Source organism: Lonchura striata, unplaced genomic scaffold (genome assembly GCF_046129695.1).
Source record: "Lonchura striata isolate bLonStr1 unplaced genomic scaffold, bLonStr1.mat Scaffold_126, whole genome shotgun sequence".
NCBI classification, from domain to species: Eukaryota; Metazoa; Chordata; class Aves; order Passeriformes; family Estrildidae; genus Lonchura; species Lonchura striata.
The window spans coordinates 452,466-587,500 of NW_027461090.1; the positions used below are offsets into that span (position 1 = coordinate 452,466).

Genomic DNA, 135,035 nt, shown 5'->3' on the forward strand with positions numbered 1-135,035 from the left:
TTTCCACACTGCCAACAGTAGTTCCTGGGTTCCATGATGCCCTGCTGTGTCCCCATGGATATTTGGTGTCATGAAGTTCTTCAGTGTCACAATTACTTACCTCGCTCCATGAGCTTCCACAGTATCCAAATGGCCTCCTTGGATGGGCAGTGTCACCATGGACCATTGGCTCCATGCAGCCCCGCTGGGTCACCTTGGACTCCTTGGTTCCATGAGGTTCTGGGGGTGTCTCCATGGTCTCCTTGGATCCACAGTGTCACAATGGACAACTGAATCCACGTGGCCCTGCTGTGTCACCATGGCCCCTTGGTTCCATGGGTCCCCAGGGTCACAATTGACTCCTTGCTTCCATGTCATGCCCTCAGTGCCAAAATGGCCCCTTCGTTCCATGGGGAACACAAAAGATTTATAGAAACATTGAGCAAATCCTGCTTAACACAGCTGGGAACATCTGTTTGCATTCCAAAGAGAGGTAAAAGGTGAGGCTGGCACCAGCAGCTTCCATCTGCAACAGAGATCCAGGGAAAGGGCTGGGATAGAGAATTCAGCTGGGAGACTCAGAGAATTCTGCTTCCAGAGATCATTTCTGGTCACACTGTCCCTTGTAGAAAGGTGACACCATTCCAGGCAGCCTGTACTGAGCAGGTGGCTCCTGAGTGGGGTTTGTTGTTCAGGAAACCTGCTCAGGCTTTTGCATTCTTTCTTTCCCAACAGGAAAACTTCTCCTGGGCCTGTGTGCAGGCAGAGCCCTGAGGAGAGCAGGTGGGACACGGTGCAAATGGGCTGGGACATGGAGCTGCAGAGCTCAGGGACAAGGTTCTGCTGCAGGACACAGGGATGTCAGTGCCAGGTGGGCGATGTCAGACATGGTGAGGCTGGGGGTGAGGAGCAGCTTGTCCAAACAGGGTCAGCCCTCAGGGGGCTCATTCTTCTACATGCCCAGACCTCCTCTGGAGAAGTTCAGTGTCAGGATCACCTGGGGAATGCTTCTATCCGCTCTTCTCCAAACTGGGAAATAAAAAACCCCACTCATTTGATTGAAGAATAAAAGGTCATGAGGTGCACGTGGAAATCTTCCTCCTTAACAGAACTCCAGACTGACTCCAGTCAGCTGCACAAGCCCTGGAGGCTTGCAGACAATTGAATAAAGACAAAGCACCCGTGAGGGCTTTCTGTATTTTGATGATCCCCACTGTGGTTTTGGGACGGAGTCCAGGACCCTCAGGCACTGAGAGAAGGCTGAAGAAGCTGCTCAAGGAGTCAGGATCAAAACTCAAAGTGACCTGGAGCATCACACGGCCCCACTGAGGGCAGGGACTGCCAAAGGCTCCCAGGTTGTGGGAACTCAAAATGTCCCTCAGATATTTTTAGAGGTTCCAGGCCTTGGTCAGAAGCATTTTTGACCCTGGCAGACAGCTGGAAACAGCTGTGATTTTGTGTTTGAACCATGGAATGAATTACCAAATTTGAAGGTGGAACAAGCAGTCACAAAAGGTTAGATAGAATAGTAAAAGTAGTTACAAAGTAGAGGGGAAATTTTTGTTAGTATTGTACAGAGGGGTTTTAGCACATGTACAGGGGCGGGGTTTTCTATTGTACATGGGGGTCAGAAGTTCTAAGATGGACGAAAGTGGGCTGATCCCATTCTTCCTCCTTCTTCTTCCTTGCCTCCATGTTCTTGGTGATGTTGGCACTCACAGGTTGGTTTAGAGTAGAAAAGCACTTGGTAATATATGTAATAGGTATCGGGGAATAACTGTAAACATGTAATACATAATATATCTCATAAAAGATAGCAGCAGCCCTGGGCTGGTAGAGAGAAGAAGACACCAGACAGTCAGGGTGTCAGGAGTGTGTGCGTCTCTACCCAGGCTGCTGATCAAAGGGCCGCAGTCCAAGAACCTAATCTGTTAGATAACTAGCAATAAATCCTCTTGAGACCAAACAACAAGAGGCTGCAGAGTATTTCTTTGGACGCACGGGTTGGAGGAGAAGCTTTACCACCACACGAGACCCCAAACCAAACCTGGGGTTCTCACGTCTGGCGTCCCTGTGCGGGCATCAGCAAGAAGACCGAAAAGAAACATCAAACAACCTCCAATCTGCATTAGCGGAGAAGAAAAAAAAGAGAAGAGCAGAGCACACACACTTGCAGCAAATTCCAAGAAGAGAGGGAGCAGACAGCTCGAGATAAGAACCTGACCTTCACTGAAACAACTTGTCTCGGGGACTTTCCAGGGAGGAGATGACCCAGAAGTGTACCTGGGATCTCTCACCTGTGACCTGCTGGACGGTGATCAGTGCCATCTCCGGACTGACCTCAAGCCGACACAGCTTTTGGTGAGAACGGTCAAAATTAAGAACATGGGGGGGAATTCTCCCAAGAGGAAAAAGAAATAGTATCTGCCTTCCAGGGCATCATCTCTGCCCATCCGGTGGAGATTGCTCAAAAGGAGATGAAAGATTTATTATTGTGGGTGAGGTGTAACTTCCCACACTCAGATCCAGATTTATCATTTGAGCCAAATTTTTGGCAGGAAATTAATAAGCAATTATATTATCAGGCTACAAGAAATAATAAGCTTGCCACAAAACTTTTATCTTCAGCAAGAACAGTTTTAGAGTCACTCTCACAACGCGGCAGCTCAAGCCAGGCAGCTACGGCTCCTGGTGACAAACAGAGCGGGGGACAGTCCAGCCAGCAGCTTGGGACAGCCCCTCTCACCACAGACACAGGACAGGCAGGATTGCTTCCTGTGGAACATCAGGGAGATGATACCCCATCGCGTCCCGTGTCCCCGGGCTCTCACTGTTCCTCAGTTTCCCAAGAGTCCCTAAGCTCCTCCGATGCAGAAATTCCCCAGACAGAGGCGGGCGAGCCAGGCACAGCCGCCACCCTCGGTGGGAGGAAGACATTGCCCAAATCCAAACTCATGGCAGGGGTGGCAGCGGTGGCGGCTCCGGTGGGGGAAGGTGCGAACGTGAGTGCAGAGCAGGGGGAGGAGGGAGAGGAAAGCGCCTCCACATCTGCACAGGCTGGGAGTTCAAAACAGCCCGCGCAGAAAGCGAGGCCGGGGAGAGCGGCGGGGGCAGGACGGATCGGGGCGAAAGCGGGGGGTGCGAGTGTGGCGGTGGTACGCTCGGAGCGCCCGGGGACGCGTTCGGTGTCGAGAATCCGTGAGGCCGCAGAAGTGGCCGCCCAAAGGGTGCGGGAACTTGGCTTCCTGACCACGGCAGCCAGGGCTGCTGAGAAAGCGGCAGAGGGACAGCGGGAGGCGTTCCTCACTGCAGCTCAGGCGGCGGGCACGTGTGTGAAGGTCGAGCAAAACCCGACAGCCACGGGTGGAGGGGATTTCTCACATTTCGAATGCGCGGGACGGGCACACAGGGGGCGGAGCTGGCGCGCGCGGGCTGTGGGTGCTGGCATGGAGCCAGGAGACGGGCAAAGCGAGACGGAGACATCAGGGCTAGAATGGAAACAAGAGGGTGGTTGCGTCAGCCTTGTGGGGGACGGCAGTGGCTCTGATTCGGAGGCGGTGCAGGGCGGAGCGAGGCCAAAGCATAGCCGGGGTCAGAGCAGGAACGATCACTCCCCTGAGATGACGCAGGCAGGGATGGGGCGTGGCCAGGAGGTAAACATTCCTCAGGGCACTGCTCCATCACAGTTCCCATGGCAACAGACAGCCCAAGCCCACAGTCAAACCCTGTCTGCTTCTGACATGACCAAATTAGAACAGTTGTTACAACAAGAGTCAGTTTCACCAACTGCAGGGATTGCAAACGTGAATCAGTTATTAGGAGAAATGCTCAAAGGTTTATCAGGAATTAGTGCGGGATTTGCAAATTTAAATCAGTTGACAGAAGAGATGCTCAAATGTTTATCGAAGTGCAGATTGAAGAGCAGAGTGCGGTTCCCACCTCAGCTGGTCAGGCGGCAGCGCCATCTATCGGCGGAACCACAACATTGCAACAGGCTTCGCAGAACTTGTCCGGTCAAGGCACTGCGCCACCCAGTGGTGGGACTGTGACATTGCAGGACTTTTTTCCAGTCTCTTATAAGAAAAACTCCAGGGTGAAAAAGGTCACATCTGCACGGCAGCAGGAACCTCCACTGACACCGGAACAGTGCGGGACTCAGGACACTTCTGCTGAGGTGCAGCAACGGGATGAAACGATACGCATCACCGCTTCGGAGGGTGTCCCAGCTTGGACAATTCCAAAATCAAGGTCTGCCAAACTTTCGGGGCAGGGAGAGTCAATTTTAATATCAAAGGTGGTTGTTGAATTTCTTTTACGATATTTAAGCACAGCCTTGGAGTCACAGCCAGAACTGTTGGTTCATCTTCCAAAAATTTTTCAAATAACGCAAGGCAGTCGTATGTTCTCCTCCACAGCAGATGCTTCACTTTTCTCCAGAGGCTTCCAGCCTTCATCTTCGCAGATGCTGCAGACGCCGTTGGTGTCAGTGAGTGCTGCTGCACCAGAACTGCAGCCACAGCAGATGACTCCACTCTACAGGCAAGTACCCACTGAATTTACAGCTTTGCAGAGCGCAAAAGTGGACTGGCAGGACATTCGAGCAGAGTTGGAGAAAGAGAAAGGTTTATTGCAGGGCTCGGGAAATATAATGATGCCAGTGAACTATGGCACTCAGGGCCAAGACCCGAGATGGGAACGTCTGGACCGTGGAGCAATCAAAGATTTATCTAAGGCCATTCAGGACAATGGGTTGTCATCACCATATTTCAAGCAGATGTTAAAAAGCATTTTTGGCATGTATGATTTAACACCATATGATCCTAAATATCTTGCAACATCAGTTCTTACAGACACCCAAGCTCTTGTGTGGCAGAAGGTGTGGAGGAGATCCCTGGAGGAGCTGAGAGCCAGATACCAGGGTGGGCCAAATGCAAACCTCACCATGGCGCAGCTTGCTGGTGATCCTCCTGAGGACGATCCAACTCAACAGGCGGTGAGGCTCCTGTGTCACGTGCTCAGCGACATCAAAGAGGCAGCACGGAGGGCAATTCTTCAGATTGCTCCAGCGGGGGTCCAGGACACCATCTACACCGAGATCAAACAGGGTCCTTTGGAGCCGTTTTCTTCATTCGTGGATCGTCTTTCTCAGGCGGTGGAGCGGCAGGTGACCGAGGAGGGAGCAAAACCACACCTGGTCAAAAGCCTCGTGTTCTCCAATGCCAATCCAGAGTGCAGATGGATCATCAGAATGATGCGCACCAGGCCACTTTGGCAGACATGATTGAGGCGTGCAGCAAGGTGGGGACACCACAACATGTTGCTTCCATCATGGAGGAACACTTGAAGGATCAAATTGAAAAACGTGTTAGGGAAGTTCTTGCAAATTATACAAAGCGCAACCCTAATGCAGAAAGACGGTGCTTTGGATGTGGGGCACAAGGACATATTAAAAGGAACTGCCCACAACTTGCAAAGCCCAGCAAGCCACCAGACCTTTGCCCTCGATGCAGGAGGGGGAAACATCTCACAAGTGAGTGTCACTCACAAACAGATGTGGATGGGAAACTTCTTCCAATTCTGGGAAACGGGAAAAAGAGCGCGAATCAACGCCAGCGCGCTCAGACACAAATCCTGGCAGTGACACAGAACCAACAGGAACAATCCTCGGGAAGCAACAAACAGAACCCCTCAGCAGAGCAATCTCCAAAATCCCCAGCGACCCAGACTTGGTACCACCCGGATTCCAATGCGTCTTGGCAACCTCCAAATTGACGTGTCTTTTGGACAATAGCCATGCAGTGATACCTACAGGTGTCACAGGGACTTCTTGGAAAAGACAGGATTTTTTAATAATGGCCAGGGACAGGAGCAGTATCCTTGGACTTGTTGTTTATCCATCTTTGATTTCAGCAAACCGTAATGAGGAGTTGATGGTCACGGCAAAAGCCTTGTGACCACCTCTGACAATTCCACAAAACACACCGATTGCTCGAGCCATGGCTTTGCCATCTCATCCAGAAAGGCAAGCCATGCCGGTGTTCAACAAACGGGACTCTTTTCCTGGTGATCAAGCAGAGGTGCATGCATCTTGGGTGAAACATTTGAGCCGGGATCAGCCCATCGTTACTTGTCAGTTGACTTGTAATGAAAAGACAATTGCTATTACAGGGATGCTCAACACATGAGTGGATGTTACAGTTATTTCATACATTTTTTGGCCTCGGGAATGGGGCTTGGTTGCACCTTTGGGTTCTCTCACAGGCATAGGAGGGAGTTCCCTGTGCATGCAGAGTGAGAACGCAATTGTTGTCACAGGTCCGGGAAAAAAGACAGCAGTTATCCATCCTTTCATTGTGCAAAAGCCCATCACAGTATGGGGAAGGGACCTTTTGGCACAATGGAGACTGAAATTAGAATTGGATTTTTAACAGGGGTCACTGTGGCACTCACCACTCTGAAATTGACCTGGAAAACAAATGATCCTGTTTGGGTGGATCAGTGGCCCCTGGAGCGGAAAAAATTGAGTCATTGAAAAAGTTGGTCCAAGAACAGCTGCAGAAGGGACACATCAAGCCAACAGACAGCCCATGGAATTCCCCAGTGTTTGTCATTCACAAGAAAACTTCAGGGTCTTGGAGACTGCTTCACGATCTCAGGAAAATCAACGAGGTCATCAGGACATGGGGCCACTGCAGCTTGGGCTTCCATCTCTCTCGATGATCCAGAGGGACTGGTCGCTTGTGATCATTGATCTCAAGGACTGTTTTTTCAGCATTCCACTTCATCCAGATGATGCTCCACGCTTTGCATTTTCTGTCCCAAGCATCAACAGAGAGGAACCTTTGCAGAGATACCACTGGATGGTTCTTCCTCAGGGACTCAAAAACTCTCCAAGCATTTGCCAATGGTACGTGGCCCAAGCTTTGCATCCAGCACGAGAGAAACATCCAAAACCAAAAATTATCCATTATATGGATGATTTGCTTATTGCAGCACCAACAAAACAGGAGGTGCAAGAAGTTCATGACTGTGTGATTGCGCAGGTGCAAAAAGCAGGACTGGAAATTAGTACACCAAAAATACAGGAAATTGCACCTTGGAAATACCTGGGATGGAAGATCACGAAACAAACAATAAGGCCACAGAAACTGGAAATCAACACAAAGGTCACCAATCTCCAGGACTTGCAACAGCTTTTGGGGGAGATCAACTGGATGAGACCGATCCTGGGAATTACCAATGATGACATCTCGTCGTTGCTCGACCTTTTGAGAGGGGACAATAACATCAAATCTCCCAGAACTCTGACGCCTGAAGCAAAAAGAGACCTTGAAAAGATCACAGACATGATTCAGCAGAGACAAGCACATCGCTTTGTAGAATCATTGCCTTTTCATTTAGCAGTTTTGGGGGAAACAGCACAGTTATATGGGTTGATTTTTCAGTGGGATTTGTCTCAAATGGACCCTCTTTTGTTGATAGAGTGGGTTTTCTTAGCTTACAGGCCCTCAAAAACAATTCTCACGGATCTAGAAATGGTAGCACAGATTATTATTAAGGCGAGAACCAGGTTGTTGACAATGTCAGGCAGAGATTTCTCAGTTATTCATGTTCTTTGAAAAAAGTATATTTTGAATGGGCGATGCAGAAGTCACAGGATTTTGCAATTGCTTTGTTAGGTTATCCAGGAATTTGTACTGTTCATTTTCCAGCTCACAGAATGCTGAATGCGAAAGTAAGTTTCAGGGAAAAACCAAAAATAAGCCAGGAACCAGTGGATGGGGTGGCAGTGTTCACTGATGGTTCAGGAAAAACTCACAAATCAGTAGTTACATGGCAAAATTCAAAAACAGGGGAGTGGGAATCAGACATAAGAATGGTACAGGGTTCACCACAAATTGTGGAATTGGCAGCAGTGGTCAGGGTTTTTCAATTGTTTCAGGAACCTCTCAATCTGGTCACAGATTCAGCATATGTTGCAAATGTGGTCAAACGGTTGGAGGGGTCACTTTTGAAACACACTGACAATGAAATTTTATATTCATATTTGTCATGCATGAGGACAATTCTGGAAAATAGAGAACACAAATATTTTGTTACACATATCAGGGCACACTCATCACTCCCAGGGTTCTTAGCAGAGGGAAATGCTCAAGCAGACAGACTCACAATGACCATATCTCAGACATTGCCGGATATTTTTGAGCAGGCAAAATTGAGCCATGCATTTTTCCATCAGAATGCACAGGCATTGATGGAATCCTTTTGCCTCTCCAAAAGTCAGGCGAGGGAGATCATCAATGCTTGTCCAGACTGTCAGCTTGTGCAGCCTCCTGCGTCTACAGGAGTTGTCAATCCAAGGGGATTGCAGAGTCTTCAGCTCTGGCAAGCTGATGTCACAAAATACCCATCTTTTGGGAGGCTCAAAAATATCCATGTCTCAGTTGACACATTTTCAGGGGCGATTTTTGCATCATTACATACAGGGGAAACCGCAGAACATGCCTGCAGACACTTTTTGCAAGCTTTTGCATCACTCGGGGTGCCACAAGAAATAAAAACAGATAATGGTCCAACTTATACAGGCAAAGTGCTTGACAAATTTTTGAAAAAATGGGGAGTGAAACACATTTTTGGTATTCCTTATTCTCCCTCAGGTCAAGCAATCATTGAAAGAACACATCACACCCTGAAATCCCTTTTGGATAAACAGAAAAGGGGAGAGGCAGGCTCAACACCTTATATGCGGCTGAACAAAAATCTGTATGTATTGAATTTTTTTAAATGGTTCTTTCTCAGAGCCCACACCACCAATTGTTAGGCATTTTACAAACAGTACACAAGCAAAGTTAAGGGAAAATCCTTTGGTTTTGATCAGAAATCTGGAATCAGGACAAATTGAAGGTCCATTTACATTAATAACTTGGGGCAAGGGTTTCGCTTGTGTTTCCACAGAGCGAGGACCGAAGTGGGTGTCGGCGAGGCACGTGAAACCTTTCCGGGTGCAGACGCAGGTGGATGCAGACCTGAGGAGCAAAGAAAAGAGCACGCAGACGGAGGCAGACAAGGACGCTGCAGACGTCTCGTCAGACAATGATTGATTATTCAGAGACTTGGGGTTTTTTCGGGGAAATTAAGTTTTATTTGAACATTGCTGCATTGCAGGGTTTTTCACAGAGGTTGGGGACATGGACATGGAGTTTAGACAGGTAGTGTTCATGTGTCTCATTCTCTTGTCCGTTGCTTTGGACAATGAGACAGACTTTCCCATGAAACAACCAAGGGAAAATGTGTGGGAAACTTTGGCAAAGGCAGCGTGTCTGGACAGTATTTGTCTGACTCATTCAAAGCCAGGGAAACCATTTTCAACATGTTTGGTAGGTGTGCCAGTGAAGGAGTGGCCAATTCCAAAAAATATCCCTCCAAAGGTTTTAAAAACCTTTCCAGATCCTATGGAAGGGTGGCATGTTTGGACACCATACCTTCCTGTGGCTCACCTGGAACCTCCAGAGCTAGATATTTTTGGGTCAACAAAAATGAAATATTGCATTAAATTTGATCCAGTGGGAGTGGCAAAGACAGATAATCATACAATAGATGTCACTCCAAATCAATCTTTTTTATAAAAATGCATCATCCTGGTGCAATTACACCAAGGTGACAAGCAAAGCATCCCTTCAACACCCAGTCACTTTACCAAAGGGAGTGTTTTTGATTTGCGGGGAAAGAGTTTGGCCTGCTATCCCTGCAAAAATCAAGGGCAGTCCATGCAGCATTGGGGAGCTCTCATTGATAACACCTGATTTGAAAACTTTAAAGGAGCAGACACACAGGGAAAAAAGATCCCTTGATCAATATAGTCCGAATTGTGATGATGATGTTTATACCTGGGACAAGGCTCGGAGAATTGCAGTTGCAATTTTCTCGCCCCAAACAGCATCGGGGGTGGCCTTGACACAATTGGACCACATAGCTTGCTGGTTGAGCAAACACAGTCGTGCCATTTCGTCTGCACTAAGTGACATGTTAACAGACATCAGCAGTGCAAGACAGGCAGTGCTTCAAAACCGGGCAGCAATTGATTATTTGCTGCTGTCACATGGGCACGGATGTGAAGAATTTGAAGGGATGTGCTGCATGAACTTGTCAGATCATTCAAAATCTATTCCTGAAAATATAAAACAGATAGAAAGTAGTATCACCAAGTTGAAAAAGGTTACAGGATCCTGGTGGGATGATTTCTTTAACTGTGGGAACTCAAAATGTCTCTCAGACATTTTTAGAGGTTCCAGGCCTTGGTCAGAAGCATTCTAGACCCTGGCAGACAGCTGAAAAACAACTGTGATTTTGAGTTTGAGCCATGGAATGAATTACCAACTTTGGAGGTGGAACAAGCAATCACAAAAGGTTAGATAGTATAGTATAAGTAGTTACGAAGTAGAGGGAAATATTTTTTAGTATTGTACAGGGGGGTTTTAGCACATGTACAGGGGGGTTTTCACTTTGTACATGAGGGTCAGAAGTTCTAAGATGGAGGAAAGTGGGCTGATCCCATCCTTCTTCCTTCTTCTTCCTTACCTCCATGTTCTTGGTGATGTTGGCACTCATAGATTGGTTTAGAGTAGAAAAACACTTGGCAACGTAGGTAGTAGGTATTGGGGAATAATTGTAAACATGTTATACGTAATATATCTTATAAAAGATAGCAGCAACCCTGGGCGGGGAGAGAGACGAAGAAGACAGCAGATAGAGAGGATGTCAGGGTGTGTGTGTGCCTCTACCCAGGCCACTGATCAAACAGCTGCAGTCCAAGAACATAATCTGTTAGATAACTAGCAATAAACTGCCTTGAGACCGAACAGCTAAGCCTGCGGAGTTTTTCTTTGGAAGCACGGGTTGGAGGAGGAATTTCACCACCACATGTGGCCCCAAAACAAGGCTGGGGTTCCCACATCTGGCGTCCCTGGGTGGGCATCAACAAAAAGAAGAAAAAGAAACATCAAACAACCTCCAACCTTCATCGGCAGAAAAAGAAAGAAGAAAAAAAAAAAAGAAGAGCAGTACACACTCTCCGCATTTTCAAGAAGAGAGGGAGCGGAAAGCTCAAGATAAGAACTTGACCTTCACCAAGGCATTTCGTCTGGAGGACAGCCAGGAGGAGAGAAACCAGAAGCGCGCCTGGGATTCCTCGCCTGTGACCTGCTGGACGACGGACAGTGCCATCTCCGGACTGACTTCATGCTGACTCAGCTTTTGGTGAGAATGGTTGAAATTAAGAACATGGGGAGGGAAGGAATTTTTCCCAAGGACACACCAAAGACTTTTTTTTAGCCCTATAGGGCGAAACTTCTACCCATCAGGTAGAGACAGCCCAAATGAAATGAAAGCTTTGTTATCATAGGTGCGGTGTAGTCACTCGCACACAGATATATATTTTTTCTTGGGATTGAATTTTTGGCAAAAGATCAATAAGTAACTTTATTACTGAGCCACAAAAGGACAAAAAGATAAGACTGCCGCAAAACTTTTGTTTTTAACAAGGACAATATTATAGCCAGCTCTACAGCACGGCACATCCAGCCGGACAGCTGGGGTTTCTATGGGAGCACAAAGGGGGAAGATCGCCCAGCCAGCAGCTCGGGGCAGTTTTCCTCACCACAGATCCAGGGAAAGCAGGACTGCCTTCCATGGACAATCAGGGGATGGTCTGTCATCATGCCCTGTGTGTCCGGGTTCCCACTGTTCCTCAGTTTCCCTCGAACCTCAATCCCTGAGCTCCTCCAATGCAAGTCCCCCAGACAGAGAGATAAGCCAAGCACAGCCGCAGCCCCCGGTGGGGGAAGGGACCAGCACTGCTCGAGTCCAAACCCGCGGCGAAAGGGGCAGCGGCGGCGGCGTCTCCGCGGGGGAGGGTGCAGAGGGAGTGCAGAGCAGAGAGGGAAGAGGAGGGGAGAGGAGAAATCTCTCGTGGCTGCTCGGGCTGGGAGTTCAAAACAGCCCGCGGTGCAGGCGAGAGTTGGGGCAGCGGGAACAGCGCAGACACGGGGCGGCGGGGGCGCGGGTGCAGTGGCCAGGCGTCCCGGGCGTCCCGTGGCGCGTTTGGTGTCGAGAATTCGTGAAGCCGCAAGAGCGGCCACCCAAGAGGCGGGGGGCAGCTCCCGGACCGCGGCAGCCAGTGCCGCTGAGGAAATAGCAGAGGGACAGCGAGAGGCGTCCCTTGCTGCAGCTCAGGCGGCGGGCACGCACGTGAAGGTCGAGCAAAGCCCGAGAGCCACGGGTGCAGGGAATTCTCGCATCTGGAACGCGTGGGACGGGCGCAGGCGGGGCGGGGCCGGTGCGCGCGGGCTGTGGGTGCTGGGACAGTCAGGAGAGGGGCAAAGCGAGATGGGAAACATCGGGGCCGGAATGGGAACAGAGAGTGTGATTGCGTCAGCCTGGGGAGGGATGGCAGTGGCTCTGAACCGGGCGCTGCGAGCTGGAGTTAGGCGAAAGCACGGCCGGGACCAGAGCAGGAGCGTCCTCACCCCCGGGGTGACGCAGGCAGGGACGGGGCGTGGCCAGGATGACTCAGGGCACGGTCCGTCGCGGTTCCCATGGCAACAGCCAGCACAAACCCACAGCAACCCCTGTGAGTTTCAGACACGGCCAGAACAGAATAGTTATTGCATCAAAAATGAGTTACACATGAATCGGTTGTTAGAAGAAATGTTAGACTGAAAGTTTATCAGGAATTAGTACGGGGTTTGCGAATGTAAATTAATTGTCGGAAGTACATATTGGAGAGCAAAGTGCGCCGAACGGTAGAGCGGGGTCTTTCGCATCTCGAGCGCGATACCGGCACTGACAGCGGCAGCGGCGGCAGCGGCCCCAGCCAGCCAAGTGCCCACAGGCTGCGCGGTGACCGCGCGGGGGGGGAATCCCGAGCGCGGGACGCGGCGCGGGGCGCGGCGGCGGCGGGGAGCGGCGGTCGCGCGCTGATGACGTCAGCAGGGCGCCGAATCACGCTGAGATGGGGACAGACACCGGGGCCGGGCGGGACGACCCGAGCGGGACTGGAATGGTGCCAGGTTCAGTCGGGCGTGAGAGGGGACATTCCCGAGCTCACGGCCGTGGCCGGGGCCGGCGCGGCGGGGTGCAGTCGGGGCTGGTGTTCCTTCTCTCGTTCCCATGGCGACACAGACAGAGACGGGTGAATCCAGGATGCACTCTGCGTTTGCAGAAGTTAAAGCGAACGCAGAAGTGTCAGAGAGGGACAGATTGCAGGAATGGGTCCAGCGCAGCCGACGCTGGGCGTGAGCGGGGACTGGGCAGAGCCAAGGCAGGGAGTCCCTCGGTTGCTGCCTTCCCACAGCAGAACTGCGGTGTGACACATGCTGAGGCTTTTTCCACTGCAGTGCACATCAAAACATTAACAACAAATACACGGCACAGCCCAGAAACCACAGCAGCCAAAGTAAATAACTTTTTGCAATCACATCTATTACACCAAATGTCCCACAGCAATGATGAGATGAAATTCCAACATTCACCCAAAAAATAAGATACAGCTAAGTCGCCACTTGAAATCAAGGGTCTCCTTCTTCAAACTTCTCCAATGTTTCTAAATGCTAACCCCAGATTTTTTAGTTAGGTGACAGAATTGATCAGCACATGCACCCATCCGGTGTGGTGAAATGATATTGTTTATAGAACATAATGTGAAAAAGAGATAGTATAATGAGAATTGAGATAGAGAATTGAATAGCATGAAACTTTAGTAATTTATTATGTTAAGGTTTAAGTTAAGTTGTATTTTAGCATTTTATTAATAATAGAATTGAATTTTATATATAGTTTAAGTTAAGTTTAAGTATTTTTTAATTAGAGTATATCACTTTAAGTTTATCTTAGTTTGGGCCCTGAAAAGTTAAGTTTATAAGCATTTAATTGATAATGAATTTATATATTGTTAATTTGATATATATATATATAGGTTTCATAAAGTTAATATAATTTAGGGATTTTTTACCAATATTTTATATGTTAAGTTTAAGTAGTGTTTAATTAAAAAAAAATATTTTAAGTTTTTCAAAGGTTAAGTTTGTTTAATTAACAAAGTTTAGTTGTTTTTCTTTAAGAATAATAAGGTTTTGACTGAAAGAGTTTATGAGATGATAATGAATATTAAGTTAAAGGGAAAACAGTCTATCGGATTTTTGGTTTTATTTTAGTCTTTTCTGTTTTATTGTAAGTTTATCAGTGTATAAGAGTCTTGAAGAAATTTATTCTGAGTTTTTCTGAGATCGATTTCATTGTTTAATGATCACTTGTTTATTTTGTTATTTCTTTGTGTAATGATACAAAGAGTGTTTGTTTCCAAATTCTTTCTTTTGCGTTTAACTATTTAAGTGTTTTATAAATGTTATTGTTAAGAAATTTTATCATGTTATCAGGTGAAGCTCGGTGCTTTGTTCTTTCATAGCGAATTTTCGTATGTTTTATTGTTGTTTTTGTAATCTCATCCAGGTTACATGTCATTCTGAAGTTTCATTTTGGACTTTAACTATGTTGTGCATTTTTCTAGGTGAACTCTCTGGTTTGTTTTTATATTTCTTGTGAGTGGAATCATTGCATTTCTATTTTTTAACATTCTTGAATGTTTTTCAGAAAGTCTCAGAGACAAATGCCTGAAGCATTCTGACAATGTTTTGTTAATGTTTATTTTATGGTTTCTTTCAATTGAAAAAACATCTGTTTCCTTCAAAGGAGTTTCAAGAAGAATGAATCCTCGTATCATTTGATCAATTTATCAGTTTGAACTTTGAGTGTTTATTTCATATGAAAATGTTATAATAAGTTGTTATGTTTTAGGTATCATATATGTAATGTTAGTATAAGCTTTGTTCAAGATAGTATGATAAAGAGCATCACTCCAATTTAAAGTTTGGGTTTTGGCCAGGCCCTGATTTTAACTTGGACGGATGAGTTTGCCAGCAAAATTCAGAGGTTTTTGCACAAAAATGAATGTTGTATAGATCATTTTGATCCATCAATTCGATCCTACAAATTTGACAGCTGACACAGCTTTGGAGTGAGACTTGTCAGCCCTGCCCGGGAAGGGAATGCCAATTTTCACTGGAAACAAGTGTTTCAGCTGTTTGCAGACTCTGAACCACTGGCACAATGTTTCTGATAATTATGCTTTGTTCAATTTTATATATGTTATTTAGAGTCTTTCTTTTGAACTCTTTTGAATTGTTATTGATTTTGATAAGTTTTCTGCATTTTATTATTGAGGTATTTTGTCTTGTTCTATATTATGTTTTATATTTTAACCTTCTTGTTTCAAAAGAGAAGAAGAGAAAGAGAGAAAAAAGAAAAAAGGTGTAAAGAGAGAAAAGAAGTGAAGAAGTGCCTGAAATAAGGCTGGAATAAGTAATGAAAATTTTGTATATTTTAATCTTTTGAGATTGTTCTTTTGTAGATTTGATTTCACTGATTGTCGAGGAAAATATGAGGAGAGTGCCAGACACTGGACGGATCAAATTGAAAAAATCAGTCAAGTTAATAACTTTGAGCAAGGATCGTGGTAATGTTTTCATAAAGTTTAAAATAGATCTTTGTTTTTATCTTACAGGCCCTCAAAAAGTGTTCTTATAGAGATAATGGCTCAGATCATTGTTAAGGCAAACACTGGATTGCTGACAATGTCAGGCAGAGATTTCCTAATCATTCATTTACATTTAAAGAAAGAAAAAATATTTTGAGTGGACAATCCAAAGTCACAAGATTTTTCAATCACGTTGTTAGAATACCCAGAAGTTTGCACAGTTCATTTTTTAGCTCACAATACGTTAAATGCAAAAATAAGTTTTAGAGAAAAATCAAAAATAAGTTAAGAATTAATAGAAAAGATGACAGTGTTTACTGATAGTTCAAGGAAAACTCACAAATCACATGGAAAATTCCAAAAATAGAGAAATGGGAATCAGATGTAAAAAATGGTAAAAGACTCACCACAAATTGTAAAATTAGTAGTAATAGTCAGGGTTTTTCAGTTATTTCAGAAGCCATCAATCTGATCACAGATTCAGTGTATATTGCAAATGTGGCCAAACAATTAGAGGAATCACTTTTAAAACATACGGACAATGAAGTTTTATATTCGTATCTATTATGTATGAAAATAATCCTGATAGACAGAGAACATAAATATTTTGTTATGCACATCAGAATGCATTCTTCATTTCTGAGGTTTTTAGTAAAAGTAAATGTTCATGTAGACAGATTCACAGTGTCCATCTCACAAACACTGCCAGACATTTTTGAGCAAGAAAAATTGAGCCATGCATTTTTTCACAAAAGTATACAAACATTGATGGAATCCTTTCGCTTTCTAAAGGTCAGGCAAAGGAAATCATCAATGCTTGTCAGAGTGTCAGTTTGTACAGCGTCCTGTATTTACAGGAGTGACCAATTTGAGAGTTTTGGAAAAAGTCTTCAGCTGTAGCAAACTGATGTCACAAAATATGCATTTTTTGAGAAGCTTGAAAACATTTGTGTTTCAGTTGATATGTTTTCACATTTATGTTTCAGTTCACACATTTTCAGGAGCAATTTTTGGATCATGACATACAGGAGAAACCACAGAATATATCATACCTTGAAATCCCTTTTGGATAAACAGAAAAGGGGAGAGGCAGGTTTAACACCTTATATGCGGCTGAACAAAGCTCTGTATGTATTGAATTTTTTAAATGGTTCTTTCTCAGAGCCCACACCACCAATTGTTAGGCATTTTACAAACAGTGCACGAGCAGTGCTAAGGGAAAATTCTTCAGTTTTGTCAAAAACCCAGAGTCAGGACAAATTGAAAGTTCATTTACATTAATAACTTGGGGCAAGGGTTTTGTTTGTGTTTCTATAGAACGAGGATCGAAGTGGGTGTCGGCAAGGCACGTGAAACCTCATCGGGTACAGATGCCAGTGAACATGGACCAGAGAAGCAGAGAAGCAAGCACGCAGACAAAGATGGACAGCAACGCTGCAGACGTCTCGTCAGACGACAATTGGGAACTCAGAGACTTGGGGTTTTTCTGGGGAATCAAGTGTTGTTTGGATGTTGCTGCATTGCGGGGTTTCTCACAGAGGTTGGGGACATGGACATGGGGTTCAGACAGATAGTGTTCATGTGCTTCATTCCCTTGCATGTTGCCTTGGGCAATGGGACAGACTTTCCCATGAGACAACCAAGGGAAAAGGTGTGGGAGACTTTGGCAAAGGCAGCGGGTCTGGACAGCATTTGCCTGACCCATTCAGAACTGGGGAAACAATTTTTGAACCTCCAAAGTTGGCAAATTTTTGGATCGACAAAAATGGGATTTGGTACCGAATTCAATCCATTGAGAGTGGCAAAGATAGATAATCAGATAGTAGATATCATTCCAAATCAGTTCTTTCATAGAAATGCCTGGTGCAATCACACCAAAGTGACAAGCAAACTATCCCTTCAACACCCAGCCACTTTACCAAAGGGAATGTTTTTTCATTTGCAGGGACAGAATTTGGCCTGCTATCCCTGCAAAAGTCAAAAGCAGTCCATGCAGCATTGAGGAGTTCTCATTGATAACACCTGATTTGAAAACTTTAAAGGAGCAGACACACAGGAAAGAGAAAAGGTCCTTTGAACAATATAGCCAAATTGTGATAATGATGTCTGTATTTGGGACAAGGCTCGGAGAATTGCAGTTGCAATTTTCTCACCCCAAAAACAGCGTTTGGGGTGACCTTGACACAATTGGACCACATAGCATGCTGGATTGAGTAAACATAATCGTGCCATTTCATCTGCACTGAGTGACATGTTAACAGATATCAGCAGTGCAAGACAAGCGGTGCTTCAGAACAAGGCGGCAGTTGGTTATTTGCTGCTGTCACATGGGCACAGATGTGAAAAATTTGAGGGGACATGCTGCATGAACTTGCTTGATCATTCAAAATCTATTCATGAAAATATGAAACAAATGCAAAGTAGTATCAGCAAATTGAGAAAAAAGAAACTTACAAGATTCTGGTGAAATGATTTCATTGGCTTTTTTAATCTTTCACCATTGTGGAAAAACTTTTTTAAATAGTGTTATATATTCTTATAGGGTTTGTAGTTCTACTTGTTCTGCCATGCATTTTCATGTGCATTCAAAGAGCCTTGAACAACATGGCAAAGCAGGTGTTTCTGGTTCAAACAGGGAGGGGAGATGTGGGAACTCAAAATGTCTCTCAGACATTTTTAGAGGTTCCAGGCCTTGGTCAGAAGCATTCTAGACCCTGGCAGACAGCTGAAAAACAACTGTGATTTTGAGTTTGAGCCATGGAATGAATTACCAACTTTGGAGGTGGAACAAGCAATCACAAAAGGTTAGATAGTATAGTATAAGTAGTTACGAAGTAGAGGGAAATATTTTTTAGTATTGTACAGGGGGGTTTTAGCACATGTACAGGGGGGTTTTCACTTTGTACATGAGGGTCAGAAGTTCTAAGATGGAGGAAAGTGGGCTGATCCCATCCTTCTTCCTTCTTCTTCCTTACCTCCATGTTCTTGGTGATGTTGGCACTCATAGATTGGTTTAGAGTAGAAAAACACTTGGCAACGTAGGTAGTAGGTATTGGGGAATAATTGTAAACATGTTATACGTAATATATCTTATAAAAGATAGCAGCAACCCTGGGCGGGGAGAGAGACGAAGAAGACAGCAGATAGAGAGGATGTCAGGGTGTGTGTGTGCCTCTACCCAGGCCACTGATCAAACAGCTGCAGTCCAAGAACATAATCTGTTAGATAACTAGCAATAAACTGCCTTGAGACCGAACAGCTAAGCCTGCGGAGTTTTTCTTTGGAAGCACGGGTTGGAGGAGGAATTTCACCACCACATGTGGCCCCAAAACAAGGCTGGGGTTCCCACATTTAACCTTTTTGATCTCTCACCAGTGTGGAAAGAAATTTTGAAAGTAATATCTTATATTCTTATAGGGCTTGTAGTTCTTCTGCTTGTCATGCCATGCATTTTCATGTGTATTCGAAGGGCCTTGAACAAAGTGGCAAAGCAGGTGTTTTTGGTTCAAACAGGGAGGGGAGATGTGGGAACTCAAAATGTCTCTCAGACATTTTTGGAGGTTCCAGGCCGTGGTCAGACACAGTCTGGACCCCAGCAGGCAGCTGGATTTAGCTGTGATTTCGAGTTTGAACCATGGAATGAATTACCAACTTTGAAGGTGGAACAAGCAGTCACAAAGTGCTAGATAGTATAGTAAATGTAGTCACAAAGTAGAGGGAAATATTTTTTGGTAGTGTACAGGGGGGGTTTTAGTGCATGTACAGGGGGGTTTTTACTTTGTACATGGGGGTCAGAAGTTCTAAGATGGAGGAAAGTGGGCTGAACCCATCCTTCTTCTTTCTTATTCCTTACCTCCATGTTCTTGGTGATGTTGGCACTCACAGATTGGTTTAGAATAGAAAAACACTTGGTAACGTAGGTAATAGGTATTGGGGAATAATTGTAAACATGCTATACGTAATATATCTTATAAAAGATAGCAGCAGCCCTGGGCGGGGAGAGAGAAGAAGAAGACACCAGACAGTCAGGGTGTCAGGAGTGTGTGCTTCTCTGCCTGGGCCGCTGACCAAAGGGCCTCAGCCTGAGAACTTAATCTGTTAGATAACTAGCAATAAAACATCTTGAGACCGAACAAGAAGAGACTGTGGAGTTTTCCTTTGGGAACACGGGTTGGAGGAGAAGCTCTACCACCACACGAGAACCCCAACCAAACCCGGGGTTCTCACACAAGGAGTGCTTCCAAGTGAAACCAGTCAGGCGAGACAGGTCTGGCTGCCTTTGTCCCCTTGGGGGCTGCATCTCACCTGCATTTGAAACACTGGGGCTCTGGGCTTTCCTTCCTATGGAAAAGAGCCCTCCTTCTAATTTACACAGAAATGGCTGGAATTGGGGTTCCACCTCCCAATTTCCCTATATCCAAGGGTTGCTCCTAGCCAAAGTCTCCCAGTACTGTCAAGCCTGTCTGGCCTTGGCCTCTGGTGGCTTCCCCTGCCACACATGGGCTCGGTTCTTTCCTTCTCATGGAGATCCCTGTGACACTGTGGCCACCTCGTGGAACCAAGGGGATCATTGTGGCACCACTGGAGCCCATGGAACCAAGGGGCCATGGTGACACCGCGGGGCTTCATGGACCCAGAGACCATTATGACTCTGTGGGGCCTGATGGACCCATGGAGACCATTCCGACCCTTCAGGGCCCCATGTCACCAAGGGGGCATTGTGACACCTCAGGGCCTCCTGGAAGCAAGGGACCATTGGGACACTGTGGGGCCCCATGGAAGCGAGGGAACATGGGCCAGGTCTGGCTGGCTTGGCCGGCCAGGGGCCACCTGAAAGGTCTGGCTGATCTTGGGATGTCAAGGGCTGCTTCTCATCAGCTCCTGGAGCATGGGGCCTACTGCTCTCCTTTGGAAAAGAACTGTCTGGCATTTCAGATGCCCATTGCCAAAACTGACAGTGCCTAATACATTCCCCATATTCAAGGGGTTCTCTCAGAACAAAATCGGGGCGCTGCGGCTGGCCTTTGCCTTTGGTGGTCACCTCTCATCTGTCCCCAAAATATTGAGGTATCTTCCTTCATTCCTATGGAATAGAAATGGTCTTCATGTCCAAGGTCCATGGCCAAAATAAGAATTGGCTACCAAGCCTGGCCAGTGTTACATAACCATCTGCAGGCCCCAGGGAGATATTGACTCTGCCAGTGCTGCCATCCTCCCTCCAGTGAGAGAAAAGGACACAGGGCAGGCACACAGAGGAGCAACATGGACACACCGAGGTCACTGAAGAGGAAGTTGAGTCCCAAATGGGAGGGATGAGGAGATGCCTTGATCTTGGGGCTGGAATCCTCTGCTAAAGCTATGGAGAAGGATGTCATGGATACATCAGACTCTCTTTTTCCCTATAAGGCATTCAAAAGTATGGGGAGATGACTTGTTTCAGCAAAGGCCTCCTTGCTAAAGTAAGCAAATGTTGCAGTAGCTGTGATCCCATGAGAGGTTTGAACAGACAAAGAGTACAGAGTGATGAGACCCTGTGCCCTGAGGGAGAGAAGAAGACCTCTGTTCCCAGAGCTGAAGATGATTTTGGAAATAGATGAAGAGAACTTTTGGTCTTAAATAGCTCATCTTTAAACCAATACTGCATAAGTTGCCATGGCCCATAAACACAGCTGTGGGAAAAGCTGTGAAAAAATGGGAGGGACTTCACGATTGCAGATTTCTCCAGGCAGCTGCTATTTCTGGAAATGAAAAGCCATGAGATAACTGTTTTCTTGTAGAGAAGTCTCCATAACATTAACGAGAAAAACTTCTCTCCCTAAGTGAACTGAAGAAAGACTATTCTACAGTTGGAAAACTGATGGAAAATTTTAGGTTTTGGCCCTTAACATAGTTAGTAAGTAAGAAAATGTTGTATGGAGAAGGGAAGTGTTCTGAATGTTTTGTTGTAATTATTATTCTCTTTTTTTTAGTTACTGATAACAAACTTTTCTCTATACTCCTTAACTTTGAGCCTACTTTGCCTTTCTCCTAATTCTATCTTACAGCAGGAAATGAGTAACTATATTCTAGTCAGTGCACTGGTAATTAGCCAACACTGAACACAGCACACTAATAGATGCATTGGCTGAGAAACCTGAAACTGATGAACCAAAACCACTACAGAGACTTCCTGATGAACTGCACTAGAGCAGAGAGAAATGAAGGCAGACCCATGGTTTGTCAGGACTTGCTTGATCCTAATGAGCCCCGTGGTGCATTTGGAGCTGAGACCTGGAACCTCGAGCCCTGAGAAGAGATTGCACAACTTTCCAGGAGTCAAAGTCAGAAGAAAACCTCAAAGTGTCTCAAAGCATTAATGGGACCCACTGAGGTCCATGCCCAACACTGGCTCCTCATGGACTCCTTGGAGAAGAGAATTAGAGGCCAGGATGGCATAAAAACTCAGAGACTCAAAATGGCACGAAAAACCTCTCAGTGTGGAAAGGAAAATCCAAAGTACCTGAAAAATGGTGAGTATCTCAAAGTACTAATGAACCCCACTGAGTGTCAGTACAAAGCTCTCAAGGGACTCATTAAAGCAGATTATTGGGGCCATGATTGCACAAACTTCTCACAGAGTCTGTATCAAAAGGGAAACGCCAAGTTCCTTAAAGAACTGAGTATCTTGAAGCATTAATGGGCCCCACTGAGTGTTTGTTCCTGACAAAGCCTCTCCAGGGACTAATTACAGCAGATAATTGGAGGCCAGGATTGCACAAACCTCTCAGAGACTCCAAGGCAAAAGCAAAAGCCAAAGTCCTTTGAAAAACCTGCAGTCCCTGGGAGCATGAAGGAGCCCCCAGGGCCATTCCTGACCAAGGCTCCCCAGGGACTCCTTCCAGCAGATCCTTGAGGCCACTGGGATGTGGGCATGGGGGGATGCTGAGGGCAGGAGCAGGGGCTGACAGTGCCCAGCCTGGCTGGGGCTGTGCCAGGAGGCCCCAGGGCCTCAGGACAAGGTGTCTCCTCACAGCCCTTGGTGGCACAGACACTGCTGTGCCCCAGGGCACCAAGACTTGGCTTCTCTTTGTCCCCACCTGGCATCAGTGCCTCCAGTTCTCTGCTCTGCCTGGGGCCTGGGGACACTTTCTCAGTCGTGTCCCTCAGTGGGACCCATTAAAAGTCCAAGAAACTTTGGAGTTGGATTCTGACTTGGAGTTCTGCAGAGGTTTCTGCAGCTCCCTCTCAGGGCCTGATGTTCAGGGCCTGAGCACAAAGCCCCAGAGGTTCATTAAAGTCCTTGTGCTGTGTCTGTGCTGCTGAGCTGGGCGGGGCTCCTGGCACAGAGGGTGATGCTGGTAACCAAGCAGAGCTTCAAAAGCACATTTCTCTTGCTGAGCAGCTCTTCTCCCAGCCCAGCAGGGCTGGGGCACTGCCTGCAGCCAGCCCAAGCACAGCACAGAGGCACAGAGAGCTTCAATCAGTCAGGGCTGGGAAGGGGCTGAGAAGTGCCTGGGGCAGAATCACTGCCAGCCCTTGGCACAGGAACCTCTGGCTGCAGGACAATGCAGCTGCAGCTCCTGGAGAGATCTCCTAAAGCTGGAACATCCCAATGCCCACTGACCCGGTGAGTACTGAGTGTTCCTGGTGCAGGGGAGGTGAAATGCTCATGAAGCTCTGACATACTGAGGGCTTCTGATTAGTCATATAATATTTCCAAGACAAGGATTTTGATAAAAATGTGGAAATTTCCTAAGAATTTTTAGTCAGCTGTCTACAATTTAAGAGAAGCAGGAAAAGAAGTATAAATATTAAAGGTTGATTATGAATATTGACAAGTGCCTGAGTCATCTGAGCTGTTTCTTTTAATGATCTATAGATTCACAGGAGATCCCTAATGTGCTTTCACCCCCTCTGCCCATGGACAGCACCAGCATCACCTTTGCTGGAGTCATCAGGCTCAGTCTCAGCTGTCCTTTCTCCAAGCTGCAAACAGAGCCTGCCCCCAGCCAGTGCCCTGCAAACAGGCAGGGTTCTGTCAGGCCAAGGAGAGTGCACAGAGATTTGGGGTCTGGAAACGCTGGCAGGGAGAGATCAGGCACAGGGAAACACCTGCAGGAGGAAAATCTCCAGGAAGCAGAGAGAAGATCAGGGGAGGAGAGAAAACAAAACCCAGAAATGCTGTGGCAGGGAGAGTTTAGAGATGTCCAGAGGATCCCCTCCAGTGCAGCCCCTCCCTCTGCACAAGCCCCCTCCCTCCTGTGCCCCAGCCAAGCCTCTGCCCTCAGGGCCGGGGCTCCAAGACGTGCAGCCCCTCCTGTGCAGGCAGAGCTGCAGCAGAGCCGTGGGGCAGCTCTGCAGCCCCGGGCCCAGTTCCCTCTGCAGAGCACAGGGCTGGGAGCAGCTGCCCAGCACTGGGGGCTCTGGCAGGGGCACAGCTGGCTCAGGGTGACACAGCTGTCCCCAGTGCCCGGCTCTGGGCAGTGCTGACAGTGCAGCCAGGGAAGGAGCTGCACCTCCCTTCATCCAGTGCCATCAGAGGGACACTTGGAAGTCTCCCTGAGATTTCAGTCCATGCTGGGAGCTTCAATCCAGGGTGCAAACATGTCGTAGAGTATCTCTGAGTTATAAGATTCACAGGAAAAGGCAGAGGTGTTGTGACACTGGAAATACTGCCGGCTTGTTGAAATGAGAAACGTGAGTCCTTGGCTCCAAATGTGGAGCGGGGCTGGGGTGGATCAATCTGCTCTCAGCAGTACCTGGGGGTTTTAGGGGAAGCGTGGAAGGTGATCACCCTCCAGCTAAGAAAGGATAGTCCAGAGAAAACTGAATAGGTCAGAATGACAGACCATCTCCCCTCACTGTCCTCTCATCACTCTGCCTCACAGAACTTGCTCTGTTGTCCCTGGGGGAAGCAGAAACGCGGAGATTTTGATATCCAAGAATACTGGGAAAAATATTGGGGAGCTTATAATGAAACGCCCAGGACTCTTAAACAAAAGAGTGTGTCTATGTCTGCTACAGAGGAGGGTGTATGGGAAATGGCTTTGATTTTGGTTACATGTATCTCCTCTATCTCTTCACTGTCCTTTTCGCCATGAACAGGTGCCCATGTGCAGCCACAGCAAATGTCCAACAGCAGGTCCATCAGCCACTTCCTCCTGCTGGCACTGGCAGACACGCGGCAGCTGCAGCTCCTGCACTTCTGCCTCTTCCTGGGCATCTCCCTGGCTGCCCTCCTGGGCAACGGCCTCATCATCAGCGCCGTAGCCTGCGGCCACCACCTGCACACGCCCATGTTCTTCTTCCTGCTCAACCTGGCCCTCAGCGACCTGGGCTCCATCTGCACCACTGTCCCCAAAGCCATGCACAATTCCCTCTGGGACACCAGCACCATCTCCTACACAGGATGTGCTGCACAACTATTTTTTTTTGCCTTCTTTATTGGATCACAATTTTCCCTCCTGACCATCATGTGCTACGACCGCTACGTGTCCATCTGCAAACCCCTGCACTACGGGACCCTCCTGGGCAGCAGAGCTTGTGCCCACATGGCAGCAGCTGCCTGGGCCAGTGGCTTTCTCAATGCTCTGCTGCACACAGCCAATACATTTTCCCTGCCCCTGTGCCATGGCAATGCCTTGGGCCAGTTCTTCTGTGAAATCCCACAGATCCTCAAGCTCTCATGCATACATTCCAAAGTCAGGGCACTTTCGCTTCTTGCTGTAAGTGCCTGTGTAGGACTAGGTTGTTTTGTGTTCATTGTTTTCTCCTATGTGCAGATCTTCAGGGCTGTGCTGAGGATCCCCTCTGAGCAGAGACGGCACAAAGCCTTTTCCACCTGCCTCCCTCACCTGGCCGTGGTCTCTCTGTTTGTCAGCACTGGCATATTTGCTCACCTGAAGCCCCCCTCCATCTCCTCCCCATCCCTGGATCTGGCCCTGTCAGTTCTGTACTCGGTGGTGCCTCCAGCCCTGAACCCCCTCATCTACAGCCTGAGGAACCAGGAGCTCAAGGCTGCAGTGAGGAGACTGATGACTGCATGGTTTCAGGAACATTAAACTAGTGTCCAGTTTCTGCCATCACTTGTAATAAATGTCATCTTTGATAATTCCTGATGGTTTGGTTATGGATTGTTTTACCCTTTGTTTACTTTTTCATATTGTCCAAAATAAATGTCATTGTTTGTGCCATTTTTAATTTTTAGTAGTTTTCAAGGAACTAAAGGATCTCCCAGCAAAGATTTCTGCAGAGATGCCCTTCTGTTGCCTTCTCTGGAGCTGCAGCAGCAATGTCTGTGTGCAGAGCTGGGGCAGATCAGTGCTGGCACAGCAGCTCCTCTCCTGCTGGCCACACCATTCCTGATCCAGGCCAGGAGCCATTGGCCTTCTTGGCCACCTGGGCACACAGCTGGCTCATGTCCAACCTGCTGTCCATCAGTCCCTGCAGGTCCCTTTCTGCCTGGCTGCTGTCCAGCCACTCTGTCCCCAGCCTGAAGCACTGCAGGGGTTGATGTGACAAAAGTGCAGGACCTGGCACTTGGACTTGTTAAACCTCACCTTGTTGGATTTGGGCCCTGGATACAGCCTGTCCAGGTCCCTCTGCAGAACCCTCCTGTGCTCCTGCAGGTCAACACTCACATCCCACTTGCTGAACTTCTGCAAAGTTGTCCTTGGTTCCATGAATCCCCTCAGTGTCACAATGTCTCTTTGGTTACACCAGGACCTGCACTGTCACACTGGTCTCTTTGGTTCCATGGGGCCCCAAAATGGGACAATGTACCCTTGGTTCCATGAGGCCCCGCATTGTCAGAACGGCCCCTTGGTTCCCCTGGGCCCTGGACTCTCCCAATGCTCTCCTTGGTTTGGCAGTGTCACAGTGGTGAAACCCCTCGGTCACATGAGGCCCCGCAGTGTCACCATGGCCTCTGTGGTTCCACCAGGACACAGTGTCACGGGGACTCCCTGGTTCCATTGGGCCCCAGAGCACGACAATGGAGCCCTTGTTCTATGGGGCTGCACAGTGTCACCATGGTCGTCCTAGTTCCACAAGGCCTTGCAGGGTCACAATGGCTCCAGAGTGTCCCAATCATCACAGAATGACAGAATCAAAGAGGCTGGAAAAGACCTTTGGGATCATCAAGTCCAACCAATGCCCTAACACCACCTTGTCACCCAGACATGCCACTAAGTGCCACTGGAGAGGGACAGTGACTCTGCCACCTCCCTCCTGGCCTGCCCATTCCAATGCCCACTCACCCTTTCATTGAAGAACTTCTTCCTCTTGTCCAGCCTAAACCTCCCCTGGTGCAGCTGAAGGCTGTGTCTTCTTGTCCTGCCCTTCAGCAGATCCACACTCACACCCAGCTTGGTGTCACCTGCAAATTTGGGGATGGTGAGCTCGATCCTCTCACCCAGATCATCGGTGAAGATGTTAAACAGGACTGGGCCCAACACAGATCCCTGGGGACAGCACCAGGGACTGGACACCAGCTGGGTGCAGCACCATCCCCACCCCTCTCTGGGCCCAGCCTCCAGCCAGCTCTTCCATCTCCCAGCCAGGAGGGAACCTGCCCAAGCCGTGGGCTGCAGCTTTTCCAGGGAATGCTGTCAGAGACAGTGTCCAAGGCTTTGCTGAAATCCAGATGGACCCATCCACAGCCTTTCCCACATCCACAGGTGGGTCACCTGGTTATAAAAGGAGATCAGGTTGCTCAGGCAGGACCTGCCCCTCTTAAATCCACGCTGGCTGGCTCTGACCCCTCGGCCATCCTGTGGGTGCCCTGTGGTGGCTCTCAAGGTGATCTGCTCCATAACCTTGCCGGGCACCGAGGTCAGGCTGACAGGCCTGGAGCTCCCCAGATCCTCCTTCCAGCCCTTCTTGGGGATGGGCTCACACTGGCACCTCCAGTGCTCTGGGACCTCCCTGGTGAGCCAGGACTGATGGTGAATGATGGGGAGCAGCTTGGGGAGCTCATCCACCAGCTCCCTCATCCCCCTAGCATCTGATCCCCTCCACCTGTGAGCATCTGAGTGGTTCAGCAGGTCACCAGCTGTTTCCTCCTGGATTACAGGGGCCTGTTCTGCTCCCTGTTCCCATCTACCAGCTCAGGAGAACTCTTGTACAGAGGACCACCTCTCCATATATTTAAAATTGATACAAACAAGATGTTAAGTAGCTCAATCTTTTCCTTATCTTTAGTTACTATATTTTCCACTGCAACCAATAAATACTAGAGGGTGTCCTTATCCCATGTTTTACTACTAATTTATTTATAGACATTTTTTCTATTATTTTTCACAGAAGTGGCCAGGTTAATCTCTAATTGAGATTTCACCTGTCAGCTTTTCATTCTCCGTGACCTAACACCATCCTTAAACAATTCCTAAGTTGCCTGACCTTCTGTCCAAAGTTGATGAACCCTCTTTTTTTCCCTTGATTTTCCACAAAAGCTCCATGGGCATTCAGGGCAGTGATTTTCCTCACCAGCTCATCTTTTGCCACACTGGGACAGGCTGCTCCTTCCCCCTTAAGATTACTTTACTGAAATGTATCCATCCTCCCTGGATCCTCCCTGGATCCCTTTAAGAGCTGTTTCCCTGAAAAATATCGGTACCTGATTTGGTACTCCCCAAATCAGCATCCTAAATAGGCCAAAGTCTGCCCTTCCTCATTCCAGTGCGGAAGTTTTGTTGCTGCCCCTCCTTCTTTCACAGATCATTGAAAACTTGATTATTTCATGGTCACTGTGCCCCAGGCAGCCTCTGACCCCCACATCTGCCACCAGCCCTTCTCTGTTTGTGAGCAGCAGCAGACAGAGCTTTCCTTGGGAATGGAGTGTTACCAAAAATTTGCTAAAACAAAAAATTCCTTAACACCAGTGCAGCATTAAGAAGCAGCATTCTTTATTCAGCCGGATGCGCGGGGGATAGCTCCTCCCAAAGCTGAGAATGCTGAGTGCAGGAAAGTTTCTGTTCATTTTCTGTATTTTGCACACTTAATTCATTGATTGTGCTGGACTAAACAGACATCTGATAATAATTTGCCCAGAATCATTAACATATTTCCCCTCCCCTTTACCCATGTGTTCTTCTGTCCTGGGGGTCTCTCTGTTGGTTTCTGGTGGTCGTGGACCCCAGTGTTCCCATGGGTCTGGCTGAGCTGGCAGGACACTGAGGCTGGTGAACTTCCAGTTTCCCTTCTCCCGCAGTGGGCATTGTGTGGTTTCCATAGGCCTGGAGTTTGGAGAACAAGCTCCAGGTGTCAGCTCACCTGGTGGAGACAATTTATCATCTGGAAATATGAGGTCACAGAGTGATTTATGACATCACAGGAGTGATCTATGACAGAATGGTCCATGACATCATAGAGTGGTTTATGTGAGGCTATCAAGAAGTTGTGATATCATAGGCCATCTCTGTTATATCACAGAGTAGGCTTTGATATCACAGAGTTGTCTGTGATATCAGAGACCAGCTGTGTGACATTACAGAATGGGCTGTGACATCTCAGAGGGGCTGTGTGACATCCCAGGAGGGCTCTGTGAGGTCACTGGGTTGGTCACTCTGCCCCAGCTCCCCCTCACAGTTTCTCCCAACAAGTCCAATGCTGTTCATGCCCAGTGGGGTCCCTGTCCCCTGGTATCCCCCCAGTCCCCCTGGAGCCACAGCCTCCACCAAAGGATGTTCCACAGGATCCACCCCTGAGCCTGACATGGGGAAAAGGGGCCAGGGCTGTGTGACCAGGACATCAAGGACGTGGATTATCCAGGTTCCTGTGGCCTGGGTGGGGTTCCCCAGGGCAGGAAAGATGTCTGGCAGCTGGAGCAGGGTTAGGGAAGGGCCTCCAAGGTGGGGCAGGAGCCCTTGGGCTGTGAGCAGAGGCTGAGGGAGATGGGCTTGTCCAGCCTGGAGCAGGGAAGACTGAGAGGCTCCTCATCCCAGCCTGGCAGTGCCAGTGAGGAGGGGAAGGAGAACACAGAGCCAGGCTCTTCACCAGGGGGCCTGGTGGGACACAAAAGCCAGTGGGTGGAAGGGGAAGGAGGGGAGATCAGCCAGGCCAGGAGGAAATGAAATGAGTCAGGCTGGTTTCTGCATTTCCTCAACACCAAAATCAGCCTGACCTCCCTTCTCCATCCACCACTGACAGCTTTTCACATCAGGAATTGTTTGAGATGTTTTTGCCCACACTCCAGGATGAGCATCCTGATACAAGAACCTAACTGTGTTTATATCTATCACAGAACCACGTTTGTCTGAAATTCATTCTAGCATGAAAATCACTTGTGGATGGTGGACTCATTAGACTCTGCTGAGTCTAATTGCACTTAGCTCAGGGAAGACCGTGATTGTTATTAAATTCTGTCCTGTTCAACTATGGTCAGTTGGCCACGAAGAGAAACTTTCTGTGTCGCTGAGTCTCACCAGTTCCTGGCCCCCAAAGGACACAAACCTGATGAGTTGTGGTTCCCACTCCAGTGGTGGCGATTGGACCAGAAATGGGCACAGCTTTGTGGCTGCCCCAGCTCTGGGATGGGCCCTGGGCCTGGAGCAGGAGCAGCTCTGGAGGGCCCCAGGGCCGGGGCTCTTGTGCTGGCCTGGGCAGATGGGATGGCAGGAGGGGCTGCAGAGCTCTCAGCACCTCAGGCAGAGGAGAGCAGGGCAGCCAGGGAGCTCCTTTGGCCTTGGCCAAGCCCCTTCCCCATGGTGGGGCTGAGTCCTGGCTGAGCTGCAGCTGCTGCTGTGCCCTTGGCAGGGGCTGAGGCCGTGGGGCAGTGCCCAGAGCAGCCTGGGCTGAGCAGAGCTGTGGGGCCAGAGCCGGCTGGGCTGTGCTGGGGAGAGGCCCTTGGTGCTGCCCAGAGCTCAGGGCAGCTGGCAGAGCTGGCAGGGAGCTGGGCTGGGCTGGGAGAGCCTGGCACAGGAACCATCAGTGTCCATCTCAGCCTGGCTGAGCGGGCAGGGGCGGGAAGATCATCCAAGGTCCACAAGTTCTCTGTGTGGGAGCTGAGCTTGTGACCCCCTGAGCCCTCCCAAGTGCTGGGGCTGCACCTCCAACTCCAGAGGAGATGTGACAGATGGGAGCAGAGACAAATAATTCCTGCTGGACTCTTTCTTGGGTTTGCAGACACAGGTGACCTACATCCACTAGACAAGGTGTTTTGTGCCAGATAAAACTGGGGGAGTGATAAGAATAATATTTTTTAACTGGAAATTGTATTTCATGCATGATGCACAATGAGAAAAAAACCACACATAGGATCAAAAGAGCATCTGAATTTTTCAGGGGACAAGAGACTCATTGAAGTTCCAGCTGCCAAACCTGTTCAAATACTTTCCTCAGGGCTTCCTTGAGATGAGACGTGACCACCAGAGGCCAAGGCCAGACAGAGCTGTCTGTCCTGGCAGATTTTGGGTGGGATTACCCTTGCATATATGGAATTTTTCAGGAGGATTATGCATTTTGGCCATGGGCACCTGGAAAGGTGGATGGTTCTTTTCCATAGGAAGGAAAGCACAGAGCCCCAGTTCTCCAGGGGCTGATGAGAGGCAGCCCTCAACGTTTCAAGATCAGCTGGACCTGTCAGGTGGCCCCTGGGAGGACAAGCCAGCCAGACCTGTTCCATGTTCCCTTGGTTTCATGGAGCTCTGCAGTGTCCCAATGTTCTGCTTGCTTCTTAAGTGTGGCCCTGTAGTAGATAGGGACAGGTGAACGGAAGATTTCGGGATGTGACAGAAAGAAAGACCCCCATCCCGCTCTCACCCTGCAACATGTTTTCCATTACCCCAAAGAATGTAACCACACCTAATCCAGTAGTCTTCCACTCCTGACTAACCCTAGAGACCCTACCAACCTGCCCTGACGTAGCAGAGTCCCCCAAGACTATTTAAACCCATGAGATAAGATAATAAAGGCTTTTCGACCGTCCACCACATTGGTGTCCAGCGCGTGTTGTTAGCCTGAGTGGACCAGGGGAGACTGGGCTGCCGTGCTGTTCCTTGCAACCAGGTCGCCGTTGCCTCCCATGAAGGCAAGATATCTGGTGCCGAAACCCGGGAAAAATTCGCTCGGGTAGCAGGTGTCGCCTGGACAAGAGCAGCGGCCAAACCAGTGAAACCGTGTTCTCGGCGGGGGAGACGTCCCTGGACCCACGATCGTCATGGACGCCATCGCCAGGGTCGTAAGTGAGGTTCATAAGCAATGGGGAATTGAGTGTAAGCTCAAAGACTTTTATCTTGCTATAGCAAGGCTGCTTGAGTTTGGGGCAATTGAACGCCCTGTGGATGTTTTGCATCCGGAGATATGGGAAAAATGCACAGCCTTGCTGGCCGAGGACATGAAATCCTCAGGCAGCGGCAAATGCCTTAAGGCATGGGGCAAAGTCGAGAAAGCCCTACGCAGAGCAATAGAAGAGCAAGAGACATGGAGAGCAGTGCATACGTGTTTATTAGTTACACCCAAGCTAGGCGTAGGAGCGGCAACGCAAACAGCCCGGGAGCGGGGATCCGGGGGGGCCCAGCGCGTCACCCCCCTCCCCGGACCAGAGCCCCAATCCCCCCATGGAACCTTCCCAAAAATCTGCGGCTTCCCCATCCGCCCCACCGCCGCCAGTCAGTGACCCGCTGCCAGAAGTGCAGCGGCGCGCGGGGTTCTGTTGGCGGAGGCTGGCGGGGGAAGCCAGAGGCGCGGGAGCCGCGGCTCGGGAGGAGATCCTGCCCACGCCGCCTCCATACCCCTTTGAAAATGGCGCCGGCAACCAAGGGGAGGGGCGGGGCGCGGGCATTCTCGGTGCGAAGAGCCCAGAGGCGCGGAGTTTCGCTAATGCGCGTGTGCGGGAGAAAGAGGAGGAGAGCGGCAGAGGGCTCGGAGCCGATCGGCAGCCGCGCCTGACGCCGCTACCATGTAAGGGAGAAACCCCCCCCTGCAGGAGGCAGGGCGAGCCCGGGGGACGGCAGCGGCGCCACCCCCAGGGGGAGGAGCGGGGTCGGAGCCGCACAAAACGGCACCGAGCCCCGGAAGTGCGCTGGCATTCGACTTCCGACTCTGAGTCCAGCAGCAGCTCCGGCAGCTCGGAAGAGCTGCCGGGATCCGGCTGGGACTCTAAGACGAAGGGAACAGAGCTAACGCAATTTAAAACAAAACCAAGTAAAGCTTTAAGCTGCACCGAAAAGCAGTCACAATACGAACCAGCCCAGTTTACCGACTGGGGAGAAATAAAAGGGAAAAACACAACCCACCCCAAAACCTTGCCCCCAAAAGTCACCGACACCCCGGCTGGCCATGCAGATGTATTCCAGATAAGCCGCACAGCCGAGTCCGATCCAAACCCAATTTTTCGTATGCTAGAAGCTACCTTTCTAACCCTAAACGAAACCAAACCGAACCTGACTAACTCCTGTTGGCTTTGTTATGATGTTAAACCCCCTTTCTACGAAGGCATTGCTTTAGACACCCCCTTCAGTTACTCCACAGCCAGTGCCCCCCACCAGTGCAGATGGGACACTCCCCGCAGAGGAATCACCCTGAGTCAAATCACAAGACAAAGCAAGTATTTTAGCAATGCAACTTTAGCAAAGCAGAAAGGCAACTTCTGCACTAAAGTTGTCAAGCCCAACAGAAAGACCAATAAGTGGGTGGTCCCATCCTCATCTGGGATGTGGGTTTGCCAGCGATCCAGAGTGAGTCCTTGTGTGTTCCTTGCCAAATTTAATGACTCTATTGACTTCTGTGTCCAAGTTCTGATTGTTCCTAGGGTCCTGTACCACTCAGATGAAGAAGTGTACCACCTTTTCGAAGAACCTGACAGACTCCACAAAAGAGAAATAATCACAGGTTTAACTATCGCAATGCTGCTCGGCCTGGGAGCAGCTGGTACAGCCACAGGTGTTTCAGCCATCGCAACCCAACAGCACGGACTCTCTCAGCTGCAAATGACCATTGATGAAGACCTGCAGAGGATCGAGAAATCCATCTCCTATCTAGAGAAATCAGTCTCTTTGCTTTCAGAAGTAGTTTTACAGAATAGGCGAGGACTGGACCTCTTGTTCATGCAACAAGGAGGACTGTGTGCAGCTTTGAAAGAGGAATGCTGCTTTTATGCAGATCATACAGGAGTCGTTAAAGACTCCATGGCAGAACTCCGAGATAGACTGGCTCAGAGAAAGAGAGACAGGGAAACCCAGCAGAGCTGGTTCGAATCCTGGTTCAATCAATCACCTTGGCTCACCACCTTAATTTCCGCCCTGGTAGGTCCACTGGCAATACTGCTTTCAGCTGTTACCATAGGGCCATGCCTGCAGAACAAACTAGTCTCGTTAGTTCAGGCCCATCTAGAACGGGCGAACATTCTGTTCGTGGGCCAGCAACAAATGCTGTAAACCAAAAACTGCGAACACAGTCAGTTGCAAAAGCCTTCAAAACTCACCTTGCGAGATTTACTCAGGTTTACCAAACCCCTTTTTCCTTACAAGTTACAAGTTTGTACCTCACTCCAGTGCCTATATCTACGACTACCTAATTTTTATTATGAAAAGGAGGGGGGAGATGTAGTAGATAGGGAAAGGTGAACGGAAGATTTCGGGACGTGATGGAAAGAAAGACCCCCATCCCCCTCTCACCCTGCAACATGTTATCCATTACCCCAAAGAATGTAACCACACATAATCCAGTAGTCTTCCACTCCTGACTAACCCTAGAGACCCTGCCAACACCCCCCCGACGTAGCAGAGTCCCCCAAGACTATTTAAACCCATGAGATAAGATAATAAACGCTTTCGACCGTCCACCACACTGGTGCCTGCGTGTGTCGTTAGCCCGAGTGGCCCAGGGGAGACTGGGCTGCCGTGCTGTTCCTTACAACCAGGCCACCGTTGTCTTCCATGAAGGCAACAGTGTACATTTTCTTGAGTTTGGCTATGCCAACTTCACCTGAGTCTTATAATAAAGCAAACAAAAAACTCAAACCGAAACCAACAAAACCCAGAAACAAACAAACCCACGCAAACCAATCAAACAAATAGATTTTAAAAATCCAAATAAAACCAAAGGGAATGAGGAGTTAGTATTAGTTTTGAGTTCATCACAGCAGGCAAGTGGCTGCTTTCCACGGGATCACCATAAAAAGCCACAGATAACAGCTGCTCCAAAATACACCCAACAGGAGAACCATCAAAGTGATACATAGCAACTCTGGGGGCAGCTCCCCATGCAGGTGAGGGATGAGCACACAGTGCTACAGCTCCAGCCTTCCCCAGCCTCCAGGCTGCTCTTTGCTCCTGATGTAAGAGCCTTGCAGGACTGTGGCCCCTCTCAGTGCATTCTAAATCATTCCCACAGCTCTCACTTGAGCCACTGGCATGTCCAGAGCGAGATGCAGGCACAATCCTACTGCCTGCTGAGCCTCTCAGGGAGATCCTGAGCATCTTCCTGCCCAGAGCCACAAAAGAGCTCAGGCTCTCCATGAACTGGGTTTTCAGGGGAGGTTTCCATGTCCCTGCGAGATGTGTTCATCATTCATCAGGCTGTGCCCAGCCTGGATCAGGGCAGGTTGGATGCCACATGGGATCCATCCTTTGCCCTGCCATGTGATCCTGCATGCAGTAGGGATAAAAAGCCCAGCACTGGGGAACCCCCAGGTGCTGCAGCAGTGATATTTTTGGGTGAAACACAGAGCTGTGCATGGCCAGCTTCAAGTCTGCACTGGTGTGAGCACCAGGCCTGCCATGCTGCGCCCAGGGCCACAAGCAGTGCTCACCCTGGCTGGGACACTGAGTCCCAACATGGGATCCCATGGGACAGGGCACGCTGGGATTTGCCCCTGCAGCTATCCAGTGTGTCCAGAGAGACTGCAAGGAGACAGTGACTTCTGTCAGTGGGACCCTTTGAGTGGGACAACCACACCTGGGGTGGCTGTGCCAGCTCCTCCATGAACCTCCAGCCCTGGGAACCTGGTACAAGTGGAAACCACAACTTGGCCAATACAGCCTGTGCCGGAAGCAAATGGAAAGAGAACTGGGGTGGGAAAAATCACGGTTGTTTATTTACAGAAGAACAGCAATGAAAACACAGAACACATTTAGATTTGTAAGAATATTTGTAATAACAACAGTTTATAGAAGGTATATACCTAAGAACATATCTAACAATAATATCTGAAATGTATTTACAGAAGACAAAACAAAGCCCTAAATCCTGTATCCTAAGGGCAACAACAAACTGTAAAAACTATGTACAAAAGGGTGCCATCTCTGTCCGGGATCTCCATCACTCCAGGAACAAAAGCAGGTGCCATGGTCACTGCAGTCAGGCACAGAGGGCTCTTCCGTGTGTCCCCAGGCTGGCACAGCGGGACTCTGCTGCCAGAGCTGAGGCTGGCTGGGTCTGGGGGCTGGGCCCCAGGCACTGCCATGGGGCTTGTGTGGCCCAAAGCAAGCACAGGACAGGCTGGGCATGGCCACCAGAATCCAATGCACTGGGTACCACGGGCCTGAGCAGAGACCACCCAGCCCAGCCCGCCCCAGCCCGGCTGCAGGGAACTCGCTCTGCATTGTGGGGACCACATGCCTGTCCTGCTGCTGGCATTGGTCTTCATCCCAGAACCATGGCCTCCTCTTCATCTTTTTCATCTATGTCCATGTCCTCGCTGTACTCTTCCTTGTCCAAGTCCATCTCTTCTTCCACATCCACATCCACCTCCATCTCTTCCTCTCCAGTCTGCTCTCCATCCACCTCCATCTCCTCCTCCGTATCAATTGGTGTGTCCACCTCCATCTTGTCCTCTCTGCCTGCCACAGCCTGCAGAGGTAGCAAAACCTCAGAGTGGGGTCCCTGTCCCACCCCATCCCCCCAGAACTCCAGCCCACCCGGGCAGCTGGGGGGATCCACCTTCATGGAATGGCACCCTACCATCCTCAGGGCAAATGTGAGCATCCTGCAAGAATGGATGACACAATCCAAGCCTTAGGCAGCTTTGGAGACTGATGATAGGAGGTATGGGGGCAGGAACAAGAAGGGTGACAGGAGCAGCAGGAGCAGCGTGCAGCGTGTGCTGAGCCCAGGGCCAGCGGTTGTGTTGTGCTGCTTGCTGGGTGCTGGCAGTTCCAGATGGGACATGGATTGTGACATGACCATTGAGCTAGAGAGCCTTTGGTTCCATGCTTAGCAACGTTCCCCCAGAGCATGGTGCTCAGAGCCCTGTTCCCAAGGATGGGGCATCCACAGCCTGGGCCAGCGCCTCAGCACCCTCAGTGGCAAAGAGCAGCTTCCTCAGATCCAACTTCAATCAGCCTCCTGCAGCTGAAAGCCGTCCCCCCTTGTCCTGTTGCCACAGGCCCTGTGGAACACTCTGTCCCAGTCTTTCTTGTGGCACCCTTGCAGTGCTGCAGAGCTGCAGTGAGGCCTCCCCAGGGTCTCCTCTTTCCAGGCTGAGCATCCCCAGCCCCACGTGGACAGCAGGCAGTGTGATCAGGGGGAGTCCAGGCTGGAGTCAAATGGCATCAGGAACTGAGAGATGGAAGCTTTAGGCCCAGCTTTGCCTCTAAATATTCAAAATTAATAACAGTGGAGAGCAAGATGGTGGGACACTGGTTCTGCTCTAATTGGTGAATATAGTCTCTGTTTTTTTCTTTTTTTCTGTCATGCTGATGCAGGTTTGGCTGTTTGAAAGGAAGCTTGGCACAATATCCATTGTCTTCTCCATTGGTGAAACACCGAGCAGAGTCTGCGCAAGCTGATGTTGCAGAGCAAAACCTGCCAATGTACTGGTGATCCTGAGCCTGGAGGATTCAATTAAACCCAGCCAAAAGTAATTTCTGGAAAGTCAAGCCTGGTGTACATTTTCTTGAGTTTGGCTATGCCAACTTCACCTGAGTCTTATGAAAAAGCAAACAGAAAACTCAAACCAAAACAGACAAAACCCAGAAACAAAGAAACCCACGCAAACCAATCAAACAAATAGATTTTAAAAATCCAAATAAAACCAAAGGGAATGAGGAATTAGTATTAATTTTGAGTTCATCACAGCAGGCAAGTGGCTGCTTCCCACGGGATCACCATAAAAAAACACAGATAACAGCTGCTCCAAAATACACCCAACGGGAGAACCGTCAAAGTGATACATAGCAACTCTGGGGGCAGCGCCCCATGAAGGTGAGGGATGAGCACACAGTGGTACAGCTCCAGCCTTCCCCACCCTCTAGGCTGCTCTTTGCTCCTGATGTAAGAGCCGTGCAGGACTGTGGCCCCTCTCAGTGCATTCTAAATAATTCCCACAGCTCTCACTTGAGCCACTGGCATGTCCAGAGCGAGATGCAGGCACAATCCTACTGCCTGCTGAGCCTCTCTGGGAGATCCTGAGCATCTTCCTGCCTAGAGCCACAAAAGAGCTCAGGCTCTCCATGAACTGGGTTTTCAGGGGAGGTTTCCATGTCCCTGCGAGATGTGTTCATCGTTCATCAGGCTGTGCCCAGCCTGGATAAGGGCAGCTTGGATGCCACATGGGATCTATCCTTTGCCCTGCCATGTGATCCTCCATGCAGTGGGGATAAAAAGCCCAGCACTGGGGAACCCCCAGGTGCTGCAGCAGTGATATTTTTGGGAGAAACACGGAGCTGTGCATGGCCAGCTTGAAGTCTGCACTGGTGTGAGCACCAGGCCTGCCATGCTGAGCCCAGGGCCACAAGCAGTGCTCACCCTGGCTGGGACATTGAGTCCCAACATGGGATCCCATGGGACAGGGCACGCTGGGATTCGCCCCTGCAGCTACCCAGTGTGTCCAGAGAGACTGCAAGGAGACAGTGACCTCTGTCAGCGGGACCCTCTGAGTGGGACAACCCCTCCTGGGGTGGCTGTGCCAGCTCCCCCATGAACCTCCAGCCCTGGGAACCTGGAGCAAGTGGAAACCACAACTTGGCCAATACTGCCTGTGCCCGAAGCAAATGGAAAGAGAACTGGGGTGGGAAAAATCATGGTTGTTTATTTACAGAAAAACAGCAATGAAAACACAGAACACATTTAGATTTGTAAGAATATTTGTACTAACAACAGTTTATAGAAGGTATATACCTAAGAACATATCTAACAACAATATCTGAAATGTATTTACAGAAGACAAAACAAAGCCCTAAAACCTATATCCTAAAGGCAACAACAAACTGTAAAAACTATGTACAAAAGGGTGCCATCTCTGTCCGGGATCTCCATCACTCCAGGAAGAAAAGCAGGTGCCATGGTCACTGCAGTCAGTCACAGAGGGCTCTTCCGTGTGTCCCCAGGCTGGCACAGCGGGACTCTGCTGCCAGAGCTGAGGCTGGCTGGGTCTGGGGGCTGGGCCCCAGGCACTGCCATGGGGCTTGTGTGGCCCAAAGCAAGCACAGGACAGGCTGGGCATGGCCAGCAGAATCCAAGGCACTGGGTACCACGTGCCTGAGCAGGGACCACCCAGCCCAGCCCCGCCCCAGCCTGGCTGCAGGGAACCCGCTCTGCCTGTGGGGACCACATGCCTGTCCTGCTGCTGGCATTGGTCTTCATCCCAGGACCATGGGCTCCTCTTCATCTTTTTCATCTATGTCCATGTCCTCGGTGTACTCTTCCATGTCCAAGTCCATCTCCTCTTCCACATCCACATCCACCTCCATCTCTTCCTCTCCAGTCTGCTCTCCATCCACCTCCATCTCCTCCTCCGTATCAATTTCTGTGTCCACCTCCATCTCTTCCTCTCCTGTCTGCTCTCCATCCACTTCCATCTTTTCCTCTCTATCAGCCTGTGTGTCCACCTCCATCTTGTCCTCTCTGCCTGCCACAGCCTGCAGAGGTAGCAAAACCTCAGAGTGGGGTCCCAGTCCCACCCCATCCGCCCAGAACTCCAGCCCACCCGGGCAGCTGGGGGGATCCACCTCCATGGAATGGCACCCTACCATCCTCAGGGCAAATGCCAGCATCCTGCAGGGATGGATGGCACAATCCAAGCCTTAGGCAGCTTTGGAGACTGATGATAGGAGGTATGGGGCCAGGAACAAGAAGGGTGACAGGAGCAGCAGGAGCAGCGTGCAGCGTGTGCTGAGCCCAGGGCCAGCGGTTGTGTTGTGCTGCTTGCTGGCTGCTGGCAGTTCCAGATGGGACATGGATTGTGACATGACCATTGAGCTAGAGAGCCTTTGGTTCCATGCTTAGCAACGTTCCCCCAGAGCATGGTGCTCAGAGCCCTGTTCCCAAGGATGGGCATCCACAGCCTGGGCCAGTGCCTCAGCACCCTCAGTGGCAAAGAGCAGCTTCCTTAGATCCAACTTCAATCAGCCTCCTGCAGCTGAAAGCCGTCCCCCCTTGTCCTGTTGCCACAGGCCCTGTGGAACACTCTGTCCCAATCTTTCTTGTGGCATCCTTGCAGTGCTGCAGAGCTGCAGTGAGGCCTCCCCAGGGTCTCCTCTTTCCAGGCTGAGCATCCCCAGCCCCACGTGGACAGCAGGCAGTATGATCAGGGGGAGTCCAGGCTGTAGTCAAATGGCATCAGGAACTGAGAGATGGAAGCTTTAGGCCCAGCTTTGCCTCTCAATGTACAAAATGAATAACAGTGGAGGGCAAGATGGTGGGACACTGGTTCTGCTCTAATTGGTGAATATAGTCTCTGTTTTTTTCTTTTTTTCTGTCATGCTGATGCAGGTTTGGCTGTTTGAAAGGAAGCTTGGCACAATATCCATTGTCTTCTCCATTGGTGAAACACCGAGCAGAGTCTGGGCAAGCTGATGTTGCAGAGCAAAACCTGCCAATGTACTGGTGATCCTGAGCCTGGAGGATTCAATTAAACCCAGCCAAAAGTAATTTCTGGAAAGTCAAGCCTGGTGTACATTTTCTTGAGTTTGGCTATGCCAACTTCACCTGAGTCTTATGAAAAAGCAAACAGAAAACTCAAACCAAAACAGACCAAACCCAGAAGCAAACAAACCCACGCAAAGCAATCAAACACAGAGACTAAAATAGCCCAGATGAAACCAAAGGGAATGAGGAATTAGTATTAGTTTTGAGTTCATCACAGCAGGAAAATGGCTGCTTTCCACGGGATCACCATAAAAAAACACAGATAACAGCTGCTCCAAAATACACCCAACGGGAGAACCATCAAAGTGATACATAGCAACTCTGGGGGCAGCTCCCCATGCAGGTGAGGGATGAGCACACCGTGGTACAGCTCCAGCCTTCCCCAGCCTCCAGGCTGCTCTTTGCTCCTGATGTAAGAGCCTTGCAGGACTGTGGCCCCTCTCAGTGCATTCTAAATCATTCCCACAGCTCTCACTTGAGCCACTGGCATGTCCAGAGCGAGATGCAGGCACAATCCTACTGCCTGCTGAGCCTCTCTGGGAGATCCTGAGCATCTTCCTGCCTAGAGCCACAAAAGAGCTCAGGCTCTCCATGAACTGGGTTTTCAGGGGAGGTTTCCATGTCCCTGCGAGATGTGTTCATCGTTCATCCAGGCTGTGCCCAGCCTGGATCAGGGCAGCTTGGATGCCACATGGGATCTATCCTTTGCCCTGCCATGTGATCCTCCATGCAGTGGGCATAAAAAGCCGACACTGGGGAACCCCCAGGTGCTGCAGCAGTGATATTTTTGGGTGAAACACGGAGCTGTGCATGGCCAGCTTGAAGTCTGCACTGGTGTGAGCACCAGGCCTGCCATGCTGAGCCCAGGGCCACAAGCAGTGCTCACCCTGGCTGGGACATTGAGTCCCAACATGGGATCCCATTGGACAGGGCACGCTGGGATTTGCCCCTGCAGCTACCCAGTGTGTCCAGAGAGACTGCAAGGAGACAGTGACCTCTGTCAGCGGGACCCTCTGAGTGGGACAACCACTCCTGGGGTGGCTGTGCCAGCTCCCCCATGAACCTCCAGCCCTGGGAACCTGGAGCAAGTGGAAACCGCAACTTGGCCAATACTGCCTGTGCCCGAAGCAAATGGAAAGAGAACTGGGGTGGGAAAAATCACGGTTGTTTATTTGCCGAAGAACAGCAATGAAAACACCGAACACATTTAGATTTGTAAGAATATTTGTAATAACAACAGTTTATAGAAGGTATATACCTAAGAACATATCTAACAACAATATCTGAAATGTATTTACAGAAGACAAAACAAAGCCCTAAAACCTATATCCTAAAGGCAACAACAAACTGTAAAAACTATGTACAAAAGGGTGCCATCTCTGTCCGGGATCTCCATCACTCCAGGAAGAAAAGCAGGTGCCATGGTCACTGCAGTCAGTCACAGAGGGCTCTTCCGTGTGTCCCCAGGCTGGCACAGCGGGACTCTGCTGCCAGAGCTGAGGCTGGCTGGGTCTGGGGGCTGGGCCCCAGGCACTGCCATGGGGCTTGTGTGGCCCAAAGCAAGCACAGGACAGGCTGGGCATGGCCAGCAGAACCCAATGCACTGGGTACCACGGGCCTGAGCAGGGACCACCCAGCCCAGCCCCGCCCCAGCCTGGCTGCAGGGAACCCGCTCTGCCTGTGGGGACCACATGCCTGTCCTGCTGCTGGCATTGGTCTTCATCCCAGGACCATGGGCTCCTCTTCATCTTTTTCATCTATGTCCATGTCCTCGGTGTACTCTTCCATGTCCAAGTCCATCTCCTCTTCCACATCCACATCCACCTCCATCTCTTCCTCTCCAGTCTGCTCTCCATCCACCTCCATCTCCTCCTCCGTATCAATTTCTGTGTCCACCTCCATCTCTTCCTCTCCTGTCTGCTCTCCATCCACTTCCATCTTTTCCTCTCTATCAGCCTGTGTGTCCACCTCCATCTTGTCCTCTCTGCCTGCCACAGCCTGTAGAGGTAGCAAAACCTCAGAGTGGGGTCCCAGTCCCACCCCATCCCCCAAGAACTCCAGCCCACCCGGGCAGCTGGGGGGATCCACCTCCATGGAATGGCACCCTACCATCCTCAGGGCAAATGTGAGCATCCTGCAAGAATGGATGACACAATCCAATCCTTAGGCAGCTTTGGAGACTGATGATAGGAGGTATGGGGGCAGGAACAAGAAGGGTGACAGGAGCAGCAGGAGCAGCGTGCAGCATGTGCTGAGCCCAGGGCCAGCGGTTGTGTTGTGCTGCTTGCTGGCTGCTGGCAGTTCCAGATGGGACATGGATTGTGACATGACCATTGAGCTAGAGAGCCTTTGGTTCCATGCTTAGCAACGTTCCCCCACAGCATGGTGCTCAGAGCCCTGTTCCCAAGGATGGAGCATCCACAGCCTGGGCCAGCGCCTCAGCAGCCTCAGTGGCAAAGAGCAGCTTCCTCAGATCCAGCTTCAATCAGCCTCCTGCAGCTGAAAGCCATCCCCCCTTGTCCTGGTGCCACAGGCCCTGTGCAACACTCTGTCCCAGTCTTTCTTGTGGCACCCTTGCAGTGCTGCAGAGCTGCAGTGAGGCCTCCCCAGGGTCTCCTCTTTCCAGGCTGAGCATCCCCAGCCCCACGTGGACAGCAGGCAGTGTGATCAGGGGGAGTCCAGGCTGTAGTCAAATGGCATCACGAACTGAGAGATGGAAGCTTTAGGCCCAGCTTTGCCTCTCAATGTACAAAATGAATAACAGTGGAGGGCAAAATGCTGGGACACTGGTTCTGCTCTAATTGGTGAATATAGTCTCTGTTTTTTTCTTTTTTTCTGTCATGCTGATGCAGGTTTGGCTGTTTGAAAGGAAGCTTGGCACAATATCCATTGTCTTCTCCATTGGTGAAACACCGAGCAGAGTCTGGGCAAGCTGATGTTGCAGAGCAAAACCTGCCAATGTACTGGTGATCCTGAGCCTGGAGGATTCAATTAAACCCAGCCAAAAGTAATTTCTGGAAAGTCAAGCCTGGTGTACATTTTCTTGAGTTTGGCTATGCCAACTTCACCTGAGTCTTATGAAAAAGCAAACAGAAAACTCAAACCAAAACAGACCAAACCCAGAAGCAAACAAACCCACGCAAAGCAATCAAACACAGAGACTAAAATAGCCCAGATGAAACCAAAGGGAATGAGGAATTAGTATTAATTTTGAGTTCATCACAGCAGGCAAGTGGCTGCTTCCCACAGGATCACCATAAAAAGCCACAGATAACAGCTGCTCCAAAATACACCCAACGGGAGAACCATCAAAGTGATACATAGCAACTCTGGGGTCAGCTCCCCATGAAGGTGAGGGATGAGCACACCGTGGTACAGCTCCAGCCTTCCCCAGCCTCCAGGCTGCTCTTTGCTCCTGATGTAAGAGCCGTGCAGGACTGTGGCCCCTCTCAGTGCATTCTAAATCATTCCCACAGCTCTCACTTGAGCCACTGGCTTCTCCAGAGCGAGATGCAGGCACAATCCTACTGCCTGCTGAGCCTCCCTGGGAGATCCTGAGCATCTTCCTGCCTAGAGCCACAAAAGAGCTCAGGCTCTCCCTGAACTGGGTTTTCAGGGGAGGTTTCCATGTCCCTGCGAGATGTGTTCATCATTCATCCAGGCTGTGCCCAGCCTGGATCAGGGCAGGTTGGATGCCACATGGGATCCATCCTTTGCCCTGCCATGTGATCCTCCATGCAGTGGGCATAAAAAGCCGACACTGGGGAACCCCCAGGTGCTGCAGCAGTGATATTTTTGGGTGAAACACAGAGCTGTGCATGGCCAGCTTGAAGTCTGCACTGGTGTGAGCACCAGGCCTGCCATGCTGAGCCCAGGGCCACAAGCAGTGCTCACCCTGGCTGGGACATTGAGTCCCAACATGGGATCCCATGGGACAGGGCACGCTGGGATTTGCCCCTGCAGCTACCCAGTGTGTCCAGAGAGACTGCAAGGAGACAGTGACCTCTGTCAGCGGGACCCTTTGAGTGGGACAACCCCTCCTGGGGTGGCTGTGCCAGCTCCTCCATGAACCTCCAGCCCTGGGAACCTGGAGCAAGTGGAAACCACAACTTGGCCAATACTGCCTGTGCCTGAAGCAAATGGAAAGAGAACTGGGGTGGGAAAAATCACGGTTGTTTATTTGCAGAAGAACAGCAATGAAAACACAGAACACATTTAGATTTGTAAGAATATTTGTACTAACAACAGTTTATAGAAGGTATATACCTAAGAACATATCTAACAACAATATCTGAAATGTATTTACAGAAGACAAAACAAAGCCCTAAAACCTATATCCTAAAGGCAACAACAAACTCTAAAAACTATGTACAAAAGGGTGCCATCTCTGTCCGGGATCTCCATCACTCCAGGAAGAAAAGCAGGTGCCATGGTCACTGCAGTCAGGCACAGAGGGCTCTTCCATGTGTCCCCAGGCTGGCACAGTGGGACTCTGCTGCCAGAGCTGAGGCTGGCTGGGTCTGGGGGCTGGGCCCCAGGCACTGCCATGGGGCTTGTGTGGCCCAAAGCAAGCACAGGACAGGCTGGGCATGGCCACCAGAATCCAAGGAACTGGGTACCATGGGCCTGAGCAGAGACCACCCAGCCCAGCCCCGCCCCAGCCTGGCTGCAGGGAACCCACTCTGCCTGTGGGGACCACATGCTTGTCCTGCTGCTGGCATTGGTCTTCATCCCAGGACCATGGCCTCCTCTTCATCTTTTTCATCAACATCCATGTCCTCAGTGTACTCTTCCTTGTCCAAGTCCATCTCCTCTTCCACATCCACATCCACCTCCATCTCTTCCTCTCCAGTCTGCTCTCCATCCACCTCCATCTCCTCCTCCATATCAATTTCTGTGTCCACCTCCATCTCTTCCTCTCCTGTCTGCTCTCCATCCACTTCCATCTTTTCCTCTCTATCAGCCTGTGTGTCCACCTCCATCTTGTCCTCTCTGCCTGCCACAGCCTGCAGAGGTAGCAAAACCTCAGAGTGGGGTCCCAGTCCCACCCCATCCCCCAAGAACTCCAGCCCACCCGGGCAGCTGGGGGGATCCACCTCCATGGAATGGCACCCTACCATCCTCAGGGCAAATGTGAGCATCCTGCAAGAATGGATGACACAATCCAAGCCTTAGGCAGCTTTGGAGACTGATGATAGGAGGTATGGTGGCAGGAACAAGAAGGGTGACAGGAGCAGCAGGAGCAGCGTGCAGCGTGTGCTGAGCCCAGGGCCAGCGGTTGTGTTGTGCTGCTTGCTGGGTGCTGGCAGTTCCAGATGGGACATGGATTGTGACATGACCATTGAGCTAGAGAGCCTTTGCTTCCATGCTTAGCAACGTTCCCCCACAGCATGGTGCTCAGAGCCCTGTTCCCAAGGATGGAGCATCCACAGCCTGGGCCAGCGCCTCAGCACCCTCAGTGGCAAAGAGCAGCTTCCTCAGATCCAGCTTCAATCAGCCTCCTGCAGCTGAAAGCCGTCCCCCCTTGTCCTGTTGCCACAGGCCCTGTGCAACACTCTGTCCCAGTCTTTCTTCTGGCACCCTTGCAGGGCTGCAGAGCTGCAGTGAGGCCTCCCCAGGGTCTCCTCTTTCCAGGCTGAGCATCCCCAGCGCCACGTGGACAGCAGGCAGTGTGATCAGGGGGAGTCCAGGCTGGAGTCAAATGGCATCAGGAACTGAGAGATGGAAGCTTTAGGCCCAGCTTTGCCTCTCAATGTTCAAAATTAATAAGAGTGGAGGGCAAGATGGTGGGACACTGGTCCTGCTCTAATTGGTGAATATAGTCTCTGTTTTTTTCTTTTTTTCTGTCATGCTGATGCAGGTTTGGCTGTTTGAAAGGAAGCTTGGCACAATATCCATTGTCTTCTCCATTGGTGAAACACCGAGCAGAGTCTGGGCAAGCTGATGTTGCAGAGCAAAACCTGCCAATGTACTGGTGATCCTGAGCCTGGAGGATTCAATTAAACCCAGCCAAAAGTAATTTCTGGAAAGTCAAGCCTGGTGTACATTTTCTTGAGTTTGGCTATGCCAACTTCACCTGAGTCTTATGAAAAAGCAAACAGAAAACTCAAACCAAAACAGACCAAACCCAGAAGCAAACAAACCCACGCAAAGCAATCAAACACAGAGACTAAAATAGCCCAGATGAAACCAAAGGGAATGAGGAATTAGTATTAGTTTTGAGTTCATCACAGCAGGAAAATGGCTGCTTTCCACGGGATCACCATAAAAAAACACAGATAACAGCTGCTCCAAAATACACCCAAAGGGAGAACCATCAAAGTGATACATAGCAACTCTGGGGGCAGCTCCCCATGAAGGTGAGGGATGAGCACACAGTGGTACAGCTCCAGCCTTCCCCAGCCTCCAGGCTGCTCTTTGCTCCTGATGTAAGAGCCTTGCAGGACTGTGGCCCCTCTCAGTGCATTCTAAATCATTCCCACAGCTCTCACTTGAGCCACTGGCATGTCCAGAGCGAGATGCAGGAACAATCCTACTGCCTGCTGAGCCTCCCTGGGAGATCCTGAGCATCTTCCTGCCTAGAGCCACAAAAGAGCTCAGGCTCTCCCTGAACTGGGTTTTCAGGGGAGGTTTCCATGTCCCTGCGAGATGTGTTCATCATTCATCCAGGCTGTGCCCAGCCTGGATCAGGGCAGGTTGGATGCCACATGGGATCCATCCTTTGCCCTGCCATGTGATCCTCCATGCAGTGGGGATAAAAAGCCGACACTGGGGAACCCCAGGTGCTGCAGCAGTGATATTTTTGGGAGAAACACGGAGCTGTGCATGGCCAGCTTGAAGTCTGCACTGGTGTGAGCACCAGGCCTGCCATGCTGAGCCCAGGGCCACAAGCAGTGCTCACCCTGGCTGGGACATTGAGTCCCAACATGGGATCCCATGGGACAGGGCACGCTGGGATTTGCCCCTGCAGCTACCCAGTGTGTCCAGAGAGACTGCAAGGAGACAGTGACCTCTGTCAGCGGGACCCTTTGAGTGGGACAACCCCTCCTGGGGTGGCTGTGCCAGCTCCTCCATGAACCTCCAGCCCTGGGAACCTGGAGCAAGTGGAAACCACAACTTGGCCAATACTGCCTGTGCCTGAAGCAAATGGAAAGAGAACTGGGGTGGGAAAAATCACGGTTGTTTATTTGCAGAAGAACAGCAATGAAAACACAGAACACATTTAGATTTGTAAGAATATTTGTACTAACAACAGTTTATAGAAGGTATATACCTAAGAACATATCTAACAACAATATCTGAAATGTATTTACAGAAGACAAAACAAAGCCCTAAAACCTATATCCTAAAGGCAACAACAAACTGTAAAAACTATGTACAAAAGGGTGCCATCTCTGTCCGGGATCTCCATCACTCCAGGAAGAAAAGCAGGTGCCATGGTCACTGCAGTCAGTCACAGAGGGCTCTTCCGTGTGTCCCCAGGCTGGCACAGCGGGACTCTGCTGCCAGAGCTGAGGCTGGCTGGGTCTGGGGGCTGGGCCCCAGGCACTGCCATGGGGCTTGTGTGGCCCAAAGCAAGCACAGGACAGGCTGGGCATGGCCAGCAGAACCCAATGCACTGGGTACCACGGGCCTGAGCAGGGACCACCCAGCCCAGCCCCGCCCCAGCCTGGCTGCAGGGAACCCACTCTGCCTGTGGGGACCACATGCCTGTCCTGCTGCTGGCATTGGTCTTCATCCCAGGACCATGGCCTCCTCTTCATCTTTTTCATCTATGTCCATGTCCTCGGTGTACTCTTCCATGTCCAAGTCCATCTCCTCTTCCACATCCACATCCACCTCCATCTCTTCCTCTCCAGTCTGCTCTCCATCCACCTCCATCTCCTCCTCCGTATCAATTTCTGTGTCCACCTCCATCTCTTCCTCTCCTGTCTGCTCTCCATCCACTTCCATCTTTTCCTCTCTATCAGCCTGTGTGTCCACCTCCATCTTGTCCTCTCTGCCTGCCACAGCCTGTAGAGGTAGCAAAACCTCAGAGTGGGGTCCCAGTCCCACCCCATCCCCCAAGAACTCCAGCCCACCCGGGCAGCTGGGGGGGATCCACCTCCATGGAATGGCACCCTACCATCCTCAGGGCAAATGTGAGCATCCTGCAAGAATGGATGACACAATCCAATCCTTAGGCAGCTTTGGAGACTGATGATAGGAGGTATGGGGGCAGGAACAAGAAGGGTGACAGGAGCAGCAGGAGCAGCGTGCAGCATGTGCTGAGCCCAGGGCCAGCGGTTGTGTTGTGCTGCTTGCTGGCTGCTGGCAGTTCCAGATGGGACATGGATTGTGACATGACCATTGAGCTAGAGAGCCTTTGCTTCCATGCTTAGCAACGTTCCCCCAGAGCATGGTGCTCAGAGCCCTGTTCCCAAGGATGGAGCATCCACAGCCTGGGCCAGCGCCTCAGCAGCCTCAGTGGCAAAGAGCAGCTTCCCTAGATCCAACTTCAATCAGCCTCCTGCAGCTGAAAGCCATCCCCCCTTGTCCTGGTGCCACAGGCCCTGTGCAACACTCTGTCCCAGTCTTTCTTGTGGCACCCTTGCAGTGCTGCAGAGCTGCAGTGAGGCCTCCCCAGGGTCTCCTCTTTCCAGGCTGAGCATCCCCAGCCCCACGTGGACAGCAGGCAGTGTGATCGGGGGGAGTCCAGGCTGGAGTCAAATGGCATCAGGAACTGAGAGATGGAAGCTTTAGGCCCAGCTTTGCCTCTCAGTGTACAAAATGAATAACAGTGGAGGGCAAGATGGTGGGACACTGGTTCTGCTCTAATTGGTGAATATAGTCTCTGTTTTTTTCTTTTTTTCTGTCATGCTGATGCAGGTTTGGCTGTTTGAAAGGAAGCTTGGCACAATATCCATTGTCTTCTCCATTGGTGAAACACCGAGCAGAGTCTGGGCAAGCTGATGTTGCAGAGCAAAACCTGCCAATGTACTGGTGATCCTGAGCCAGGAGGATTCGATTAAACCCAGCCAAAAGTAATTTCTGGAAAGTCAAGCCTGGTGTACATTTTCTTGAGTTTGGCTATGCCAACTTCACCTGAGTCTTATGAAAAAGCAAACAGAAAACTCAAACCAAAACAGACCAAACCCAGAAGCAAACAAACCCACGCAAAGCAATCAAACACAGAGACTAAAATAGCCCAGATGAAACCAAAGGGAATGAGGAATTAGTATTAGTTTTGAGTTCATCACAACAGGAAAATGGCTGCTTTCCACGGGATCACCATAAAAAAACACAGATAACAGCTGCTCCAAAATACACCCAACGGGAGAACCATCAAAGTGATACATAGCAACTCTGGGGGCAGCTCCCCATGCAGGTGAGGGATGAGCACACAGTGCTACAGCTCCAGCCTTCCCCAGCCTCCAGGCTGCTCTTTGCTCCTGATGTAAGAGCCTTGCAGGACTGTGGCCCCTCTCAGTGCATTCTAAATCATTCCCACAGCTCTCACTTGAGCCACTGGCATGTCCAGAGCGATATGCAGGCACAATCCTACTGCCTGCTGAGTCTCTCTGGGAGATCCTGAGCATCTTCCTGCCTAGAGCCACAAAAGAGCTCAGGCTCTCCATGAACTGGGTTTTCAGGGGAGGTTTCCATATCCCTGCGAGATGTGTTCATCGTTCATCAGGCTGTGCCCAGCCTGGATAAGGGCAGCTTGGATGCCACATGGGATCTATCCTTTGCCCTGCCATGTGATCCTCCATGCAGTGGGGATAAAAAGCCCAGCACTGGGGAACCCCCAGGTGCTGCAGCAGTGATATTTTTGGGAGAAACACGGAGCTGTGCATGGCCAGCTTGAAGTCTGCACTGGTGTGAGCACCAGGCCTGCCATGCTGAGCCCAGGGCCACAAGCAGTGCTCACCCTGGCTGGGACATTGAGTCCCAACATGGGATCCCATGGGACAGGGCACGCTGGGATTTGCCCCTGCAGCTACCCAGTGTGTCCAGAGAGACTGCAAGGAGACAGTGACCTCTGTCAGCGGGACCCTCTGAGTGGGACAACCCCTCCTGGGGTGGCTGTGCCAGCTCCCCCATGAATCTCCAGCCCTGGGAACCTGGAGCAAGTGGAAACCACAACTTGGCCAATACTGCCTGTGCCCGAAGCAAATGGAAAGAGAACTGGGGTGGGAAAAATCATGGTTGTTTATTTACAGAAAAACAGCAATGAAAACACAGAACACATTTAGATTTGTAAGAATATTTGTACTAACAACAGTTTATAGAAGGTATATACCTAAGAACATATCTAACAACAATATCTGAAATGTATTTACAGAAGACAAAACAAAGCCCTAAAACCTATATCCTAAAGGCAACAACAAACTGTAAAAACTATGTACAAAAGGGTGCCATCTCTGTCCGGGATCTCCATCACTCCAGGAAGAAAAGCAGGTGCCATGGTCACTGCAGTCAGGCACAGAGGGCTCTTCCGTGCGTCCCCAGGCTGGCACAGCGGGACTCTGCTGCCAGAGCTGAGGCTGGCTGGGTCTGGGGGCTGGGCCCCAGGCACTGCCATGGGGCTTGTGTGGCCCAGAGCAAGCACAGGACAGGCTGGGCATGGCCACCAGAATCCAAGGCACTGGGTACCATGGGCCTGAGCAGAGACCACCCAGCCCAGCCCCGCCCCAGCCTGGCTGCAGGGAACCCGCTCTGCCTGTGGGGACCACATGCCTGTCCTGCTGCTGGCATCGGTCTTCATCCCAGGACCATGGCCTCCTCTTCATCTTTTTCATCAACATCCATGTCCTCGGTGTACTCTTCCTTGTCCAAGTCCATCTCCTCTTCCACATCCACATCCACCTCCATCTCTTCCTCTCCAGTCTGCTCTCCATCCACCTCCATCTCCTCCTCCGTATCAATTTCTGTGTCCACCTCCATCTCTTCCTCTCCTGTCTGCTCTCCATCCACTTCCATCTTTTCCTCTCTATCAGCCTGTGTGTCCACCTCCATCTTGTCCTCTCTGCCTGCCACAGCCTGCAGAGGTAGCAAAACCTCAGAGTGGGGTCCCAGTCCCACCCCATCCCGCAAGAACTCCAGTCCACCCGGGCAGCTGGGGGGATCCACCTCCATGGAATGGCACCCTACCATCCTCAGGGCAAATGTGAGCATCCTGCAAGAATGGATGACACAATCCAAGCCTTAGGCAGCTTTGGAGACTGATGATAGGAGGTATGGTGGCAGGAACAAGAAGGGTGACAGGAGCAGCAGGAGCAGCGTGCAGCGTGTGCTGAGCCCAGGGCCAGCGGTTGTGTTGTGCTGCTTGCTGGGTGCTGGCAGTTCCAGATGGGACATGGATTGTGACATGACCATTGAGCTAGAGAGCCTTTGCTTCCATGCTTAGCAACGTTCCCCCACAGCATGGTGCTCAGAGCCCTGTTCCCAAGGATGGAGCATCCACAGCCTGGGCCAGCGCCTCAGCACCCTCAGTGGCAAAGAGCAGCTTCCTCAGATCCAGCTTCAATCAGCCTCCTGCAGCTGAAAGCCGTCCCCCCTTGTCCTGTTGCCACAGGCCCTGTGCAACACTCTGTCCCAGTCTTTCTTGTGGCACCCTTGCAGTGCTGCAGAGCTGCAGTGAGGCCTCCCCAGGGTCTCCTCTTTCCAGGCTGAGCATCCCCAGCGCCACGTGGACAGCAGGCAGTGTGATCAGGGGGAGTCCAGGCTGGAGTCAAATGGCATCAGGAACTGAGAGATGGAAGCTTTAGGCCCAGCTTTGCCTCTCAATGTTCAAAATTAATAAGAGTGGAGGGCAAGATGGTGGGACACTGGTCCTGCTCTAATTGGTGAATATAGTCTCTGTTTTTTTCTTTTTTTCTGTCATGCTGATGCAGGTTTGGCTGTTTGAAAGGAAGCTTGGCACAATATCCATTGTCTTCTCCATTGGTGAAACACCGAGCAGAGTCTGGGCAAGCTGATGTTGCAGAGCAAAACCTGCCAATGTACTGGTGATCCTGAGTCTGGAGGATTCAATTAAACCCAGCCAAAAGTAATTTCTGGAAAGTCAAGCCTGGTGTACATTTTCTTGAGTTTGGCTATGCCAACTTCACCTGAGTCTTATGAAAAAGCAAACAGAAAACTCAAACCAAAACAGACCAAACCCAGAAGCAAACAAACCCACGCAAAGCAATCAAACACAGAGACTAAAATAGCCCAGATGAAACCAAAGGGAATGAGGAATTAGTATTAGTTTTGAGTTCATCACAGCAGGAAAATGGCTGCTTTCCACGGGATCACCATAAAAAAACACAGATAACAGCTGCTCCAAAATACACCCAACGGGAGAACCATCAAAGTGATACATAGCAACTCTGGGGGCAGCTCCCCATGAAGGTGAGGGATGAGCACACAGTGGTACAGCTCCAGCCTTCCCCAGCCTCCAGGCTGCTCTTTGCTCCTGATGTAAGAGCCTTGCAGGACTGTGGCCCCTCTCAGTGCATTCTAAATCATTCCCACAGCTCTCACTTGAGCCACTGGCATGTCCAGAGCAAGATGCAGGCACAATCCTACTGCCTGCTGAGCCTCTCTGGGAGATCCTGAGCATCTTCCTGCCTAGAGCCACAAAAGAGCTCAGGCTCTCCATGAACTGGGTTTTCAGGGGAGGTTTCCATGTCCCTGCGAGATGTGTTCATCGTTCATCAGGCTGTGCCCAGCCTGGATCAGGGCAGCTTGGATGCCACATGGGATCCATCCTTTGCCCTGCCATGTGATCCTCCATGCAGTGGGCATAAAAAGCCCAGCACTGGGGAACCCCCAGGTGCTGCAGCAGTGATATTTTTGGGAGAAACACGGAGCTGTGCATGGCCAGCTTGAAGTCTGCACTGGCGTGAGCACCAGGCCTGCCATGCTGAGCCCAGGGCCACAAGCAGTGCTCACCCTGGCTGGGACATTGAGTCCCAACATGGGATCCCATGGGACAGGGCACGCTGGGATTTGCCCCTGCAGCTACCCAGTGTGTCCAGAGAGACTGCAAGGAGACAGTGACCTCTGTCAGCGGGACCCTCTGAGTGGGACAACCCCTCCTGGGGTGGCTGTGCCAGCTCCTCCATGAACCTCCAGCCCTGGGAACCTGGAGCAAGTGGAAACCGCAACTTGGCCAATACTGCCTGTGCCTGAAGCAAATGGAAAGAGAACTGGGGTGGGAAAAATCACGGTTGTTTATTTGCAGAAGAACAGCAATGAAAACACAGAACACATTTAGATTTGTAAGAATATTTGTAATAACAACAGTTTATAGAAGGTATATACCTAAGAACATATCTAACAACAATATCTGAAATGTATTTACAGAAGACAAAACAAAGCCCTAAAACCTATATCCTAAAGGCAACAACAAACTCTAAAAACTATGTACAAAAGGGTGCCATCTCTGTCCGGGATCTCCATCACTCCAGGAAGAAAAGCAGGTGCCATGGTCACTGCAGTCAGGCACAGAGGGCTCTTCGGTGTGTCCCCAGGCTGGCACACTGGGACTCTGCTGCCAGAGCTGAGGCTGGCTGGGTCTGGGGGCTGGGCCCCAGGCACTGCCATGGGGCTTGTGTGGCCCAAAGCAAGCACAGGACAGGCTGGGCATGGCCACCAGAATCCAATGCACTGGGTACCACGGGCCTGAGCAGAGACCACCCAGCCCAGCCCCGCCCCAGCCTGGCTGCAGGGAACCCGCTCTGCCTGTGGGGACCACATGCCTGTCCTGCTGCTGGCATTGGTCTTCATCCCAGGACCATGGCCTCCTCTTCATCTTTTTCATCAACATCCATGTCCTCGGTGTACTCTTCCTTGTCCAAGTCCATCTCCTCTTCCACATCCACATCCACCTCCATCTCTTCCTCTCCAGTCTGCTCTCCATCCACCTCCATCTCCTCCTCCGTATCAATTTCTGTGTCCACCTCCATCTCTTCCTCTCCTGTCTGCTCTCCATCCACTTCCATCTTTTCCTCTCTATCAGCCTGTGTGTCCACCTCCATCTTGTCCTCTCTGCCTGCCACAGCCTGCAGAGGTAGCAAAACCTCAGAGTGGGGTCCCAGTCCCACCCCATCCCCCAAGAACTCCAGCCCACCTGGGCAGCTGGGGGGATCCACCTCCATGGAATGGCACCCTACCATCCTCAGGGCAAATGTGAGCATCCTGCAAGAATGGATGACACAATCCAAGCCTTAGGCAGCTTTGGAGACTGATGATAGGAGGTATGGTGGCAGGAACAAGAAGGGTGACAGGAGCAGCAGGAGCAGCGTGCAGCGTGTGCTGCGCCCAGGGCCAGCGGTTGTGTTGTGCTGCTTGCTGGCTGCTGGCAGTTCCAGATGGGACATGGATTGTGACATGACCATTGAGCTAGAGAGCCTTTGCTTCCATGCTTAGCAACGTTCCCCCACAGCATGGTGCTCAGAGCCCTGTTCCCAAGGATGGAGCATCCACAGCCTTGGCCAGCGCCTCAGCACCCTCAGTGGCAAAGAGCAGCTTCCTCAGATCCAGCTTCAATCAGCCTCCTGCAGCTGAAAGCCGTCCCCCCTTGTCCTGTTGCCACAGGCCCTGTGCAACACTCTGTCCCAGTCTTTCTTGTGGCACCCTTGCAGTGCTGCAGAGCTGCAGTGAGGCCTCCCCAGGGTCTCCTCTTTCCAGGCTGAGCATCCTCAGCCCCACGTGGACAGCAGGCAGTGTGATCAGGGGGAGTCCAGGCTGGAGTCAAATGGCATCAGGAACTGAGAGATGGAAGCTTTAGGCCCAGCTTTGCCTCGAAATATTCAAAATTAATAAGAGTGGAGGGCAAGATGGTGGGACACTGGTTCTGCTCTAATTGGTGAATATAGTCTCTGTTTTTTTCTTTTTTTCTGTCATGCTGATGCAGGTTTGGCTGTTTGAAAGGAAGCTTGGCACAATATCCATTGTCTTCTCCATTGGTGAAACACCGAGCAGAGTCTAGGCAAGCAGATGTTGCAGAGCAAAACCTGCCAATGTACTGGTGATCCTGAGCCTGGAGGATTTAATTAAACCCAGCCAAAAGTAATTTCTGGAAAGTCAAGCCTGGTGTACATTTTCTTGAGTTTGGCTATGCCAACTTCACCTGAGTCTTATGAAAAAGCAAACAGAAAACTCAAACCAAAACAGACCAAACCCAGAAGCAAACAAACCCACGCAAAGCAATCAAACAGAGACTAAAATAGCCCAGATGAAACCAAAGGGAATGAGGAATTAGTATTAGTTTTGAGTTCATCACAGCAGGCAAATGGCTGCTTTCCACGGGATCACCAACACAGATAACAGCTGCTCCAAAATACACCCAACGGGAGAACCATCAAAGTGATACATAGCAACTCTGGGGGCAGCTCCCCATGAAGGTGAGGGATGAGCACACAGTGGTACAGCTCCAGCCTTCCCCAGCCTCCAGGCTGCTCTTTGCTCCTGATGTAAGAGCCTTGCAGGACTGTGGCCCCTCTCAGTGCATTCTAAATCATTCCCACAGCTCTCACTTGAGCCACTGGCATGTCCAGAGCGAGATGCAGGCACAATCCTACTGCCTGCTGAGCCTCTCTGGGAGATCCTGAGCATCTTCCTGCCTAGAGCCACAAAAGAGCTCAGGCTCTCCCTGAACTGGGTTTTCAGGGGAGGTTTCCATGTCCCTGCGAGATGTGTTCATCGTTCATCCAGGCTGTGCCCAGCCTGGATAAGGGCAGGTTGGATGCCACATGGGATCCATCCTTTGCCCTGCCATGTGATCCTCCATGCAGTGGGCATAAAAAGCTGACACTGGGGAACCCCCAGGTGCTGCAGCAGTGATATTTTTAGGTGAAACACAGAGCTGTGCATGGCCAGCATGAAGTCTGCACTGGTGTGAGCACCAGGCCTGCCATGCTGAGCCCAGGGCCACAAGCAGTGCTCACCCTGGCTGGGACATTGAGTCCCAACATGGGATCCCATGGGACAGGGCACGCTGGGATTTGCCCCTGCAGCTACCCAGTGTGTCCAGAGAGACTGCAAGGAGACAGTGACCTCTGTCAGCGGGACCCTCTGAGTGGGACAACCACTGCTGGGGTGGCTGTGCCAGCTCCTCCATGAACCTCCAGCCCTGGGAACCTGGAGCAAGTGGAAACCGCAACTTGGCCAATACTGCCTGTGCCGGAAGCAAATGGAAAGAGAACTGGGGTGGGAAAAATCACGGTTGTTTATTTGCAGAAGAACAGCAATGAAAACACAGAACACATTTAGATTTGTAAGAATATTTGTACTAACAACAGTTTATAGAAGGTATATACCTAAGAACATATCTAACAACAATATCTGAAATGTATTTACAGAAGACAAAACAAAGCCCTAAAACCTATATCCTAAAGGCAACAACAAACTCTAAAAACTATGTACAAAAGGGTGCCATCTCTGTCCGGGATCTCCATCACTCCAGGAAGAAAAGCAGGTGCCATGGTCACTGCAGTCAGTCACAGAGGGCTCTTCCGTGTGTCCCCAGGCTGGCACAGCGGGACTCTGCTGCCAGAGCTGAGGCTGGCTGGGTCTGGGGGCTGGGCCCCAGGCACTGCCATGGGGCTTGTGTGGCCCAAAGCAAGCACAGGACAGGCTGGGCATGGCCACCAGAATCCAATGCACAGGGTACCACGTGCCTGAGCAGGGACCACCCAGCCCAGCCCCGCCCCAGCCTGGCTGCAGGGAACCCACTCTGCATTGTGGGGACCACATGCCTGTCCTGCTGCTGGCATTGGTCTTCATCCCAGGACCATGGGCTCCTCTTCATCTTCCTCATCAATGTCCATGTCCTCGGTGTACTCTTCCATGTTCAAGTCCATCTCCTCTTCCACATCCACATCCACCTCCATCTCTTCCTCTCCAGTCTGCTCTCCATCCACCTCCATCTCCTCCTCCGTATCAATTTCTGTGTCCACCTCCATCTATTCCTCTCCTGTCTTTTCTCCATCCACTTCCATCTTTTCCTCTCTATCAGCCTGTGTGTCCACCTCCATCTTGTCCTCTCTGCCTGCCACAGCCTGCAGAGGTAGCAAAACCTCAGAGTGGGGTCCCTGTCCCACCCCATCCGCCCAGAACTCCAGCCCACCCGGGCAGCTGGGGGCATCCACCTCCATGGAATGGCACCCTACCTTCCTCAGGACAAATGTCAGCATCCTGCAGGGATGGATGGCACAATCCAGGCCTTAGGCAGCTTTGGAGACTGATGAGATGAGGTTTCGGGGCAGGAAAAAGAAGGGTGACAGGAGCAGCAGGAGCAGCGTGCAGCGTGTGCTGAGCCCAGGGCCAGCGGTTGTGTTGTGCTGCTTGCTGGCTGCTGGCAGTTCCAGATGGGACATGGATTGTGACATGACCATTGAGCTAGAGAGCCTTTGCTTCCATGCTTAGCAACGTTCCCCCAGAGCATGGTGCTCAGAGCCCTATTCCCAAGGATGGAGCATCCACAGCCTGGGCCAGTGCCTCAGCACCCTCAGTGGAAGAGAGCAGCTTCCTTAGATCCAACTTCAATCAGCCTCCTGCAGCTGAAAGCCGTCCCCCCTTGTCCTGTTGCCACAGGCCCTGTGGAACACTCTGTCCCAATCTTTCTTGTGGCACCCTTGCAGTGCTGCAGAGCTGCAGTGAGGCCTCCCCAGGGTCTCCTCTTTCCAGGCTGAGCATCCCCAGCCCCACGTGGACAGCAGGCAGTGTGATCAGGGCGAGTCCAGGCTGGAGTCAAATGGCATCAGGAACTGAGAGATGGAAGCTTTAGGCCCAGCTTTGCCTCTCAGTGTACAAAATGAATAACAGTGGAGGGCAAGATAGTGGGACACTGGTTCTGCTCTAATTGGTGAATACAGTCTCTGTTTTTTTCTTTTTTTCTGTCATGCTGATGCAGGTTTGGCTGTTTGAAAGGAAGCTTGGCACAATATCCATTGTCTTCTCCATTGGTGAAACACCGAGCAGAGTCTGGGCAAGCTGATGTTGCAGAGCAAAACCTGCCAATGTACTGGTGATCCTGAGTCTGGAAGATTCAATTAAACCCAGCCAAAAGTAATTTCTGGAAAGTCAAGCCTGGTGTACATTTTCTTGAGTTTGGCTATGCCAACTTCACCTGAGTCTTATGAAAAAGCAAACAGAAAACTCAAACCAAAACAGACCAAACCCAGAAGCAAACAAACCCACGCAAAGCAATCAAACAAATAGATTTTAGAAATCAAAATAAAACCAAAGGGAATGAGGAATTAGTATTAGTTTTGAGTTCATCACAGCAGGAAAATGGCTGCTTTCCACGGGATCACCATAAAAAAACACAGATAACAGCTGCTCCAAAATACACCCAACGGGAGAACCATCAAAGTGATACATAGCAACTCTGGGGGCAGCGCCCCATGAAGGTGAGGGATGAGCACACAGCGGTACAGCTCCAGCCTTCCCCAGCCTCCAGGCTGCTCTTTGCTCCTGATGTAAGAGCCTTGCAGGACTGTGGCCCCTCTCAGTGCATTCTAAATCATTCCCACAGCTCTCACTTGAGCCACTGGCATGTCCAGAGCGAGATGCAGGCACAATCCTACTGCCTGCTGAGCCTCTCTGGGAGATCCTGAGCATCTTCCTGCCTAGAGCCACAAAAGAGCTCAGGCTCTCCCTGAACTGGGTTCTCAGGGGAGGTTTCCATATCCCTGCGAGATGTGTTCATCGTTCATCAGGCTGTGCCCAGCCTGGATCAGGGCAGCTTGGATGCCACATGGGATCCATCCTTTGCCCTGCCATGTGATCCTCCATGCAGTAGGGATAAAAAGCCGACACTGGGGAACCCCAGGTGCTGCAGCAGTGATATTTTTGGGAGAAACACGGAGCTGTGCATGGCCAGCTTGAAGTCTGCACTGGTGTGAGCACCAGGCCTGCCATGCTGAGCCCAGGGCCACAAGCAGTGCTCACCCGGGCTGGGACATTGAGTCCCAACATGGGATCCCATGGGACAGGGCACGCTGGGATTTGCCCCTGCAGCTACCCAGTGTGTCCAGAGAGACTGCAAGGAGACAGTGACCTCTGTCAGCGGGACCCTTTGAGTGGAACAACCCCTCCTGGGGTGGCTGTGCCAGCTCCTCCATGAACCTCCAGCCCTGGGAACCTGGAGCAAGTGGAAACTGCAACTTGGCCAATACTGCCTGTGCCTGAAGCAAATGGAAAGAGAACTGGGGTGGGAAAAATCACGGTTGTTTATTTACAGAAGAACAGCAATGAAAACACAGAACACATTTAGATTTGTAAGAATATTTGTACTAACAACAGTTTATAGAAGGTATATACCTAAGAACATATCTAACAACAATATCTGAAATGTATTTACAGAAGACAAAACAAAGCCCTAAAACCTATATCCTAAAGGCAACAACAAACTGTAAAAACTATGTACAAAAGGGTGGCATCTCTGTCCGGTATCTCCATCAGTCAGGAAGAAAAGCAGGTGCCATGGTCACTGCACTCAGGCACAGAGGGCTCTTCCGTGTGTCCCCAGGCTGGCACAGTGGGACACTGCTGCCAGAGCTGAGGCTGGCTGGGTCTGGGGGCTGGGCCCCAGGCACTGCCATGGGGCTTGTGTGGCCCAAAGCAAGCACAGGACAGGCTGGGCATGGCCACCAGAACCCAAGGCACTGGGTACCACGTGCCTGAGCAGGGACCACCCAGCCCAATCCCGCCCCAGCCTGGCTGCAGGGAACCCACTCTGCATTGTGTGGACCACATGCCTGTCCTGCTGCTGGCATTGGTCTTCATCCCAGGACCATGGCCTCCTCTTCATCTTCCTCATCAATGTCCATGTCCTCGGTGTACTCTTCCTTGTCCATGTCCATCTCCTCTTCCACATCCACATCCACCTCCATCTCTTCCTCTCCAGTCTGCTCTCCATCCACCTCCATCTCCTCCTCCGTATCAATTTCTGTGTCCACCTCCATCTCTTCCTCTCCTGTCTTTTCTCCATACACTTCCATCTTTTCCTCTCTATCAGCCTGTGTGTCCACCTCCATCTTGTCCTCTCTGCCTGCCACAGCCTGCAGAGGTAGCAAAACCTCAGAGTGGGGTCCCAGTCCCACCCCATCCACCCAGAACTCCAGCCCTCCTGGGCAGCTGGGGCGATCCACCTCCATGGAATGGCACCCTACCTTCCTCAGGACAAATGCCAGCATCCTGCAGGGATGGATGGCACAATCCAGGCCTTAGGAAGCTTTGGAGACTGATGAGATGAGGTTTTGGGGCAGGAAAAAGAAGGGTGACAGGAGCAGCAGGAGCAGCGTGCAGCGTGTGCTGAGCCCAGGGCCAGCGGTTGTGTTGTGCTGCTTGCTGGCTGCTGGCAGTTCCAGATGGGACATGGATTGTGACATGACCATTGAGCTAGAGAGCCTTTGGTTCCATGCTTAGCAACGTTCCCCCAGAGCATGGTGCTCAGAGCCTTGTTCCCAAGGATGGGCATCAACAGCCTGGGCCAGCGCCTCAGCACCCTCAGTGGCAAAGAGCAGCTTCCTTAGATCCAACTTCAATCAGCCTCCTGCAGCTGAAAGCCGTCCCCCCTTGTCCTGGTGCCACAGGCCCTGTGGAACACTCTGTCCCAGTCTTTCTTGTGGCACCCTTGCAGTGCTGCAGAGCTGCAGTGAGGCCTCCCCAGGGTCTCCTCTTTCCAGGCTGAGCATCCCCAGCCCCACGTGGACAGCAGGCAGTGTGATCAGGGGGAGTCCAGGCTGTAGTCAAATGGCATCAGGAACTGAGAGATGGAAGCTTTAGGCCCAGCTTTGCCTCTCAATGTTCAAAATTAATAAGAGTGGAGGGCAAGATGGTGGGACACTGGTTCTGCTCTAATTGGTGAATATAGTCTCTGTTTTTTTCTTTTTTTCTGTCATGCTGATGCAGGTTTGGCTGTTTGAAAGGAAGCTTGGCACAATATCCATTGTCTTTTCCATTGGTGAAACACCGAGCAGAGTCTGGGCAAGCTGATGTTGCAGAGCAAAACCTGCCAATGTACTGGTGATCCTGAGTCTGGAAGATTCAATTAAACCCAGCCAAAATTAATGTCTGGAAAGTCAAGCCTGGTGTACATTTTCTTGAGTTTGGCTATGCCAACTTCACCTGAGTCTTATGAAAAAGCAAACAGAAATCTCAAACCAAAACAGACCAAACCCAGAAGCAAACAAACCCACGCAAAGCAATCCAACACAGAGACTAAAATAGCCCAGATGAAACCAAAGGGAATGAGGAATTAGTATTAGTTTTGAGTTCATCACAGCAGGCAAATGGCTGCTTTCCATGGGATCACCATAAAAAAACACAGATAACAGCTGCTCCAAAATACACCCAACGGGAGAACCATCAAAGTGATACATAGCAACTCTGGGGGCAGCTCCCCATGAAGGTGAGTGATGAGCACACAGTGGAACAGCTCCAGCCTTCCCCACCCTGCAGGCTGCTCTTTGCTCCTGATGTAAGAGCCTTGCAGGACTGTGGCCCCTCTCAGTGCATTCTAAATCATTCCCACAGCTCTCACTTGAGCCACTGGCATGTCCAGAGCGAGATGCAGGCACAATCCTACTGCCTGCTGAGCCTCTCTGGGAGATCCTGAGCATCTTCCTGCCTAGAGCCACAAAAGAGCTCAGGCTCTCCCTGAACTGGTTCAAATACAGGAAAAGAGGGGGCAGAGAAGAACATCAAGGATGCAATGGTTGGAGGGCTCAGGGGTGGTACACAGGGAAGGGACCAATAGGAAATGCCAGGGTGCATTGGTAGGGACATAAACCAATGGGAAAACAGGGAAGGGAGAACTCACTAGAACTTGGACAGATAAGGGTAAAAGGGTAGGGAAGGCCAACGAGCCAATGGGGATCAGAGAACTGCGACAAATTGACACAGTGCTGCAGAGCACCATGGGGGAAGATTCTTTCCCCACGCTGAGCTGTGAGGAATGTCCAGAGCCTGAAGTACATCTCTCCAGGGGATTGCCACTGTTCTTTCCCCAGTAAGCTCACAGGCCTCCACAAACACACACAGGAGATGTCAGGGGCCGTTCATCATTTCTCTGCTCTCCAGCACCGAGGCAATGGACTCTGGCACAGCACTGAGTTCAGGCCCACGGGAACCACCCCTGGCCATGGGGCTCCATGGAACTGCTGTCAGGAAACACCCCAAGAGTTGGGGAGTGCCCCAAAACTGCCTCAGGAATGTGAGATACCCCAGCATGTTGTGGTGCGGTACGCGCTCCTCTCGCCGCGGCACTCCGAGCCGTGCCAGGCTGGGCGGTAAGGGAAGAGAACGGGCGGCCGCTTCCCCCTGCAAGCTCTGCAGTTCAGTTCGTGGCGCGCGGGGACAGATGAAGGCGACACGGGACTTGGGGGATGAACGGGATGGTTTTATTCAGTGAGCCCCAAGACCCCCTCGGGGGCGGGAGCAGAGGTTTTATACAGAACTCAGGAGGACGGGTGTAGGAACAGTAACCACTAAGGGAATAGCAGGGGAGGAGTTTAGGGCAGAACTAACATGACAGGGAAGGTTCCAGGGAAAGGGGCAGGGAAAGGGGGGTTGGGGGGGGGGGGGGAAACAGATATTAAACTAATATTAAATGAAAGAAAAACACACCACCACATCTCCCTCTTTTCTTTTACAAAAGGAAGGAGAATTTTGTGGTTTAAGCAAATTAATACAACGTAAAATTATATGATAACTTTGTAAATTACTTAAAGGACATGAAAGACACATTATTGCATTTATAGGGCAGGAAGAGTAGTAACAGCCTAAATCAGACATAAGACTGTACAAAACTTGCTGTTTTGCTGCTCTGAGTAACAATCTAAAACAATGTAAATAATTGAAACTATTGAAATAGAATGAAATAATTGACAGAAATTAAACTAAAAAATTTAATTAGAATGATTAAAATTACAGCTATCTAATTTAAATAAAATAATTAAATGGAATTATTGGAATTAAATATAATAAAAGATCAACTAAATATAACTAATAAATTTTTAAACTTCGCAGCAATGCAGCAAGCCTGAAGCGATATACTAGTTATGCGATTCCTGTAGCAATAATGGTTAAAAACACAGCCTTTAAGTCAAAAAATATTAGAAAAGACTGAATTAATTATAATTATAACAAAACAACTTAATATTGAATTAAATTGTAACATTACATATTATTAAAAAAACATAAGTTGAAAGACATCAAAAAATGATAAACTAATTGTGATTATAACATATGAAACATATAAAAACTTCATCTGGAATATATAAAATTGTCCTAAACGAAAGTCCAAATTAAGGGTACAAAGCACAGCAGGATTTGTGACTTCATCTGATTTAAAACTTGCTTCATTACGGCGTTTGCGATATTCAGCTTCTTAAATTCTTAAAGCAGAGTCAGCGGATAACGGCGCTTATCTTAAAGCAGAGTCAGTGGATAACGGCGCTTGTCTTAAAGCAGAGTCAGCGGATAGCGATGTGGTTTGTTCAATTTGAATGTTTGTTTGCGAGGTGGGCATAATATCTTGAGTATTAATTAACTGGGATGATATTTCTTTCTATAAAATATAACTCAACAAATAGATTATTCAAAAAATAATTAAAAGCAAAAAGAGGAATTCGTAGTTAAATAAAAAGGAGTATTGGGTAGGGTATATTAAGGAATAGGATAGGGGAATCAGACAATCACTTAATTAGTGATTGCCATGATTAACAGGGGGTATCGGTAAGGGGTGGACCGGGGCACCGCCATTTTAGGGGGAAGACAAAATGACGGATCCTCAGTCCCGGGTTTCGGCTCCATTTCCTCAGAAGAAGATCCCTCCCGACCTTCCCCCCGGAGGAAGAGCCAGAAGAAGGATTGGGGAATATCCAACCCCGCCTCCCCACAATAGGGACTAGCCTCGTGCAGGGACGGTGCAGGGCTATTGGGAGAGAAATGGGACTGGCGGGAAACCAGGGGCGGAAAAGAAGGGTCAAGACAGAAAATGGGTCCCGAGCGGCGTGGCCAGCGCCATCTTGGGAGGGGGTGCCAGCTACACTGCACTTGTCCTGAGCAGTGTCCAGCAGGGCACTTGGGGCGGCTCGGCCACAGCAATCCCCAAGGGAGGATAGGAAAGGGTTTTAGGAAAGTCCGAGGGGATGGGGATATAGGGAGCTTCACAGAAGCAAAAAGGGGAAATTTATGGGGGGGGGGGGGGCCCAACGCAGCTGGATGTCAGCGCAATGCGTGGGTGTAAAGGGCCCCTTTCAACAACTCTCCTATAGCTAACGTGTCGCCCTCTTAGCTGTTCCCTACTGGTGTCTTTTCTATCCCCTCCGTCCAGCCCAGAATGGGGAGGGGAGGATAGAGAAGACAACATTTTCGAGGAGAAGAAAAAGCGATCCAATCTAGGTCCCCACAGAAGACTAGGCGAAGAATAGCACTCAGTGCTAGCTTCCCCCAGAAAAGGAAAACCCACCCGCCTGCCAGGGACATGCAAGGCTACAGCCCCAGTCTGGGCGCAGACGGGGGTTAAAACGCAAAAAAAAAGTGGCAGACCCAGCCGCCCGTCGGGGCGATCCCCACCCCGTGTAGCCTACCTTACCTTGCAGGCTCGGACGGAGATGGCTTGAATCTTCTCTTCGACTCGATGGAAAAGTCGCGCTAAAAACTGGGGATGTTCCTTCCCGGTTTTGGCCCTTCCGGAGGCCTGGGTGTTCCCGTTAAACCAAGACTCGTCCCCGAAGCCTTGGTTTCGGCCACTATCAGCCTCCGGTGGTCTCGTTGCAGATGCTGACCGAGGAACGAACCTCTTCTCGGTCAGCCCCTCTTCAGGCTCCCCCGAGCTGCTGCCAAAACCGCTCTCTATGTCCTCGGGTAAGACTGCCCGCCAAAAAGCTCTGCAGCCCGGCTGCCCATGCAGCGCGGCTGCTCCAGGGCGGGTAGATGGCGAGAACAAAGAGGTCCCGGAGCCTCAATCTTTTTCGCTCGGCACTCAGCTTCTCATAGCATCTGGCAGAGCTTTTACAGCTGTAGATTTTCCTCTTCCCTCCTTCTTCTTCTGTGAGGCGGGCACCCCCACGAATTTGCCCGTTTTTTCTACAAGACAAAGGAGGGAACCATCCTCTGCTACCATATGTTGTGGCGCGGCATGCGCTCCTCTCGCCGTGGCACTCCGAGCCGTGCCGTGCTGGGCGGTAAGGGAAGAGAATGGGCGGCCGCTTCCCCCTGCAAGCTCTGCAGTTCAGTTCGTGGCGCGCGGGGACAGACGAAGGCGACACGGGACTTGGGGGTGAACGGGATGGTTTTATTCAGTGAGCCCCAAGACCCCCTCGGGGGCGGGAGCAGAGGTTTTATACAGAACTCAGGAGGACGGGTGTAGGAACAGTAACCACTAAGGGAATAGCAGGGGAGGAGTTTAGGGCAGAACTAACATGACAGGGAAGGTTCCAGGGAAAGGGGCAGGGAAAGGGGGGTTGGGGGGGGGAAACAGATATTAAACTAATATTAAATGAAAGAAAAACACACCACCGCACCAGCATCTCTTCATTAAGGGAGACTGTTAAAAAACTCACCCAGTAATGGGTTCCCCCTATCTTAATCATCCCCAAATTTTTGCTGTCTCATTTCAGACCCCAGACCACATCCCTAATCCCTATCCCAACCCATCCCACCCCTCCTGGACATCATGATCCCTTCTCATGCTGTACCTCCCCCATTTCACACCTCCCAATCCCCATCCCACCCATCCCACCCCACCCAATGCCCATCCTGATTTGCATCCTGCTTTGCACAATCCCCTTGCAACCCAATTTCACCCTGAGAGGCGGTGCAATTGAGTAATTTTGGGGTGGGATTCAGTAGTTTTTAGTGGCACTGAGTGGTTTTCAGCTGACAGATCAGTCCCTCTCATTTTTTGGAGTGCCAAGAAAGAAAGAAAACTAAACCAAATAGCCCCCAAACTCCCCCATATCCTCACAGATATCTCCCGGAATCCAAGATTCCCCAAAACACAACTAAGATGTGAGGCTTTAGATGTGTTTGATGCATTTGTTAATTTAAACCCCAATTTTCTGTGTTTTGAATGGAGGTAGATAAAAGATAACTGGAGCAAAAATAAAAGGAACATCAGCCACTTCCCTCTGTGTATCACAGGGAATGTGGTCACCAGGATGCTGATCAGGGTGGGTCCTCTGATGGGGATGGAGCTGGAGCAGCACTCGAAGCTCTTCCTGCAGGCGGGGTTCTCACAGGGCTTCCTTTACTGGTGCCTCTGCTGGTGCCGGGTAAAGAATGAGTGGTCTGAGAAGCTCTTCCCACACTGGGGACACTCGTAGGGCCTCTCCCCAGTGTGGATGCGCCGGTGCCTGACAAGGTTGGAGCTGTGCTTGAAGCCCTTCCCGCAGTCAGGGCAGAGGAAGGGCCTCTCATCCGTGTGAATCCGATGATGTACAAAGACATTGGAGCTGGAGTGAAATCTTTTCTGACAGCCGGGGCACTCGTAAGGCCTCTCCCCAGTGTGGATACGTTGGTGGGTGGCAAGGGCAGAGCTGCAGCCGAAGCCCTTCCCGCACTCCCCACACTCGTAGGGCCATTCCCCGGTGTGGATCATCTGGTGGCGGATCAGGGTTTTGCTGTGCCTGAAGCTCTTCCTACACTCCAAGCACTTGGAGGGCTTCTCCCCACCATTATGCTGCCCAGTGACCAACAGCTCCAAGCTCTGGCTGGAGCTCTGCCCACCTTCCTGGCCCAGAGTGGATCTTTCCTCCTCAGAACACCCTGGTCTGGATTTGCAGCCCCTCCTCCTGTGGGATCTCCAGGGCTTTTCCTTCCCGTTGGATTCCTGCACTGTGGAGCCACTCAAAATGGCCTCTTCCATGAGGTTCTGCTGCAGGGATTTTTCCTCCCTGCTCTCCATCCTCAGATCCTGCTCTGGGAAAGGAAGGACAGGGAGAGGATGCGATTTGCCTCCGTGCCACAGGGAAGGGCAAGGAGATTCCCCCAGGGCATCCCCGGCAGGAGGGCACCGGCAGCGGGGCTGTCCTGCAGCTGGGGGCCAGGATGGGAGATGGAGCAGGAGAGAGGGAGAAAGGGGCACTGACTTCCTCCTCACCTGCCTGGGTTTCCCAGGGCTCCTTCCTCTTCCTCGCAACCTTCTCCTCCATCTGGCAAACGTTTGGGAATGGGAAATCCTGTTTTGGGAAAAAACAAGGGATGAGCACATTGAGTTTTGTACTGGTTTGAAGGTAAACCAGTGGGAGAGTCTAAGCCAGAATGACAATTGAGTAAGAAAATTAAGATCACAGCAATGATACAGAAACACTGGCTTAATCTGACAGAGTCAGGATATAACCTGACACCCCGTTGGTCAGGGTGGTGGTAGCTGTCTGATGAAATGGTGGCTGCAGTCCAGCTGGAATGATGAACGTGATTCTGTCAAAGCTGTGATCCTGTAGAAGGGTCTGGTCTTCCTCTGAACGTCTAGTGGTGGTTATGGAGCTCTTGTCCTCTGGGAATGCAGTAGGCAAGGTGGTCGTGGTGCTGCAATGGTGAGATTATATCCAGGTAGGAATGCTTGGTTCCTCCCCCTGGGCGGAGCATCCCACAATGGGATGATGTAATTTTATCAGTGCTGCAGTGACACTCAATGGCCCATTAACACAAGATGGCCCCTGGAGGGCGTTATCAGGGCTGAGCCATGGAAGAGATAAAGAACACTGCCCCACCTGTTGATAACAGTTTATGGAGATGGTGACTGAAAACACTTTTGGTTACATCTGATATTGTAACCTGAAACAGTGAGGCAATCCCTGCTTGGGGTGGAGAGGTGAACACCACCCCCCTTACCCAAACTGGCTCAGGTGTAAAACCCCCACCCTGGGAAGGCCACGCACACAGGGGACAATGTCACACTTGCACCGCACCAGGGGAGATGTCTGTCCCTGTCACTCCTTGCTCTCCCTCCTTTTCTTTTTCTTTGCATCTCTCTCTACCTCACATTTACTGATCAATAAAATCCACTTTGGATTTGGTCGCCTGAGCTCCTTAATTGGGGCAGAGGTATCTATGTAACAATTTTGTTAACCAGATTACAATATTATTTTGGCACAGTGAGTTCAGGGCACTGTTGTCTGACCCCAAGTGCCTTTGACAACAGCCTGGTTCCCTCCTCTGAGGAGCTCGTGGCTCTTTCTGGAGGAACTCTTGGAAACTTGGATGCAGCTTCCTCTGAGCAACATTTGGGAGAACTTATGAGGAAAATGGCTTTTGTGGGTGTCCATTGTAAAGAAAATATTTTTTCGTCCTTCCCTGAAAAGTTTGTTAAAATCACTGGAGGAAAGGGAGCAAATGATTCCAGTGAGACTGACAAGGATCATTCACCCCAAGGTGAGGAACACAAGGCTACTAAAGTGTGAAAAACTGCATTGACTTGTTTGTTCATCAAAAGTATGAAATTAGGATAAAAAGGGTTGGGGGGTCGGGGCATGGAATTTGCAGGCTTGGGCAAGGCTGGTAACCGCAAACAAAGATTGTGAAAAATCTTGCAGGACTGGCTGGAACTGATAACCACAGCAGAAGGAGATCCATCACTCCCACTTGTCAAACCAACTACTGCTGGAACTGATAACCACAGTGGAAGGAAACCCATCACCCCCACTTGTGCTGGATAAAAAGGGACTGAAGAGAAGGAAAGGTCGTCAGCTTTTGGCAGAGCCAGGCTCCCAGCTGCACCCAGCGCTGTTTGCTTGCTATTGCTTGCTGTAATTAATAAAATTATTAATTGATCTTAAAAGGCTGAATCAAATTATTCACTTCAATTTATAACACTTCAGTTCACATCAGGAGAGAAGTGCCTCTTGTTAATCTTATGGAGAATTCTCCACAAGAAAACAGTTATCTCATGGCTTTTCATTTCCACGAATAACCACTGCCTGGAAAAATCTTCTGGAGAATGTGTGGGTTCTTGGCGGATATCTGGTAGTATTCTCCATATCTTTGCACTCCAAAACCCAAGGTGGATTGGTCTGTCACCTAAAGTGACTCAATCCTACCTCAAAATGGCTGGTTCCCACCTCAGTCCCATGCCAAAATTGCTCAATTCCTCAGCCTCCAGGATGAGATGGGGTTGGAAGGTGATCGGGAGAAGCGAGATCCAAATTTGAGATTGTGGGGTCAGGATTATGTGGGGCTGGGTGGGTGTGATTTATTTTGATAATAAGTAAAAGTATCAGAATTATTGATTTCTGTCCCATTCATTTTCTGTCAGTTCTGATTTGATTTTCAGAGTGCTGCCTTCTCAGCTGATTTTGTTTGTGTCCTCCTGTCCCAGACTGAAAAGCAAGATGTGTTCTATTTGCCATCTGTATGGCAGTTGTCCTGTGTTAGGTGGGCAGTTTTTCCTTATCTCTTCCACAATTAATCCTCCCTCAGGGGAGACTGTTAGAGGGAATGCCGCGGGAGACAAGACTCATGCTATCATGATCATCAAGTCTCAGTTTATTGTAACAGATTACACAGTTTATATATGTTCGTTAATTAGCTCATACATATTGCAAAAGCCAAGCTCATGATTGGTTGCTATGTGACTTGTACTATTATCTTAAAAGTATCTTTATGATCGATACATGCCTGTCCAGCTGGCCTTGCAGTTAGAACAGCTTAGTACCCCTTTGTTCTTCTCTATCTACTTCTACATACCAAGCAGTTTCAATATCCTGCTTTCTGCACACCATCTACTCTTCAGGGCCATGCGAACTTTGCAGCAGTCACGTAGCCCTCCCTATTTGGATTAATTTTACAGTGTCGTGTCCCTTGTCGTTCAACCATTCCTCTGTCAGGCTCTCTTCATCTCCCCCGTTTTCCTTTTGTACAAGAAGGTGTGCATTCAGCATTTTTTGCAAAAGCTGCTGCATCAAGCCTTGTAAGCAAGTAAACACACAGGGCAAAACAAGCAAAAGTATCACAATTATGCTTAGAACTATTATGCCATATTTGATGATGTCCCTCAACCATGGTCCGATCCCCAATCCTTTCAGCCAGCCTTCTGGACTCAATCTGTCTTCCACCTTTAATTGTTGAGTTAGCTTGGTTAATTTTCATATTTGCTTATGGATAGATGTAGAGTGATCAGATAAGTTCATACAGCACATTCCTTCAAATTCTTCACAACTATGACCTTGGGCTAGAAGAAGTAAATTAGTGGCAGCTGCTCTGTTTTGCAGAACTGCATGACAGATACTACCTATATTTGTGGCAAGCTCACTTAACATTTTAGATGAAATATTAATTTATTTTTCTATCCAGTAGGCTGGGATTTTTAATTGTGTGAGAGCTTGCACTGAAGCAACTCGTGGGGTGAAAAATGAGGTTAGTATTACAGAAGTGCACCCCACTTCATATTTCTCATGTTTTTGATTGTTCTGTTTAACATGAAAGGAACAAACTTAATTCTAAATACAAACTATATTTATGATAAACTTAATGTTATGCTTTTGATTATCTAATTGATTGTCCCTCTTTTTCTTTTGCCATTGAAAAGCAATGGTAAAATGAACAGAAAAATCACAGGTATTACTAAAACTCATTAAAACTTAGCAAAAAAGTCTATAACATAATTAAAAACACACTTATGAAAAAACCCAAAGTCTACAATCTTCTGTGGGTGAAACACAAATCTTTGCACAATCCACTTTTGCTGTGCATCCTCTGATTTACTTGTGGAGAGATTAGTGTTCTCTTGAAATTGATAAGTTTAATATTCTTCAATGAAATCTATCTAGATTCTGCACCTGCTAAAACACAAACAAACTCAACACTCCCCACAGGGACTGGAGGGTCCTCTCTCAATTCTGTTTCTTAAAATTTGCATGAAGAAATGGAAATATCAACATCTTTATCATAAACATGAAAAAACATCAAGAACAAAACAATGCATATAGTAAAGAAACTAACAACAAATAAAAATCAATCAGATAATACACAATTAATATTACATATAAAATCACAGTTACCAAGTGCTACACTATCAAATTGTCATCCCAGAGTCTGCAGCAGGTGATAAACCTTTAAAACAACAGAGATTTGGATAAAACATGTCCGGATCATGTCTCTCCAAAACTCCCTTTGAGGCTCAGCTGCCCTACATGGTCAAATTGTCAAGCCAAAAGGACTTGAATACTTTTTGATGCAGAAAACACCTGGGTCAATCACACCATCCACGTAGAGCCAGAGCTTGGCCAGAGCTCAAACTCTAATTGGAGGATATGTTTTAACACATTATAAAACAAAAGTCCTAGAAATAACAGTTATAAGTAAAAAACCTTATTATTAACAATTTATCAAACTAACAAATAATTGAACCTGTCTAAAATCTCTTTTAAGATAAAAATTCTCTAAATGCAACAAACCTTTTCTTTAGAAATCTGAAAATTTGAAGTCTGAAATTTTGAACTAAAATTTGGACAATGAATTTTTAAAGGAAGATGAATTGCAGCTGCATAAAAGATTGGATAAAGAAAACACATGAGTAGTTAAAAAATCAAAAACACAGGATCCTGAAAAAATATCTTGTAATCAATCACCTAAAGAGACAATAAAACATATGAAAACTGTCTGTAAATACTATAACAACACCTTAATACCTTAATACCTTAATAATAATTCTTATCACAAAAATCAGACAACTCGCATTTTATGATCAACCTATTAACAAGAAATGTTTAAAATAGTTTAACACAATCCTTTTAAAGCACTCATATAACATTAGTAACAATCACTACTTATCATTACTTACAAAAACTTAACAATCACTATTTATCGTATTATCTATAAAACTTAAAAATCACTATTACTTATATTATTATCTATAAAAACCCAAAGACAGAGATTACAAACTCAATACTAAAATTCCATCAGATGACATTTTCTTAACTCTTTGTTTTCAGAGACATTTTTGGTAATTAAATCATTACTAACATTTCTATCTTTATACAGTGATTTTTATCTATATCATATTTGAAATAACATTGATTCACATAACGTTCATCCTTCTTGGTATCTTGGAAAACACTCGGTCCTGCTGTACTTTTTCATTACGTCTCTGACTCTTGTAAGAAATTGGGAAGATGCTGTTGAAATTTTTGCTGTAGTGTTGCGATCCCGCCATCGGCGGCGCTGCTGCTCTCGGCGTTGTCGCTGCCATGGCAACCAGGACTGTGCCGCCATCTCCGCCGCCATTGCTGGGCGCTGCGGGGAGATGAGGGGCGGCGCCGCCTCGCTCCCGTCCTTGTTGTGTCACCTTGTGGATGGGAGAAGAGACACCCCCGCCACGGCCGCGCCCCGCCTGCTCCGGCTCCAGCGCGGCTGAGCCCCAGGAACGCCCCTCTCCCGCCTTGCGCTGCTGCTCGGCAGCAAGGAGCCTTCCGTCTCTCGGCTGATGTCCGCTCCGCCCCGGGCTCGCCTCCGGCTCGGTGCTGGCCGGCCCCGCTCTGTCTGGCCCCGCGCCCGCTCCGTTCTACCTGATTCCCGTTCACACAAAGTGAATTTGGGATCCCAGTCCCGTTGCATAAAGCAATTTGGATCTCAATTTCCAGCACCTCAATGCTACTAGTGTCTATGGGAGGTACAGGCATTTCAGAAGCAGAGATGGGAATGGGAAAATTTGTGAGAACCGGAGGGTTTGGCTCACTGGAGAGAAGCGAGGGTTTACATTCCTTATTTTTCTCCAGAGCTGTCCGTATCACTTCCACCGCCCTCTTTTCTGCCTGACACATTAACAATTCGTTATCAACCACTCTCCAAAGTTTACTCATTTTCTTGCCCGGTTTATCTTCATCTAACACTAATTCCCACAACTTATCCCTATATCTTCTCCATTCTGAAAGTTTATGAACACTATGGGGGTTAACGAAAAAGCCGTAAGATTCAGCATGATGCAATAGCGAAGGGAGATCCTTATCTAAGCCAATCCCCCTAATCTGCCTTTTTCTAAGAGAAGCACTAAATAAATCATATGCTGCTTGCCTTTCCATGATTACGTCGGTACCGTTGCTGGCTCCTTCAGGCTTCGGCAGCACGTATCGGCTGAGCCCGCTTCTACGGTCACTCAGGGTGCGGAGAAGACCGTTTCGCCTCCTCTCTTTATTTTCGCCGTCCTTCCAGCCGCAGGACCCGCACTCCAACGCAGCACCTCTCTCGCCTTAGGCTTGGATCAGGTCCCTGCTTTCGGGCGCCAGTTGTTAGAGGGAATGCCGCGGGAGACAAGACTCATGATATCATGATCATCAAGTCTCAGTTTATTGTGACAGATTACACAGTTTATATATGTTCGTTAATTAGCTCATACATATTGCAAAAGCCAAGCTCATGATTGGTTGCTATGTGACTTGTACTATTATCTTAAAAGTATCTTTATGATCGATACATGCCTGTCCAGCTGGCCTTGCAGTTAGAACAGCTTAGTACCCCTTTGTTCTTCTCTATCTACTTCTACATACCAAGCAGTTTCAATATCCTGCTTTCTGCACACCATCTACTCTTCAGGGCCATGCGAACTTTGCAGCAGTCACGTAGCCCTCCCTATTTGGATTAATTTTACAGTGTCGTGTCCCTTGTCGTTCAACCATTCCTCTGTCAGGCTCTCTTCAGGAGACATCTGCTGATAATGGGCTATTGAATGTCACTGCATGACTGATAAGAACTGTAACATTCCATTGTGAGATGTTCCATCCAGAGGGAGGAGCCAAGCATTCTTACCTGCATCTAGTCTTGAGATTCTGGCCCACCAACACAGATTTTTCTGTGCTGGATTTCTCAGAGGAACAGCTGCCTCTTCCTCTTCAGAGGAAGACACCCTTTCCTATAGGATCACTTCTCCAACAGAACCACAGCTGACATTCCTGGAGGACTGCAGCCACAAATCCAATTGGATTGTGGCAATACCCTGTCCAAAAGGGTATCAGGTTATATTCTGACTCTGTCAGTGTTATTTCAGTTTATTGCATTGTTTATTTTATAGTTCTATTTTCTTCCCTAATAAAAAACAGTTATTCTTGCTCCCATATTTTTATCTGAGAGCCCCCCCTTAATTTCAAATTTATGACAATTCTGAAAGAGTCTACATTTTACCATTTCAGGGGAGGCTCCTGCCCTCCTTAGCGGACACCTGCAATTCCAAACCAAAACAGCTCCTTTCTCTCCTGCCTTCCTTTGCCTGCTCTGTTTCTCTCTCAGTGCCTCCTTTGACCCAGGGCAGCTCCCACCAAAGACCCTGCCCTGATTTATTTCCCAATCCATGAGCTACAACAACCATAGGTGAAGTTAGGAAGGCTGGCAGTGAAATGTCACTCTAAGATCTTGCTCCACTTGGCTTTTGACTCTTTCACAAGAGCTTTGCCTTCAAGGGCAGGAACATCTTTTCCTGGCTGGGAACTGGAATTCCAGCCCTGGGAGTGTGTGCCATGGATTCCAGAGGGGCATTCCTGAGGCTCCGAGTGTGCTGCTCCTGCCGTGCCTCCCAAGGAGCTGTGCAGGACAGGGGACAAGGTGCAGCAGCTGTGCTGGTTCTGCAGTCCCACAACAGCCCCTGGTTCCAGGAGTTTCCACACTGTCAAGACCGTTTTGTGTGTTCCCATGATGCCCTGCTGTGTCCCCATGGATATTTGGTGTCATGAAGTTCTTCAGTGTCACAATGGCCACCTCGCTCCATGAGCTCCCACAGTGTCCAAATGGCCTCCTTGGATGGGCAGTGTCACCATGGACAATTGGCTCCATGCAGTCCCACTGGGTCACCATGGACTCCTTGGTTCCATGAGGTTCTGGAGGTGTCTCCATGGTCTCTTTGGATCCACAGTGTCACAATGGACCACTGGATCCATGTGGCCCTGCTATGTCACTGTGGCCCCTTGGTTTCATGGGACACCAGGGTCACAACTGACTCCTTGCTTCCACATCACCCCCTCAGTGCCAAAATGGCCCCTTCGTTCCATGGGGAACACAAAAGATTTATAGAAACATTGAGAAAATCCTGCTTAACACAGCTGGGAACATCTGTTTACATTCCAAAGAGAGGTAAAAGGTGAGGATGGCACCAGCAGCTTCCATCTGCAACACGGATACAAGGAAAGGGCCGGGACAGAGAATTCAGCTAGGAGACTCAGAGAATTCTGCTTCCAGAGATCATTTCTGGTCACACTGTCCCTTGTAGAAAGGTGACACCATTCCAGGCAGCCTGTACAGAGCAGGTGGCTCCTGAGTTGTGTTTGTTGTTCAGGAAACCTGCTCAGGCTTTTCCATTCTTTCTTTCCCAACAGGAAAACTTCTCCTGGGCCTGTGTGCAGGCAGAGCCCTGAGGAGAGCAGGTGGGACACGGTGCAATGGGCTGGGACATGGAGCTGCAGAGCTCAGGGACAAGGTTCTGCTGCAGGGCACAGGGATGTCAGTGCCAGGTGGGCAATGTCAGACATGGTGAGGCTGGGGGTGAGGAGCAGCTTGTCCAAACAGGGTCAGTCCTCAGGGGGCTCATTCTTCTACATGCCCAGACCTCCTAAGGAGACACTGAGCATCAAGGTCACCTGGGGAATGCTTCTATCAGCTCTTCCCTGAACTGGAAACTAAGAATGCTCACTTGATTAAAAAAAAAAAAATTCAGGAGGTGCACTTGGAAATCTTCCTCCTTACAAGGACTCCAAACTGACTCCAATCAGCTACACAAGCCCAGGAGATTTGCAGACAATTGAATGAAGACAAAGCACCCCTGAAGGATTCCTGCATTTTGATTATCCCCATGGTGGATTTGGGGCTGAGTCCAGAACCCTCAGGCACTGAGAGAAGGCTGAAGAAGCTGCTCAAGGAGTCAGAAGCAAAACGCCAAGTCCCTTGGAGCATCACTGGGCCCCACTGAGGGCAGGGACTGCCAAAGGCTCCCAGGTGAGAGCAGGTCCTTGAGGCCAGGATTGCAGGGAGCCCAAGGCTCAGAGCAGGGAACTGCAATGCTGAGCAAGGCCTGGGCTGGCTGGGGGAAGCAGAAAGGCCAAGCCCTGAGCCCAGCCTGGCACAGCAGGGCCTGTCCCTCACGGGTGACTCAGGGCTGTTTGTGGGGCAGGGGTATGTGAGGGGCAGCAAGGACAAATGTCACAAACCTGTGTGACCCTGCAGATCCTCATGGAACCAAGGGGCCAGTGTGACACTGTGGGAAGTTGTGGAACCAAGGGGATCATTGTGGCACTGTTGGGCCCATGGATCCAAGGGGCCAGGGTGACACTGTGGGGTCTCATGGAAACAAGAGACCATTGTGAGCCTGCAGTGCTGTAACACCCCAGAACATTGAAAATGCTGGGGGTCACCAAAGGTTCCTTTACTTGAGTTTGGTGCACAGGAGAAACATCAACCTGATATTCTCACCATAGGCAGATGCAAAGGATATTCTTGGTAGGAAGGGACCCACAAGGATCATCAAGTCCAGCTCTTAAGTGAATGGCCCACTTTGGAACTGAAACCACAACCTTGGTGATACCAGCCCCATGCTCTAACCAACAGAGCTAAGAGGTCAAAATTACACAAAACGTAACTGGCAAAATATAGACAATCAATGAAGTTTGGCAAAGGGTTTCATACAACATCCACTTCAAGATAAAATCTTATCATATCATTAACTTCATTAACTTAGTCCATTTAACCTAAAAACCTTTAACCCTTAGAATGCTAAGTTACCCCAAATAGTTTCCAGGTAAGTAGGATTAGAAAGAGGAGAAATAGAGAACATCAGAAAGACAGAAGATCTATAGAAAGATGCACAGAGGCACAAACTGCTCAGGTCCCAGCATCGCTAACAGAGGAACCCCAGGAGAAAGCAGGATCCAGGCCATGGGCTGGCCTCGTGCTCCGGCTTTTAACCCCCTGGGCCTCCATGGGCCCGCCCCTGGGGTGGGACTGCCAGCTGATTGCCCAATCAGAGTCAGGGTAGGCACCAGCTGCTGGTGTGTGATTGATTGACAGCTCAGCCAATCAGCACCGCCCCTGCTGTGTGATTGACAGCTCTGCCAGGCCAGGCTGGGGGCGGGGCTCTGTCCCACCACAAACCAAGGCCTGACCCGGCCCCGGTCCCACACGGGCATTCCGAGCATCCCAAGGTGTCTCGGGACATGGATCTCATCCAGCCTCTGACAGCGACCACGGTGACATTGCGGAACCTCATGGAACCAAGGGGCCATGGTGACACTGTGCTGCCTCATGGAATCAAGGAGACCATTGTGAACTCAGAGACCCCAAGGAACCAAGGGTCCATGGTGACCTTGTGCAGCCGCAGTGTCACAGAGGAGCCGTTGTGACACAGCGAGGGCACACGGAGCCGAGGGGCCATTGTGACACATCAGGGCTCTGTGGAACCACGAAGCCATTGTGACATTGCAAGGTCTCATGGAAGCACGGGGCCATTGTGACACTGCAGGATCAAGGGGAACACTGAGACACTCCAGGGTCTCATGGAACAAAGGAGACCATTGTGACACTGTGGGGTCCCACAGAACCAAGGGAGCATGGAACAGGTCTGTCTGGCTGGGGCACCTGGGGACCACCTCTTATCTGCCTTTCAAACACTGCGTCTATGTGTGTTTCTGTCTTAAGAAAAAAAACCAGCCATCTTGACCAGGCACCCATAGCCAAAATTTGGCATCTGCCAATTTTGTGTGTGGATTCTCATATCCCAGGAATAGCATATATCCAATGATAGCTCCCAGAAAAAAGCTACCAGGACTGACAGGTCTGGCTGGCCTTGGCTTCCTGAGGGCTGGCACTCATGTGCCTCTGAAACACTGGGCCTCTGTGCTCTCCTTCTTATGAAAAAGAACTCATCTTCCTGTCCAGGTGCTCTTGGCCAAAATTGAGATTCCCCCTCCAAAATGCCCTGTATCCAAGGATAGCCTCTAGATGAAAGGTGCCAAGGTCTGGTTGGCTTGTCCGAAGGGTGGCCACCTCTCATTTTCTTCCAGAAGACTTGGACTTCACACTTTTCTTTCATATAGGAAAAAAACATCCATCCTGAGCAGGTACCCATTGCAAAAACTGGGATTCCACCTCCAAAACTTCATACATCCAAGGATTGCTCTCAAGTGAAATCATCCAGGAGAGACAGATCTGGCTGCCCCTGACCCCTTGGGGGTCGCCTATCATCTGCTTTTGAAACATTTGGGCTGTGTGCTGTCCTTCCCATGGAAAAGAACTGTCCATCTTATCTACACAGAAATGGCAAAAACTGGGGATCCACCTCTAAAATTCCCTATATCCAAGGGTTGCTTTTAGACAAAAGCAACCAGGACTGAGAGATCTGTCTGGTTTTGGCCTCAGGTGGCTGCTGCTGCCACACTGGGTCTCGGTTCTTTCCTTCTCATGGAGATCACTGTGACACTGTGGGCACCTCATGGAACCAAGGGGATCATTGTGGCACCACTGGAGCCCATGGAACCAAGGGGCCATGGTGACACCATGGGGCTTCATGGGCCCAGAGACCATTATGACTCTGTGGGGCCTGATGGAACCATGGAGACCATTCCGACCCTGCAGGGCCTGGTGTCACCAAGGGGGCATTGTGACACCTCAGGGCCTCCTGGAAGCAAGGGACCATTGGGACACTGTGGGGCCCCATGGAAGCGAGGGAACATAGACCAGGTCTGTCTGGCTTGGCCTGCCAGGGGCCACCTGACAGGTCTGGGTGATCTTGGGATGTCAAGGGCTACCTCTCATCAGCTCCTGAAGCAATGGTTTTCTGTGTTCTTCTTTCTATGGAAAAAAACGCTCTGCCTATTCAGATGCCCATTGCTAAAACTGATATTCTCCCTAAGAATTTTCCTATATGCAAGGGTATCTTGCAGAAAAAAAACTGCCACTCTATCTAGCCTCTGGTGGTCACCCCTGATCTGTCCATGAAACACTCACTGGGGCTCTCTTCCTTCCTTCCTATGGAATAGAACCGGCCTTCATGTCTAGGGCCCATGGCCAAAATTAGAATTTGGCCTCCAAATTCCATATATCCAAGGATTGCTCCCAGACAAAAGTAGTCAGGACAGACAGGTCAGGCTAGCCCTATGCCCTCATAATTTTCTTAGACTCTGAGATGAATGTTTTCATTTGAAAACACCTTGGAGAGGGCCCAGAGATCTCCCAAGGAGGGGTTTCGAGGCCTCGGGCACATGGCCACTACATGGAGCTCTGTGCTCTGTGCTGCTGTGGTGGTTTTGCATCATAGAAGTGATGTCCTGAGAGAAGCTGCTAGCAGTTTCCTCCATGTCTGACAAAAAACCAATCAGTAATTAGCTTTGAGAGCTGACAGTCTGTTAAAGCACTAAGGAAGCTGCAGACACCTCTGTGCAGACACAAGTTAGAGATGAGAAAGCCTGGCTGTGTCTCTCTCCCTTCTGGCCCCACAGAGGTGCCGAGGCCGGCCCAGCCCCGTCTCGGCCGTGGGGCCGGGCGGCTCCTGCCGTGGGGCCGGGCCCCTTCCCAGGGAGCCGCCAGGCGCCATCGGCTGCCGGGCAGGGCAGGGGAGGCCGCGGGGCCGAGGCTGGGCCGTGGCTGCGGGTGCTGACATCTGGCCCTGCCGAGCCCTGCCCCGCCGCCAGCCCGGGCCCGGCCAGGATCCGCCGGGCCCCAGGAGCAGCCCCGGGCCGGGCCGGCTCGGCCAAGGCTCTGCCGCCCTTGGGCTTCGCCCGCAGCCGGCGGGCAGGGCAGGAGAAGCCATCGGCCCCGGCCGTGCTGCTGCTGGGCTCTGGCCTGGCTGCTGAGATCCTGGCCCTGCCCCAGCGCGGCCCAGCCTGACACAGCCCCAGCGCAGCCGCTGCAGAAACCTCCATGGCAAAACAGCTCCGGCCGCAAGCACCGAGCCCGGCCGGGCTCACGGAACCATCTGCAGCCCCGGGAGATATTGACTCTGCCAGTGCTGCCATCCTCCCTCCAGTGAGAGAAAAGGACACAGGGCAGGCACACAGAGGAGCAACATGGACACACCGAGGGCAGGGAAGAGGAAGTTGAGTCCCAGATGGGAGGGATGAGTTGATGCCTTGATCTTGGGGCTGAAATCCTCTGCTAAAGCTGTGGAGAAGGATGTCATTGATACATCAGACTCTCTTTTTCCCTATAATGCATTGAAAAGTATGGGGAGATGACTTGTTTCAGCAAAGGCCTCCATGCTAAAGTAAGCAAAAGTTGCAGTTGCTGTGATCTCCCATGAGAGGTTTGAACAGAGAAAGGGAGAAGAGTGATGAAACCCTGTGCCCTCAGGGAGAGAAGAAGACCTCTGTTCCCAGAGATGAAGATGATTTCTGAAAGAGATGAAGAGAACCTTTGCTCTTAAACAGCTCATCTTGAAACTAATATCCCATAACTGGGCATGGCCCATAAGTACAGCTCTGGTAAAAGGTGGGAAAAGCTTGGAGGGAGTTCATGATTGCAGATTTCTCCAGGCAGCTGCAATTTGCGGAAATGAAAAGCCATGAGATAACTGTTTTTTTGTGGAGAAGTCTCCATAACATTAACAAGAAGAACTTCTCTCCCTATGTGAAGTGAAGAAAGACTATTTTAGAGGTGGCAAACCAACTGAAAATTTTAAGGTTTGTCTCTTTACATTGTCAGGTTTTATAGAAAGAGGAAGTGTTCTGAAAGTTTTGTTCTAATTCTTATTACTCTTTTTTAGTTATTGTTATTACAATTTTATTTATACCCTTTTAAAATTCTGTGACCACTTTGCCTTTCTCCCAATCCTATCTCACAGCAGGAAATGAGTAAGTATATTCTAGTGAGTGCACTGGTAATTAGCCAACACTGAACCCACCACACTAATTGAAGCATTGGCCGAGAAATCTCAAATTGGCAAACCAAAACCACTACAGAAACTTCCTGACAAACTGCACGAGAGCAGAGAGAAACTGAGGCAGAGCAATGGTTTGTCAGGACTTGCTTGATCCTAATGAGACCCATGGTGCATTTGGAGCTGAGCCCTGGAACCTCAGGGCCTGAGAGGAGATTGCACAAACCTTTCCCGAAGTCAAAGTCAGAGGAAAACCCCAAAGTGGTTGGGGTCTAAAGCATTAATGGGACCCACAAAGGTCCATCTATACCGCAGGCTCTTCATGGAGTCCTTTGAGGAGAGAACTGGAGGCCAGATGGCACAAAAACCTCTCAGAGACTGAAAATGGCACAAAGAACTCTCAATGTGGAAAGGAAAATCCAAAGTACCTTACAAAAGTTAAGAATCTCAAAGTATTCATGAGCCCCACTGAGTGCCAGTATAAAGCTCCCAAGGGACTCATTAAAGCAGATAATTGGGGCCATGATTGCACAAACCTATCACAGAGTAGATCAAAAGGGAAACATCAAGTACCTTAATAAAACTGAAGTACCTTGAAGCATTAATGGGCCCCACTGAGTGTTGTTCCTGACAAAGCCACTCCAGGGATTAATTACAGCAGATAATTGGAGGCCAGGATTGTACAAAGCTCTCAGAGACTCCAAGGCAAAAGCAAAAGCCAAAGTCCTTTGAAGAACCTGCAGTCCCTGGGATCATGAAGGAGCCCCCAGGGCCATTCCTGACCAAGGCTCCCCAGGGACTCCTTCCAGCAGATCCTTGAGGCCACTGGGATGTGGGCTAGTGGGGGATGCTGAGGGCAGGAGCAGGGGCTGACAGTGCCCAGCCTGGCTGGGGCTGTGCCAGGAGGCCCCAGGGCCTCAGGACAAGGTGTCTCCTCACAGCCCTTGGTGGCACAGACCCTGCGGTGCCCCAGGGCACCAAGACTTGGCTTCTCTTTGTCCCCACCTGCCATCAGTGCCTCCAATTCTCTGCTCTGCCTGGGGCCTGGGGACACTTTCTCAGTCGTGTCCCTCAGTGGGACCCATTAAAAGTCCAAGAAACTTTGGAGTTGGATTCTGACTTGGAGTTCTGCAGAGGTTTCTGCAGCTCCCTCTCAGGGCCTGATGTTCAGGGCCTGAGCACAAAGCCCCAGAGGGTCATTAAAGTCCTTGTGCTGTGTCTGTGCTGCTGAGCTGGGCCGCGCTCCTGGCACAGAGGGTGATCCTGGTAACCAAGGAGATCTTCAAAAGCACATTTCTCTTGCTGAGCAGCTCTTCTGTCAGCCCAGCAGGGCTGGGGCACTGCCTGCAGCCAACCCGGGCACAGCACAGAGGCACAGAGAGCTTCAATCAGTCAGGGCTGGGAAGGGGCTGAGAAGTGCCTGGGGCAGAATCACTGCCAGCCCTTGGCACAGGAACCTCTGGCTGCAGGACAATGCAGCTGCAGCTCCTGGAGAGATCTCCTAAAGCTGGAACATGCCAATGCCCACAGCCCCTGTGAGTGCATTCTCTGCTCATGTCCTGTGCAGAGCAGCCAGGGGTGCCCAGGGCTGTCCTGCAGAGCAGGGTCCTGCAGCCCAGGGCGCTGTGCTGGGCCAGGGACTCTGCTGCCTGCCAGGGACAGCTCTCAGCCGGCCCTGGAGCTGCTCCCAGCGCTGGCCAGGAGCTGTGGGGGGAAGGAGCCACCCTGAGCAGGGCAGGTGCTGCTGCTGAGAGGGGCTGGCTGGGGCAGGGCTGCTCCCAGCTCCAGACCAGCCTGGGCACAGCTCCGGAGGACACTTCCCAAAGAAGGTAAGCCTGGCATTGCTGTAATGATCAGGAGCTTTCCTGAGATAGTTTTCAATTTCCTGGTTGGAGAAAGATGGGAATGTTGGGGTGATGACATAAACATTTTTACTTTTTATACATTTTTCTTATATTTTTACCTCTGTAAATTACTATTTTATAATTATATACTATTATATAGTTATAAAATTTTAATCCTTACTTAACTATTAAACTCTAATTAACTCTATTAACATACTATTTTATAACTGTAATCCTTAACTAACTTTAGTACATTTCTTTACTTTTATCTTATATTTTAGAACAATAAACTGACAGTCTAAACACATTCCTGAAATACTGCATAGTCTTATTATCAGGAACAGGACCTACAAGAACAACGTTTTTGTTTTTGACCAAAAAATGAGCAGTCACAACAAAAAGTAAAGGCAAAGAAGCCCTTGGACCTACTCCAATAGGTTGAGCCAGGGGTGTGTAACTGGGGCAACTGAATCTCCTATTGGATGTTCCTATTAAATACCCTAATTAATTAACCTTAATAAATTGATTAAATCAGGGTCTGGGTGTGCCCTGGGGACACTTGGAAGCTTCCAATAAAGGTCTGTTTATTTCTGTAGTTTTCTAACACCGTTGCAAGGGTTTTTCTTTTTTTTTTTTTTTTTTCTCTCTTTTGATTATAGACAACAGGGGGATAAAAGAAGCAGAACAGGAATTGTAATCACAGAATGACAGAACATTCTGAGTTGAAAGGGACACATGGGATCATCAGAGGAATGTTTGAACATTTACAGAGACTCCAGAACTGTGACTTTGGGTGGTCAGTGTCTCTGCTGGGAGCCTCCCAAAGGGCCTTCAGCCCCTCCTCAGCCCTGGGCAGCAGCAGCATCACCTCTGCAGGGCCCAGCAGGGCTCTCCTGAGCTGCCCTTGCCCAGCTGCACACAGAGCCTGCCCCAGCCAGGGCCCTGCACACAGGCAGGTTTCTGTAGGGCCGGGCCGAGGGCACACAGGGTGGGATGGGCTCTGTGAGCGCTGGCAGAGACAAGGCACCTCTCAGGAGGGGATGTCCAGGCCCAGGGAGATGCTCAGGGAAGGAGAGTAGGCTGATCAGAGCAGTGCTGGGGGAACAAGCCCATCCAGCCCCTCACCTGCCCTCAGCCACAGGGAATCCTTTGCCTCTCACATCTCTCAGTGTCAAATTCTGAGTGGAACAGGAATGCTGGGGATTTCTGACCTCAAAGAGCCAGGAATGATGTGTTGGTAGGAAAACAATTCCTAAAACCAAATCCTGCCATCTTTTCTGGAAGTGCAGATGGTACCAAGACTTTCTGCATTTAGAAGTTATTCCCCTGACAAATCCTGAATATCCAGCCTTGGCCCTCTGCCACAAGGCCACAAACCCAAGGCAGTGGAGAAGGAATGGCTCCTTGAGAGTTCCCACACATAGATGGGTGAAGGTTTTCCCAGAGCAGGGACCTAGGCCATTCCCTGCAGCAGGACAGGCTGCAGGGAATGGCACAGGTTTGGCTCCAAGCAGCCTCTCCTGACTTGTCCCTGTCCTTTCTCCATGAACAGGTGCCCATGTGCAGCCACAGCAAATGTCCAACAGCAGCTCCATCAGCCACTTCCTCCTGCTGGCACTGGCAGACACGCGGCAGCTGCAGCTCCTGCACTTCTGCCTCTTCCTGGGCATCTCCCTGGCTGCCCTCCTGGGCAACGGCCTCATCATCAGCGCCGTAGCCTGCGGCCACCACCTGCACACGCCCATGTTCTTCTTCCTGCTCAACCTGGCCCTCAGCGACCTGGGCTCCTTCTGCACCACTGTCCCCAAAGCCATGCACAATTCCCTCTGGGACACCAGGAACATCTCCTACTCAGGATGTGCTGCACAGCTCTTTTTCTTTCTCTTCTTCACTGGAGCAGAGTATTTCCTGCTGACCATCATGTGCTACGACCGCTACGTGTCCATCTGCAAACCCCTGCACTACGGGACCCTCCTGGGCAGCAGAGCTTGTGCCCACATGGCAGCAGCTGCCTGGGCCAGTGCCTTTCTCCATTCACTGCTGCACACAGCCAATACATTTTCCCTGCCCCTGTGCCATGGCAATGCCCTGGGCCAGTTCTTCTGTGAAATCCCACAGATCCTCAAACTGTCCTGTTCCAAATCCTACCTCAGGGAACTTGGGCTTCTTGCTGTTAGTGCCTGCTTGGCATTTGGTTGTTTTGTGTTCATTGTTTTCTCCTATGTGCAGATCTTCAGGGCTGTGCTGAGGATCCCCTCTGAGCAGGGATAGCACAAAGCCTTTTCCACTTGCCTCCCTCACCTGGCCGTGGTCTCCCTGTTTGTCAGCACTGGTACACTTGCTCACCTGAAGCCTCCTTCCATCTCCTCCCCATCTCTGGATCTGGCCCTGTCAGTTCTGTACTCGGTGGTGCCTCCAGCCCTGAACCCCCTCATCTACAGCCTGAGGAACCAGGAGCTCAAGGCTGCAGTGAGGAGACTGATGACTGGACGCCTTCAGGAAGATTAAACTGCTAGCCAATTTCTGCAAATCACTTGTAATAAAAGTCACTTATGGTCATGCTTGTAGTAGTTTTTCCCTTTATTTTTTTTCCGATTGCCCACACAGAAATGTAATTATTTCTGCCATTTCTCATTTTGTTTCTCTGCACCTTCTCTGTGGCCAGACTGTGTCAATGAGGGGCTCTGCTCTCAGTGGCTTTAAAGGAGTTTTCTGCAGAGATGCCCTTTTGTTGCCTTCTCTGGAGCTGCAGCAGCAATGTCTGTGTGCAGAGCTGGGGCAGATCAGTGCTGGCGCAGCAGCTCTTCTCCTGCTGGCCACACCATTCCTGATCCAGGCCAGGAGCCATTGGCCTTCTTGGCCACCTGGGCACACTGCTGGCTCATGTCCAGCCTGCTGTCCATCAGTCCCTGCAGGTCCCTTTCTGCCTAGCTGCTGTCCAGCCCCTCTGTCTCCAGCCTGTAGCGCTGCAGGGGTTGTTGTGGCCAAAGTGCAGGACCCAGCACTTGGACTTGTTAAACCTCACCTTCTTGGATTTGGGCCCTGGATCCAGCCTGTCCAGGGCCCTGTGCTGAGCCCTTCTACCTTCCAGCAGATCAACACTCACATCCAGCTTGGTGTCATCTGCAAAGTTGTCCTTGGTTCCAAGGGACCCCTCAGTGTCACAATGTCCCTTTGGTTACACCAGGCCCTGCACTGTCACACTGGTCTCCTTGGTTCCATGGGGTCCCAAAATGTGACAATGGACTCCTTGGTTCCATGGGGTTCACAGTGTCACAATGTTCTCGTTTGTGCCGCATTTTCACAGTGGCCCCTTGGTTCCATGGGGCCCCAGGGTGTCACAAAGGCCCCATGGTCTCATGAGGTCCCACACTGTCACAATGCTCTCTGTGCTTCCACAAGTCCCCTCAGTGTCACAATGGACTCCTTGTTTCCACACGGCCACACAGTGTCACAAGGGCCTTCCAGATTCCCTGAGGCCCCAGAGTGTCACAGTGGCCCCTTGGTTACACAAGGTCTTGCAGTGTCACAATGTCCCCTTGGTTCCATGAGGCCCCGCAGTGTCAGAACAGCCCCTTGGTTCCACTGGGCCCTGGACTCTCCCAATGCTCTCCTTGGTTTGGCAGTGTCACAGTGGTGAAACCCCTCGGTCACACGAGGCCCCGCAGTGTCACCATGGCCTCTGTGGTTCCACCAGGACCCAGTGTCACGGGGACTCCCTGGTTCCATTGGGCCCCAGAGCACGACAATGGAGCCCTTGTTCTATGGGGCTGCACAGTGTCACCATGGTCCTCTTAGTTCCACGAGGCCCTGCAGGGTCACAATGGCCCCAGAGTGTCCCAATCATCCCAGAATGACAGAATCAAATAGGCTGGAAAAGACCTTTGGGATCATCAAGTCCAACCAATGCCCTAATACCGCCTTGTCACCCTGACCATGGCACTGAGTGCCACTGGAGAGAGACAGTGACTCTGCCACCTCCCCCTGGCCTTCCCATTCCAATGCCCACTCACCCTTTCTGTGAAGAACTTCTTCCTCTTGTCCAGCCTAAACCTCCCCTGGTGCAGCTGGAGGCTGTGTCTTCTTGTCCTGCCCTCCAGCAGATCCACACTCACACCCAGCTTGGTTTCACCTCCAAATTTGGGGATGGTGGGCTCGATCCCCTCCCCCAGATCATCAGTGAAGATGTTAAACAGGACTGGGCCCAACACAGATCCCTGGGGGACAGCACCAGGGACTGGACACCAGCTGGGTGCAGCACCATCCCCACCCCTCTCTGGGCCCAGCCTCCAGCCAGCTCTTCCATCTCCCAGCCAGGAGGGAACCTGCCCAAGCCATGGACTGCAGCTATTCCAGGGAATGCTGTCAGGGACAGTGTCCAAGGCTCTGCTGAAGTCCACATGGACACATCCACAGCCTTTCCCACATCCACAGGTGGGTCACCTGGTTATAAAAGGAGATCAGGTTGCTCAGGCAGGATCTGCCCCTCTTAAATCCACTGTGGCTGGCTCTGACCCCTCGGCCATCCTGTGGGTGCCCTGTGGTGGGTCTCAAGGCGATCTGTTCCATAACCTTGCTGAGCACTGAGGTCAGGCTGACAGGCCTGGAGCTCCCCAGATCCTCCTTCCAGCCCTTCTTGGGGATGGGCTCACACTGGCACCTCCAGTGCTCTGGGACCTCCCTGGTGAGCCAGGACTGATGGTAAATCATGGGGAGCAGCTTGGGGAGCTCATCCACCAACTCCCTCATCCCCCTAGGATGGATCCCATCTGATCCCATCCACCTGTGAGCATCTGAGTGGCTCAGCAGGTCAGCAGCTGCTTCCTCCTGGATTACAGGGGGCTGTTCTGCTCCCTGTGCCCATCTACCAGCTCAGGAGAACTCTTGTCCTGAGGACAACTTGTCTTACTGTTAAAATCTGAGGCAACTGGTGTTCATTACGTCATACTTTTGCTCATCTTTAGTAACTGTATCCCCCTCTGCATCCAATAAAGAATGGAGATTTTCCTTGACCCTCCTTTTGCCAATCGTTTATTTGTAAAAACATTTACATTTCATGTATTTGTTGAAACATTTTCTATTATTTTTCACAGAAACAACCACATTAAGCCTTAATTGAGCTTTTACCTCTCTAATTTCCTTTCCCCAGAAGTAACAACAACCTAAACATTTCCTAGTTTTCGTGTCCCTCTGTTCAAAGGCGATGTGCCTTCTTTTTTCCCCTGAGTTCTTACTAGAGCCTCATGGACAGCCAGGCCTGTTATTGTCCTTTCTGGCTAAATTTTTGGCATATAGGGACAGCCTCCTCATGAGCCTTTGAGATTTCTTTCTTGAAGTAAGTCCATTCTTTCTGGATGACTTTATTTTAAAGGGCTTCTTCCCTTGAAAATGCAGTATCTGGTTCAGTACTTCCCAAATCTGCATCCTGTAAAGGATGAAGTCTGATCTCTCTGAGTCCAGTGTAGAAGTTTTTTGATGTCCCCTCCTTGTTTAACTAAATATTGAAAACTTCATTATTTCATGGTCACTGTACCACAGATGGCCTCCAACCACCACATCTGCCACCAGCCCTTCTCTGTTTGTGAACAGCAGGAGACGGAGCTTTTCTTGGGAGTGTAGTGTTACCAAAAGTTCAGTAAAACAGAAAACTCCTTAACACCAGTGCAGCATTAAGAAGCAGCATTCTTTATTCAGCTGGATGCACAGGGGATAGCTCCTCCCAAAGCCGAGCATGCTGAGTACAGGAAAGTTTCTGTTCGTATTCTGTATTATGCACACATATTCATTGATTGTGCTCGACTAAACACACATCTGATAATAATTTCCCCAGAATCATTAACATATTTCCCCTCCCCTTTACCCATGTGTTCTTCTGTCCTGGGGTTCTCTCTGGTGGTCCCTGGTGGTCGTGAACCCCAATGTTCCCGTGGGCCGGGCTGAGCTGGCAGGACACTGAGGCTGGTGAACTTCCAGTTCCCCTTCTCCCACAATGGGCATTGTGTGGTTTCCATAGGCCTGGGGTTTTGGAGAACAAGCTCCAGGTGTCAGCTCACCTGGTGGAGACAATTTATCATCTGGTAACATGAGTTCACAGAGTGATCTATGACATCACAGGGTGGGTTATATGAGGTCATTGAGAAGCTACAGCATCATAGACTTCATCTGTGACATCACAGAGCAGTCTGTGACATCCCAGAGGGGCTGTGTGACATCCCAGGAGGGCTCTGTGAGCTCACTGGGTTGGTCACTCCACCCCAGCTCCCCCTCACAGATTCTCCCAACAAGTTGTCCTGGGTTGTAAGATAAGCTTGTATTCTATTTGCCATCTGTTGAAGGCAAACCTGTTGGGCAGGTTTGTTATCTTTTCCAAGAACCGGTTTTGCTCCTAAGAGGTAATGGTTTGTTAGTGGGCCATTAACTGATTCAATGCAGGGCTGGTAACATAACACCATCCTATTGTGAGATGTTCCACTCAGAGGGGGAAGCCAAGCACTCTTTTATTGGATATAAGGGGGTACCTTTTTGGGGACAGAGCAGCTCTTTACTTTGGGGGATTGCCAGAGAAGCAGCTCTCTTTGGCGGCACTCGCAGCGAAGCAGCCGGAGCGCGCTGAGGCGATGGCGGCGGAGCTCGGAGGCAACCCCGGTGCAGAGGAAGACCGGCCCCACTGCCACCAGATCTTCAGAGGAAAACTATACCCTTCTAAAGATCACCACTGCAGCTGCAATTCATCAATCACTGCAAGGGGAGCAATCGTCCCAGCAGGACTGCTACTGGCACCCCGAATCCTCAGGTTCTGGACTTTTTTTTTTTCACTGGTTTTGTTTGTACCGATTGCATTTGCTTTTTTTTAAATGGTTGTCTAGTTTTCTCCTAGTAAAGAATTGTTACTCCCATTCCCATATCTTTGCCTGAGAGCCTTTTGATTTAAAACTCCTAGAAATTCAGAGGGAGGAGGTTTACCTTCTCCATTGCACAGGAGGCTTTAGCCCTCCTTTGCAGATTCCTGTCTTGTCGAACCTAGACACAAGTCCAATGCTGTTCATGCCCAGTGTGGTCCCTGTCCCCTGGTATCCCCCCAGTCCCCCTGGAGCCACAGCCTCCACCCAAGGATGATCCACAGGATATACCCCACAGCCTGACGTGGGGACAAGGGGCCAGGGCTGTGTGACCAGGACATCAAGGACGTGGATTATCCAGGTGCCTGTGGCCTGGGTTGGGTTCCCCAGGGCAGAAAAGATGTCTGGCAGCTGGAGCAGGCTTAGGGAAGGGCCTCCAAGGTGGGACTGGAGCCTTTGGGCTGTGAGCAGAGGCTGAGGGAGCTGGGCTTGTCCAGCCCAGAGCAGGGAAGGCTGAGGGGCTCCTCATCCCAGCCTGGCAGTGCCAGCGAGGAGGGGATGGAGAACACAGAGCCAGGCTTTTCACCAGGGGCCTGGTGGGAGACAAAAGGAATGGGTTGAAGGGCAAAGAGGGGAGATCAGCCAGGCCAGGAGGAGATTAAATGAGTCAGGCTGGTTTCAGCATTTCCCCAACACCAAAAGCAGCCTGACCTCGCTTCGCCATCCAACACTGACAGCTTTGCAAATCAGGAATTGTTTGAGATGTTTTGCCCCCACTCCAGGATGAGCATCCTGATTCAAGAACTTAATTGTGTTTATATCTATCAGAGAACCACATTTGTCTAAAATCAGATTTAGTATGGAAATCACTTGTGGATGGTGGACTCATCAGACACTGCTGGGATGTTGCACATAGCTCAGGGAAGACCGTGATTGTTATTAAATTGTGTCCTGTTCAAGTATGGTCTGTTGGCCATGAAGAGAAACTTTCTGTGTCTCTGAGTCTCACCAGTTCCTGACCCCGAAAGGACACAAACCAGATGAGTTGTGGTTCCCACTCCAGTGGTGGCACTTGGACCTCGATCCATAGACAGAGCAGAGCTCGCTTGTCCCAGCAAGTCCCTGGCAATGCAGGGATGAAGGAAACAGGACAGGCTGTGGGGATCAGGGGCAGGGCAGACCCAGGGAGAAGAATGACTTTTGCATTTGATGGAGCCGTGGCTTCCCTTGGCTTTGTTGGCTGGCAAGAAATGAACATCCCTCTGTGTCTGGGGCAGCTCCTTCTCCAAGGAAAGCAGGTGGGAGTTGGAGCCCAGGAGCTGAAACCTGCAGGTGCAGCCTGGGCTGGAGGGAGCTCAGATTTGCACAAGGCTGCTCTGAGTGCCAGGGCTTGGATAGGGGAAATGGTGGGGTGGGGGTAGGGACAGAGTCTGATGGATTGTCAGCCATAAAGGGTCTTGATTTTCATATCTATTCCAACTGCCTGGGGAGGTACTTGGATTCAATGTCAATTGGAGACTGCATGTATCAGTGAATTAACAGGAAAAAAAAACCTTAAGAGGACTTAAAAAATTTTTTTCTCACTGTCTTTTTAAATGTATTGTATTCACTTGGAACAGGCTTCTGAAATCTGTCTAACCAACCACAAAGGATTTGAAATATTAAATTATTCCCAGAGGCTTGGCTTGTTAAGGTGTTCTGAATGTTAATGAGCCCTGGGGCACTGAATTCCTGAACTGAAGAGCTGAAGGCTGAAGAAGCCTCTGGAGCAGTAAAATTCAGCAGCAGCCTCCAAGTTGCTGAGGATGTCAGCAGCCCCCACTGAGGCCATCCCTGCCCAGAGACCCTGGGGGAATGGGCAGACAAGGAGAGCGTCCCTGGGGCTGGGGCAGCAGAACTCAGAGGCACCAGCGGCTCCAGCTGGGAAATGGAGTGTGGGATGGGGCTGTGAAAGCCCTGCCTGGGCTGTGCCAAGCAGGACACACAAGCCCTGACCCCCATCCACTAAAAAACTCTCTCACGGAGACATTTAAAAGGAATGACAATAATTTGTGTCCTCTGAGTTGGATGTACTGCAGAAATACCAACAAGAGATTCTCAGGAGCTCTAAACAACAAAACAGCCTTTACTAGTTAATTTAGAAAATCAGTCAAACTTTTACAAAATATTTAATAGGACATTCAATCAACAAATTATGTATTTCAAGCATTATCTTGCCCCATTCAACTTCACAAACTCTAAGCCTGTTCAAATATAAGTTAATCAACATTTGCAAGAAGAGGGAATTTGAAGAATACACAGAAAGAGGGAAAGACAAAAAATATTTAGAGAAGTACACACAGAGCTACCAGCTCCTGGATTCCAGTGGTGTTCAGACAGAAATTCCAAGAGGAGGTAGGGTCAAGATGTGTGCTTGCCTTGTGGTCAGCCTTAAATACCCCTTGGTCTTCCTGGGCCTTCCCCCAGGTGGGACTTGGGGTCATTTGGTCACTCAGGAGCTGGGCTGGGGCTCCAGAGGTGGCTGTGGAGCATTGCCTGTGCTGTGCCAGGGACTGGCAGACACTGCTGGGCTGGGATAGAGGCTCTGGGGGGATTGGGGTTCTGGGGCAGGGCAGTGCTGGGGTTCCAGGGCAGGGCAAGGCTGGACCTGCCCCTTCTTCCCCACACATGAAATGTTTCCAGCCAACAATCTCCTCCAGTCTGTCACAACAGGCAGTGTTGGAGGTGAAATCCCAATATGACCATTGGCACCTGCAGGAGAAGGACAATTATTTTCCATAGGAAGGAAAGCACAGAGGCGCACTGTTTGGAAGGCAGGTGAGAGCCTCTTTAGGCCAAGGCCAGCCAGACTTGTCAGGAATGGCAGATTTTCTCTGGAGGCACCCTTTGGATATAGAGAATTTTGGAGACAGAATCCCAGTTTCACCCATGGGCACCTGGAGAAGCAGGACAGTTCTTTCCCATAGGAGGGAAAGCATGGAGCCTTCCCCAGTCTTTCACGGACAGATAAACAGTGATCCTTATGAAATGACTGCCAGCCAGATATATCCTGGCAATATGTCCATGGGAACAATCCCTGGATATAAGGAAATGGAGGTGAAATCCCAATTCTGGCCATGTGTGCCTAGAGGAGAAGGAGAGTTCTTTTCCATTGGAAGGAAGGCCCCGAGCCCCAGTGCTTCAATAGCAGATGAGAAGAGACCCTGCAGGTGCCAAGCTGTCAGGCAGCCCCTGGAGGCCAAACCAGCCAGACCTGTTCCGTGTTCCCTTTGTTCCATGAGACCCTCAAGTGTCACAATGGTCTCCATGGTTCCTTGAAGCCCCACAATGTCACAGGACTCCTCTGTTCCATGAGCCCTACAATGGACCTTTGGGCCCTGGGGGTTTGTGATGTCACAATGGTCTCCTTTGGCTCCACAGGGTCACAATGGAACACTGATGACACGAGGCCCTGCAGTGTCACAATGGACCTTTGGTTCCCTGCAGCCCTGCAGTGCCACAAAGGCCTCTTGGTTTCACGAGGCCCCACAGTGTCACAATGGTCCTCTTGGTTCTGTGGGGACCCCCGGGGTCACAGTGGTTTCACTGGTGCCATGAGGCCGCACAGTGTCCCAATGCTTTGATTATTCCGTGGGTCCTCATAGTGTCCCAATGGTCTCCATGATTCCATGAGTTGCCTCAGTGTCACAATGGTCTCCTTGGTTCCATGAGGCTGTGAAGTCTCTTAATGGTGTCTCCATGACTCCATGAGGCCTTCCAATGTCACAATGGACCTGTGGCTCCCTGGGGTCTTGCCATGTCACAATGGTCTCTTAGTCCCATGACACCCCAAAGAGTCATAATGGTCTCCACGGTTCCCTGAGGCCCTGTGGTATCACAATGGATCCTTGGTTTGGTGGGGCCACTCAGTGTCTCAATGATCCCGACATTCCATGGAGTCACACAGTGTCACAATGGTCCCTTGGTCCCACAGGCCCCACAGTGTCACAATGGTCCCTTGGTTCCATGGTGCCCCACAGTGTCACAATGGCCCCTTGGTTCCTTGGTGCCCCACAGTGTCACAATGGTCCCTTGGTTCCATGGTTCCTGTGCTGGTGCATTCCCCTCTCCCCTTCTCAGGCCGCCCTGCCAGATGAGAAATGCTCGCTGGCCTCGGCCTTGGCCAGCAGCCCCTGGGCTCAGCTCCTCTGGAGCTCAGCACAAACACGCTCTGCTCCAGGCACTGCTGCTGCCCAGCCCGCTCCTGGCTGCTTTAGGAGCAGCCCTGGGAACTGTTTGTGTTCCCTCGGTGGCACAGCATCCCTGTTCTCACCCTGCCAAAGAAAGCTGCTGATGCCAAGTGCGGCCAGGGTGAAACATGGCTGGGACTGCAGCCCCTCTCTTGGGGCCCTACAAACAGCGCTCCAAAAGGAGCCCTTGGAGCTCTCCTGGGCCAGCGACTCCCTCTGAGTGGGGCCTCTCCGAGCCGGGAACTCTCCCGTTTGCTGCACTCGGGGATCCCCAACATCGAGGGAGCCTGGGCCGATCCCCTCACTCCTCCAGGCTCAACCCTTTCCTGCTGGGGAGATGCCAAAGCATCCTCAGGGAGCATTTCCCTGCCCTCAGGGGAATTTCTCACAGGTGCCCTGCACTGACTCTCTGTGTCTGTGTGCACACAGGAGTGCCTGTGCTGGGGAAATGTGGCAGAAATGCTGCTCCCTGAGGGGTCTGAGTGCCTTGGATAGCTGAGCCAGTCAGGCCTGTAAGTGAGGTTATGTCACAAGGTCCAAGCTAAGTTAAATGCTGCTAAGAGTTTTTCTTTTGCAAAGTTGTTATGTTTCATATAAGTTATAAGCTAAGTTGAATTTAACAGTGTTGAATTTATGTTGAATTTGACAATTTAAATTAACAATGTTAATTTTAAAATTAATATTGTTAAATGTTATTCCTCTGTTTAGCTGCAAAGTCATAGGTTTTAACTTAGGTTAAATGCTGTTATGCTCTGTTATTTTGCTAAATCGTTAAGCTTAATGTAGAAGTTAAGGTTAAGGTATAAGTTAAGTCCTGTTAGCTTTGAGCTCTGTTAAGCTTTTGGGCCATATTCCTTTTATCCTTGCCCTCACTGTCCTTGTGTCACAAACACACACACACACACACACACACACACACACACACACACAAGGACAGTTTCTTGGTTCATTTCTGGTTTGATTGCCTGGATTTTGTTTGGTTTTGTTGTTGCTTTGTTTCCTTGCTGTGCCTGAAGTGTCCAGTCAGGAGCAGAATGACTCTTGCCAAGGAACTTTGTGGTGGTCACTTAATATTAAATCTGGTGTTTGCTGATCTCTTGCTGGGGATTTTTTCAGTGCTCCCAAGCCCTTGTTGGTCACAGGGTGAAGGAGCCCTGGCCCAGGCTCTGGCCCTGGGGGACACGGGGACGCTGCCGGGGGGTCCCTGTCCCCCTGTCCCACTCCCCATGGCTCCAGCCCCCGTCCCCGTGTCAGGCTCTGGGGTCGATCTCGTGGAACATCCTCTGGGGGAGGCTGCGGCGCCGGGGGCGGGGGGACCCGGGGGGACAGGGGACCCCGCTGTGCACGAGCAGCGTTGGACTTCTCTGGGGGGACTGGGAGGGGACTGGGGCAGAGTGACCTCCCCAGTGACCTCACACAGCCCCTGTGATGTCACACAGCCATCTCTGTGATGTCACAAAGCCATTGTGATGCCACACAGCTCTCTGTGATGTCACACAGCCTCCTGTGATGACAAACACCCCCTGTGATGTCCCAGATCCAACTCTATGATATCACCCCACGATGCCATCCAGGGATGCTGTGATATCAGAGAAGACTGTGATGTCACAAAGTCACTCTGTGAAGTCACAGTCTGTTCTGTGATATCACAGCCTGCTCTATGATGGTGCAACCCACTCTCTGATGCCACAGAACCATCCTCTATGATGGCAGAGTCTGCTCTATGGCCTCACACCCTTCTCTGTGACAACACAGCCAGCTCTGTGATGTCACAACCCCCTCAGTGATGTCACAAAACCCTCAAGGTCTCAGTTACATTGAAACACTGAAGTTTGTTGTATCTTAAAGAGATCCCTGTCAGGGATCTTTCTGAGAAAGTGTCCCCAGGTTCCAGGAACAGCAGAACACTGCAGGCAGTGATGACAGCTGGGGACAAGCAAGGGAAAGGTGTCTCTGGTGCTGAGCAAACCTGGATGTGTTTCAGGAATGCAAAGGGCCCAGGCCTGAGCCCCAGCCCCTGGCAAGGCAGATCCTGTCCCTCCCTCATTGCTCAGGGCTCTTCCCGGGATGGGCACTGGCATGTGGGGATGTGCAGTGCCAAGGGCAGGACCATGGGGCGGCCCCTGCCAGGCTGCTGAGCAGGGACAAGGAGGCACTGAGGCCCCAGGGCTGCAAGGGTCACTTGTCCCCTGGTGGCCTCAGGCCCAGGGCCAGCAGCCATGGCCAAAGGGCTGCACAGGTTGGCTCTGTCAGGGCCTTGCAGCTGCTGCACATCCCTGAGCCCTCTGCAGCCCAGGCTGTCCCACGGTGTCCCTGCCCTGTGCCTCTGTCCCTGCAGGCTGTCGTCACCCCCGGCTGCCCCACCTCGCTGGGCCTTCCTTTGCTGGCAGCTCTGCCTCCTGCTGCCCCTGCCTGGCCACACAAAGACTTGGCCTTGATACCAAAAGGGTTAATTCCATTTTTACTGTGCTGGGAACTTTTAACACAAGAATAATGCATGCAGGAGCTGCTTTTCCAGCAAGGACAGTTGGAAGTGTAGAAGACATCCGGCTCAAGAATGCAGTGATAGAAAAAGCAAGGACTGAACCTGTGAACTTGGGGTGGGTTTTATGGAAATGGGTAAATTGTAATACACATTTAGTGACTCTGTAGAAGCAACACACTAGTAGAGTTACATGTACACATAAGGTCAGGAGTTATCCCTCACTAGACCTCAGGCCTGAATAAATGATCCCCTCTTAAATAGCAAATTAGCGTTAAGGAGTCTTGTTCTGATATTTCAGAGACTTGGTGGCCATGGGGCCTCACAGAACCCAGGAGTCAGCTGTGACTCTGTGCAAACTCATGGAACAAAGGGCCCATGGTGACACAGCAGAACCCCATAGAACCAAAATCCATTTTGGCACCCTGGGGCCACATTGAACCAATGGTCCATTGTGATACCACGGATCCAAGGAGACCATTGTGACCCTGAGAAACCTCTTGGAACCAAGTGGCCATTCTGACACAGCAAGGCCTCGTGGAACCACAGGTCCACTGTAACACTGCAAGGTCGCACGGAACCAAGGTGGCCATGGAACCAAGGTTCTTCCATGGAACCTCATGGAACAAAGGGACCATGGTGACACTGTGGAACCAGGGAGACTGTTTTTGGCAGTAGGAAAGCTCACGGAACCCCAAGTCCATTGTGACACAGCGAGGCCTCATGGAACCAAGGGACCATTGTTAAACTGTGTGGCCTCATGGAACCATGAGCCATTTTGACACAGCGTGGCACCTCATGGAGCCAAGAGTCCATTGTGACACTGTGGGGCCCTGTGGAACCAGGGGGAGCACAGTGACTTTGTGGGGCCTCATGGAACAATGGAGACTGTTCTGACAGTGTGGGACCCACTGGAATCAAAAGGCCATGAGAGCATGGCAGGGCCTCATGGAATCAAGGGGACTGCAGTGAACACTGTGGGTCTCCATGGGATGAAGGGTCCAATGGAACCATTGTGTCACCATTGTGTCACTCTGGGGCATCCTGGAACCAAAGGTCCATTGTGACCCAGCAGGGCCTCATGGAACCATGGAGACCATTTCTACATTTTGAGGCCTTGTGAAACCAAAGGGCCTCTGTGGCACTTCAGAGCCTCGTGGGGCCAAGGGGACCATCGTGACACTGTGGGGCTCAGTGACACCAATGGTCTGTTGTCACACTGCCAGGCCTTAGGTGTGGGTTCTCTGCTTGTTTTTTCTGCCTGTGTCCTGGTCAGGATTGAAGGTACTTGAGATGATAGTTTGTGTTCAGACTCAGGTAATTCTTGTTTCTTATCACTGTTTCAGGCTCACAACTGAGTTGTGCAGTCTTTCATTAGCAAGTCACAAAATGGCCAAGTAGCTCTTGTTACAAGGTCTTTTAAAACTACCCAACCAAGCAATTACACCTAAATTATTTTCCCTTTTAACACAATAACTGATCCTACAAAGCCCGCAATGCAGACTTTTCTGTCCAATCACAAAATATCACCCAAACCCATGAAGAAGAAGGTAAGATGAAGGTCAATAACAAGAACCTGTCTCCACCCTAAAACCTCCATATTGCTTCATATTTATTACTATGTTCTAAAACCCCAAGCTGTATGTTTTCCACCCTGTGGTAGCATACACCTCTAACCCACTACGCACCCGTAACCCCAGTGCTATTAATCAATTTTGGAAGCCTTCTCCACAGCCTCAGGTCAAATGCAGTGTTCTCTTGCAAGTCTGTGCCTTTCAGCACAGAAAGTTTAACATCCTCAGCATCCAGGGTTCCAACACTCATGGAATCAGGGACACTCCTGTGACACTAAAGGCCTCACTGAACCATTGTGACACCACAAGGCCCCATTGAACCGAGGGGCCATTGTGACACTGTGGAGTATTGGCAGGCCAAGGAGCAGCTGTCACACTGAGTGGCACCATGGAACCAAGGAGCTGCAGGGCCCCATGGAACTAAGGATTCATGGAACAGTGTGGGACCCCACAGAACCAAAGGTCCATTGTGACATTGTGGGGCCTATTGGAATCCTGGAGGCCATTCTGACACTTTGAGGCCTCGTTGAATCAAGGGGCTCTGCAGGGCCCCATGGAGCCAAGGAGATCCTTCTGACACTGTGAGTGCCCATGGAACCAAGGGTCCATTGTGATCCTGTGGCACCAAGGAGACCCCTGTGACCCTGCAAGGCCTCATGGAAGCAAGGGACCATTGTGACACTATGGAGCCCCATGGAAACAAGAGGCCAGCGTGACACATCTGGGCCTCCTGGAACCAAGGATCCAATATGACACCACCAGTGTGACACTGCAGGGCCCCATGGAAACAAGGGGCCGGTGTGATCCTGCAGGGCCCCATGGATCCAAGGGAACAGGTCACAGGTCTGGTTGGCTTGGCATGACTGGTCCAGCTGCCCTCGGCATGTCGAGGGTTTCTTCTCATGTACCCCTGAAACAGAACCCTGGGGCTCTGGGCTTTCCTTCCAATGGAAAAGAACTGCCCTTCTCATTCAAGTATCCATGGCTGAAATTGGGATTCCCCTCCAAAATTCCCAATATCCAGGGATTGCTCCTAAACAAAAGCTGTCATTACCAACAAGTCTGTTTGATCTTGTCTTCCTGAGACCTGGCTCTCACCTGCCTTCAAACACTGAGGCTCTATGCTTTTCTTCCTGTGGAAAAGAACCATCCCTCCTGCACAGGCAACCATGGCCAAAATTGACACTTTTCCTCCAAAATTCCCTATATGCAAGGTTTTCTCCCAGACAGAAGCTGCCAGGACAGACAGTTCTGGCTTGCCTTGGCCTCTGGTGGTCTCCCTATTCTGCCCTGCAGCACTGGGGCTCTGCCCTTTCCTTCCTATGAAAACAACTGTCCTTCTTCATCCTTCATCCATCTCCTTCTTTCGGCCAGGTGTTCATGGCCTAAACTGGGATTCCACCTCCAGAAGCCCTATAGTCAAAGATTGCTCCAACACAAAAGCTGCCATTACAGACAGGTCTGGCTGGCCTTGGCCCCCTTAGTGGGGGGCTCTCACCTGCCTTCCAAACACAGGGGATCCATGCTTCCCTTCCTATGGAAAAGAACTGGCCTTCTCCTCCAGGCACAAATGGCTGAAATTGGGATTCAACATTCACAATTCCAAATATCCAAGCGTTGGTCACAGACAAACCTGCCAGGACAGACAGGTCTGCCTGGCCTTGGCCTCCGGTGAGTGCAGAGTTCATCAGATCCTGAAACACAGTGGCTCTGTGGTTTCCTTTCTGTGAGACCATTGTGACACTGTGGGGCCTTGTGGAACCAAAGGGCCATTGTCACCCTGGGGGCCTCATGGAAGGAAGGGGCCACACTTTAGAAGCAAGCAGAACACTGGGACAGTGCAGAGTGCCATGAAACCAAGGGAACATGGAACAGGTCTGGCTGGCTTGGCCTCCCAGGGGCCACCTGACAGGTCCAGCTGATCTTGGAATGTCGAGGGCTGCCTCTCATCAGCTCCTGGAGAACTGGGGCTCTGTGCTTTCCTTCCTATGGAAAAGAACCATCCATCTTTCTAGGTGTCCATGACCAAAATGTATACTCCTCCTGAAAAATTCCATATATGCAAGGGTAATCCCACCCAAAATCTGCCAGGACAGAGAGCTCTGGCTGGCCTTGGCCTCTGATGGTCACATCTCATCTCAAGAAAGCCTTTGAAAGCCTTTGAAGGCATTTGAGCAGGTTTGGCTGCTGGAACATAAATGAGTCTCTCATCCTCTCAAAGACTCCGATGCTCCTCTGATCCTATGTGTATTTTTTTTTCTCACTGTGCATTATGTGTGAAATATAATTTTCAGCTAAAAAATATTATTCTTATCACTCTCACAGTGTTATATGACACTAAATACCTCATCTACATATGGATCCAGATAACCTGTATAAGCAAACCCAAGAAAGAGTCCACCAGGAGTTGTTTGTCTCTGCTCCCATCTGTCACATCTCCTCTGGAGCTGGAGGTGTAGCTCCAGCATTTGGGAGGGCTCAGGGGGCCACAAGGTTAGCTCCCACACAGAAAACTTGTGGACCTTGGATGATCTTCCTGGCCCCTGCCCACTCAGCCAGGCTGAGATGGACACTGATGGTTTCTGTGCCAGGCTCTCCCAGCCCAGCCCAGCTCCCTGCCAGCTCTGCCAGCTGCCCTGAGCTCTGGGCAGCACCAAGGGCCTCTCCCCAGCACAGCCCAGCCGGCTCTGGCCCCACAGCTCTGCTCAGCCCAGGCTGCTCTGGGCACTGCCCCACGGCCTCAGCCCCTGCCAAGGGCACAGCAGCAGCTGCAGCTCAGCCAGGACTCAGCCCCACCATGGGGGAAGGGGCTTGGCCAAGGCCAAAGGAGCTCCCTGGCTGCCCTGCTCCCCTCTGCCTGAGGTGCTGAGAGCTCTGCAGCCCCTCCTGCCATCCCATCTGCCCAGGCCAGCACAAGAGCCCCGGCCCTGGGGCCCTCCAGAGCTGCTCCTGCTCCAGGCCCAGGGCCCATCCCAGAGCTGGGGCAGCCACAGAGCTGTGCCCATTTCTGCTCATTGCTGCTCTGATGGGGATGGATCCTCACATGCTTGGAGGTTGCTGATGCATTATCCTACTCCAGAGGGTTCTTCTTTCTTGAGCTCCTCTGTTCAGGAATTCCGTGAAAAAGGCACATAAACATATGTTCTAAATACCTGAACAAGAAAAACCTATGGGAATAATTCATGTCCTCAATTCCTCTGTGGTGAATTAGACAGATTTCTGAAGTTTATTCAAAGTGAATATACTGTATTGAAATGCAGAGAGAATTGTTTTGTCCTGTTAAGTTTTCTTTTCCTGTTTATTGATTGATATCAGCAATGTCCAATTGATATTGATCCCCAGCACCTTGTAATACAGTCTAAAAATATATGGAACCAAGGGGCCAGTGCTGCTCCTCGAGGACTTGTAGAATTAAGGGAACATATTTGACATCATGGTGGCCCTTGGGACCAAGAGGCCATTGTGACACTGTGGGACCAAGGAGAGCATTGCTGCCCTGCCAGACCTCATGGAACCAAGGATCCACTGTGACACTGCAGGGCCTTGGGGACCATGGTGACATTGTGACACTGCAGGGCCCAAAGATCCAAGGGACTTTGTGACACCAAGGGGTCCCATGGAAGCAAAGGGACATTGTGACACTGGGAGGCCTCATGGAATCATGGAGACCACTGGGACACTCTGGGGACTCATGGAACCATGGTGACACCAAGTTGTCTGGGAGTGCATATCTGCTGGAGGGTAGGAGGGCTCTGCACAGGGCCCTGCACAGGCTGGATCCAGGAACCAAATCCAACAAGGTGAGGTTTAACAAGTCCCAGTGCCGGGTCCTGCACTTTGGCCACAGCAACCCCTGCAGTGCTACAGGCTGGGGACAGAGTGGCTGGACAGCAGCCAGGCAGAAAGGGACCTGCAGGGACTGATGGACAGCAGGCTGGACATGAGCCAGCAGAGTGCCCAGGTGGCCAAGAAGGCCAATGGCTCCTGGCCTGGATCAGGAATGGTGTGGCCAGCAGGAGCAGAGCTGCTGTGCCAGCCCTGATCTACCCCAGCTCTGCACACAGACATTGCTGCTGCAGCTCCAGAGAAGGCAACAAAAGGGCATCTCTGAAGAAAACTCTGCTGGGAAATGCTTTAGTTCCTTTAAAGCTGCCGAGAGCACAGCCCCTCATTGACACAGTCTGTGACCACAGGGAAGGTGGAGAGAAACAAACTGAGAAATGGCTCAAACAATGACATTTCTTTGTGGATAATATTAATAAACCAAAACAAAGGAAAAATAAAACCCCCAAAATGAAATGAACAAGAAGTATCAAAGATGACTTTTATTACAAGCAATCTGCAGATACTGGGTAGCATTTTAATGTCCCTGAAAGCATCCAGTTATGAGTCTCTACACTGCAGCCTTGAGCTCCTGGTTCCTCAGACTGTAGATGAGGGGGTTCAGGGCTGGAGGCACCACCGAGTACAGAACTGACAGGGCCAGATCCAGGGATGTGGAGGAGATGGAGGGGGGCTTGAGATTGGGGGCTTGAGATTGGCAAATGCTGCAGTGCTGAGGAACAGGGAGACCATGGCCAAGTGAGGGAGGCAGGTGGAAAAGGCTTTGTGCTGTCCCTGCTCACAGGGGATCCTCAGCACAGCCCTGAATATCTGCACATAGGAGAAAACAATGAACACAAAACAACCAAATGCCAAGCAGGCACTAACAGCAAGAAGCCCAAGTTCCCTGAGGTAGGATTTGGAGCAGGAGAGATTGAGGATCTGTGGGATTTCACAGAAGAACTGGCCCAGGGCATTGCCATGGCACAGGGGCAGGGAAAATGTATTGGCTGTGTGCATGAGAGCATTGAGAAAGGCACTGGCCCAGGCAGCTGCTGCCATGTGGGCACAAGCTCTGCTGCCCAGGAGGGTCCCGTAGTGCAGGGGTTTGCAAATGGACACGTAGCGGTCGTAGCACATGATGGTAAGGAGAGAAAGCTCTGTTCCAAGGAAGAAGATAATCAGAAAAACCTGAGCAGCACATCCTGTGTAGGAGATGTTCCTGGTGTCCCAGAGGGAATTGTGCATGGCTTTGGGGACAGTGGTGCAGAAGGAGCCCAGGTCGCTGAGGGCCAGGTTGAGCAGGAAGAAGAACATGGGCGTGTGCAGGTGGTGGCCGCAGGCTACGGCGCTGATGATGAGGCCGTTGCCCAGGAGGGCAGCCAGGGAGATGCCCAGGAAGAGGCAGAAGTGCAGGAGCTGCAGCTGCCGTGTGTCTGCCAGTGCCAGCAGGAGGAAGTGGCTGATGGAGCTGCTGTTGGACATTTGTGGTGCCTTGGCATGTGGATCTGTAATAAAAGTAATCATGGAATAGTTGCGTTTGGAGAGGACTTTAAATATCCCAGCACAGCTTGGGGGCACTTCCCCTCACTGCCTTCCCAGGGCTCTTCTGCCTGGAGCTGTCCCTGCCAGCAGCTGCTTCCCTGTGCCCAGGGCTGAGCCCTGCCAGAGCTGACAGAGCCCAGCCCAGCTCTGGGGGCTCAGCTCTGCCCTGCAGACCCCTCCCAACCCTGGCACAGCCCAAGGGCAGCTCTGGGTCTGCAGGCTCTGATGGCAACATCAGAGCAACCCTGAGGAGGCTGGAAAAGCGACACTGATGCTGCCTCTAAGGGACCCTGTCCTGATTTCTGTTCACTGCCTGCTTTATTCAGATCTGAGAAAACAACTTTTCTTTTTCTCATTATGAACTGAGAGATGCATATCTATGGGGAATTCCCCATCCAGGCAACAAAGATCAGTACATAAAAAAGCAGAAATTTCGCATTTATGCAGTTCCTGCTATGCTGTGATCACTGTATAATCTATTTGGAAAATTTCTGGAGTTAAATGCCATGCTGGGAGCAGTCCTGAACAGTGCAGCATCCTGACCACACAACAAGGACACTTCCAAACCCAACCAGCTATCTCTATCCACCCACATCTCATCCCCCAGCGCTGGGAGCAGCTCCAGGGCCGGCTGAGAGCTGTCCCTGGCAGTCAGCAGAGTCCCTGGCCCAGCACAGCGCCCTGGGCTGCAGGACCCTGCTCTGCAGGACAGCCCTGGGCACCCCTGGCTGCTCGGCACAGGAGATGAGCAGAGAATGCACTCACAGGGTCTGTAGGCATTGGCATGTTCCAGCTTTAGGAGATCTCTCCAGGAGCTGCAGCTGCATTGTCCTGCAGCCAGAGGTTCCTGTGCCAAGGGCTGGCAGTGATTCTGCCCCAGGCACTTCTCAGCCCCTTCCCAGCCCTGACTGATTGAAGCTCTCTGTGCCTCTGTGCTGTGCCCGGGCTGGCTGCAGGCAGTGCCCCAGCCCTGCTGGGCTGGCAGAAGAGCTGCTCAGCAAGAGAAATGTGCTTTTGAAGCTCTGCTTGCTTACCAGGATCACCCTCTGTGCCAGGAGCCCGGCCCAGCTCAGCAGCACAGACACAGCACAAGGACTTTAATGACCCTCTGGGGCTTTGTGCTCAGGCCCTGAACATCAGGCCCTGAGAGGGAGCTGCAGAAACCTCTCCAGAACCCCAAGTCAGAATCCAACTCCAAAGTTTCTGGGACTTTTAATGGATCCCACTGAGGGATGCAACTGAGAAAGTGTCCCCAGGCCCCAGGCAGAGCAGAGAACTGGAGGCACTGATGCCAGGTGTGGACAAAGATGAGCCAAGTCTTGGTGCCCTGGGGCACAGCAGGGTCTGTGCCACCAAGGGCTGTGAGGAGACACCTTGTCCTGAGGCCCTGGGGCCTCCTGGCACAGCCCCAGCCAGGCTGGGCACTGTCAGCCCCTGCTCCTGCCCTCAGCATCCCCCCCATGCCCACATCCCAGTGGCCTCAAGGATCTGCTGGAAGGATTCCCTGGGGAGCCTTGGTCAGGAATGGCCCTGGGGGCTCCTTCATGCTCCCAGGGACTGCAGGCTTTTCAAAGGACTTTGGCTTTTCCTTTTGCCTTGGAGTCTCTGTTAGGTTTGTGCAATCATGGCCCCAATTATCTGCTTTAAGGAGTCCCTTGAGAGCTTGGCACTGACACTCATAGGAGCTCTTTAATGCTTTGAGATACTTAACTTTTGTAAGCTACTTTGGAATTTTCATTTCCAGACTGAGAAGTTTTTGTGCCATCCTGGCCTTCAGTTCTCTCCTCCAAGGAGTTCGTGAGGAGCCTGTGTTGGGGATGGACCTAAGTAAACCCCTCGTGACACTTTGGGTTTTTCCTCTTGATTTTAACTTCTGGAAGGGTTTTTGCAATCTCCTCTCAGGCCTTGAGCTTCCAGTGCTCAGCTCCAAGTGCACCACGGGGCTCATTAGTACCAAGCAAGTCCTGACAAACCATGCTTCTGCCTTGATTTGCCACTGTTGTAATGCAGTTCATCATGAACATTCCTTTACTAGTTTTGCTTCACCAAGTTGAGATTTCTTGGCTAATGCATCGACTAGTGTAGTGGGTTCAGTGTTGGCTAATTATCAGTGCACACACTAGAATATACTTACTCAATTCCTGCTGTGAGGTAGGATTAGGAGAAAGGCAAAGGTCAAACTTCTAGAGTAAAAAGAAAAGTTTACTAACAGTAAATAAAAGAAGGAGCATTAAGGACCAGAACAAAACTTTCAGAACACTTCCTCTCTCCTGACAACCTGAAAATGTAAAGAGAAAAACCAAATATTTTCAGTCAGTTTACCATCTCTAGAATTGTCTTTCTTCTGTTCACTTAGGGAGAGAAGTTCCTCTTGTTTATGTTACGGAGGCATCTCCACAAGAAAACAGTTATCGCATGGCTTTTAGCTTCCACAAATAGCAGCTGCTCAGAAAAATCTGCAATTGTGAAGTCCCTCCAATTTTCTCACAGGCTTTCTCACAGCTGTGTTTATGGGCCATGTCAGTTTATGGGGTATTAGTTTAAAAAAGAGCTGTTAAAAGCAAAACTTCTCTCCTTCTATTTCTAAAATCATCTTCATCTCTGGGAACAGAGGTCTTCCTCTCTCCCTGAGGGCACAGTGTCTCATCACTGTGCTCTCTTTCTTGGTTCAAACTTCTCATGGGATCACAGCTACTGCAACATTTGCTCACTTTAACATGGAGGCCTTTGCTGAGCAAGTCATCTCCCCATACTTTTCAATGCCTTAGAGGGAAAAAGAGAGTCTGATGTATCAATGACATCCTTCTCCACAGCTTTAGCAGAGGATTTCAACCCCAGGATCAAGGCATCTCCTCATCCCTCCCATCTGGGACTCAACTTCCTCTTCCCTGCCCTCGGTGTGTCCATGTTGCTCCTCTGTGTGCCTGCCCTGTGTCCTTTTCTCTCACTGGAGGGAGGATGGCAGCACTGGCAGAGTCAATATCTCCCGGGGCTGCAGATGGTTCCGTGAGCCCGGCTGAGCTTGGTGGCTAAGTCTTGTTTTGGCCATGGTCCCTGGACATGAAGACCAGTTCTTTTCCACATGAATGAAGAAACAGAGTGCCACTGTTTTAGGGGTGGATGAGAGTTGACCACCAGAGGCAAAGGCCATCCAGAGCTGCCTGATTGTGTTCTAAGAGATACCCTTACAAATAGGAAATTTTTTAGAGAGGGTACCAATTTTGGCAATGGACATCTGAAATAGCAGACAGTTATTTCCATACAGAGAAGAGCACTGAGCCCCAGTGCTCCAGGAGCTGATGAGGGGCAGGCCTTGACATTCCAAGATCAGCTAGACCGGTCAGGTGGCCCCTGGGAGGCCAAGCCAGCCAGACCTGGTCCATGTTCTCCTATCCCATGGGGCCCCACAGTGTCCCAATGGTCCCTTGCTTCCAGGAGGCCCTGAGGTGTCACAATGCCCCCTTGGTGACACCAGGCCCTGAAGGGTCGGAAAGGTCCCCATGGTTCCACCAGGCCCCACAGAGTCATAATGGTCTCTGGGTCCATGAAGCCCCACGATGTCACCATGGCCCCTTGGTTCCATGGGCTCCAGTGGTGCCACAATGATCCCCTTGGTTCCATGAGGTGCCCACAGTGTCACAGTGATCTCCATGGGAAGGAAAGGACCGAGCCCCAGTGTGGCAGGGGCAGCCACCAGAGGCCAAGGCCAGCCAGACTTGATGGTACTGGCAGATTTTGTCTGGGAGCAACCCTTGAATATAGGGATATTTAGAGGTGGCATCCTAGTTTCAGACATGGACACCCGGAGGAGAAGGTCTGTTCTTTGCATGGTAAGAAAAGCACGGAACACCGGTGTTTGTGGGGCAGATGAAAGGTGGCCACTAGAGGCCTAAGGCAGCCAGACCTCTCTGTCCTGGTAGCTTTTTTCTGAAAGCAACTCTTGGATAGAGGGAATTTTGGAGGTTGAATTCCGTTTTTGGTCATTTCTTCATACATAAGGACAGTTAATTTCCATAGGAAGGAAAGCAGCAAGCCCCAGTGTTTCGAGGCAGGTGAGAGGCAGCCCCCAAGGGTCCAAAAGCAGCCAGAATTGTCTTTCCTGGCATTTCACTTGGGAGAAATCCTTGGCGGTATGTAGTTTTGGAGGTAGAATCCCAGTTTTGGCCATGGGTGCCTGGTCAAGATCGATGGGTTTTTTCCTATGGGTAAGAGAAGCGTGAAGTCCAAGTGTTCTGGAAGAAGACGAGAGGTTGCCTTAGGCCAAGCCAGCCAGATCTGGCTCTCCTGGCCCCTTTTGTTTAGGGGCTATCCTTGGACATATGGCATTTTGGAGGTGGAATCTCAATTTTGGCCATTTTATTAGGAAGGAAAGCACAGAGCCCCCATGTTTCTGAAGCAAATAGGTGCCAGCCCTCAGGAAGACAAGGCCAGCCAAACTTGTCAGTCCTGGCACCTTTTTTCTGGGAGCTATCCTTAGATATAGGGAATTCTGGTGTCAGATGCCCAATTTTGGCCATGTGCGCCTAGTTGAGGTGAATGTTTTTTTCCCATAAGAAAGAAAACTACATGGTCCCAGTGTTTCATAGGCAGATGAGAATTGGCCCCTGGGTGGTCCAGGCAGCCAGACCTGTTCTATGTTCCATTGGTTCTGTGGGACCCCACAGTGTCACAATGGTCTCCTTGGTTCCATGACGACCTGGAGTGTCACAATGTTCCCCTTGCTTCTGCAGTGTCACAATGGCCCCATGCTTCCATGAGCCCTTGCAATGTCACAATGGCTTCATGGTTCCACAGAGCCCTGATGTGTCACAATGGCCCCTTGGCTCCGTGTGCCCTCGCTGTGACACTGTGGGCTGCACAAGGTCACCATGGACCCTTGGTACCTTGGGCTCTCTGAGTTCCACAATGGTCTTCTTGATTCCATGATGGAGCATGGTGTCACCATGGCTCCTTGGTTCCATGAATTTCTGCAGTGTCACCGTGGTGTCCTTGGACCTGGACTGTCACAACTGACCCTTAGTTCCATGAGGTTCTGCAGTGCCACCGTGGTCGCTGTCAGAGGCTGGATGAGATCCATGTCCCGAGACACCTTGGGATGCTCGGAATGCCCGTGCGGGGCCGGGGGCGGGTCCGGCCTTGGTTTGTGGTGGGACAGAGCCCCGCCCCCAGCCTGGCCTGGCAGAGCTGTCAATCACACAGCAGGGGCGGTGCTGATTGGCTGAGCTGTCAACCAATCACACACCAGCAGCTGGTGCCTACCCTGACTCTGATTGGTCAATCACCTGGCAGTCCCACCCCAGGGGCGGGCCCATGGAGGCCCAGGGAGTTAAAAGCCGGAGCACGAGGCCAGCCCATGGTCTGGATCCTGCCTTCTCCTGGGGTTCCTCTGTTGGTGATTCTGGAACCCGAGCAGTTGGTGCCTGTGTGCGTGTCTTTCTATAGATCTGCTGCCTTTCTCTTGTGCTTCTGTGGAAGCTCATGGAGCGAGGTGGCCATTGTGACACTGAAGAACTTCATTGTGAGAACCCCGGGTTTAGTTTGGGGTCTCATGTGGTAGTAAAGTCTCTCCTCCAACCCGTGCGTCCAAAGAAGAACTCCGCAGCCTCTTCTTGTTTGGTCTCAAAATGATTTATTGCTAGTTATCTAACAGATTAGGTTCTCTGTTTGCGGCCCTTTGGTCAGTGGCCCAGGCAGAGAAGCACACACTCCTGACACCCTGACTGTCTGGTGTCTTCTTCTTCTCTCTCTCCGCTCAGGGCTGCTGCTATCTTTTATAAGATACATTACGTATAACATGTTTACAGTTATTCCCCAATACCTACTACCTATATTACCAAGTGCTTTTCTAATCTAAACCAATCTGTGAGTGCCAACATCACCAAGAACATGGAGGCAAGGAAGAAGAAGGAGGAAGAACAGGATCAACCCACTTTCCTCCATCTTAGAACTTCTGACCCCCATGTACAAAATAACAACCCCCCTGTACATGTGCTAAAAACCCCCTGTACAATACTAAAAAAAAATCCCCTCTGCTTTGTAGCTACTTTTACTATACTATCTAACCCTTTGTGACTGCTTGTTCCACCTTCAAAGTTGGTAATTCATTCCATGGCTCAAACTCAAAATCACAGCTGTTTCCAGCTGCCTGCTGTGATCTAAAATGCTTCTGACCAAGGCCTGGAACCTCTAAAAATGTCTGAGAGACATTTTGAGTTCCCACATCTCCCCTCCCTGTTTGAACCAAAAACACCTGCTTTGCCACTTTGTTCAAGGCCCTTCGAATGCACATGAAAATGCATGGCAGAACAAGCAGAAGAACTACAAGCCCTATAAGAATGTAAAATATTATTTTTAAAATTTCTTTCCACACTGGTGAGAGATCAGAAAGGTTAAAGAAATCATCCCACCAGGATCCTGTAACCTTTTTCAACTTGGTGATACTACTTTCTATCTGTTTTATATTTTCATGAATAGATTTTGAATGATCTGACAAGTTCATGCAGCACATCCCCTTAAATTCTTCACATCCGTGCTCATGTGACAGCAGCAAATAATCAATTGCCACAGGGTTTTGAAGCACTGCTTGTCTTGCACTGCTGATGTCTGTTAACATGTCACTCAATGCAGACGAAATGGCTCGAGTGTGTTTGCTCAATCCAGCATGCTACGTGGTCCAATTCTGTCAAGGCCACCCCTGATGCTGTTTGGGGTGAGAAAATTGCTACTGCAATTCTCTGAGCCTTGTTCCAGGTATAAACATCATCATCACAATTCGGACTATATTGTTTGAGGGAAAAAAGATCCCTACCAAACATGTTGAAAATGGTTTCCCCGGTTTTAAATGAGTCAGACAAATACTGTCCAGACCCTCTGCCTTTGCCAGAGTTTCCCACACATTTTCCCTTTGTTGTTTCATGGGAAAGTCTGTCTCATTGCCCAAGGCAACAGGTGAGAGAATGAAGCACATGAACACTGCCTGTCTGAACCCCATGTCCATGTCCCCAACCTCTTGCGAGAAACCCTGCAATACAGCAACACTCAAAAAACACTTAATTTCCCCCAAAAAAACCCAAGTCTTTGGGTAATCAATCATTGTCTGATGAGACGTCTGCAGCGTCCTTGTCTGCCTCCGTCTGCGTGCTCTCTTCTTTGCTCCTCGGGTCCGTGTCCACCTGCGTCTGCACCCGAAAAGGTTTCACGTACCTCGCCGACACCCACTTCGGTCCTCGCTCTGTGGAAACACAAGCGAAACCCTTGCCCCAAGTTATTAATGTAAATGGACCTTCAATTTGTCCTGATTCCGGATTTCTGATCAAAACCAAAGGATTTTCCCTTAACTTTGCTTGTGTACTGTTTGTAAAATGCCTGACAATTGGTGGTGTGGGCTCTGAAAATGAATCATTTAGAAAATTCAATACATACAGAGCTTTGTTCAGCCGCATATAAGGTGTTGAGCCTCCCTTTTCTGTTTATCCAAAAGGGATTTCAGGGTGTGATGTGTTCTTTCAATGATTGCTTGACCTGAGGGAGAATAAGGAATACCAAAAATGTGCTTCACTCCCCATTTTTTCAGAAATTTGTCAAGCACCTTGACTGTATAAGTTGGACCATTATCTGTTTTTATTTCTTGTGGCACCCCGAGTGATGCAAATGCTTGCAAAAAGTGTCTGCAGGCATGTTCTGCAGTTTCCCCTGTATGTAATGATGCAAAAATCGCCCCTGAAAATGTGTCTACTGAAACATGGATATTTTTGAGCCTCCCAAAAGATGGGTATTTTGTGACATCAGCTTGCCAGAGCTGAAGACTCTGCAATCCCCTTGGATTGACAGCTCCTGTAGATGCAGGAGGCTGCACAAGCTGACAGTCTGGACAAGCATTGATGATCTCCCTCGCCTGACTTTTGGAGAGGCAAAAGGATTCCATCAATGCCTGTGCATTCTGATGGAAAAATGCATGGCTCAATTTTGCCTGCTCAAAAATATGCGGCAATGTCTGAGATATGGTCATTGTGAGTCTGTCTGCGTGAGCATTTCCCTCTGCTAAGAACCCTGGGAGTGATGAGTGATATGTGTAACAAAATGTTCATGTTCTCTACTTTCTAGAATTGTCCTCATGCATGACAAATATGAATATAAAATTTCATTGTCAGTGTGTTTCAAAAGTGATCCCTCTAACCGTTTGACCACATTTGCAACATATGCTGAATCTGTGACCAGATTGAGAGGTTCCTGAAACAATTGAAAAACCCTGACAACTGCTGCCAGTTCCACAATTTGTGGTGAACCCTGTACCATTTTTATGTCTGATTTCCACTCCCCTGTTTTTGAATTTTGCCATGTGACCACTGATTTGTGAGTTTTTCCCAAACCATCAGTGAACAGTGTCACCCCATCCACTGGTTCCTGGCTTATTTTTGTTTTTTTCCCTGAAACTTACTTTCTCATTCAGCATCCTGTGAGCTGGAAAATGAACTGTACAAATTCCCAGATATCCTAACAAAGCAATTGCAAAATCCTGTGATTTCTGCATCTCTCATTCAAAATACACTTTTTTCAAAGGAACATGAATAACTGAGAAATCTCTGCCTGACATTGTCAGCAACCTGGTTCTCGCCTTAATAATAATCTGTGCTACCATTTCTAGATCCGTGAGAATTGTTTTTGAGGGCCTGTAAGCTAAGAAAACCCATTCTATCAACAAAAGAGGGTCCATTTGAGACAAATCCCATTGAAAAATCAACCCATATAACTGTGCTGTTTCCCCCAACACTGCTAAATGAAAAGGCAATGATTCTACAAAGTGATGTGCTTGTCTCTGCTGAATCATGTCTGTGATCTTTTCAAGGTCTCTTTTTGCTTCAGGCGTCAGAGTTCTGGGAGATTTGATGTTATTGTCCCCTCTCAAAAGATCGAGCAACGACGAGATGTCATCATTGGTGATTCCCAGGATCGGTCTCATCCAGTTGATCTCCCCCAAAAGCTGTTGCAAGTCCTGGAGATTGATGACCTTTGTGTTGATTTCCAGTTTCTGTGGCCTTATTGTTTGTTTCATGATCTTCCACCCCAGGTATTTCCAAGGTGCAATTTCCTGTATTTTTGGTGTACTAATTTCCAGTCCTGCTTTTTGCATCTGCGCAATCACACAGTCACGAACTTCTTGCACCTCCTGTTTTGTTGGTGCTGCAATGAGCAAATCATCCATATAATGGATAATTTCTGGTTTTGGATGTTTCTCTCATGCTGGATGCAAAGCTTGGGCCACGTACCATTGGCAAATGCTTGGAGAATTTTTGAGTCCCTGAGGAAGAACCGTCCAGTGGTATCTCTGCAAAGGTTCTTCTCTGTTGATGCTTGGGACAGAAAATGCAAAGCGTGGAGCATCATCTGGATGAAGTGGAATGCTGAAAAAACAGTCCTTGAGATCAATGATCACAAGAGACCAGTCCCTCGGGATCATCGAGAGAGATGGAAGCCCAAGCTGCAGTGGCCCCATGTCCTGATGACCTCGTTGATTTTCCTGAGATCATGAAGCAGTCTCCAAGACCCTGAAGTTTTCTTGTGAATGACAAACACTGGGGAATTCCATGGGCTGTCTGTTGGTTTGATGTGTCCCTTCTGCAGCTGTTCCTGGACCAACTTTTTCAATGCACTCAATTTTTTCCGCTCTAGGGGCCACTGATCCACCCAAACAGGATCATTTGTTTTCCAGGTCAGTTTCAAAGTGCCACAGTGACCCTTGTTAAAAATCCAATTCTAATTTCAGTCCCCATTGTGCCAAAAGGTCCCTTCCCCATACTGTGATGGGCTTTTGCACGATGAAAGGACGGATAACTGCTGTCTTTTTTCCTGGGCCTGTGACAACAATTGCGTTCTCACTCTGCATGCACAGGGAACTCCCCCCTATGCCTGTGAGAGAACCCAAAGGTGCAACCAAGTCCCATTCCCAAGGCCAAAAAATGTATGAAATAACTGTAACATCCGCTCCTGTGTCAAGCATCCCTGTAATAGCAATTGTCTTTTCGTTACAAGTCAAGTGACAAGTAACAATGGGCCGATCCCGGCTCAAATGTTTCACCCAAGATGCATGCACTTCTGCTTGATCACCAGGAAAAGAGTCACGTTTGTTGAACACCGGCATGGCTTGCCTTTCTGGATGAGATGGCAAAGCCATGGCTCGAGCAATCGGTGTGTTTTGTGGAATTGTCAGAGGTGGTCGCAAGACTTTTGCCATGACCATCAGCTCCTCATTACGGTTTGCTGAAATCAAAGATGGATAAACAACAAGTCCAAGGATACTGCTCCTGTCCCTGGCCATTATTAAAAAGTCCTGTCTTTTCCAAGAAGTCCCTGTGACACCTGTAGGTATCACTGCATGGCTATTGTCCAAAAGACATGTCAGTTTGGAGGTTGCCAAGACGCATTGGAATCCGGGTGGTACCAAGTCTGGGTCGCTGGGGATTTTGGAGATTGCTCTGCTGAGGGGTTCTGTTTGTTGCTCCCCGAGGATTGTCCCTGCTGGTTCTGTGTCACTGCCAGGATTTGTGTCTGAGCGCGCTGGCGTTGATTCGCGCTCTTTTTCCCGTTTCCCGGAATAGGAAGAAGTTTCCCATCCACATCTGTCTGTGAGTGACACTCATTTGCGAGATGTTTCCCTCTCCTGCACCGAGGGCAAAGGTCTGGTGGCTTGTTGGGCTTTGAAAGTTGTGGGCAGTTCCTTTTAATATGTCCTTGTGCCCCACACCCAAAGCACCGTCTTTCTGCATTAGGGTTGCCCTTTGTATAATTTGCAAGAGCTTCCCTGACACGTTTTTCAATTTGATCCCCCAAGTGTTCCTCCATGATGGAAGCAACATGTTGTGGTGTCCCCACCTTGCTGCACGCCTCGATCATGTCTGCCAAGGTGGCCTGGTGCGCATCATTCTGATGATCCATCTGCACTCCGGATTGGCATTGGAGAACACGAGGCTTTTGACCAGGTGTGGTTTCGCTCCCTCCTCGCTCACCTGTCGCTCCACCGCCGGAGAAAGACGATCCACAAATGAAGAAAACGGCTCTGCAGGACCTTGTTTGATCTCGGTGTAGATTGTGTCCTGGACCCCCGCTGGAGCAATCTGAAGAATTGCCCTCCATGCTGCCTCTTTGATGTCGCTGAGCACGTGACGCGGGAGCCTCACCGCCTGTTGAGTTGGATCATCCTCAGGAGGACCACCAGCAAGCTGCAACATGGTGAGGTTTGCATTCGGCCCGCCCTGGTATCTGGCTCTCAGCTCCTCCAGGGATCTCCTCCACGCCTTCTGCCACACGAGAGCTTGGGTGTCTGTAAGAACTGATGTCGCAAGATATTTAAGATCATATGGTGTTAAATCATACATTCCAAAAATACTTTTTAACATTTGCTTGAAATATGGTGATGACAACCCATTGTCCCGAATGGCCTTAGCTAAATCTTTGATTGCTCCACGGTCCAGGCGTTCCCATCTCGGGTTTTGGCCCTGAGCGTCATAGTTCACTGGCATCATTATATTTCCCGAGCCCTGCAATAAACCTTTCTCTTTCTCCAATTCTGCTCGAATGTCCTGCCAGTCCACTTTTGCGCTCTGCAAAGCTGTAAATTCAGTGGGTACTTACCTGTAGAGTGGAGTCATCTGTTGTGGCTGCAGTTCTGGTGCAGCAGCACTCACCGATACCAACGGCATCTGCAGCATCTGCGAAGATGAAGGCTGGAAGTCTCTGGAGAAAAGTGAAGCATCTGCTGTGGAGGAGAACACACGACTGCCTTGCGTTATTTGGAAAATTTTTGGAAGATGAACCAACAGTTCTGGCTGTGACTCCAAGGCTGTGCTTCAATATTGTAAAAGAAATTCAACAACCCCCTTTGATATGAAAATTGACTCTCCCTGCCCCGAAAGTTTGGCAGACCTTGATTTTGGAATTGTCCAAGCTGGAACACCCTCTGAAGCAGTGATGCGTATCATTTCCTCCCGTTGCTGCACCTCAGCAGAAGTGTCCTGAGTCCCGCACTGTTCCGGTGTCAGTGGAGGTTCCTGCTGCCGTGCAGATGTGACCTTTTTCACCCTGGAGTTTTTCTTATAAGAAACTGGAAAAAAGTCCTGCAATGTCACAGTCCCACCACTGGGTGGCGCAGTGCCTTGACCGGACAAGTTCTGTGCCGCCTGTTGCAATGTTGTGGTTCCACCGCTAGATGGCGCTGCCGCCTGACCAGCTGAGGTCAGAACCGCACTCTGCTCTTCAATCTGCACTTCGATAAACATTTGAGCATCTCTTCTGTCAACTGATTTACATTTGCAAATCCCGCACTAATTCCCGATAAACCTTTGAGCATTTCTCCTAACAACTGATTCACGTTTGCAATCCCTGCAGTTGATGAAACTGACTCTTGTTGTAACAACTGTTCTAATTCGGTCATGTCAGAAGCAGACAGGGATTGGCCGTGGCCTTGGGCTGTCTGTTGCCATGGGAACTGTGATGGAACGGTGCCCTGAGGAATGTTTACCTCCTGGCCACACCCCATCCCTGCCTGCGTCATCTCAGGGGAGTGAACGCTCCTGCTCCGACCCTGGCTATGCTTTGGCCTCGCTCCACCCCGCACCGCCTCCGAATCAGAGCCACTGCCGTCCCCCACAAGGCTGACACAACCACCCTCCTGTTCCCATTCCAACCCTGATGTCTCTGTCTCACTTTGCCCGTCTCCTGGCTCCATGCCAGCACCCACAGCCCGCGCGCGCCGGCTCCGCCCCCTGTGTGCCTGTCCCGCGCGTTCGAAATGTGAGAAATCCCCTCCACCCGTGGCTGTCGGGTTTTGCTCGACCTTCACACACGTGCCCGCCGCCTGAGCTGCAGTGAGGAACGCCTCCCGCTGTCCCTCTGCCGCTTCCTCAGCAGCCCTGGCTGCCGCGGTCAGGGAGCCAAGTTCCCACGCCCTTTGGGCAGCCACTTCTGCGGCCTCACGGATTCTCGACACCAAACGCGTCCCCGGGCGCTCCGAGCGTACCACCTCCGCACTCGCATCCCCCGCTTTCGCCCCGATCCGTCCCGCCCCCGCCGCTCTCCCCGGCCTCGCTTTCTGCGCGGGCTGTTTTGAACTCCCAGCCTGCACAGATGTGGAGGTGCTTTCCTCTCCCTCCTCCCCCTGCTCTGCACTCACGTTCGCACCTTCCCCCACCGGAGCCGCCACCGCTGCCACCCCTGCCATGAGTTTGGACTTGGGCAATGTCTTCCTCCCACCGAGGGTCGCGGCTGTGCCTGGCTCGCCTGCCTCTGTCTGGGGAATTTCTGCATCGGAGGAGCTTAGGGACTCTTGGGAAACTGAGGAACAGTGAGAGCCCGGGGACACGGGACGCGATGGGGTATCATCTCCCTGATGTTCCACAGGAAGCAATCCTGCCTGTCCTGTGTCTGTGGTGAGAGGGGCTGTCCCAAGCTGCTGGCTGGACTGTCCCCCGCTCTGTTTGTCACCAGGAGCCGTAGCTGCCTGGCTTGAGCTGCCGCGTTGTGAGAGTGACTCTAAAACTGTTCTTGCTGAAGATAAAAGTTTTGCGGCAAGCTTATTATTTCTTATAGCCTGATAATATAATTGCTTATTAATTTCCTGCCAAAAATTTGGCTCAAACGATAAATCTGGATCTGAGTGTGGGAAGTTACACCTCACCCACAATAATAAATCTTTCATCTCCTTTTGAGCAATCTCCACCGGATGGGCAGAGATGATGCCCTGGAAGGCAGATACTATTTCTTTTTCCTCTTGGGAGAATTCCCCCCCCATGTTCTTAATTTTGACCGTTCTCACCAAAAGCTGTGTCGGCTTGAGGTCAGTCCGGAGATGGCACTGATCACCGTCCAGCAGGTCACAGGTGAGAGATCCCAGGCGCGCTTCTGGGTCATCTCCTCCCTGGAAAGTCCCCGAGATGAGTTGTTTCAGTGAAGGTCAGGTTCTTATCTCGAGCTGTCTGCTCCCTCTCTTCTTGGAATTTGCTGCGAGTGTGTGTGCTCTGCTCTTCTCTTTTTTTTCTTCTCCGCTAATGCAGATTGGAGGTTGTTTGATGTTTCTTTTCAGTCTTCTTGCTGATGCCCGCACAGGGACACCAGATGTGAGAACCCCAGGTTTGGTTTGGGGTCTCGTGTGGTGGTAAAGCTTCTCCTCCAACCCGTGCGTCCAAAGAAATACTCTGCAGCCTCTTGTTGTTCGGTCTCAAGAGGATTTATTGCTAGTTATCTAACAGATTATGTTCTTGGGCTGCGGCCCTTTGATCAGCGGCCTGGGTAGAGACGCACACACTCCTGACACCCTGACTGTCTGGTGTCTTCTTCTCTCTACCAGCCCAGGGCTGCTGCTATCTTTTATGAGATATATTATGTATTACATGTTTACAGTTATTCCCCGATACCTACTACATATATTACCAAGTGCTTTTCTACTCTAACCCAACCTGTGAGTGCCAACATCACCAAGAACATGGAGGCAAGGAAGAAGAAGGAGGAAGAATGGGATCAGCCCACTTTCGTCCATCTTAGAACTTCTGACCCCCATGTACAATAGAAAACCCCGCCCCTGTACATGTGCTAAAACCCCTCTGTACAATACTAACAAAAATTTCCCCTCTACTTTGTAACTACTTTTACTATTCTATCTAACCTTTTGTGACTGCTTGTTCCACCTTCAAATTTGGTAATTCATTCCATGGTTCAAACACAAATCACAGCTGTTTCCAGCTGTCTGCCAGGGTCAAAAATGCTTCTGACCAAGGCCTGGAACCTCTAAAAATATCTGAGGGACATTTTGAGTTCCCACAACCTGGGAGCCTTTGGCAGTCCCTGCCCTCAGTGGGGCCGTGTGATGCTCCAGGTCACTTTGAGTTTTGATCCTGACTCCTTGAGCAGCTTCTTCAGCCTTCTCTCAGTGCCTGAGGGTCCTGGACTCCGTCCCAAAACCACAGTGGGGATCATCAAAATACAGAAAGCCCTCACGGGTGCTTTGTCTTTATTCAATTGTCTGCAAGCCTCCAGGGCTTGTGCAGCTGACTGGAGTCAGTCTGGAGTTCTGTTAAGGAGGAAGATTTCCACGTGCACCTCATGACCTTTTATTCTTCAATCAAATGAGTGGGGTTTTTTATTTCCCAGTTTGGAGAAGAGGGGATAGAAGCATTCCCCAGGTGATCCTGACACTGAACTTCTCCAGAGGAGGTCTGGGCATGTAGAAGAATGAGCCCCCTGAGGGCTGACCCTGTTTGGACAAGCTGCTCCTCACCCCCAGCCTCACCATGTCTGACATCGCCCACCTGGCACTGACATCCCTATGCCCTGCAGCAGAACCTTGTCCCTGAGCTCTGCAGCTCCATGTCCCAGCCCATTGCACCGTGTCCCACCTACTCTCCTCAGGGCTCTGCCTGCACACAGGCCCAAGAGAAGTTTTCCTGTTGGGAAAGAAAGAATGCAAAAGCCTGAGCAGGTTTCCTGAACAACAAACCCCACTCAGGAGCCACCTGCTCAGTACAGGCTGCCTGGAGTGGTGTCACCTTTCTACAAGGGACAGTGTGACCAGAAATGATCACTGGAAGCAAAATTCTCTGAGTCTCCCAGCTGAATTCTCTGTCTTGGCCCATTCCCTAGATCCATGTTGCAGATGGAAGCTGCTGGTGCCATCCTCACCTTTTACCTCTCTTTGGAATGCAAACAGATGTTCCCAGGTGCGTTAAACAGGATTTGCTCAATGTTTCTATAAATCTTTTGTGTTCCTCATGGAACGAAGGGGCCATTTTGGCACTGAGTGGGTGACGTGGAAGCAAGGAGTCAATTGTGACCCTGGGGTCCCATGGAACCAAAGGGCCATGGTGACACAGCAGGGCCACGTGGATCCAGTGGTCCATTGTGACACTGTGGATCCAAGGAGACCATGGAGACACCCCCAGAACCTCATGGAACCAAGGAGTCCATAGTGGCCCAGCAGGGCTGCATGGAGCCAATGGTCCATGGTGACACTGCCCATCCAAGGAGCCCAGTTGGACACTGTGGAAGCTCATGGAGCGAGGTAGGTCATTGTGACACTGAAGAACTTCATGACACCAAATATCCATGGGGACACAGCAGGGCATCATGGAACCCAGGAACTACTGTTGGCAGTGTGGAAACTCCTGGAACCAGGGGCTGTTGCGGCACTGCAGAACCAACACAGCTGCTGCACCTTGTCCCCTGCCCTGCACAGCTCCTTGGGAGGCACGGCAGGAGCAGCACCCTGGGAGCCTTGGGAATGCCCTTCTGGGATCCATGGCACACACTCCCAGGGCCTGGAATTCCAGTTCCCAGCCAGGAAAAGATGTTCCTGCTCTTGAAGGCAAAGCTCTTGTGAAAGAGTCAAAAGCCAAGTGGAGCAAGATCCTACAGTGACATTTCACAACCAGCCTTCCTAACTTCACCCATGGTGGTTGGAGTTCATGGATTGGGAATGAAATCAGGGCAGGGTCTTTGGTGGGAGCTGCCCTGGGTCAAAAGGGACACTGAGAGAGAAACAGAGCAGGCAAAGGAAGGCAGGAGAGACAGGAGGACACAAATACAATCAACTGAGAAGGTGTCATTCTGAAAAGCAAAACAGAACTGACTGAAAATTAATGGGACAGGAAGCAATAATTTTGAATGTTTTATTTACTTTCAAAATATATCCCATACACCCAGCTGCACACAATCATGATCCTACGCCCTTTACATTTGGATCCCCCTTCTTCCAATTTCCCTCCTACCCCATCTCACCCTGGAGGTTGTGGAATTGGGTATTTTGTCATGGGTTATAGTTTTTTGAGGCGGAAACAAGCCATTTTGATGTGGTATTGAGCTCTTTTGGGATAAGATTGAGGTGTTTCAGTGAGGCTGAGTCATTTTGAGGTGACAGATCAATCCATCTTGCCTTCAGGAGTGCAAAGATGTGGAGAACACAGCCTGAAATCCCCCAAGAATCCACAAATCCTTCAGAATATGTCCCCAGACTATAAATTTAATCTCAAATACCTGTTAAAGGGTTGGACTTTGGGAATATCTGAATAATTACTTTATTTTCAGTCCTATTTCAGGTGTTTTAATTGATAAAGACATATCTGAAGAACGTTAAGGCCAAACCAAAAAGATGACCAGTCAGGTGTCTTCCCAACATGGATCACAGCGAATGTGGGTCACCAGGCCTGAGCACAGCATGGGTCTTCCCATGGGGGATAAGGCTGGAGCAGTGTACAAAGCTCTTCATGCAGTTGGGGGACTCACCGGGCTTCCTTTACTAGTGCCTCCGTTGGTGTTTGGTCAAGTGAGAGCTCTGGGTGAAGCTCTTCCCACACCGGGGACACTCGTAGGGCCTCTCCCCAGTGTGGATGCGCCGGTGCTTGACAAGGGAGGAGTTGTACTTGAAGCCCTTCCCGCAGTCGGGGCAGCGGAAGGGCCTCTCATCCATGTGAATCCGCTGATGGCAGAGGAGATTAGAGCTGGTCTTAAACTTTTTCTGACACTCAGGACACTCATAGGGCCTCTCCCCAGGGTGGATCATTTGGTGGATGATGAGGTTGGACCTCTGGCTGAAGCCCTTCCCACATTGCTCACACTTGTATGGCCTTTGCCCAGTGTGGATGATCTGGTGGCGGATCAAGTTGGATCTTGTGCTGTAGCTCATCCCACATTCCCCGCACTCATAGGGCCTCTCTCCCTGGTGTGGATGCACCTGTGGGTGACGAGGGTGGAGTTGCGCTTGAATCCCTTCCCACAGTCCGGGCAGCAGAAGGGCCTCTCATCCGTGTGAAGCCGCTGGTGCAGGAGGAGAGTGGAGCTGGTGTGAAACCCTTTCTGACACTTGGGACACTCATAGGGCCTCTCCCCAGTGTGGATGCATTGGTGGGTGACAAGGGCAGAGCTGCACCTGAAGCCCTTCCCACACTCCCCACACTCGTAGGCCCATTCCCCAGTGTGGATCATCCGGTGGTGGATCAGGTTGTTGCTCCTCCTGAAGCTCTTCCCACACTCCAAGCACTTGTAGGGCTTCTCCCCATCATGATGCTGCTCAGGCACCACCAGCTCCGAGCTCTGGCTGAATCTCTGCCCACCTTCCCGGCACAGAGTGGGACTTTCCTCCTCAGAACACCCTGGGCTGGCCTTGCAGCCCCTCCTCCTGTGGCATCTCTGGGGCTTTTCCTCACTGTTGTATTCCTGCACCATGGAGCTGCTCAAAATGGCCTCTTCCAAGAGGTTCTGCTGCGGAGATTTATCCTCCCTGGTCTTTATCTTCTTCTCCTTGTCTGGGGAAGGAAGGACAAGGAGTAGGTGGGATTTGCCTCCGTGCCAGATGGAATGGCAAGGAGATCCCCCACAGTGCGTCCCCAGCAGGAGGGCAACGGCAGTGGGGCTGTCCTGCAGCTGGGAGCCAGGCTGAGCTGGGAGATGGGGCAGGAGAGAGGGGGAAAGGGGCACTGACTTCCTCCTCACCTGCCTCGGTGTCCCAGGGCATCTTCCTTTTCCTTGCAACCTTCTCCTCCACCTGGCGAATGTTTGGGTATGGGAAATCCTGTTTTGGGAGGTAAACAAGGGATGAGCACAGTGAGTTTGTTACTGGTTGGAAGGCAAACCAGGGGGACAGTCTAAGCCAGAAGGACAATCGAATAAGATAATTAAGATCAAGGCAATGATGCAGAAACACTGGTTTAAACTCACAGAGTCAGGATATAACCTGACACCCCGTTGCTCAGGGTGGTGGTAGCAGTCTGATGAAATGGTGGCTGCAGTCCAGCTGGAGTGATGAACGTGATTCTGTCAAAGTGGCGATCCTGTAGAAGGGTCTGGTCTTCCTCTGAAGGTCCAGTGGTGCTTATGGAGCTCTTGTCCTCTGGGAATCCAGTAGGCAAGGTGATCGTGGTGTTGCAAGGGTGAGATTATATCCAGGCAGGAATGCTTGGTTCCTCCCCCTGGGCGGAGCATCCCACAATGGGATGATGTAATTTTATCAGTGCTGCAGTGACACTCAATGGCCCATTAACAGAAGATGGCCCCTGGAGGGCGTTATCAGGGCTGAGCCATGGAAGAGATAAAGAACACTGCCCCACCTGTTGATAACAGTTTATGGAGATGGTGACTGAAAACACTTTTGGTTACATCTGACACTGAAACCTGAAACAGTGAGGCAATCCCTGCTCGGGGTGGGGGGTGAACACCACCCCCCTTACCCAAACTGGCTCCGGTGTAAAACCCCCACCCTGGGAAGGCCACGCACACAGGGGACAATGTCACACTTGCCCTGCACCAGGGGAGATCTCTGTCCCTGTCACCCCCTTGCTTTCTCCCCTTCTCTCTTCCTTTCCATCTCTCTCTACCTCACATTTACTGGTCAGTAAAATTCACTTTGGATTTGGTGTTGTTAGCACCTTATTTGGGGCAGGGGCATCTCTCTAACAATTTTATTAACCAAACTGCAATATTACTTTGCACAGTGAGTTCAGGGCACTGTTGGCTGACCCCAAGTGTCTTTGACAACAGCCTGGTTCCCTCCTCTGCAGAGGTTCTGCTTCTTTCCGAAGGAACTCTTGGAAACTTCGATGCAGCTTCCTCTGAGCAACTTTTGGGAGAACTTATGAGGAAAGTGGAAGCTGTGGGTGGCCAGGGTAAAGAAAATATTTTGTTTTCCTGCTTTGAAAGGTCTGTTAAAATCACTGGAGGAAAGGGACCAAATGATACCAGCGAGACTGACAAGGATCATCCACCTCAAAGTGAGGAACACAAGGCTACTAAAGTCCTACAAGAAGCCCAGCTCAAGTTATTCCGAAATAACTCCTGAATTCACAAGATTGGGGGGAGAATCATTATTTTCTTCATCCCTGTCACCTTTGTGACAGCCACACAGACTGTTCCCTTCCTTTTAATAATCTGTATTGGGACAAATTTCAATGTTTTGTTTTTTGGAACCTGCCAGCATCTGAGCTGGAGCTGTGCTGGAACTGATGAAATTTGGAATTACCACAGAAATGCTTCTGTTGTTGGTCTATTAATATTTGGGATTTGTTTGTGTTTCCATCAGAAGTGACTTGTGGGAAGAGCAAAACTTCCTCAAGGCATTTTATAGAGGGTTAAATTTGATTTCTGCTGAATTTGTTTTGTCCAGTGCTCAGGGGATGCTCAAGGGGTCTTGGGTTTTGGTTTGGCTCTAATTTTCTTCTGATTTGTCTTTATCATTTAAAAACACCTTAAAAATTACTAAAAAGAGTATTGACCAGAGATGTCAAAAGTCCCACCATTTAAGAGGTATTTGAGGTGGAATTTACAGTTTGGTAACATATTCTGGAGGATTTGTGGGTTCTTGGGGGTTATCTGGGAGTATTCTCCATATTTTTGCGCTCTAAAAGCCAAGGTGGATTTGTCTGTCACACGAAAATGACTCAATCCCACCTCAAAATGGCTGGTTCCCACCTCACTCCCATGCCAAAATTACTCAATTCCTCAGCCTCCAGGATGAGATGGGGTTGGAAGGTGATTGGGAGAAGTGAGATCCAAATTTGAGGGTGTGGGATCCGGATTGTGTGGGGACGGGTGGGTGTCATTTATTTTGATAATAAATAAAACTTTCAGGATTACTGATTTCTGTCCCATTCATTTTCTGTCAGTTCTGGTTTGCTTTTCAGAGTGCTGCCTTCTCAGCTGATTGTGTTTGTGTCCTGTCCCTGACTGAAAAGCAAGATGTGTTCTATTTGCCATCTGTATGGCAGTTGTCCTGTGTTAAGTGGGCAGTTTTTCCTTATCTCTTCCACAGTTAATCCTCCCTCAGGGGAGACATCTGCTGATAATGGGCTATTGAATGTCAAAGCATGACTGATAAGAACTGTAACACCCCATTGTGAGATGTTCCGCCCAGAGGGAGGAGCCAAGCATTCCTACCTGCATCTAGTCTTGAGATTCTGGCCCACCAACACAGCTTTTTCTGGGCTGGATTTCTCAGAAGAACAGCTGCCTCTTCCTCTTCAGAAGAAGACACCCATTCCTACAGGATCACTTCTCCAACAGAACCACACCTGACACTCCTGGAGGACTGCACCCACAGTTCCCATTGGACTCCAGCCAACACCCTGTCCAACAGGGAGTCACATTGTATTCTCACTCTGTCATTGTTGTTTTAGTTTACTGCATTGTTTATTTTATAGTTCTATTTTCTTCCCTAATAAAAAACTGTTATTCCTGCTCCCATATTTTTTTACCTGACAGGCCCCCTTAATTTCAAATTTATAACAATTCTGAAAGATTCTACATTTTTCCATTTCAGGGGAGGCTCCTGCCTTCCTTAGAAGACACCTGTCTTTCCAAACTAAAACACCTCCTTTCTCTCCTGCCTTCCTTTGCCTGCTCTGTTTCTCTCTCAGTGTCTCCTTTGACCCAGGGCAGCTCCCACCAAAGACCCTGCCCTGATTTCATTCCCAATACATGAGCTACGACAACCATGGGTGAAGTTAGGAAGGCTGGCAGTGAAATGTCACTGTAGGATCCTGCTCTACTTGGCTTTTGGCTCCTTCATAAGAGCTTTTCCTTCAAGGGCAGGAACATCTTTTCCTGGCTGGGAACTGGAATTCCAGCCCCTGGGAGTGTGTGCCATGGATCCCAGAAGGGCATTCCCAAGGTTCCCAGGGTGCTGCTCCTGCTGCGCCTCCCAAGGAGCTGTGCAGGACAGGGGACAAGGTGCAGCAGCTGTGTTGGTGCTGCAGTGCCACAACAGCCCCTGGTTCCAGGAGTTTCCACACTGCCAACAGCAGTTCCTGGGTTCCATGATACCCTGCTGTGTCCCCATGGATATTTGGTGTCATGAAGTTCTTCAGTGTCACAATTACTTACCTCGCTCCATGAGCTTCCACAGTATCCAAATGGCCTCCTTGGATGGGCAGTGTCACCATGGACCATTGGCTCCATGCAGCCCCGCTGGGTCACCTTGGACTCCTTGGTTCCATGAGGTTCTGGGGGTGTCTCCATGGTCTCCTTGGATCCACAGTGTCACAATGGACCACTGGATCCACGTGGCCCTGTTGTGTCACCGTGGCCCCTTGGTTCCATGGGACCCCAGGGTCACAATTGACTCCTTGCTTCCATGTCACCCCCTCAGTGCCAAAATGGGCCCTTCATTCCATGGGGAACACAAAAGATTTATAGAAACATTGAGCAAATCCTGCTTAACACAGCTGGGAACATCTGTTTGCATTCCAAAGAGAGGTTAAAGGTGAGGCTGGCACCAGCAGCTTCCATCTGCAACAGAGATCCAGGGAAAGGGCTGGGATAGAGAATTCAGCTGGGAGACTCAGAGAATTCTGCTTCCAGTGATCATTTCTGGTCACACTGTCCCTTGTAGAAAGGTGACACCATTCCAGGCAGCCTGTACTGAGCAGGTGGCTCCTGAGTGGGGTTTGTTGTTCAGGAAACCTGCTCAGGCTTTTCCATTCTTTCCTTCCCAACAGGAAAACTTCTCTTGGGTCTGTGTGCATTCAGAGCCCTGAGGAGAGCAGGTGGGACACGGTGCAATGGGCTGGGACATGGAGCTGCAGTGCTCAGGGATAAGGTTCCACTGCAGGGCACAGGGATGTCAGTGCCAGTTGGGCAATGTCAGACATGTTGAAGCTGGGGGTGAGGAGCAGCTTGTCCAAACAGGGTCAGCCCTCAGGGGGCTCATTCTGGTACATGCCCAGACCTCCTCTGGAGAAGTTCAGTGTCAGGATCACCTGGGAAATGCTTCTATCAGCTCTTCTCCAAACTGGGAAATAAAAAAATACTCACTTGATTGAAGAAAAAAAAAATCATGATGTGTACTTTGAAATCTTCCTCCTTAACAGAACTGCAGACTGACTCCAATCAGCTGCACAAGGCCTGGAGCACTGAAGACGATTGAAGGAAGAAAAAGAGCCTCCAAGGGCTTTCTGTATTTTTATGATCCCCACAGTTGATTTGGGCCCCTGTCCAGGATCATGAGGCACTGAGAGAAGGCTGAAGAAGCTGCTCAAGGAGTCAGAAGCAAAACTCCAAGTCCCTTGGAGCATCACTGGGCCCCACTGAGGGCAGGGACTGCCAAAGGCTCCCCAGGGACTGGAGAGAGCAGATCCTTGAGGCCAGGATTGCAGGGATCCAAAGGCTCAGAGCAGGGAACTGCAATGCTGAGTAAGGCCTGGGCTGGCTGGGGGAAGCAGAAAGGCCAAACCCTGAGCCCAGACAGGCACAGCAGGGCCTGTCCCTCACGGGTGGCTCAGGGCTGTTTGTGGGGCAGGGGGATGTGAGGGGCAGCAGGGACAAATGTCACAAACCTGTGTGACCCTGCAGATCCTCATGGAACCAAGGGTCCGATGTGACACTGTGGGAAGTTGTGGAACCAAGGGGATCATTGTGGCAGTGTTGGGGCCCATGGATCAAAGGGGCCATTGTGACATTGTGGGGTCTCATGGACACAAGAGGCCATTGTGAGCCTGCAGGTCTGTAACACCCCAGAGCACTGAAATGCTGGGGGTCACCAAAGGTTTCTTTACTTGAGTTTGGTGCACAGGAGAAACACCAACCAGATATTCTCAGCATGGATAGATGCAAAGAATATTCTTGGTAGGAAGAGACCCACAAGGATCATCAAGCCAAATTCTTTAGTGAATGGCCCACACAGGGACTGAACCTACAGCCTCAGTGATTCCAGCACCATGCTCTAACCAATGGAGCTAAGAGGTCAAAATGACAAAATTTTACTGGCAAAATATAGACAATCAAGGAACTTTAGCAAAGGCTTTAATACATCACCTACTTCAACATAAATCTGTTATCTTAGCATTAACTTCAGTAACTTAATCAATATAACCTAAAAACCTTTAACCCTTAATATGTTAATTTTTCTGAAAATGTTCCCGGTATGTAGGATTAGAAAGAGGAGAAATAGAGAACAGCAGAAAGGCCGGAGATCTATAGAAATGCGCACAGAGGCACAAACTGTTTGAGATCCAGCCTCGCTAACAGAGGAACCCCAGGAGAAGGCAGGATCCAGACCATGGCTGGCCTCGTGCTCCGGCTTTTAACCCCCTGGGCCTCCATGGGCCCGCCCCTGGAGTGGGACTGCCAGGTGATTGACCAATCAGAGTCAGGGTAGGCACCAGCTGCTGGTGTGTGATTGGTTGACAGCTCAGCCAATCACCACCGCTCCTGCTGTGTGATTGACAGCTCTGCCAGGCCAGGCTGGGGGCGGGGCTCTGTCCCACCACAAACCAAGGCCGGACCCGCCCCCGGCCCCACACGGGCATTCCGAGCATCCCAAGGTGTCTCGGGACATCGATCTCATCCAGCCTCTGACAGCGACCACGGTGACACTGGGGAACCTTATGGAACCAAGGGTCAATTGTGACAGTCCAGGTCCAAGGACACCACGGTGACACTGCAGAACTTCATGGAACCAAGGAACCACGGTGACACCATGATCCATCATGGAATCAAGGAGACCATTGTGGAACTCAGAGACCCCAAGGAACCAAGGGTCCATGGTGACCTTATGCAGCCGCAATGTCACAGAGGAGCTGTTGTGACACAGCGAGGGCACACGGAGCCGAGGGGCCATTGTGACACATCAGGGCTCTGTGGAACCACAAAGCCATTGTGACATTGCAAGGCCTCATGGAAACATGGGGCCATTGTGACACTGCAGAAGCAAGAGAAACATTGTGACACTCCAGGGCCTCATGGAACCAAGGAGACCATTGTGACACTGGGGGATCCCACGAAACCAAGGGAACATGGAACAGGTCTGGCTGCCTTGACCACCCAGGGGCCAATTCTCATCTGCCTATGAAACACTGGACCATGTGCTTTTCTTTCTTATGGGAAAAAAACATTCACCTCAACTAGGATCACATGGCCAAAATTGGGCATCTGACGCCAGAATTCCCTATATCCAAGGATAGCTCCCAGATAAAATCTGCCAGGACTGACAAGTCTGGCTGGCCTTGTCTTCCTGAGGGCTGGCACTTATTTGCCTCAGAAACATGGGGGCTCTGTGCTTTCCTTCCTAAAGAAATGGCCAAAACTGAGATTCCACCTCCAAAATGCCATATGTCCAAGGATAGCCCCTAAACAAAAGGGGCCAAGAGAGCCAGATCTGGCTGGCTTGGCCTAAGGCAACCTCTCGTCTTCTTCCAGAGCACTTGGACTTCACGCTTCTCTTACCCATAGGAAAAAACCCATCCATCTTGACCAGGCGCCCATGGCCAATACTGAGAATCCACCTCCAAAACAACACACAGCCAAGGATTTCTCCCAAGTGAAATGCCAGGAAAGATAAGTCTGGCTACCCTTGGACCCTTGGGGGCTGCCTCTCACCTGCCTTGAAACACTGGGGCTTGCTGCTTTCCTTCCTATGGAAAAGATCTGTCCTTATGTATGAAGAAATTACCAAAAATGGAATTCAACCTCCAAAATTCCCTATATCCAAGGGTTGCTTTCAGACAAAAGCTACCAGGACAGAGAGGTCTGGCTGCCTTAGGCCTCTAGTGGCCACCTTTCATCTGCCCCACAAACACCGGTGTTCCGTGCTTTTCTTACCATGCAAAGAACAGACCTTCTCCTCCGGGTGTCCATGTCTGAAACTAGGATGCCACCTCTAAATATCCCTATATTCAAGGGTTGCTCCCAGACAAAATCTGCCAGTACCGTCAAGTCTGGCTGGCCTTGGCCTCAGGTGGCTGCCCCTGCCACACTGGGGCTCGGTTCTTTCCTTCCCATGGAGATCACTGTGACACTGTGGGCACCTCATGGAACCAAGGGGATCATTGTGGCACCACTGGAGCCCATGGAACCAAGGGGCCATGGTGACACCGCAGGGCTTCATGGACCCAGAGACCATTATGACTCTGTAGGGCCTGATGGAACCATGGAGACCATTCCGACCCTTCAGGGCCTGGTGTCACCAAGGGGGCATTGTGACACCTCAGGGCCTCCTGGAATCAAAGGACCATTGGGACACTGTGGGGCCCCATGGGATAGGAGAACATGGAACAGGTGAGGCTGGATTGGCCTCCCATTGGCCACCTGATGGGTCTGGCTGATGTTGGAATGTCAAGGGCTGCCTCTCATCAGCTCCTGGAGCACTGGGGCTCAGTGCTCTTCTCTGTATGGAAATAACCGTCTGTTATTTCAGATGTCCATTGCCAAAATTGTACCCTCCCTAAAAATTTCCTATTTGTAAGGGTATCTCTTAGAACACAATCAGGCAGCTCTGGCTGGCCTTTGCCTCTGGTGGTCAACTCTCATCCTCCCCTAAAACAGTGGAGCTCTGTTTCTTCATTCCTTTGGAAAACAACTGGTCTTCATGTCCAGGGACCATGCCTGGCCAGGCTCACGGAACCATCTGCAGCCCCGGGCAGACTCTGCCAGTGCTGCCATCCTCCCTCCAGTGAGAGAAAAGGACACAGGGCAGGCACACAGAGGAGCAACATGAACACACCGAGGGCAGGGAACAGGAAGTTGAGCCCCAGATGGGAGGGATGAGGAGATGCCTTGATCTTGGGGCTGAAATCCTCTGCTAAAGCTGTGGAGAAGGATGTAATTGATACATCAGACTCTCTTTTTCCCTATAATGCATTGAAATGTATGGGGAGATGACTTGTTTCAATAATGGTCTCCATGGTAAATTAAGCAAATATTGCAATAGCTGTGATCGCATGAGAAGTTTGAAAAAAGAAAGAGAGCAGAGTGATGAGACCCTGTGCACCAGGGAGAGAAGATCTCTGTTCCCAGAGATGAAGATGATTTCAGAAATAGATTAAGAGAACGGTTGCTCCTAAGTAGCTCATCTTTAAACCCATACATCATACACTGACATGGCCCATAAACACAGACGTGGGAAAAGCTGTGAAAAAATGTGAGGGACTTCGCAATTGCAGATTTCTCCAGGAAGCTGCTCTTTGTGGAAAATGAGAGACACAAGAGAACTGTTTTCTTGTGCAGAAGTGTCCATAGCAAGAAAGAGAGACTCCATTCCCTAAGTGAACTAAAGAAGGACTATTCTAGAGGTGGTAAAGTGACTGAAAATTTTTTGGTTTGTCTTTTTATATAATCAGTATGTAAGAAAAGGTTGTATGGAGAGGGGAGGTGTTCTGAAAGTTTTGTTCTGATCCTTATTACTCTTTCTTTTAGTTTCTTTTAACAAACTTTTCCTTATACTGTTAAAGTTTGAGCCTACTTTGCCTTTCTCCTAATCCTATCTCGCAGCAGAAAATGAGTAAGCATATTCTAGTGAGTGCACTGGTAATTAGCCAACATTGAACCCACCACATTAATTAATGTATTGGCCGAGAAATCTCAAATTGGCGAACCAAAACCACTACAGAAACCTTCCTGATTAATAGCCCCAGACAAGAGGGATATCAAGGCAGAGCCATGGTTTGTCAGGACTTGTTTGATTCTAATTAGCCCTGTGGTGCATTTGGAGCTGAACCCTGGAACCTCAGGGCCTGAGAGGAGTTTGCACAAACCTTTCCAGGATTCAAAGTCAAGAAGAAACACCCAAAGTGTCTCAAGGCATTAATGGACCCACTGAGGTCCATCCCCAACACAGGCTCCTCATGGACTCCTTGGAGGAGGGAACCTCTCAGAGACTCCAAATGACACAAAAACCTCTCAGTTTTGAAAGGACAATCCAAAATACCTTAAAAAAGCTGAGTATCTCAAAGCATTAATGAGCCCCACTGAGTGTCAGTACAAAGCTCTCAAGGGACTCGTTAAAACAGAATATTGGAGACCATGATTGTAGAAACCTCTCAGAGACTCCAAGGCAAAAGCAAAAGCCAAAGTCCTTTGAAAAACCTGCAGTCCCTGGGAGCATGAAGGAGCCCCCAGGGCCATTCCTGACCAAGGCTCCCCAGGGACTCCTTCCAGCAGATCCTTGAGGCCACTGGGATGTGGGCTAGGGGGGATGCTGAGGGCAGGACCAGGGGCTGACAGTGCCCAGCCTGGCTGGGGCTGTGCCAGGAGGCCCCAGGGCCTCAGGACAAGGTGTCTCCTCACAGCCCTTGGTGGCACAGACCCTGCTGTGCCCCAGGGCACCAAGACTTGGCTTCTCTTTGTCCCCACCTGGCATCAGTGCCTCCAGTTCTCTGCTCTGCCTGGGGCCTGGGGACACTTTCTCAGTCGTGTCCCTCAGTGGGACCCATTAAAAGTCCAAGAAACTTTGGAGTTGGATTCTGACTTGGAGTTCTGGAGAGGTTTCTGCAGCTCCCTCTCAGGGCCTGATGTTCAGGGCCTGAGCACAAAGCCCCAGAGGGTCATTAAAGTCCTTGTGCTGTGTCTGTGCTGCTGAGCAGGGCCGGGCTCCTGGCACAGAGGGTGATCCTGGTAACCAAGGAGAGCTTCAAAAGCACATTTCTCTTGCTGAGCAGCTCTTCTCCCAGCCCAGCAGGGCTGGGGCACTGCCTGCAGCCAGCCCGGGCACAGCACAGAGGCACAGAGAGCTTCAATCAGTCAGGGCTGGGAAGGGGCTGAGAAGTGCCTGGGGCAGAATCACTGCCAGCCCTTGGCACAGGAACCTCTGGCTGCAGGACAATGCAGCTGCAGCTCCTGGAGAGATCTCCTAAAGCTGGAACATCCCAATGCCCACAGAGCCTGTGAGAGCATTCTCTGCTCATCTCCTGTGCAGAGCAGCCAGGGGTGCCCAGGGCTGTCCTGCAGAGCAGGGTCCTGCAGCCCAGGGCGCTGTGCTGGGCCAGGGACTCTGCTGCCTGCCAGGGACAGCTCTCAGCCGGCCCTGGAGCTGCTCCCAGCGCTGGCCAGGAGCTGTGGGGGGAAGGAGCCACCCTGAGCAGGGCAGGCTGCTGCTGAGAGGGGCTGGCTGGGGCAGGGCTGCTCCCAGCTCCAGACCAGCCTGGGCACAGCTCCGGAGGACACTTCCCAAAGAAGGTAAGCCTGGGATTGCTGTAAAGATCAGGAGATTTCCTGAGAGTGTTTCTATTTCCTGCTTGGATCAGGATGGGACAGTTGGTTTGGTGACAAAAAGATTTTTGCTTTTTATGTATTTTTCTTACATTCATAGCTCTGTTAATTACTATTTTATAGTTATAAATCTATAATCCTTACCTGACTCCATTAAACCTTTAATTAACTCTATTTAACTGCTATTATATACTTAAAATAGTTATAATCCTTAATTAACTTCAATATGTTTCCTTACCTTTCTCTTAGATTTTAGAACAATAAGCTGTCTAAATATATTTTTAAATATAATATAGTCTGATTATCAGGAGGAGGACCTACAAGAAGTACATGTTGGTTTTTGAATGTAAGCAGAAATAACAAAAACTGGGGCTAAGAAGCCCTTGGACCTACTCCAATTGGTTGTGTAATTGGGGCAACTGAATCTCCTATTGGATGTTCCCGTTACACGTCCTAATTAATCAGCCTTAATGAATTGTTGAAATCAGGGGCAGGGCATTCCCCATTCCCCCTGGGACACATGGAGCCTTCCAATAAATGTCTGATTTTTCCTTTGCTGTTCTAACACTGTTGCAAGGGGTTTTTTTTTCTCTTTGGACTATAGACAACAGGGCGATGATAGAAGCAGAACAGGAATTGAAATCCCAGAATGACAGAACATTCGGAGTTGAAAGGGACACACAGGATCATCAAAGGAATGTTTGAACATTTACAGACACTCCAGAACTGTGACTTTGGCTGGTCAGTGTCTCTGCTGGGAGCCTCCCAAAGGGCCTTCAGCCACTCCTCAGCCCTGGGCAGCAGCAGCATCACCTCTGCAGGGCCCAGCAGGGCTCTCCTGAGCTGCCCTTGCCCAGCTGCACACAGAGCCTGCCCCAGCCAGGGCCCTGCACACAGGCAGGTTTCTGTAGGGCCGGGCCGAGGGCACACAGGGTGGGATGGGCTCTGTGAGCGCTGGCAGGGACAAGGCACCTCTCAGGAGGGGATGTCCAGGCCCAGGGAGATGCTCAGGGAAGCAGAGGGGGCTGAACAGAGCAGTGCTGGGGGAACAAGCACATCCAGCCCCTCACTTTCCCTCAGCCACAGGGAATCCTTTGCCTCTCACATCTCTCAGTGGCAAACTCTGGGTGCAGCAGGAATGATGGGGATTTCTGACCTCAGAGAGCCAGGAATGGTGAGTGGGTAGGAAAACAATTCATAAAACCAACTCCTCCAATCCTTTTGATCTGGTAGTGCAGATGGTAGCAAGCCTTTCTGCAGTAGGAATGATTCCCCTGAAAAATCCTGAATATCCACCCTTGTCCCTCTGCCAAATGGCCACAAACCCAGGGCAGCAGGGCAGGGATGGCTCCTCAAGAGCCCTCATGCACTGGCCTGACCGCTCCTGGCACACTCAGCCAGCACAACTGGAGCTCAGGCAGGGACAGGGATGAAGGTTTTCCCAGAGCAGGAACAAGGGTGGGTGAGTCCCAGCAGGACAATCTGCAGGGAATGGCCCAGGTTTGGCTCCAAGCAGCTTCTCCTGACTTGTCCCTGTCCTTTCTCCATGAACAGGTGCCCATGTGCAGCCACAGCAAATGTCCAACAGCAGCTCCATCAGCCACTTCCTCCTGCTGGCACTGGCAGACACGCGGCAGCTGCAGCTCCTGCACTTCTGCCTCTTCCTGGGCATCTCCCTGGCTGCCCTCCTGGGCAACGGCCTCATCATCAGCGCCGTAGCCTGTGGCCACCACCTGCACACGCCCATGTTCTTCTTCCTGCTCAACCTGGCCCTCAGCAACCTGGGCTCCATCTGCACCACTGTCCCCAAAGCCATGCACAATTCCCTCTGGGACACCAGCACCATCTCCTAACACAGGATGTGCTGCACAAGATTTTTTTTTCTTTTCTGTGCTGCAACAGAATATTTCCTGCTGACCATCATGTGCTACGACCGCTACGTGTCCATCTGCAAACCCCTGCACTACGGGACCCTCCTGGGCAGCAGAGCTTGTGCCCACATGGCAGCAGCTGCCTGGGCCAGTGCCTTTCTCAATGCTCTGCGGCATACAGCCAATACATTTTCCCTGCCCCTGTGCCATGGCAATGTCCTGGGCCAGTTCTTCTGTGATATCCCACAGATCCTCAAGCTCTCCTGCTCCAATTCCCACCTCAGGGAACTTGGGCTTCTTGTGGTTACTAGCAGTTTTCCTCCTCCTCGTCCTCCTCCTCCTCGTCCTCCTCCTCGACCTCCTCCTCCTCGTCCTCCTCCTCTTCCTGCTCCTCCTCGTCCTCCTCCTCCTCGTCCTCCTCCTCCTCGTCCTCCTCATCGTCCTCCTCCTCGTCGTCCTCCTCCTCCTCTTTGTCCTCCTCCTCCTCCTCCTCGTCTTCCTCCTCCTCGTCCTCCTCGTCCTCGTCCTCCTTCTCCTCGTCCTCCTCCTCCTCGTCCTCGTCCTCCTCCTCCTCGTCCTCCTCCTCCTCGTCTTCGTCCTCCTCCTCCTCCTCGTCCTCCTCCTCCTCCTCCTCATCCTCCTCCTCCTCCTCCTCCTTGTCCTCCTCCTCCTCATCCTCCTCCTCCTCGTCCTCCTCCTCCTCATCCTTGTCCTCCGGCTCCTCATCCTCCTCCTCGTCCTCGTCCTCCTCGTCCTC

At 50.3% G+C, this 135,035-nt stretch overlaps 1 protein-coding gene across 1 annotated transcript; it reads right to left on the minus strand.

Annotated features, from left to right (window-relative positions):
- Nucleotides 1-11,967: 11,967 nt before the first annotated feature.
- LOC144248445 (uncharacterized) lies at nt 11,968-121,421 on the minus strand. Its single transcript, XM_077790611.1, is given in 6 exon segments — nt 11,968-12,333; nt 12,815-13,031; nt 66,592-66,946; nt 120,756-120,937; nt 121,022-121,155; nt 121,158-121,421. Coding segments are annotated over 6 exon segments (1,518 nt in total).
- Between the last annotated feature and the right edge of the window lie 13,614 nt (nt 121,422-135,035).